Source organism: Pristis pectinata, chromosome 5 (assembly GCF_009764475.1).
Source record: "Pristis pectinata isolate sPriPec2 chromosome 5, sPriPec2.1.pri, whole genome shotgun sequence".
Taxonomy (NCBI): domain Eukaryota; kingdom Metazoa; phylum Chordata; class Chondrichthyes; order Rhinopristiformes; family Pristidae; genus Pristis; species Pristis pectinata.
In genome coordinates this window covers 66,437,541-66,567,905 of record NC_067409.1, presented here as the reverse complement: position 1 = coordinate 66,567,905, position 130,365 = coordinate 66,437,541, and the positions used below count along the sequence as shown (strand labels likewise).

The window sequence follows — 130,365 nt, the reverse complement described above, 5'->3', positions numbered from 1 at the left end:
CTAAAAAATATGAAGCTGCATTAAAACTAAAGGGAGGAAATGTAAACAGCATGGGTACTTAGGGATGTAAATTCCTATAAACGATGCCATATCATTTTGTTTTCCCAAACTGAGCCAGGTAGTGCATCTGGTGGACTGTGAATCATCTAGAGAGCAGAAGAGATATTTTTTAGATCAGCTTGAGGAACCAACGAGGGACAGACTATTTTAGATCTAATATTATGTAATGTGAAAGGATAATTGAGGAGCTGGTAGTTAAGGGGACTTTAGGGAAAAGTACTTGTAATATGTTAAAAATTATTATAAAGATTGAAAGTAATTTAGTTCAAAGTGATTTTGTTTGTTCTGAAATCAAAGCCCTAAATCTTTCTAAAGCAAGTCATAAAGATATGAAGCAGGTTTTCGCTATGGCAAACTGGGAAATTTACAAACCTTAAAAAGGAATGATTGTAAGCCAGTGAGAGGTAACGTTAAAGAATTAATCCATACTTTGCACATTTTATATATTTTTAAGTTATTGTTTATTTATCCTTTCGTGGTAAAAATAAACAGGAAAAGTGGTCTAGCAGTGGCTATCAACAACAGTATTAAATCAAAGGAAAAAACTTACAAAGTTGTCAAAAAAGAAAAAAGTTTGTCTGAGGTTTGGGAAAATTTCAGAACCCAGAAGAGGATCTCCACGGCATTGATATGGAAAGGAAAAGTCATTGACTCTCTTATTCTAATGGGAAACATAAAAACAGATTATAAGAGCTTTCATATATAAATGGGTCCCTTACAGGCCGACAGGAGAAATTATATTATGGAATAAGGAAATGATAGAGAAATTGCACAAATATTTTACACGTCTTTATGAAAGAAGACATAGAAAACCACCAAGAAAAAAATGAACAACTACAGATCTAGAATAAATAAGGAGCTCAAAGAAATTGGTGAAAAGCTTGTTTTGGAAATATTAATGGGATTGAAAGCTGAGAAATTCCAAGAGTTGATGGTTTTTTTTAAAAATTCATTCAGTTTCAGGATCTGAGTGTGATTGAGAAGGCTGGCATTTAACCCCCCATCCCTAATTACCCTTGAAGAAGGTGGTGGGGAGCTACCCTTTGAAACTGCCTCAGTCCTCACACGGTGGTGTTGGGTGGGGACTTCCAGGATTAGACCCAGCAATGATGAAGGAATGGTGGCATATTTCCAACCTAAAATGATATGTGACTTGGAACAGAACCTGCAGGTGGGTTCTGTTCCCATTTGTACACTGCCTTTGTATTTCTTGGTGCTTGAATTAGTAGCTTTGAAGGTTCTGTTGGACAACCCTGGACAAATAGCTGGTACATTTTATAGATGGTACACATTGCAGCCATTGTGTACTAAAGGTGGAGGGAATGGACATTTAGAATGGTGGATGCCACTCAACTGGGCTAAAGTGTTTTGGATAGTGTCGAGCTACTTGAGAGTTGTTGGAACTACATATATCCAGGTAAGTGGGGAGTATTCCATCACACTCCTGATTTGTGCCTGGTTAATGGAAAGGCATTGGTGTATCAGGAGGTGAGGCCCTTGCTTCACGATATTAAGCCTTTAGCTTGATCTTGTAGCCACCAGACTTTTATGGTTGGTTCAGCTGAGTTTCAAAACAGGGTATTGATGGTTGAGGACTTGGCACTGGTGATACACTGGTGTCAAAGGTAGGCAGTTAGACTTTCTCTTGTTGGAGATGGACACTGTCTGACACTTTGTGGCATGCCACTTTCCAATCCATGCATGAATGTTGTTGAAATCTTGTCAGCAGGCATGTACTGCTTCATTTGCAGAAGAGATGTGAGTGGAACAGCACATTACATGATCATCAGCAAACATCCCCATTTCTGATATTATAATGAAAGAAAGGTTATTGGTGAAGCTGCCTGAGATGTTGGGCCCAGAGCACTGCCCTGAGCAGCTCCTGTAGTGAGGTCTTCAGATTGGGATCCCTTGGGAGGTTATTTTTCCCTTTGAAGGCCACTGATTTCAGTTTTAGAAGGCCCCTTGATTCCATACTTTGTAGAAGGCTGTCCTGGTGCTAAGGGCAGTAGCCGTAATCTCACCTCTCAAATTCAGCTCCAATAGCTTACATTATTTTGCTAATTTTTGCTATTATTTTGAGACAATGTGGTTTAGAGGGAGGTGAATATGGAGATAGTTGATGCATAATTGGGAATTTTCCAAAATTCCATAAAACTTAGAATGTTTCCCACGGATTGTATGGCAGCAAATGTAATCCCACTATTAAGAAAAGGAAAAAAACAGGGAAGTATAGACCAGTTAACCTGATATCAATTGCAGTGCAATTACTGGAATCTGTTATTAAGTCATAATAGGGCATTGGAAAATAATAATCAAATTGGGCAGAGTTAACACAGGGATTTATGAAATTTGATGAGCAGAATTGCAAGTTCAGGATTTCGGTATTTACAGCAATTATGCAAAGAACTATTAGCACTTTCCCCATAAAAACTCAGTCAATTGTTTTTACAATGGATTGAATATTGTCAATCCAATGAATAAACTGCATGAGTCATTATTTTGGCATATATATTGGCTGACTGATATATATTGGCTGACCTCCAGATCTAAATATAGTGTGTGGGAAGATGAAGCAAGCATAGAACCATAGAGCACAAAACAGGCCCTTTGGCCCACCATGTTGTGCCGTCCATCAAACCACCCTCACACTATCTAACCCTTTCCTCCCACATATTCCTCTAACTCACATTCCTCCATGTGCCTATCCAACAAACTCTTGAAACTGTCGAATGTATCTGCCTCCACCACCACCCCAGGCAGTGCATTCCATGCACCAACTGCTCTCTGGGTGAAAAACCTCCCCCTGACATCTCCCCTGAACCTCCCACCCATAACCTTAAAGCCATGTCCTCTCGTCTTGAGCATTGGTGCCCTGGGAAGGAGGTGCTGGCTGTCTACTCTATCTATTCCTCTCAATATTTTATATACCTCCATCATGTCTCCTCTCATCCTCCTCCTTTCCAGTGAATAAAGCCCCAGCACCTTAAGCCTCTCCTCATATTCCATACACTCTAATCCAGGCAGCATCCTGGTAAATCTCCTCTGCACCCTCTCCAAAGCCTCCACATACTTCCTATAATGCGACAACCAAAACTGAACACAGTACTCTAAGTGTGGTCTACCTAGAGTTTTGTAAAGCTGCATCATCACTTCGCGGCTCTTAAACTCAATCCCACGATTTATGAAAGCTAACATCCCATAACTGCTCTATCTACCTGTGAGGCAACTTTCAGTGAACTGTGAATATGAACCCCCAGATCCCTCTGCTCCTCTACACTGTCAAGTACCTTGCCATTTACCTTGTACTCTGCCTTGGAGGTTGTCCTTCCAAAGTGTACCACCTCACACTTCTCCGGATTGAACTCCATCTACCACTTCTCAGCCCAGCTCTGCATCCTATCAATATCCCTCTGTAAGTTCCGACAGCCCTCCACACTACCCACAACACCGCCGATCTTAGTGTCATCTGCAAACTTACTAACCCAGCCTTCGACCCCCTCATCTAAGTCATCTATAAATATCACAAAAAGTAGAGGTCCCAGAACCGATCCCTGCAGGACACCACAAGTCACTGCCTTCCAATCCGAGGGCTCTCCTTCCACCACAACCCTCTGCTTTCTACAGGCAAGCCAATTCCTAATCCACACAGCCAAGCTTCCCTGGATCCCTTGGCCTCTGACCTTCTGAAGAAGCCTACCATGAGGAACCTTATCAAACACCTTACTAAAATCCATATAGACCACATCCACCGCATTACCCTCATCAATCTTCCTCGTCACCTCCTCAAAGAACTCTATCAGGCTTGTGAGGCAAGATCTTCCCTTCACAAAGCCATGCTGGCTGTCCCTAATCAGTCCATTATTCTCCAGGTGTTCATAGATCCTATCCTTTAGAATCCTTTCTAACAGCTTACCCACCACAGACGTAAGGCTCATCAGTCTGTAATTCCCTGGACTATCCCTACTACCTTTTTTTTGAACAAGGGGACAACATTTGCCACCTTCCAATCCTCCGGCACCATCCCCGTGGACAACGAGGACTCAAAGATCCTTACCAACAGTTCAACAATCTCCTCCCTCGCCTCTCGAAGCAGCCTGGGGAAAATCCTGTCAGGCCCCGGAGATTTATTTGTCTTGATATTATTTAACAACTTCAACACATCCTCTCTCTTGATATCAACAACCTCGAGAACATTACCCTTACCAGCACTCCCTTCCGCGTCATCAAGACCCCGAAAACCAAACAGAAGTATTCATTGAGAACTTCTCCCACTTCTGCTGCCTCCAGGCACATTCTCCTACCTTTGTCTTTAATCAGACCTACCTTTACCCTAGCCATCCTCCTACCCTTCACGTACTTGAAAAAGGCCTTGGGATTTTCCTTAACCTTACTAGCCAATACCTTTTCATGTCCCCTTCTAGCTCTCCTCAGCCCTTTCTTAAGTTCCTTCCTCGCTACTCTATATTCCTCACGGGCCCTGTCTGAACCTTGCTGCTTATACCTTATGTACGCTACCTTCTTCTCCCTAACTAGTCGTTCCACCTCTCTCGTCACCCATGGCTCCTTCACCCTACCATTCCTTCTCTGCCTCACCTGGACATATTTATCCCTAACATGCTGCATAAGATCCCTGAACATTGACCACATCTCCATGGTACATTTCCCTTCAAAAAGGACATCCCACTTTACACTCCCAAGTTCTCTCCTTATAGCCTCATTGTTTGCCCTTCCCCAATTAAATATCTTCTTGTCCTCTCTGCACCTGTCCCTGTCCATGACAATTTTAAAGGTTATGGAGCAATGGTCACAGTCCCCCAAATGCTCACCCACCAATAGATGCTTCACCTGTCCTGGTTCATTTCCTAAAACTAGATCTAGCATGGCATTCCTAGTCGGCCTGTCAACATACTATGTCAGGAATCCCTCCTGGACACATTTAGCAAATTCTGTCCCATCTAAACCTTTGGCACTAAGCAGGTTCCAGTCGTCAATGAGACAATATTGTAACAGGTTATTAAGCAGGAAATTAAGCTCCCTCTGAACGTATTTTCAACCATCTGTTTGATTATCTTAGGATCATAAGTTAACTAATGAAATAATAAATTGATTTTTTTCTGATTAATATTGTAGAGCATTACAGTACCTGCATTAGAGATATTCAGGGGAGTTCCACTAAAGACAAAACTGTCAGTCAACTGTCCAAAGACAATGATCATGATGTCCAAAGAGATGCCTTGCGCTACTGCACTAATCACTCCTATTGTCATCATTAGGATGTCGAATCCATCAGCAAAGCGAAACTATAAATGAAAACATTCTTCATCTGTTGATGTAATTAAATATTTTTAAAAAGTCCATGCAGCTGCATGTAAATCACAAAATGGCTCTCTTACTCATCAAAATTTCTTGGTCAAATGATTGGAAAATATATCAAATATTTTTTGCAAAAACAGGAAAGCATCAAGAATTAAATGATTAAATTTTACTCTCATGAAATTTAAGCACAAATCCTTAAAGCTCTAAAATCTAACCTTAATTCTCCTCTTCCTCAAATACATTCTCTCCTTTAATAACTTTAAATGCTGAATCTAGGCTGACTTCTGCATATCCACTCACAATTTCTATTTACTGTACATCCCTCTAAATTTCTCTTAGTTAAACATTGGGAAGGGCAAAGCTATAAACTATATTCCCGCTGTCAATTCCACCCCTTCCCAAGCCAATTTCCCAGGATTTCACATTCTCAACATCCTCTTCAGCCCTATACTTAGCTTACAATCCTATATCCTTTATGTTACCTCCTTAGCATCACCTGCTTCTGCCTTATCCGTGCCTCGGCCACTTTAGCAGAACTATTCCAATGTTTATTAATGGCCTTTATCAATGACTTAACTTTAATTCATTCAAAAATCCACTTTTATTTCACACCTAGTTTCATTTGCCTTTCATTCCTATTCTGACTGAACTAGATATGCCCTGGGCCTAAAATTTAAACATCTCATTCTGAGTTTAAACTTTTCATAGCCTTTCCTTTCCCTGTCACTACATGTCACTAGTCTTACAAATATGCTTTCCTCTAGTTTTGCTAGACCAATGCCTGTTTCACAAGTGGGTGAAGGGCGTTTTCCATTTGTCATTCATATAGATGTGATCCAGTATAATTCAAGGTCAAAATGTGCATCAATGTATTACCAGCCATTTAGTCCCAAACAATGGAGACTATGGCCATCAGGTTTAATCTCCCTACTCTTTTACACTTTTCAGTGAAGGCTAATATACCATTCTCTTTCCAAAATACTTGGTGCAAGTGCATATTGGCTTTTGTGATAAGAACAAGGATATTCAAATTGCTTGTAGTCTGCCACCATTTTTTGAAAAAATGCTTTTCTATTCTTCCCAGCAAAGTAGATAATTTCACATTCCTCATATTTTACTCCAGCTGCCGGGTTTTTTTACCACTTACTTGAAAACTGCAGTACCCTTGCATTTCCTCACATCCTCACAGTTAAATTACTCATCCAACTTTATATCATTGGCAGTCATTCATACCTTACATTTTATTTCCACTTTCAACTTAGTTAAGTATTCAAGCTGATACATTTCATTCAATCCTCTGAACCCAAACATTATGCACCAAGTTTTCTTGCTTGGCAGCTTTTACCGATGCACCATAGAAAGCATCCTATCAGGATGTATCACGGCTTGGTATGGCAACTGCTCTGCCCAAGACCGCAAGGAGCTGCAGAGAGTTGTGGACACAGCCCAGCGCATCACGGACACCAGTCTCCCCTCCTTGCACTCTGTCTTTACCTCTCGTTGTCTTGGTGAAGCAGCCAGCATAATCAAAGACCCCACCCACCCGGGTCATTCTCTCTTCTCTACTCTTCCATCGGGTAGAAGATACAGGTGCCTGAGGGCACGTACCACCAGACTTAAGGACAGCTTCTACCCCACTGTGATAAGACTATTGAACAGTTCCCTTATACAATGACATGGACTATGACCTATGACCTCATGACCTCACAATGTACCTTGTTGTGACCTTGCACCTTATTGCACTGCACTTTCTCTGTAGCTGTGACACTTTATTCTGTACTGTTTTTTTTTAACCTGTACTACATCAATGCACTCTGTACTAACTTGATGTAACTGCACTGTGTAATGAATTGACCTGTAAGGTCAGTTTGTAAGACAAGTTTTTCACTGTACCTCGGTACAAGTGACAATAATAAAGCAATACCAACATCAATTGTCAAATCCAAAGTGTTTCTTCACTGAACCGCCTATGTGGGTGAAATAGAGGTAGCCTATCCAAAATATTTAGATGCGACACAAGAAATAATTTATATGGTCCTCTGGCCTTTATCTTAGAATGTGGACAAGCACAATTTACTTTTCATTCCATATTGTAAAAGAAAATCAGGTGGAATAAAAGTAACAAACCAGTTCAAGAAGTCCAACTGCCTTATTCCCCTTGTCTTTCTTTCCCCTGTGGAAAAATATAAGTTGCAACACAAATTAATTTTGCACTTTCTATAAATAAAAATCTTTTATGACTTAATTGTAAGATGGTTCCCTACTTTCTTTTTTTGTGGTGATCCTGTCCTGATTTCTCATCTTCCTGGTAGCTTGAATTGTCATAGCCAGCATTGGAGAATCCTGTGGGAAAGTTAATTTTCCAAAATTTCTATTGTCTATTTTATTTTTCTATTAAAACAAGATCAATAGCCAGAAATGTCTCCAAAGTTGCTCAGCATTTTCAATTGATGGTAACTAGTCACTTGACTTTGATGGGTTTCTCAGTGCAAACTTCCCCAAGGAAGCTAGTCTCCAACTGGTCAGCCAGACCCTGCTCAGCATAGAGCCTTGGAATCAAAAATGCTACCAAAATGCTTTGAGAGCTGGTTAAGCCACACCCAAAGACCTAATGAGTGATCTAAGCTGGATAATCAGTATACCCTCAATCACTGATAACTTGTTGCCTCCTTCACTTTTTTTAACTTTCAACACTGACATAAAAAGGAACATAAAAAACTCCCCAGTGCTAATTTGAAGAATATTCTGGCAATTTCTGATGGCTTAATCAATATCATAAAAACAGAATACTTGACCATTACCACACTGCTTGTTGTGAGGATTTGATTTGTGCAAGGGCGGCTGTGTTTCCCTGTACTTCAAGAGTACCTCTGTAGTACTAAGGTCCTTTGGGATATTACGAAAAGCATTATGCAAATTGATCTTTGCTTTCCTTTTTCTCATTCCCTATTTCCTTTTATTGGGCATCACTATCACATAACTTGCTGGAGTTGGCTGTTATGATGAGCAACAACTGGAGTTAGTAAATTTCTTTTGAGGAATTGACAATTGCTATGGTTGCTTAAGCATGTCCATTCAGACAAAAACATGTTAACGCTTTGGACTTGGCATATGAATGATAAGAAACTTGGAAGCATGCTGAACACTGAGCAGGATAAAGGTAGATTAAGGAGAATTGGACAGCACGGTGGAATGGGCATATTGTTGGCAGGCAAAATATAATGCTGAGAAATGCGGTGTTACATTTTGATAAGAGAAAAGAGAATAAACTAAAAGGACATGAGAATAAAGAGATGTAGAGGTTCATTGAAAGTGATGGAGTTGGTTAAAAAAAGGTTAAAAAGTCTACAGGATCCTCGGCTTTATTTATAGTCATAGAGTACAAGAATGAAGAAGTCATGATGTCATGATAAACCTTCATAAAATGGAAACACAAGAGACTGCAGGTGCTGAATCTGGAGCAACAAACAACCTGCAGGAGGATCTCAACTGTCAATGTTCCTGATGCAGGGTTTTGACCCAAAATGCCAGCAATTCCTTTTCCCCAACAGATGCTGCTTGGCCCACTGAGTTCCTCCAGCAGATTGTATGTTAAGCCTTTATATAAAAAAAACTGGTTCATCCACAACTGGAATATTGTGTCCAGTTCTCGATGTTAAAGTTCGGGGAAATATATGAAGGTTTTGGTGCCTGTCCATTTATCAAACTAAATGGAATTTCAGTTAAGAGGGTAGACTGGAGAAGCAGGGGCTGTTATCCTTGGAACAGAAGAGCTTGTGAGAATTGATAGAGGTATTTAAGTTCATAAAGGGTATGCACAGAGTAGATAGGAACTCAAAGAGGCAGGTACTCAGTACAACTGATTAATGTTCCCATGCAGCAACATGAGGAAATTCTAGCCTGATGCATTTTAGAAGCAGATAAACATAGAAATAAACATAAATAGCCCCATTCCACCCCCCACCCCCCATGTGTAGAGATAATCACTGACTCTATCAATTTGTCTCTACAAATTAAATACATTTCAAATTTTTGGTGCGCCACTTTTTTACAAACAGTGCCTTGCAAATTCATTATGGCTTAATAAATGTTGATGAGAATAAAACTTCAGGAATGCTAAAGTTCTTTCAAAAATGCTGCATGACAACTTGGTTATGATCCTACTTAATTGTCCTATTTCCTATATTAAGATCATTTTGGCAATCTTCTTTCACAACGTGGCCAGACAAATAAATCAATAGACATGAATCATATCCTACAATTATGGCAGAAGTTACGCAACACACTCAGCTACATTGTATCTTGAAGCATCCTAGAAATGGTTAACTTAAACTATTCATTATTTCTACTACAAGACTCAGGAACATGCCTTTTATGTGTAAAAGCTTTAATCACATGATATTGGCCCCTCAAGCTTACCCCACCATTCAGAATGATCATGGCTAATCTACCCCAAGCCTCATCTCTTCTTCCGTGCCAGTTCCCCACAGACCTCAATCCCTCTTTCAAAAATACTTCTATTGAGCTTGCCTCCATGATTCGCTGAGGCAGAGAATTCCAGAGATTCACCAGCTTCTGCGAGAAGAAATTTCTACGTCCCTCGGTTTTAAATATCTGGACCTTTACCATGAAACTATGTCCCCCTGTTCAAGATTCTCCCACTGGTGAAAACATCTTGTCATCAACATTGTCACGTCCCCTTAGGATCATATGTTTCTCCATACACAACTAATGTATACTTACGATAGAGAAGTCGATGCCGTTGTATTCACATCCAATATGTGACATCTTATCAAATATCTTAGAAACATAGAAACACAGAAAAACTACAGCAGAATTCAGGACCTTCGGCCCACAAATCTGTGCCGAACATGTCCCTACCCTAGAAATTACTAGCCTTACGCATAGCCCTCTATTTTACTCAGCTCCATGTACCTATCTAACAGTCTCTTGAAAGACCCTATCGCACCTTTTGAAAGCCAACATGCAAACTCTCAACTACATCATCTTAATCAACCCACTGCAGTACTTTGTTGAAGAACTCCTAGCCACGATGTGACATTAACAATCCCATATTGTGTATATTTGTTAAACATGGTTTTTTTATGTCAATTAATTTTGGTCTAGTTGAAGCTCTCTTTAAATTTTCCACCTCCGAGGTTAAACTGACTTTCCTTTATTATTATTAGAGGCTAGTTTAAGGACAAGGAATTACAGATTTAAAGTAACGGCCAAAGATAGAGGGGAGATGTGAGCAAATGCTTAATTACGCAAAGGATGATGAGGATCTGGAACTCACTGCCCGTAAAGCCGGTGGAAGCAGAATCAATCCAGGCTTTCAAAAAAAAATGAATGTCAGTTCAGAGAAAATACCTACAGGTGCTATGTGGAAAGAGCAGGAGAAAGGGACAGAATCGATTGCTCTATAATGAGCTGGCATGGAATTTGACTGTGCCATAATGATTCCATTTCTGTGATATATTTGTCTGCACATTATTGAATGAGGGTATAACATCTGGATGTTAGCAAGATACCAGTTAATTGCTTCATTTGACATATTTACGACCATCTTTAAAAGATCTGAGTGATATGATGCAGAACAAATCGTGCTAGCATGTTTTCAAACAATGTACTACACAGTTATTTACATACTCAAGGGATTGCAGTAGCACAATTACGTTCTTATCTTGATTTTTCCATTGCAAAGAAACACGTAAATGTTTCTGTAAAGTCACATTTTGACACTTTAAATCATATGGGTCATAATCTGAATGCTTTATAAGTACAGTGATTGCCAACTAAAAGTACATTGAAACTGAAGATAAAAGGTAACATGCTTCCATATTTCAATCCCTTGTCAGTTTAAGAAAACTTAATCTTTAAGTATCACATTAACATGCAAGACAAATATATTAAAATAGACAATCTGGTTTCAACTGTCTATTTTGCCAAACTTACTCGGTTTTTACAATGCATGACTTGAACTGATAAAATACAGAATAAAAACTTACCATTAACAGTGATATCCTGGGACTGGTTTGGGCTGAATTCTTCCTTCATCTTGTCCTGTAATTTTCCACTTCCTGCTTTTTGTTTCTTTTAAAGGAAACCAGCCCAGCAGTATGCAATAAATCTTCAAAAATAAAATTGTACCCATATTTTAGTTAAATAATTAGGCAAACTAGTTCTTATAATTAGATCCTTTTCCCAAAAAACAAAGGTGATATCTGTGGTCATTATAGTCCAGCAGTAAATTAACCTAGATAATCTAGCTCCCACAAAATAGTTTCAGGGTAATAAAATTTGATGGGCCAGATTTTGAGTTCAGCTGAAAATGAACATCAGCCATTCATTACATCATTCACTGGACCATAGACTTTTCGATTGGAATTTATGGTAAATTCAAGAGTGGCAAAGTGCAGTATTCTTTACAGACTTGGGTGAACAAAGCCAGAAACTGTACCTACCTTTCACTTACCTCCAAGACCAAACCCCAGCAAATAGGATTTTGTTGCCACCACACCACTGAAATGCCCTTGGTAAAATTAGAAATGCATCTTGAGATATTACTTCTCACCCTTCTTGATAGATTGATTACATTTATAAAATTAAAAAATACAGCACCACACTGAAAATCAATTAAAGTCATTAAAACTAACATGCTTACTCTTTATTTAAACAATGTTATGTAAAGAAAATTTGTGCAGTTTAATATATACCAGCCCACCTTGATCCACAAGACTTCAAGACCACGTCCTTTAACTATCTACCTGCTCAAAACTAAAGTCATTTTCTCTTCTCAGAGAAGAACCTGATGCAATAAGACAACACCCAAGTTCTGAAGGTATGGGTATCAAATTTCAGATATTATGTATGATATAATTCACAACGTTGTCTTTAAATTCTCTAAGGTTCTTCCAATTTGAATTCTTCTATTCATAACTGCAACGCATAGGTTGGCAAAGTTTTGGGTGCATTCCACATTGAACCTTCTTTCACATTTTATTTAAACCCAGGTGGAGCAAATTTGCTGAATAGAAGCAGATCCCGATATGGATAAAAAATACAGTAATTACAAGGCTGGAAGGAATGCCTAAAAAAGATTTTTATGATTTTAATAGGGTTTGATTAGGTGGAAAAATAATGTTACACTTGGCTTTGTAAGGAATAATCTGTTTAAAACTTCTTACATGAGATCTTACTGGAAAATGAACATTTCATTGAATATATACAATACTTTTAAAATGTTTTTGTTCATAAAGTCTTCATAGAATAGGTGTTCCAAATTTTAAATTGTCACTGCAAAGAGAGTTTGTTTATGCAACACTATTGCAATGTAGATTGATTTATCTCAACAATTAGTTGATACAAAGACAACTGAATTTTTAAAAGAAAACCTAGAAGATTAATTGATGCCAAAGACCAAGTCATCTGGCCTAAAACACTTTCATTCACGCACTGTGACCTCCATTCATACACCATGACATTGCAAAATGCATTATGCTGTTGTGAAAGGGATAAAGAAAATTATGGCACACAAAGTTCATTAGGGTATTATATAACTTCAACCAAACAGGCTTTCATAATGCAACATTCTGCTGATGCTATTTTTAAAGTGATGCAAATGGAAAGGTATTTCCTCAGATCTATGATCTCCTCAGAATTATGTAAACAGATACAAGCAGCCTTTGAAAATGAAAACAACACAATTTCCTCCATTTTATTCAGACATTTGGTGTTACTGCTTGTGAAGTGTTTTCCATCAGCAACCAATTAAGTAAATGGTAGCTGGCAGCTGGCACCATTAGTAGTGCCACAGCATCAAAATGCCAGAGTCCTGGGTTCAGTCTTGATCTCTTGTCCTGACCATGTGGAGTTTACACATTCTCCCTTGTGACTGCATGGTGTTCCTGTGGGTGCTCCACCCACATCCCAAAGATGTATAGGTAAGTTAATTGGGCACTTCAAATGTTGCTTTTGAGCTTCCTGGCCTCACAATAATGGGATAAATCATCACACAGACACTAGCATTTCTATTGGGTTTACCTGTGTTTCAGTGTGTTATTAACAAATCCAGCGATGAAGCATGCTTAAGCCAGCTGACATGAAGTCCACATCCAGAACTTCCATAATTTTCTTAGCTCCTTCTTTGCCTGCTGAGTCCAAACCAGATTAAACATTATGCAAGCACAATGGACGCATTGAAAAGTGAATGGGAAAAATGGTTGCCTGCAAAAGAGTAAGTAGATCTTCAGACTTGATTTAACCTGGTCAGCTTAAATTTGCTTGATTGTTTTAAATGTGTAGTCTTTTACCAATAAAGTTAAGACACATTTTTAATATTTTCCAGATGTTTTTGAAAATGTGTGGACATCAAAAACATGCATGATAGCCGATTTAAATAAAATTCTGGAGACACTCATCAGCTCAGGTAGTGTCCGTGGAAAGAGAAACTTCAGATTGAAGACCCTCCGTGAGAATATCTGACATTCAATTTAAATGGCAACTTTAAAGGCCTGCGAGTTGGCACCAAGGCCCAAATTCTTATCAAGTGTTTTCTGGGAGATAAACTAGTCACTTCTGCTTGGAGAGATACTGCACCATATTGCATTGCATTAGGTCTATGTCACAGAGTAAGAGAGCATAGAAATAGACCCTTCAACCCACCATGTCTATGCCAATCATAATATATCAATCCTATTTACCAACACTTGGTCCATAGCCAACTCTGCCTTGGTGATTCAAGAGCTCATCCAGATGTTTCATTAATATTGTGGGAGTACCTGCCTCTACCACCTTTCCAGGGAATGCATTCCAGATTGCAACCACCCTCTGGGTGAAAAAAGTATTCCTCCTAAACCTTTTACTTCTTACCTTAAACCCTCGTCCTCTGGTCTTAGACAACTCTGCCATGGGGAGAAAATTTCTTATTATCTACCATATCTACATCTCTCATAATTTTGTATACCTTTGTTAGGTACACCCCTCAATCACCTCTGCTCTAAGGAAACAAGTCTTTCTTTATAACTGAAATATTCCATCCTAGGCAACTTCCTGATGAATCTCCTCTGGAGCCACTTCAGTGTAATCACATTCTTGCTATAGTGTAGCGATCAGAACTACATACAATATTCCACATGTAGCCTAACCAGTACTCTGTAAAGCTGTGCTAAGCCCCAGCTAATAGAAGCATGCATCCTCTTTGCCTTCTTCAACATCCTGTACTACATGTTGTAATACTATCTTGAGGAATATAGAGTGTGTAGAAAAGAACTTAAGAAAGAAATTAGGAGAGCCATAAAATGCCTTTGGCAAATAAGATCAAAGGAGATTACCAAGACATTCTACAAGTGAGTATTCACCAAGTGCAAGGACATGGAAGTGAGTTCAGTGAGGGGTAGGTGGATAATATGGAGCAGGTTATTAAGGAGGAAGTGTTAGATGTCATGTGATGCGTAAAGGTTGATAAGATCTATCTCAGGTTGCAATGGGAATTAAGGGAGGAGATAGCTGGAGCTGTGACAGAGATTTTTACATCGTTGTTACCTATAAGTGAGGTGCCAGAAAACTGGAGGATAGTTAATAAAGCCAAGAGATTAAATTTATGTACATTTGGAAATTTAATAGCTGATCATGGATAGCCACTATTCTGCCTCACTAATTTGAGAAGTCAACTAGGCGTTGGACATATACAATAAGTGATAAAGTGGTAATGAATGTTAATGAACAGAGAGACCTTCCATAGTTCCAGAGAACCAAGTCCATAATTGCCAGAAAGTGGCAACACAGGTATTTAGGGTGGTGAAGATATCTTCATCAGGGGCAGAGAATATAAAAGGTGGAACATTATGTTGCAACTAAAAAACACTGGTTAGATCACACTTGGAATACTTTAACTAAGTTCTAGTTGCCCCACTATAGGGAGGATTTGGTTGCACTGGAGAGAATGCAGAGGAGATTCACCAGGATGTTGCCTGAATTGGAGGAGATTAGATATGAGGAGAGATTGGATAGGTTACGTTTGTTTTCCCTGGAGCAAAGGAGGCTATGAGGTGACCTGATAGAAGCATATAAAATTATAAGGGCATAGATGGGATAGATAGTCAAAATCTTTTTCTCATGGTAGGGGTATCAAAAACAAAAGGGCACAGATTGAAAGTGAGAGGAAGAAATCTTAAAGGTGATTAGAGGAGAAAGTTTTTTCCACAGAGAGTGATTGATATCTGGAATGCACCACCAGTGGAGGTGGTGGAGTCAGGTATAATCACTACATTTAAGAGATATTTAGACAGGCACTTAAATTGGCAAGGCATAGAGGAATACCGACCTAATGGAAGCAATGGGGACTAGCGTAGACAGGCAAAAAGTTTCCAATACTCCAAAGACCTTACTGAACTCAATGTAAACCACATCAACCATGCTGCCCCCATCAATTAATTTAGTTACAACTCCAAAAAAGCTCAATTAAATTCTTCTGACTGGATTTCACCAACAAAATTGTGCCGACACCTTATCACGCTGTGGGGATTTATCCACCTTTGTACCCACTAAGAGATCCAATACTTTAATCTGAACACATCTTTATTCTTAGTGAATACAAATGAAAAACATTCATTCATTCAGGCCTCGCATCCTCACCCACAGTTCTCAAAAACTGACAGACCAGAGTCAGTACTTGAAAATTCAATGAGAAGTCAATAGTTACCACACCACTAGAGCAGCCAGAGTAACGGCAACCATGGGTTGAAAGAACACTGAACACTGAAGGCAGCTAGCTCTCTGAGGGCACGTGTGGCCATTGGCTAGAGCTGGTAATGCCCTTGCACCATTGTGGATGAAATTTGATAATAGCCTACCTGAAAAGAAGTGTGTTGCTTGGGCTAAAAGAGCTTTCTGTGGGACCTTCTTGAGAGGAATAAGGCAAATATTGGGTCAATGTACACAAAGGTTGTGTCCTGAGAAAGAAACACATGAGGAGAGTGGGAGCATAATAATTTCACACTGATAAGTAATGCAAATTGCCTTTTTTGTGATTTAAGGAGGATTATAACAACATTCTTTGAAAACATGGGACTTGCACTAACTATGGGTGAGGATAATCAAGTATCCACCTGCAAAGTTTTGGCATCTGTCTGTTTTGCTCCAAGACACTACGTAAGACTAATATGAAGGTTGCGGGATACTAGGTAGGGCGGAATGTGCTGAAATATCTGTGGAGGCCACCACAAAATTGTGAAACAAATCTGCAAAGAAAGGTGACCAGCAGACCAGAGAGTTAGACCAGGGTAGAGTGAAAGTCTCTTATGAACTGTTTGAGTCGAGAGTGCTATTTAGACAGTGATTTGGGAACATATGCAATTCTTGAATGCCAACATTTCAGAGGAAGAGTCATTATACTTTTTTAGATACTACAAGAGAGCCAGTTCAGCAGAGCTTTAGGATGACTGCTATGCCATTACTATTCACAAACAGGGTGAAAGACAATAGAATTGACTCAAGGTGCAGTAGCGAGATAATTTCGATTAAGGTAGCACTGACAATATTGCTACAGGAGACTGTGTGAGCTCTAGGAAAGAAATCAGTGTCCATAAGACATTTTTGGATTACAAAGTTACTGAAGGTCTGAATCAAGTGCAGATTTAGCTGGATACTTTGAATTTCCAAAGATCTTTTGAGGGATGTCATAATAGGCGGGGACTTACTAACATCTGTCCAATGCAGTGTAGCCACATTGGGTAGATGTTTGTCTGTTCTGATAATCCAGAGAGGGAAGCAGCAGCACCCAAGAGCAAACAGGTATTACACTGCACATCAGCCAATGTTTTATCAGTGCAGACATGTTTCCTATTACATCGAATCTTCTGTAAAAATCTCTTGTGAGATTGCTGAATAAAAGCCTTCTGAAATTCCATATGCTGTATATTTGTTTCTACCTTGTCCTGATTATGTAATTTTTCAGAAACCCGTTAATTTCTTCTTCTTTCTGCATTTTTGATATTCTTAAACTTATTTGTTGCATTGTAATTGTATGAAAATTATGAAAGCACCACAAAATATGTCAAAGTTTTGAATGATAATTTCTGAATTATTGACTCTATCAGTAAAACCATTCTTTGAACTGTTTGGCTGTATGCTTTCTTCCTAAATTGCAGCTTAGTTGACCTTTTGAAAATAGAGTAGTATGCTTAAGGTAAACTGATAAAACATATTTTTCAATAAACCACTGCCTCTATACCTCGCTTTCCTCCTTTTAAAAAACTGTCTGAAATCCACCTCTCTGACAAAGCTGTGAAGTTGCATTCGATTTCTGTTCCTGTGGAGCACACTGTTAAATTACTGTTTCAAGCTGCTTAATGAATGAAATATGCTATTGCTGCTGTTGTTGCTGATTGCCACATTGCAGAAGGAGAGCCTTTCACTTGCACGCTCTCAATTCTCAGGGGTGCAAAACCGATCACAATGTTCAGTTCTTAATATGCACATTCTCCAAAGCTTTGTTGCCCTGCCTGCATGTGAGTTCATAAAACGTGCCTTGCATGAGTTGATTCGTCATCATTAAAGGATTACAATACATTTACAAAACTAACTGACAGTAGGGGTTTCATAATAGATGAGAGGATTTATGACTAAGTGAAGAGGCAGGAGAATACTTAAGTGCAAATATCTTACTAAGTGGAAGACTCTGACATATAAAGTGATCTAAAAATGGTAATTATTTGTTTGAACTTTAGTTATTGGTTGATTGATGACTTGCTATGTATGCAACAGTACCTGGTAACTGATTTTAGATGTAATACCTACAATGTTTTCATACAACATTTAATTTTAACCTTATACTAAATAGGGTTCAGCATCATTGTTATGCTTTCAATCTGACAGAACTGATGTCCTTAATGTATGTAACCAATATCTTAAGGCATATTTTCCCACTTGAACAGCCTAGCCTGGAAACCTTGTGTTGGTCCCCCCCTTACATAACTTTACTCAACAGACTGTTGGAAGTCTTCCTTTGTTCATTTAATTCAGGGCAGGAAACTTCATTGCCAGAAACTACTGTCAATGCAAAAACTATGTTTGTTGATATGATGTTCTGATCATTAATGTATAATTGCTGTCGCAGCCATGTTTCCCACTTACCATGTGCCCTTGTAGTTGCTGAAATGCCCATATTCCCCTGCAGTCAGACAATCCTTTTCCTGGAGCTGTGAGGACTGAGGCATGATGAGAGCCATTTGCTCCCATAATGCCTCAGTGCTCATGACTCTAAGGAAATCCAGCAACCGATATCTCACCTCCTGACCATGTTCCAACATGCCTTATTCACCACTTTGCCTTGCACAGGAGTCAGCTCACTGGAGGGAACCCTAGGTCTGCTGCAGAGGAGTCAGTTTACAAATGAAAACATGATGTTCACACTTAACGCTCATTGCTTTGAAAAGCCTAAGCACATATGGAGAGAGGTCCAACACCAACTTAGCACCGGGCTTTGTGAACACCTTGGACCTTATCCTTCCCAGTATGGAACCGGTGGTCATTTCCATTGACACCCATGGAATCCACTGTACTGAAGCAACCGATGGTTGATTTCACCACTACACCAGTAGCTTTCAACACATTTACCTTGAGAAATCAATTAAAAGCCTAGAATCCCACAGCAACTCAACTAAACTTTCTCCTGTCCTGCCCACTGGAAGGACGACATTCCATTCTCCTGTTGTATCTTCTGCAATGATGAGATTTTCCACACAATTGCCTCTGAAAAGTCTTCCTCCTTTTTGAATCGCAGCTTCTCCTCAATCACAATTAACAGAGCCCTTAATCATATCTTATTTGTTTCCCATATTTCTGCTGTCACCCTCCTCTCCTCGTAGACAGAACAAAGATATAGTTTCTGGGCCCTCTCTTTTCACCCCATCGGTCTCCGCATTCAATAGATCATCCATGAGCCATTACTTTGTTATTCCCTCATCAGTACTTCCATTTCCACCAAATGTTCTCACAACACTTTCCCATGCACAGGCAGGAGATGCAACACACTTCCCTTTTCACCAAGAACCCAAGCAGTCCTCTCAGGTGTTGCACTTCTGCTATAGGTCATCCATCTGTAACATTGGCTCTGTTTTTGCTCTCTCCACTTGCATGGCTTGAAATGTTTGACATTTCCTGCAGCCCTGCATTTCATGGCTTTTACATCCTTTCTTTGGTTTCTCTCTAACCTCCCCCATAAACTATCCACCAGATACTCTCATCCACAGGTTATCCCCAATGGCATCACCCGATCAGAGAAATTCCATTTTCCCCACTAATCTTTCCCCCCCCCACCCATCCTTTCTGCAAATAAAACTAACCTGCTTTCACTCTTTCATCATTCTGACCATGGCTCTTCGACCTGAAATGTTAACTCTCTATTTCTTTCTGCAGAGGCTGCCTGAATTGCAAAGTGCATCCAGCATTTTCAGCTTTTGTTTCAGATTTCCAGCATCTTCGGCTTTTCAGGTTTCAACAAAGGTTTGTGTGTAAGTTCTGACCACCGCCGTGCAACCCTCAGTGCTGAAATCATGGGATGCCAGTGTTCAAAGGGATTTGCAAGTTTTACAGCAGTTCATGAATCTCTTCAGTATATCATTAGGATTGCTGAGACATTGCTCTGGGGGATTACCAGTCACTCCATGGAATACTAATCTGTTGTCCTTTCTCACACTTCCCCTACCCATGCCATTGCTGTGGTCTGTCTGCCAGTCAGTTTAGACATCTTGCCACATCACAATGGGTGATAGTTGCAGCCAGAGCTACTTTTAAATCTGCCTAAGGTCATTTGTGTTCTTCCTCAAGAAAAGCCAGCAAACTACCATCAGGCATACCACAGCCTCTGGGATAGTACCATGTGGCATCACTAGTGTTGGAAACAACACATGAATGATGCACACTAAGGGAGTACAGAAAACAGTTAGTTTACCTCCTAATATAATATGAGTTCCTTCACTTTGGTTTCAAATGTTTATTTTATGATCGTTTCTAATTTCACAACATAGCACAAGACCCTGTAGAGCCCAAGGTCAATGTTAAAGTTTTCCAGGTCCACTCCTCTTGACTTTATGCCACTGATCTACCAGCTCTCATGAGCCTGGCTTGCTAGTGAGACAGAACGTAAACAGAAATGAGAATAGAGGAGTTGGGGATGTTGATTGTGAAGTATGATTCTGTGATCATGGTTATGGCAGGTCTGAGAAAGCTCTTCTATCTTTGCCATTATGGGCCATATTAATGAACAGGATTTTGCAGAGATGACCAGATTTGTTGTGCTTTTGTCTGGTTCATATCCAATGTGCCTACTGGATTATTAATAGTTAAAGCAAGAATATTTCAATAACAAAGTGACTAAATGGCAGTAAACAGTCAACTACATTTCTGTGGTTCAAGAGTCACATGTAGGCCAGGCAGTTAAGGACATTACAATCCCTTCTCTAAAAGGACATCAAAGAACCAGTTGAGTTTTATGATAATCTTACACTTCCATAAATATTTTTGTTCATATTGTGATTTCCTCTCATTCTGAAATAATTTGGCTAACTGAATTTCAACTTCATGAGTGGCCATGATTAGAATTCACTATGAATTACTATTCTAGAGTGCAGTATCCTACTGTGCTTCTGGTATTCAGTCCTGAAGTATCAAAATGCTCCAAAGCATCTATAATTAAATGGACAACCAGCCAGCAGAAACAGCACATCCACCATGTATTTCATGATTCTTTAAAACAGTGGTGACTGGAAAGAGAGGGGTGGGTCCATTCTTTTCATTTAACATCAGAATCATTGATGCAAGATTAAGGCAAAGTGCTAACTAAAGAAAGCAGTTTAATAAAATGGTAGGAATACCACCTATTTTGTACCATGATCTTCCTTTTATGCACACTGGTACCAATGCCTTCATATCCCTTCTGGGATGACATTCTGTGGACTTCCCATTGGAAATATGTTCATAGGATACATCACAAACCGCATTAATGATCCTCATGGCCGCATACACAAAACAGCTATTAATGACAGGTGAAAGGATCAAGTTTTCCTGGAACTAAATGTGCTGACAATAGAGCAGGGTAAGAAAACAAGTGGTGAGGAGAACACAGTCTGAAAAAGAATGCAGATAAGTTGAGTGAGTGGGCAAAAATGTGGCAGACAGAGTAATAATATGAGGAAACAGAAGCATGTGAGGCAGGAAGAACAGAATATTGTTTTGGTGAAGAAACTGCAGAATGCATGAAACATATTGTTAGCATACAAGCAAAGCAATTAATTATGAAGATAAATGGAATGCTGGTCTTTATTGCAAAGGGGAAGGAGTTCAAAAGTAGCAATGTCTTGAAACAATTGTACAGGGCCCTTTATTTAAATATACTTGTATTGGAGACAAATTGGAGAGATTTCACTTGGTTGATTTCTGGAATTGAAGCACCAAGTAGATTGAGCCCATACTCATTAGAGTTATGAAATATGAAAAAATTCTGACAGCCTAGATAAAGCAAGATTGTTTCCCCTCACAGAGAAAATCTGGAATTAGGGGTATAAATTCAGAAAAGAGGTTTAGCCATTTAAGACAAGGATAAGGAGTTTCCTCTCACGTGAGTACTTTGGCCCAGAGAATTTAAGTCTAAGACAGATTTCTGGACCACAAGGAAGTGATGGGGTATGGGAATCAGGTAGGGAAATGGAATAAAGGGCAAAAAAAAATCAGATCATATTGAATTGTTCAATTGTTCATAGCCTTTTTATCTACTCCCGTACCTATTATTATATTCTTTTGTTACATAGCCCAATTTAACACATCAAGTGATGTTTGAATAATCTTTGAGTGCTAAATTAGGCTTTGCAACATCAGAACAATGCTTTTATATTAAAAGGAGGTATATCTAAAGGCATAATTATAATCTTGGAGGAGAAGGCCTAGTGTTCTTGCTGCTTCACTGATTAAATAATGTTTTCTGATACTCGGCATGTATTCATTGTGATGGCACACAAAGTCTTCTGATAAAACAGGGAGGTAGCTATCAATTAGGCATCTCAACTCTGAAAGAGACAGTAGGATTAAGAGAGCATACCAGATCATCAGGAAGAGACTGTGACCTCAAGTGAGAAGCTGCCAGTGGAATATTTTTATGACGCATACAGAGGCAAAGAGGTCAGGATCCTGGTTATACCATATTTCATAAGTAACCATTGAAGTTTGCAGCATTAGACTGGATGACTCAGGCTTGTGAGTAAGCACTGATGGTTTCTCCAGATAAGTAAAGTAGTAAAACACACTTGTTTGCTGTCCATGCAACAAATGAAGTTTTATTTAACAGAACTTTTGGAAACATGACATCCATTTACAAAAGCCATAACTTTGCTGGGATAAATTACAGGAGCATATTTTGAAAGATAAACAATGTCACATATAATTATTGTTTTTATTCTGAAAATAGTCTCAACTATTTAGTACTAAGGTATAACAATACCACTCAAATAAAAATAATACTACAAATATGATTAAAAACAATGCTACAAAAAAATTTCCATATTCAGTGCTAAGTTTGTTGTTTAAGCAACCAGATTGGTTTATTCAAAGTCTGCAATTTGTAGCAATATTCCAGTTGAGTATTAGCCTACAATGTTTATTAAATGAAAGTTTCAAACTTCTAATTTTCTCAGCCCTGGTATCATCACCATCTACAAATGAACCTGTCATATTCCTGTGAAATTAGTGTCAAAACTTCAATAACAAAATAAATATATTTTGTTTAGGCCTGAGTATTTGGTATTGTGCTCATTTTGGAAAAGGTAGGGGACATGACCTTTGGGGTTAAGAGGGGTAAGGGCTAATGAGGAAGAGCAGTCTAAGGATGACTTATTTTACCCCAAAATTTCTATTCTTGGTAAGCTTTTAACTTGAGAACTTACCTGAGGTAGGCATCCAGTGTTGGACTCAATCTGGGACCTTATTTGGCAGGACCCTTTTAAGTAATGCCAAAGTAGGCCTCACATGTAATGAGTAGCTTGTTCTGTCACTGAGACATGTATGAATAGTTAAAAGTCACAGACATTGCATGCAGGCATGTGCTGCAACCACTGCACATGTTCTAGCATCTACAGCATATCAGAGACAAAGCATTCAGAAGGCAAATTGCAAAGTTGATTATCTTTGTAGTGAGTCCTTGATTTTCTTCACTGAATATATTTTACTAGAAATTCAATTGCAGTCATACATATTGTTCTAGGACTGAAATTCTAGGCAAATGCATTCATTAATGACAATAGAAATGTTTATTATAGTTAAGATAAAAATGTAGTGTGAATATCTAAAATAATTGGATAGCCCGTTTGCTTCGTAACTTGGCAAGAAAAATTGGATTACCTCTCCCCCCCCCCCCAGAGATAATTTAAGACAGTTTTCCTTGATGTTTGTCTAGATTATGTTTGAACAAAGAACCCTTATTAACTGATCATATTTCATCCATTTTAGACATTTACTTTCTCTATCAGAGATTTGCAGGAATCAAGCAAGCAGCCAATTGCAGCATGCAATGACTAATTAGCAGCAATTTAGAAGATAATTGCATCTTCAATATGTCAGACTGCAGGAATAAACCATTTTGGTAATAATACACTTAAACAACATTAACATATGTTAACTATTGTCATAGATTCTTAAGCATATAACTTTTTACAGTCATGAAGTGTAAACCTAAAAATCTCCTATACAAAAAATAAATTATTAGAAGTCAGACATTAAATGATTTATTCTACTGATCAGAATTCATAATAAATATGAAAAGTTCAATCAATGGTTAGTGCAAGTTTGAGAGTATTTTAGAATTGGGGATTGACATTCAATAGCTATTTTATAATTTCAGTAATATGAGAAATTGTACTAGTTCCATCAATCGCTGATTATACTGTTTTCTAAAGTGCACAGTGTTAACCAAGGACTCTTGTAAATTAAATGAATTATTATGAAATAATTGGTTAAGTGTTATTGTAGGATAAGCTGTTGTTCAAGGAAAAGTTGAATAAGTTTCAGTTATTCTTGTACCCTTTCAATTACATCAGTAGTATCATTAACCCATATTTCTAAGTGTATGGCATGACTGAGAAAATGAAAAGCCTGGATTTTTGTCAGCCTGAGAATGGGGGATGTGTTGATAGCATGAAACACCATGCAAACTACAGAGATAACAAAATAATTTTGATTTAATTTTTTCCTCATTTTGGTTAAAGAATGAAATATAATGTTAATGCTCAGAGATATAATGCCACCTGAACCAACTTCAGAATAATTATAACATATAATAAGAGCACAAAACATAGTATATGAGAATTCAACCCAAGTATTGTTCTTTATGTTAATAATAAAGCACATAATACATTTGATATTCCTATGAATATTGTTAATTCAGATAATAAACTTAATTTAAAATGTCCTTGCTAAAATAATGCAGTAGAATGTGTAATTTGGCTCAAATGCTCTTCTACCATGTTCCAGGGTTATATGTAAAAACAATAAAAACAATATGTAACAATATGCACAATACTGGAAATTAAGTGGGTTGTCCTAGCTGACCACTCATTTCCAGCATGGAACCCTTTCCACATAACAATGGATATAAGTAGTTAATCAGTTGCTTCTTCAAAACTGCCCTTGCTTTTGACTCAGTAAAAGTTAAGTAATCTCTGATAAATTATAAAGCTGAATGTTGATTCTATGCCTATTACATAAACAGAATACCTCCAGTGCATCAAAAGTGATTCACAGTTCTACAAGCAAAAAATTACACAAATAAACATGAACATATGTTTAAGTGTACATACTTGCACATATGGACAGGTACAAATCAAAGTTATTTTATGTTATTAAATAAATATATTATTAGACTCAAGACTTGTAGAAGATTCTGCTTCCCAGTGAATGCTAAAGACTTAAAAACAGAATCTGAAGATTTAAGAGCAATTATGTAGTACTTGACCCAAAAGCAAAATCAAATAGGGTGCATATAGGATGCTTGATCCACTGCAGCTTTTTTTCCCTACTGTGGATAGCTAAAGATCAGCCCTTATTTTGATTAAAGTGATGTACATTTTAGATAGATTGGTTACCTATAAAAATAGCACAGGAATCAAGAGAAAGATAGTGAAAAGGAGATGTCTTCATGTTCAGTTCAAAGGGTTGAGAGGGATTCTTAGTTGTAATTTTAAAGGAACTAAGAAAACAAACTTTGAAATTAGATTTGAAAACATGGAAGAAAGCAGCTGACAGAAGTTATTTTTTAAATGAATAGGCAAATTTCACATGATAATAACATGCATTATGATTTCTAGTCAATAAGTTTCAAGAACAATTATTTCTGGTTGATAATTCCATCACCAGCTGATATTGCTCATTTCAAGATATTGCCACATGTTAATTGATAGTGAAAATACTCAACTAATTCTGTTACAGTGCAGACTTTTCCAAAAACAAAGAAATAAAAGAGATTTAAATATATTGGGGCATGAAACTCCATGACATTTTCTGAACTGTTTTCTCTAACTTTCGTGGAAGAGCCTAGGAAGTACTTAAGTATAATGAGCAAGTACACCAGTGTTATGAAGGTTTACATGGCTATTTTAGTAGTCATGCTTAATGAATAGAGGACCCACTGTGGAAATCTTTAGATAATCAGTATTACTTAACTGTATTTATTTAAAATACCTGAAAAATTTCAAAATATTTAAAAACAAATAGCAATCCAAAGTATGGATATTGATAATCAGAATAGACAGTAAATCTGTACTTTGTTCTCTAGTAGTGATCATAGAAATCATAATATTGCCATTATTTCCAGTGATTTGCTTACAAGTATTATATTGCACAGAGACTGGTTCCAAGAGTCATAGTTAAGATAATTAAAGAATGTTATCAAATAAAATGTTTTGATAAAATGCTAAGTTGATAACTGAATGTTAAACCCAGTATTCAGCTACATGGAAGCAGGTCTCTCAGGGAAAATTCTATTTCACAGGACCAAATTATCAAAGACAGGAGTAAGTCAAGGTATTTAGTCTTAGTAGGAGATTACTGAGACAGGGCATCATTTGTAAATAGTATAAAAAAGGAAATGAAGAACACGACTTAAAGTTAAGCTGTCATCTGAAGATAAATGAGTACAGGTTTGAAATACAAAGATAGATTGATGTTAGGAAGTTTTGTTAATGAAGAGCAATCAAAACCTAGGGCTGAAATTTATTTTTGACTATTGCACAAAGCGATTGATAATGAATCAGCAACCCATTTTACACTTTAAGATCTCTTTTTCCAATTCTGCTGCCTTTTTTGCATTAGCAGCCAAGGATAATTTCACTCCATAGTGTGAATTTCCATCAGGTAATATTGGTAGAAATCAAGTTGCATACAGTAAGTGGATAATATTGCAGGTAGTGGACAGTGCTGCCTTTTCTGAATGGGTCCAATCAGATGGAATGAGCATTGCCTTCTTCATTCTTGTGATCTGAACATTTGATTTGAAAGCTATTAAACAGTTTGGGATCCTGCACTATTTTTGCAATGTTTCTATTGCAATTCTATGTTCTGCATTACTTGCACTTTGTCAATGTACATGTGAAGCTCCTCTGATTTGTTATGCTTGTAAGCTACAGTATTTGAACTATCAGTAATAGAATTCCTTTCTTAAAAAAAGGACACCCTCAGTAGTTTATATCAGCATATTTCCATCATGATGAATTACTAGAAGTAATTTAAACAACTTTAAACTTTCTGGCTACTTGTAAGTCTATAACCTATTAGTTCTACCTTTTGTGGAGTAGATACTTTGCAATTGTTTCCAGGGTGAGTAGGTTCATTTGAATTCCAGTGCATCATTATCTGCCTGACTACCATCACAATGATTAATCCTGTGATAACTGTACCAACAGAGAAGATAAGAAATGTTGCAAGAATCTTGTGTCGAGAATAGTATTCTGGAAAATAATAATATAAATTAGATTGGAGATGGATCTAAAAACAGAAGTGTTTCACACACTTGAATTCACTTCAAATCTTGTGTAATTGTGATCAGATGTTCAGAAATATTTGAAGTGATCTAAATTTGTGCTGGATTTATAATCACAATAAATCAATTTTATAAATTACAACTCATTGGATTATAAATAAAACAAATTCAGTCTTCAGAACACAAGTTCTATTGTGTATTTACAGATTACTATGGTTGTAAATTCCACTCTATTCAAAAATTACCAAATTCAAATCTGTTCATTCAATTTAGAACTTGTTCAGTAAAAATAAAGATTATAAAAAGCTTGTTATATAAAATTTAAATAACTCATTTTTGTACAAACTATGACTTCAAATTAACAGTAGTCTGTCATTCCCTTTCAGTTTGATAAATTTGCTTTTACATTCACTAGCATTCATGTGGAGAAGAGTCCCTTTTAGTGCCATCATAATTGAAAAAAGCCAAATTAACATGGGACAGAATTGGTTTCCAAGCACTTTTATAGATAAAAAGTGAGGGAATGCAAACAAATCAAGTTTCATAAGTTGATGTTTCATTGTAGAATCAGAGCAATATTTCTGATATTAATATGCTTATAATCTAAAGCTTTATTAATAGTACATTGAGAGAACTCCCTTCAGATGATCACTTCAAACCACAGCTGGTTTGCCTCCAGCTTTGCACTTGGTGCAGAGTTTTCCTATCAGCACTTCTGTTACAAGTTTTGAACTCATGCCATAATGTCATACTGCAGAGAAACAGACCCTTCAGCCCAACATATCCATGCTGACTGTTAATTATTCATCTACACTAATCCCATTTACCAACACTTGGACTGTTCAAGTGGGAACAAAAAAAAATCAAACAAGCCTGGAGCACTTATTGGAGTTCGGCATTAATAAAATGACTAGGAATTTTAGGATTAATCATGGAAAGTATTTTGACAAAATATTAAAAAATATTTTTATTAATTATGCAGAAGCCATATTATTTGACTATTGGAACAGAAGAACATAAGGAAACAGGAGCAGGCCACTCTGCTCCTCAAACCTCCCCAGTCATTCAATATGATTGTGGCTAATCTGCCACAGGCTTCATTTCCTCCCATTCACAGCTCTCCATTCCATTGTTTCAAAAAAAAGTGTCTACCTTTTTGAATGATCAAACCTTCACAGCCCTCTGGGTAGAGAATTTAAGGATTCACCATCATCTGAGAAGTTCCTACTTATCTCAGTTTTAAAAGGAACATCTCCTTACCTTGTAATTATGTCCCCTCATTAGAGTTTAGAAACATAGAAAACCTACAGCACAATTCAGGCCTGTCTGGCACAGTTTTGTGGGCTGAAATGTCCCTACCTTAGAAGTTACTAGGCTTACCTATAGCCCTCTTTTTTCCCCTCAGCTCATGTACTTATCCAAAAGTTTATTAAAAGACCTGATCATTTCCACTTCCACCACTGTTGCCAGCAGCCCATTCCACACTCACCACTTTGAACGAAAAAAGAACTTACCCTGACATCTCCTTTATACCTTCTCCCTAGCACCTTAAACCCATGTCCTCTTGTGGCCACCATTTCAGCCCTGGGGAAAAGCCTCTATCTACCTGATCAATACCTCATCTTATATACTTCTATCAGGTTCCCCCCATCCTCCATCACTCCAAGGAGGAAAGGCCAAGTTCCCTCAACCTGCTTTCATAAGACATGCTCTACAATCCAGGCAGCATCCTTGTAGATCTCCTCTGCACCCTCTCTATGGCTTCCACATCCTTCCTGTAGTGAGGTGACCAGAACTGAGCACAGTACTCCAAGTGGGGTCTGACCAGGGTCCTATATAGCTGCAACAATACCTCACAGCTCCCAAATTCAATTCCTCAATTGATGAAGGACAATACACCATATGCCTTCTTAACCACAGAGTCAACCTGTGCAGCTGCTTTGAGCATCCTATGGAGTCAGACCAAGATCTCTGATCCTCCACACTGCCAATAGTCCTGCCATTAATACTATACTCAGCCAACATATTTAACCTACCAAAATGAACCACTTCACACTTAGCTGGGTTGAACTCCATCTGCCACTTCTCAGCCCAGCTTTGCATCCTATGTCCCTCTGACAGCCCTCCATACTACCCACTACACATCTAACCTTTGTCATCTGCAAACTTACTAACCCATCCCTCCACTTCCTCATCCAGGTAGTTTATAAAAATCACAAAGAGCAAGGGTCCCAGGTCAGATCCCTGAGGTACACCACTGGTCACCAACCTCTATGCAGAATATGACCCTTCAACAACAACTCTGCCTTCTGTGGGCCAGCCAGTTCTGGATCCACATTGCAATGTCCCCTTGGATCCCATGCCTCCTTGCTTTCTCAATAAGCCTTGCATGGGGTACCTTATCAAATGTCTTGCTGAAATCCATATACACGACATCTACTACTCTCCCTTCATTGATCCTAAACATCTTGACATCTACCCTGTCATACTCCCCTCAGGAGGGTATACATGTCAATAAGATTAACTCATTCTTCTAAACTCCAAAGAATATAGGTCTGATTTCTTTAGCCGCTCATTATAGGACAACCCTCTCATCCCAGGAATTAGCTGAGTGAATCTATATTAGACTGCTTCCAATGCCAGTAGATCCTTTCTTAAACAGTGTTCCAGGTGTGGCCACACCAATACACTACATAATTGTAACACTACTTCCCCACTTGCAGTAAAAGCAAATATAAACAAAGCCACTCACAGGTTCTATTGCTTATTCTCAATTGCTTTACTTATCAAAGGACATTCTGCTGATTAACATGAATAAAACAAATAATTTGAAAGACAAACATTAGAAATAAGGGCAAGCATAAATTACATGGGAAGTACTTTAAGGAAGCAGCTGTTCAACCTAAGCAGCATGTGTGGGTGATTAATACCCCTACGTCCCATGTAATTACAGTATTGACACATCTTTTATTCTTCTTTCCTTCGATCCTAATATGTTCTTAAATGTTGTTAAATATGATCATACCAGCTTTAATCATTACCAATAGCAATCCATTCTACTACTTCACAGCATCATAAGATTACACTCTTCTAGCTCCTGAATTTTAAACAGTCTAAACTCCATATTTCCTTTTACTGCCTGTTCAATCAATGAAAAGTCATAGGACATAGAACATTAGTGCAGTACAGGCCCTTCAGCCCACAATGTTGTGCCAACATTTTATCCTGCTCTAATATCTAACCTTTCTCTCCCACATAACCCTCCATTTTTCTATCATTCATGTGGCTATCCAAGAGTCTCTTAAATGTCTGAATGTATCTGCCCCCACCTCCCCTGGTAGTGCATTCCATCCATCCACCACTAAAACTTACCCAACATCCCCTTTATACCTTCCTCCAGTCACGTTAAAATTATGCTCCCTTGTGTTAGCCATTGTCATCCTGGGAAAAGTCTGACTGTCCACTTGATCTATGCCTCTTATCATCTTGTACACCTCTATCAAGTCACCTCCCATCCTCCTCCTCGCCAAAGAGAAAAGCCCTAGCTCACTCAACCTATCCTCATTAGACATGCTCTCCAATCCAGGCAACATCCTGGTAAATCTCCTCTGCACTCTTTCCAAAGCCTCCACATCCTTCCTATAATGAGGCAACCTTAATGGAACACAATACTCCAAGTGTGGTCTAACCAGAGGTCTATAGAGCTGCAACATTACCAACTAATGAAGGCCAACACATTATACGCCTTCTTAACAACCCTATGACCTGCACAACACTTTTGAAGGATCTATGGATGTGGATCCCAAGTATTCCACATCCATAGATCCTTCAAAGTGTTATAAGTGTTCCCCACACTAATAATCCTGCTATTAACCTTGTATTCTGCCTTCAAATTCAATCTTCCAAAGTGTACCACTTCACTTTTCCAGGTTGAACACCATCTGCCACTTCTCAGCCCAGCTCTGCATCCTATCAATATCTTGTTGTAATCTACAGCAACCTTCTACACTATCCACAACACCACCAACCTTCGTGTCATTGGCAAACTTATTAACCCACCCTTCCACATCCAAGTCACTTATAAAAATCACAAAGGGCAGGGGTCCCAGCACAGTTCCCTGCGGAACACCACTGGTCACCGACCTCCAGGCAGAATACGCTCCATCTACCACCACCCTCTTCTATGGGTGAGCCAATTCTGATCCACACAGCCAAGTTTCCCTGGATCTCATGCCTCCTGACTTTCTGGATGAGCCTTCCATGAGGAACCTTATCAAGCACCTTATGAAAATCCATGTACACCACATCCACTGCTCTACCTTCATCAATGTGCTTTGTCACATCCTCAAAGAATTCAGTCAGGTTCCTGAGGCACAGCCTGCCCATCAAAGCTATGCTGACTGTCCTTAATCAGCCTATGCTTCTCCAGATGCCCATAAATCCTGTCTAATAATCTTCTCCAGTAGTTTGCCCACCACTGAAGAAAGACCCACTGGTCTGTAATTCCCATGGTTATCCCTACTCCCTTCCTTGAAGGAAGGAACAACATCTGCCACCCTCCAATCATCTGGTACTACTCCTGTGGCCAGTGAGGATGCAAAGTTCAAAGGCATAGTAATCTCTTCCCTCAGTTCCTGTAATAACCTTGGATATATCCCATCCAGCCCCAGTGACTTATCCATCTTAATGTTTTTCCAAAAGTTCCAGCACATGCTCCTCACATCAACATACCCCAGCATATCAGCCTGTCGTACACCATCCTCACAAATAGCAAGGTCTCTCTCACTGGTGATTATTGAAGCATAGTATTCATTAAGGACCTCCCCTACCTCTTCTGATTCCAGGCATATGTTTCCTCTTTTATCCCTGATCGGTCCTATCCTCACTCTAGTCATTCTCCTATTCTTCACATAGATGTAGAATGCCTTGGGTTTTCCTTAATCCTACTCACCAAGGACTTCAAGCCCCCTTCTAGCTCTCCTAAGTCCATTCTTAAGCTCCCTCCTGGCTACCTTGCAACTCTCCAGAGCCCTGTCTGGTCCATGCTTTCCAAACCTTAGGTAAACTTCTTTCTTCCTCTTGATAAGGTATTCTACATCTTGTCAACCATGGTTCCTTCACTCTACCATCCTTACCTTGCCTCAAGGAACAAACCTATCCAGAAACCCATGCAAGTATTCCTTAAACAACCTCCACATTTCCACTGTGCACTTCCCCAAGAACATCTGTTCCCAATTTACACTCCCAAGTTCCTGCCCAATAGCATCATAATTCCCACTCCCCCAATTAAATACTGTCCCATATCGTCTGCTCCTATCCCTCTCCAAGGTTATGATAAAGGTAAAGGAGGTAAAGGAGTTATGGTCACTATCTCCAAAATGCTCTCCCACAGAAATCTGAAACCTGATCAGGCTCATTGCTTAGTGCCAGGTCCAGGGTGGCCTCTCCTCTAGCCAGCCTATCCACATACTGTGTCAGGAATCCTTCCTGGACACACCTAACAAAACTCCACCCCATCTATCCCCTTTACGCTAAGGAGGTGCCAATCAATATTAGGGAAGTTGAAATCACCCATGACAACAACCCTGTTATTTTTGCATCTCTCAAATCTGCCTCCCAATCTGCTCCTGTGTCTCTGCTGCTATGGGGGGGGGGGGGGGCAGTTCTGTAGAATAATCCCAATAGAGTGATCGCTCCTTTCCTGTTTCTGACTTCCACCCACACTGACTCAAGAGACAATCCCTCCAGGATGTCCTCCCTTTCTACAGTGTGATACTGTCCCTGATCAGCAAAGCCACTCCCCCACCTCTTACCCCTGTCCCTCTCCCTTTTGAGGCATCTAAACCCCAGAATATCCAGCAGGCATTCCTGCCCTTGTGACAGCCAAGTCTCTGTAACGGCCACCACGTCATCGTTCATCATCCCTATTCCTGATACTTCTCACATTAAAGTAGACACTTCAGCTCATCCAACTGACTGCAATTTTGCCCTTTCAACTGCCTATCCTTCCTCATAGTCTTTCTACATACTGCATCCACTTGTACACTAAAGGCACCAACCTCTGACCTATCACTCTGGTTCCCATCCTCCTGGGAAACTAGTTCAAACCCTCCCCAACAGTTCTAGCAAACCTGCCCACAAGAATATTGGTCCCCCTCCAGTTCAGGTGTAACCCATCCTTTTTGTAGAGGTCATACCTTCCCCAGAAGAGATCCCAATGATCAACAAATCTGAACCCTTGCCCCCTACACCAACACCTCAGCCACATATTCATCTGCCAAATTATCCTATTCTTACCCTCACTGGCACATAGCACAGGCAGCAATCCAGAGATTATTACCCTTGAGGTCCTGCTTTTCAGCTTGCTACCAAGCTCCCTATATTCCCTCTTCAGGACCTCATCTCTTTTCCTACCTATACCATTGGTACCAATGTGTACCACAGCCTCTGACTGTTCACCCTCCTCCTTCACCATGCTGTGGGCCCAATCTGAGACATCCCTGACCCTGGCACCCAGGAGGTAACATACCATCCAGGAGTCTCTTTCACATCCACAGAATCTCCTGTCTGTCCCCCTTACTATGGAATCCCCTATCACTACCATTCTCCTCTTCTCCCCCCTTCCCTTCTGCACCACACAACCAGGCTCAGTGCCAGAGACCTGGGCACTGCAGCTTTCCTCTGGTAGGTTGCTCCCCCCACCCAACAGTATCTAAAGCAGTATACTTGTTATTGAGGGGAACAGCAACAGGGGTACTCTGCACTACCTGCCTATTTTTCACCCTTCTCCTGACAGTTACCCAGCTACCTGCCTCCTGCGGCTTAGGGGTGACTGCCTCCCTATAGCTCTTATCTGTGAACTCCTTGTTCTCCTGTATGAGTTGAAGGTCATCCAGCTGTAGCTCCAGTTCCCTAACCTGGTCTGTGAGGAGCTGCAGCCGGATGCACCTCATGCAGATGTCTCCCAGAACTTCCATATCTCACAAGATGAACACACCACTGACCCTGGAGCCATTCTCACTACTCTGGCCTGGCACAAACGAAACCCCAAAAAGCAAGCAAGAAAGAAACTTACCAGAGCCTTACCTTAGCCTCTTGAGCCAAGAATCCCATCCCATCCCATCCCATCCCGTCCAGTCCCGTCCCGACTCTAACTCTAGGTCCACTCACACAATAGCTGCTCTGCTTCGACCTACCTTCCTTTTATTTGCTGCTGTTAATTAGCCAATCAGCTATTAACAATTTGCAAATGTGCCTCGTTTGGACTCTTGCAAGGTGAAATTCACAAGCACACACATGGAGACTCACCTCTTTTCAAAGCTCTAGCTCCAAATCTTGGATCTAAAATCAATATTTTACCCATTTTACTGGTTAAAATTGATGCAATGGAAAATAAATATTTTGTTTTCATGTTAATGTGAGATCAAGAGTGAGTGATAACTGCAAGATCACGAGAGGGTACTAACTGCAAAATTAAGGGAGCCAGCTGGTAGTAACCTTCAATCTAGTGGTCTTCAAAGCAATAGCATGCATGCACTGATATCACAATCTGCCTACAATGCAGTTTTCTGGTAGGCACAGTGTTGCATGTCTGAAATAGAGGCAAAAGTAAGCTGGAATGCAGTGATAGAGAGTACTGTTAAGGAGGTGGACAACACAGTCAGTTAAATGAGTTAAATTGGCAATAATAAAGACATCTTTCTTTTTGTTGGATACATGGAACAATCCAGGCTTATTTGGGACCACTTCCTCAACCTTTTCTGCAATGACTGGATATAATTGACTGCAATGGTGCAATATCCTGCACCCGAAGAGAACTTGAAAATGTCTTCACTTGCTGCCAATTTCCACTCTGCTCTCACATTTACATTGTCCATCTCTGACACCTCTCTTTCCTTTCTGGATCTCTCTGCCTCCATCTCAGGAGCTAGACTAGCCACCAACACATTTTACAATTCCATGGGCTCCTTTGACTATACATCCTCTCACCTTGCTTCCTGTAAAGATATCATTCTTTTTTCTGAGTTTTTCGTCTCCATTTCATTTGTTCCAATAGTGAGTCCTTCCTCTCTGGTACCTCTCAAACATCCTCCTTCTTCCTGAAATAGGGCTTCTCCTCTGCAATAATGGATGGATCCCTCAACTCTATCTCCTCTATTTCCCACATCTGCTCTCATCCCCTGTCCCTGGGATAGAACAAAGAGTTCCCCAGGTACTCACCTTCCAATCCACCAGCTTTTGCTTTCAACGTATTATCCTATTATCCTTCGTAATTTCTGTCAGATCCAACATGATCATACCACCAATCACATCTTCCCTCTTCCCACCAACCCTCCCCCCCCCCCGCTACATTTTTGCGGGGGCTGCTCACTTCATTACTTCCACTCTTCTGTTCACACCCACCACTCCCCATCTTATGGCACCTTCCCAATCAACTGGAGGAGATGCAAAACTGTCCATTCACCTCTTCCCCTCCCACTATCCAAGGGCCCAAACAACCACTCCTTGATGAGGCAGCAATTCACTTGGACTTCTTCAGATCCAGTGTACTGCATTTGGTGGTCACTATCTGGTTTCCTCTATACTGGAGAGGCCAGATGCAGCTTGGGTGATTGCTTTGCAGAGCATCTGTGCTCAGTACACAGGGATGATCCTTAGCTTCTTGTTGTATGCCACTTCAGTTCTGAATCCCACTCCTATTGCAACCTGTCTGTTTGCAGCCTCCTCCACTGCCTTAGTGAGGTTCAATGTAAACTCGAGGAACAATATCTTATATACAGTCTGGGCACTTTGCAACCTTCTAGAATGAACATGGAATTTACCAACTTCAGATAAACTGCTCGCTCGTTGTTTTTCATTATCATGCTTATGCCCCTTTATCACCTCATTTCTCTAAAGTATCTCCCTAATGGTCAGTCCTCAGGTTCCTTATCACCTGACCTGTTTTAACCTATCTCCATATGCTTTTTTGCCCTACACCTCATGCTTCCCCCCAGCTCTGCTTTGAAAACTGTAACCCCTCCCCTCTTCCCCCAGTTCTGAGAAGGGTCACTGACCTGAAATGTTGACTGGTTTCTCTTTCCACAAATGCTGCTTGATTGATTCAGTTCTTCCAATAATTTTGTTCTTGTTTTGGATTATTGCAGGTTTCCACACATTCTGTTCTTCTTAGGCAATGTGTGTTTGCGAGGATAGGGGAGGGGCAGAGGAGGTTCTAAAGTCGCTGCTTTAGTTTCCATTACAACAATTCAATACATATCTAGTTATAGCGGAAGGTACACAAAGCCACCCACCAAGCACACAATACTGCCATCATTACTATTCACAAAATCCTCTTGCACATGACTTCCTGTAACAGCTGTAATAGCTGCTGATGCATATAGAACATAGAACATAGAAAAACTACAGCACAATTCAGGCCCTTCGGCCCACAAAGCTGTGCCGAACATGTTACTAGGCTTACCTATAACCCTCTATTTTACTCAGCTCCATGTACCTATTTAACAGTCACTTGAATGACCCTATTGTATCAGCCTCCACCACCGTTTCCGGCAGCCCATTCCATGCACTCACCACTCTCTGAGTAAAAAACTTACCCCTGACAACTCCTCTATATCTACTCCCCAGCACCTTAAACCTATGTCCTCTTGTAGCCACCAATTCAGCCCTGGGGAAAAGCCTCTGACTATCTACCCTATCAATACCTCTCATCATCTTATACACCTCTATCAGGTCCCCCCTCATCCTCCGTCTCTCCAAGGAGAAAAGGCCGAGTTCCCTCAACCTGCTTTCATAAGGCATGCTCCGCATTCCAGGCAGCATCCTTGTAAATCTCCTCTGCACCCTCTCTATGGCTTCCACATCCTTCCTGTAGTGAGGCAACCAGAACTGAGCACAATACTCCAAGTGGGGTCTGACCAGGGACCTATATAGCTGCAACAATACTGCACACCTCCTAAATTCAATTCCCCGATTGATGAAGGACAATACACCATATGCCTTCTTGACCACAGAGTCAACCTGCACAGACGCTTTGAGCGTCCTATGGACTCGGACCCCAAGATCCCTCTGATCCTCCACACTGCTAAGAGTCCTACCATTAATACTATATTCTGTCAACATATTTGACCTACCAAAATGAACCACTTCACACTTATCTGGGTTGAACTGCATCTGCCACTTCTCAGCCCAACTCTGCATCCTACCTATGTCCCGCTGTAACCTCTGACAGCCCTCCAAACTATCCACAACACCCCCAACCTTCGTGTCATCCGCAAACTTACTAACCCACCCCTCCACTTCCTCATCCAGGTCATTTATAAAAATCACAAAGAGTAAGGGTCCCAGTACAGATCCCTGAGGTACACCACTGGTCACTGACCTCCACTCAGAATACGACCATTCAACAACCAAATACGACCCTTCAACAACCAAATTAATTTGCATAATTTGGTAATTTGCATCTCAATTCAGACATAAGTTAATTTCTATGCTTTAATGATACAACGAAGTTAATTTTTTAAAAACAAATATTTATGTTAGAAAAGCTAAGAAACAAAACTAATAGGATTAGGGAGGCATAGTAGCACAGCTAGCAGAGTTGCTGCCTCATAGCTCCAGTGACCCAGATCGAATCTTGATCTGGGGTGCTGTCTGTGTGGAGTTGCGTGTTCTCCCTGTGGCAATGTGGGTTTCTTTGGATGCGCTGATGTACTTCACTATTCCAAATTGTGCAGGTTGTAGGTTAATTGCCTCTATTGTAGAGTGGTAGAATCCGGGGTGGGGTGGGGAAGGGGGGATTAATGGGAATGCAGGGCAAATAAAATAGGTTAGGTTAGGATTCATGCAAAAATGGGTGCCTGGTGGTTGGTATTAACCTGGTGGGCAAAAGGCCCTGTTTCTCTGCTGTATCTCTCAATGACTCTATGGCTCTAATATTAATCTCCATGCGCAAAGAATAATGTGAGAAAAGATTGAAGCAGTTTATGCTTCAGAGGAAAACATTTAAACAGACTTTATTAGCCATGGCACAGGGCAAAATGAACTACAAGATTATTTCAAAGCAGCTGCAAAAAACTCAAGAATAAATTGAGTATAGAAAAAAGCTTGTCAACTCAAAAAATACAAAATTATGAGGGGCATAGGTAAGATAGATAGTGAGGAACTTTTCCCCAGATGCAGAGGTCATGGGTTTAAGGTGAGGAATAAGGGGATTAGAAGTGATTTGAGGATTTTTTTTCACCCAGAGGATGGTTGCAATCTGGAATGCACTGCCTAAAAAGGCAAGTAGTGGAATGCTCTGGACCATGTGCTGGTAAATGGGATTAATATAGATGGGTACTTGATGGTTGATGTGGACATGGTGAGTGTTTCTGTGATGTATGACTCTATGACATGAAATAATCGATAAAGCTAAACAAAAGAGTATTGAAAGTAATTAAATATAATACAAGTATTAACTGTGAAGAACTGATTAAGAACTCAATCTTGCCTAATGCCCTTGTACAATTGCATAAAAGACTCACCTGGGTTTTTCAATATGTAAAGAAGTTCTTTTTCAGTGTTAGTTGCTACCATTTTAAATTTATATAACCATTTATCATTTGCTTGAAAAACACAGTGTTGTGATTTTTCTTCCTCAGATTCTGATAATGAAATATAAATAATGACATAATTAGCAAAACAGGGTTTTGATAGTCTTCCACTGAAGGTTTCTCATATCATTTCCCTGAATACAAAATCAACGAGATTGATGGCACAGGTCTCTAATGTATTTCTCCAGATTCCCATCAGGTGATTTGAAAAACCTCTGCTTTTTTGGTGAACTGTGAGGCCAAATTTTGCCCTCAGTTGCATGATCTAAACATGTTATAACATAATTATGTGTACTTTACATCTGAAATTCAGTTCCAGTGAAGTTAACAGTCAATCAACATTACTCATGGGATAAACCAGACAATATTGAATGACTGACCATTATACAACTTAACAGACTAAAAATCAATGGAACACATTTAAGAGGGTGGGGTGGTGAGTGATCCAATATTGTCAATTTTGCATCTCTACTGAGAATGAAAGTCTTGCTTATTGCTTCTTCTCTTTTCATTGTGATTACACAATTATTATCTAAGAATTTAAGTGATATTCAAACCATTTGACAATAAGAATGTGTTCCATTCTGCCACAATACCATGTTTTGGTATACCTAAATCATCATGAAAGATCATTGCTTGAAATGTTAACTCTTCTTCCCTACCCACATATGCTGCTTGACCTACTGAGTACTTCCAGTAGGTTGCTTTTTTTCCTGGATGTTCAGCATCTGCAGTATTTGCTTCTGTGTTATAAAGATTATGTTGAATCAGATCTTTCATGCACAGGCATTTCCTGAACAGTTATTTTATGCTGATACCATTAATACATTGAGGTTGCTCATTTAGAATGTTACGTACAAGCAGTACTGGTCTAAAGGAATAAAGTGAATCTAGTGCCAAACTCTGGCAGTCTGGGTTGACCATAAAAGAGTAGCAAGAACTGGGACACTAGTTGGGAGGTAGTTAAAAAAAAAGAAACTGAAGCAGAGCCCCCAAGGCAGTGTGCATTTCTGTAAACAGTCTTTCTGATCATACTGCAGATGTAAAAATCTTAACTCATTTTGTAAGCCCCCATATTACAAAACAGCAAAATACAGAAAGCAACAAATACCTGAAATATGGTCCACTACCATCATTTGAGAACATGAGGTGCTGCAATTGGCAGGATACACTGCCCAGTAGTTCAATACATGACACTGTACACACTTCCTAGAAAGGGAAAATTAAAGAGTAATACGAATGTAAAATACACAGTTAGCCAGTGCATTAGTCACTATGTGCAAGCTCTCCAGCCATATCCAGAATCATTCAAACAAACTCATGTTGGCCAAATACATGGAGGGTATAAGGTGCTTAAAACACTTTGAACTGCATGTTTGGCCCTCATTTCTGGGCAACAAACAAAGACACCAAGGATCAATTGCGGATTTCACCCAACATGGATCTGTATTGCCATGTTAGTGAATGGAGCTTCTCAGGTTGCAGGACGGTCTTTGATTTGAATCATTCACTCTGTTTCTCGACTCACACGCACTGACTAATCAGCTGAGTGTTCCAGCATTTTCCGGTTTTATTTCAGATTTCTAGCAACTGTAGTTTTTACCCACACCACCCCCCCCCCCCCCGCCATTTTCAGCTTTATGGGTCTTTTGCATGATTGCTGCCAAACCTCTTAAATCTATAAATTTGGGTTTGGAGTCTGTTTTATTGCCCTTTCCTGAAACTGGTTTGCATTGAATCTGCTTTGTTTGGGATTCTTTGGTTGTTGCTGCAGTGATAGCATTTCAGAATGAAACTATTGAATGGAAACCTGGAAATGTCTTCCCTGAAGCTGAAGATGATGCATCAACTGAAATCTGCAGAACAAAATTTGGTATTTTACTTTGTTGAGCAAATGAAATGGAGTAATGGTGAATACTTGGAGTTGGTGGTGTTCAGCCATGACCAGATGGCATAACAGAAACAATCTGAATTGGTGGAAATCTACTTTGGTTTTTATGCTCTTGCCTACACATATATGAGAGTTTTATCGCTCAAGATTCACAACAATGTTGCTGATTCAAAAAACTTGTATCCATTATGGAGGCTCCCCATACATGGCAAATTTACCATGGCACTCCTTGAGGTGGAAACAGGGTATAAGAAACAAAATTTAAGGAAAGTCAAGACACATTACAAACTTTCAGCAGCAAATGACCAGTGGGGAAAATGGTTGCAGGTGATGTTTTGAAGATGAAACCAGTTAACTAAAAATTAGATTTCATGCTCTTTTGGTGCACTGAATATGTATTGTATTTAGTGCTAAAGTAGGTAAAAGTATGCAAAAGTGCTGCAGCATTTTGCACATAGATTCATGCATGTGAAAGGAATCTATGTGGTTCTCATCTGAAGTTGTACATAGAACTTGCAGCTGCTGTGTCATTGCCGTGCTGACCACTGGGAAGGCAGTCAAAAGATAAATAACACCCCAACATGCAGCCACAGATCTACTGCAAGAAAGGCTGCAATGGAGGTGAGGCAAAACACACGGAAGGGAAAAGTGGGGAGATATGCAAATATGTCAGAACATCCCCCTCACTTGGAAGTGGCCTCATCAACCGCTGGGCCCAAGTGGCTCCAAGCCACTGCAAGGTACAGACTACAGACTGATCAAGGGGCCAGTGATCATAGCAGGCAGTTTCGCATTGATTTTTTTTTAAAAAGGCTGATTAGTTTCAGGTACTGCTTCATTTTTCATAATGTTTGAAAAGTGAAGTTGGAGATGTATGCAAAACATCAATGTCACAGTGCAGACCATTTATTCGGTATCTTATTCTTGAACCTTGTATTGTGCTTAAAACCAAAGTTTTTACGTGAGTTAGCAATAAAGGTTGCCGGTTTACTGCAGAAGTTCAGATTTCCATCAGCAGTGAAGGAGATGAGCGCTGCGTGACCTATGATATCATTAGGTGCACGTCTGATGCTGATCAAACATCGCTGCAGTAAGGTTCTGCCTGTTCTAATGACCTAGATTGTTGCTAGTATGATCAAACCCGTGGAAATTATTTTTATATATGCATAATTTTATATATAATTTGTGCAATTGAGTGACAATTCTAGGCAAGTATGTCATTATAATAGAGATAATATTGGGCAGTCAGTGCCAAAATAATATTTTGAGGCACTAAAGTATTTGGTATAGTCTGAGATAGTGTTCAGGAAGGGGCATGGAGCAAGTAAGTGGTGAGGACTAAAGATGATGACCACAGCATTTATAAAGTTCAACATGAAAAATTGGGATACTGAAAGACAATATCAATTGTTGGGGCATGAGGTGGTGGAAGGGTGATGATATTGGTGATCAGGGAGAGTGACTGAAGAATGGGGGGTTGGGTTGAGAGGGAGCTTAAGCATGAGGCTCAGAGGTTTGTGGGGTCTGAGAGAAAGATCGGATCTGGTGCAGGGGATGCAAAGGGGAGAAATAGACCATCAATTATTGATTGAAAGGATGGAAAAAAAGAAAAACTGAAGTGGCAAGTGAATAGGGACCAATGTTTTCTATAATTCTGGAAGTGGTATTGGGGACGTGGTGAGTGAGAGCTGCAGTGTTAAAGGAGCATCCAGTTAAGAAGTTACAGCAATAGACCGGGAGAAATTCAAAGGAAGTTCATAGCAGTGCACCACCATGCATAGAGACAGACCTTGCCTGGCACTGGGAATGGTATGTCAGAGTCTCCTCTGTTTTGCTGTCCCCAAGATCTCACATACTGTATGCCTTAGTGGCACTTATTCATTACCCTGGAAGTGATGTGAAAACTAAATTATAAACAAAGTTTAAAATATTTTAAATATTTGAGAGTTCAATAATTGAGAGTTCTTGCTATGGTAAGGCACTTAGTTACTTTTGTTTGTGTAGTATGCTCATTCTCGATGTAAATTTATCTCATAACAGATTTAGTTGGGTTGCCTGAGCTGATAAGTAAGGTACTTATCAGCCAAAATATGTGCTGTCGTTAATTCATTTCAATAAATATTAGATACAAAAATGTGAAACAGTGAATATATGAGAATTGCACAAGCATACCGGCTATTTTCACAGGAATTTTCACACGTCGGGCAAACCTCACACAAAGGGCCGGAGGCTCTGGAATCAGTGCAACGACAACTGCCGCAGAGACACATCCCTCTTCCACTGCAGATCTGACCCTGGTCTGTCCTGCAGGACATCAGGGATGAAGAACAGTTACAGCTTTCACCATGCCAGCCCGAGTAGCACTGGCATTCCCCTCCTTTACATTCACCATTGCCTGCAACAAGAGACATAATAAAGAGCCAGGATGCTAATTAACTGGGCACCCAGATCTTGGTGGAAAGCACTAATTCATCATAATTAACTTCAATCACAGAGCACCTCACAGACTTCACTCTGATTTACCAAGATTGATATATCTCATATTCAGTTACATTTTACTTATTTCACTGTTACAAAAAGGAATTGTGCACTTTTGGACTACATTGTAATGTCATGCTTTAAAAAAAAACACAGCTATTTAAAACTAACATGGGGGACAAACTGCACACCATGTCAAATATGATCCCATTAGATATCTAAGTAGATAGATGAATAAACATCAAGCCCAGGTTGGGTAGTTATTCGGCCCCCTCACCAAGCTTAAATGAGTCTCAATTGCACACTAAAGTTTGATGTTTGATATCATTTTATAATCCGATAGTGATCTGGGGCCTTTGAGGTAAGACAGTAAAGGGGAAGTGGTGTGGACAGGAATCTTTTATGCCAGGCTTAAGGAAGAATTATGAAGTAGTTTGAATCACAGGGGTTTCTTTTGAAATTGTCATCCTCAGTGAAAGTAGGATGAAGATAGCTCACACGAATTTCTGAAAGTCCCACTTCTGGTACTGTCCCAAGATCTAGTGTATATGATGTAGGTGCCCTGTACTCTCAAAGGCAAAAGGGTCCTCACCAGATTATAAAGGCCAGTTTGCTTACTGCAGCCAGTTGCAAAGCAGCTTCTGTGGAAAAGGCTAATTGATGCTTATTACTTCTGTGAGCAAGGTTTTCTGACCACAAATTTTATGCTCAGTTATTTGAAACCACTCCTATCAGGCACCATCCTACTTCAAATCAACAAATACCAGAAAATTACATAGGTTTCGTGCCAGCTGCCTGCATTATTGTTGTTCCAGACATTCAGCTTAGAACATAGAACAGGTTATTCAGGTTATTGGGCAATGTCTCAATCTATTTACTTAGAGTGAACCTATTTTATAACATTTGAGAACCTTGCAAAATGTATGGTGATAAACCAGAGTAATTATATAAAAAGTATTTTCGATTGATTCTTTATCCATAATGGATTGTTACATAAAACCTAAGGACCCGCTTCACACATATAACATTCATATTATTCACAGGTGTGATGACACCAGTAAGAATGCTTTATCCAGATTTGGATAATACTTGGAAATAACCCCAATTGGATATTTAAGGATAAAGTTTTCAGCAAAGGCAGGAGGATCGTAAAAGCAAGCGTAATAAATGGATAGAGAGAGGGGCAGGACATTTATTGTGGCATAAACAAAACCTTATCTCCCTCACTGCAAATTCATCACAGATAAAGAGGCTATGATCCTGACACAAAGTCCTAATTTCCTGACCTAGCGTCACCAGTGAGCAACTTCACCTTCTGACAGTTTTAAAAGAAAATTGCACCTGTGTACCTGAGATTTCCTAAGTCCCAGTGATAGGCAGAGTTCTTTGTTCCTGATGCAGATGGAGAAGTTAAGGCAACAACTATGCCTGGGAATTTATGACCCACATAAAACTTAACTTTAAAGCTTAACTTTAATCCCGCAACTGGTTGTTGATCACGTAAGTACAAATGCTAACGTGTACATGGCAAAGGTCATGGCAAAGAGAATTATTTCCAAACAAAACAGATGAAATCCTTGCAAAGTATGCTTTGAAATTTATGACTTCAAGGTTTGATAAGCTGGATGCAGCGGCATAATAATTTAATCTTTGAGTGAGAGGGAAAGTTGAAGAGTGCATTTGATCCACTAGACACACAGAACATAGAGTGTATCCAGAACATAGAGTGTGTGAAGAGTGTGTCCAGAGCCCAATATTTATGGAAGAACATGCACAAGCTCTTCAATTTGGAAAAAAGTATGAAGTCAGAACATTCATTTGATACCAGAGCTCATATCAACATTTAGGTAAGTAAAACATTGTAACATTTAAGTTGTGAATGTTCAAGACAATAAATTGAAATATTATCAATATTGTTGTTTTGGTTGCAGTAATTGAGAAATATCTATATTTCGTGCATTATAGTGCATATAAAGTTACTAGAAATATTTTGCATATGTGCACTGAATATGTTATAAATATTTTTAGTTGAAATAAGAACACAGAAATTAGGAGCATTAGGAGTCTATCTGACTCTTCAGACCTGCTCTGCCATTCTTCAAAATCATGGCTGATCTGAGCATCATTTGCTTGCACTATTCCCACCCCCCTCGATTCCCTTAATGCCCAGAAACTTATCAATCCTTGTTTTGAGTGAATGATGGCTGAACCTCCACGGCCCTCTGGAGCATAGAATTCCAAAGGTTCACGAATTTCTGAGGGAAGAAATTTCTCATCTTAGATCCCAGTGGCCTATCCATCAATCTGAGACAGTGACCTCTGTTTCATCCACCAGAGGAAACCCTCCATCCATCCTGGTCAAGTTCAAGTTCAAAATTATTGTCATGGGCATACATACATAGGGTATAAATGCCATGAAAATTAGCTTCTTGTAGCAACAGCACAGTACATTGGAGACCTGTAAGAAGTTTGCAAGTTTTAATGAAATAACTTCTCATTCTTCTAAACTCTGAAGAATACAGTCCTAGTCCTTTCATTTGGGCTGGTCTCATTGTGGCAACTTGCCATATTGTTTCTTTGTAGTATATATTTTTTATTACCAGTTGTTATTCAGAGTAGGGGATCCTAATGGGAATCCATATTCTGCATGGTCCATTTTTCAATCTTGTCGTCTGACTGTGGTAACTAAAGAGGGGTCTCCCTGAAGTAAGGAAAATTATCACCAACGTCCTTCACAACTGCTTCTTCCCAGTGGCTAAAGAGCTGCTCCCTATATCACAATGTGGATTTGGCTATCTGGAAGGATGGTGGACATGACCATCACTGCATGACAACTCTGAGAAATGCAGAGAGCAGAACCTACCACGATACATGGCCTGTTTGATCCAAAACATCAGGATGCTAGAAATATAGCGGAAACCAGCACATTGCTGTGGATCTGGAGCCAGTTGATGTTAAGGTTAAGTGAGGGAATTGGATGTCACAAAATTCCTTGATATTGTGATGGGAAATGGCCATCTACATTGCAAATGAATTTAATGAAAAATTGGATGGTGCCAAAAGCATAAGTGTCAAGGGCAGAGGTGACCTTAAACACATCTGCCAGTATCATCCAAATGGTGAAGTAGGACCTGATCTAGGTGTAAATCTGCATCAAGGCAGCCCTGGTTAATGACAAGCTCTGAAGCAGCTTCATCATTGATGACATACTCACTGGATAGGATTGTTTTATTATGCACTGATTTCATCAGCCCGAAAGATTATGTTCCTCTTGGAACATCAAATGCAAAAGGAGGTTATTTAATCAGAAAAAAAATGAGGAAAGTGTAAGGATTTTTTTTTAAATTAATGGGAGATAACAAGAAAAAAAAGATATTAACTGAATAAAGGAAAAAATCCTGTCCAGGAAATAACAACTCAGATTTCCCAATTTGAAGAGCAACCTTATGTGTTGAACCCAACAGTTATGCTGAGATCAGGTTCATTTAATTTTCTTTAGATGTGCTTCCTGTGACAAATTACATTGAGTGTGGAATAAAAATATTGGCACAGAGTTTGAAGTCTGAGAAGCAGAATGACCGCACAAGCTATTGACCACAAAGCTGACTCTCCATAATGATCTCAGCCTCTGGAGTGAGAAGTTCCCCTTTTCAAATGACTATTGTAATTTGGTATCAATTCAGCAAGATTCCTGGTGACCAGCAACTGGGATATCATCCAGCTGGCTGAGCAGCCAATCAGATCAAACAATACTCACAGCAAAACCAAAAGCAAGGTGGGCATTTTCACTTAATCTTTAAACATTGTTCATCTTGCTACATAGACAATGGAGCCTACACCTATGATTAAACTGAAGTATCACTGATAGATGCGAAATATAAAAATATACATTGATAATCCTTCCATGTTGAAATATTTACACAAGAGAATCACAATAAACGTGCTCAAAATTAATCTTTTAGGATTGGATAATTTGCTAGGCAGTGATTAAAAACATGAAGTCTAAGAATTTCACTGTGGGGCTACTGAGGAAAAATTCATGTCTGTTAAGGAGATCTTCTTTCACCAAAATGAAGCTTGTGAACCACACAGTCTTGTGACAACAGTAAACTGACAAATTCCACATTAAACTACACTGGATTTTTAATGCCAAAATTACTGAGAGTTTCACAGGAAAAACACAGTTGCAGTAGTTTTGCTGGCTTTATGACTGCAAAAACTGAACTGAAATATTTCACAATTTGAAAAAGTGACCTTAACAAATGGAATTAATCACGGTCCTTTAAATGTTTAACCACCCTTAGATTCATGGGACATGAGAAAGTCAAAATATTTTCTGACATTTAACATTACTAATGACATTGAAAGCATTAACCCTGGGAATAATATTGGATGAAATTCTACCAGAGAATCCTGAAACAATGGTTTCCTTCTGTGAGCTTGTGGTCCATTTATCAAAGCTAATTTCCACATTACCACTTTAAATCAATTGATGGCGCTATAGCAATTCTGTCAAATGTTTGTTATGCGCTGTATTGTGTGAAAGGAGCTCGTATCGTCAGGACCAAGCAACAAAAGTGAATACACGATGTAAAATCCTTTAACTAGTAACAAATGGAATTATTCTACAAATGAATGTGAGCTAATCAGAAGATCTAACAACAGAAGAGAATCTGAGGAATGATTCTGTCAGAGTTAAAAAAGGGATATCAGCAATTTGGACTGGATCTAGATTTCCCTGCTCTCCATTCCTCTTAAAAGTGAGACGTTCCCTCTTTCTAAGGGCTATTATAGCCTAAATCAATTCAGCAGGACTCCTGATGTCTGGCAGCTGGGATATTATCCAGCTTGTTGAGCAGCCAATCCTCCTTATCTTGTCTGTTGCATTTCTTGGGGGTGCTTCTAGGCAGCATCTTGACATTTTACACAAATGCTCTCAGTTAGACGAGTAGGATCTACATCTGCAGATGATGACATAGATTCTACTTTATGCTTTAAGCTGGGCATACCTACAATAGTGAAGATAAAAGACAAATAGTCTCTAATTTCCATTGCAAAAGGGCTCCAAATCTTTAGGCTTGATTTACAACTATCCCTAGCTTGCAGTGGAGAAGCAAAGTTTCTACCTCTGTCACATGTATGGGCGCTTACTTAGCTCTTTAAATGACTACATTCCATGCATTTGGGACAAAGTTGTGGCAATAACATTCAGGCCAGCTGTACTAATGCTCTCATAAAAGGTTCAAGCTTATTTTTTTCTTCCACTTTACAATGGAAATTTTCCAACTTATTATTCAAAACCATTAATTTGAACTCATTGAAACTGAGACAAACAAAAGCTCTACTTTGGACTACTTCTGTCAATTTGGCACATATTTTATTAAATGTGAATTTCATACTCAGTAATGCAAACACAAGCGAGTCATGAAAGGGGATAAACAGAGTCAAAAAGTAATACAGCATGGAAACAGGCCCTTTGGCCCAGCTCGCCCATGTCAGCCAAGGTGCCTTCCTTAGCTAGTCCCGTTTGCCTGCATTTGGCCCATATGGCTCTACATCCTTCCTATCCTTATACCTGTCCAAATGTTTTTTTAATGTAATTGTACCTGCCTCTACCACTTCTTAGGACAGCAGAAAATTACTATTTTCCTGTTAATAGGATATTTTGGTAAGTTTTCTTCCTCCCTTTTGAAATTTGTAAAAACAGGGACTGTATGCTGTCAATACCTGTCAAATATCAGCCATGTAGCTTCTCACAAAGCTAATTCTTTGGCAAGTTTTAGAACATATGTATTCCTCTGAATCCAGTCAGAAATTATTTTTTCTAACCACCAGGGGGAAGTCACTTATCACAGCAGAAGAGTGAAAAGCAGTGAATGAATGTAATGATGTAGATAACCACAAATAAACTGAAAGGTTAATTTTCTGATTACCCAATGCGGAATTTTGCCTGTAAATAATGAACAACAGGAATTCAGGCATGTGAATTTTCCATGGATGAACCGGGAGATCCACTCTTTACTGAAGTCGAGGACTGCTGCACACAAATCTGGTGATCCTGACCTTTGCAAGAAATCGAGATACGACCTCCGGAAAGCTATCAGGAATGCCAAGAGACAATACCAGTCCAAAAGAGAGTCCAAGCCAGCCTTCAGTTATGGCAGGGCTTACACGCTATAACGGGCTACGAAACGAAGTCGGGCTGCATAGTTAACAACAGCGCATCCCTTCCTGATGAGGGTGACGCATTCTATGCCCGTTTTGAACAGAAGGGAAGTGGATTGTCACCACCCACCCTGACAGCCTCCGATGCAACTGAACCCATGGTCACCATCGAGGACGTAAGATCAGTCTTCTGGGCAGTGAACCCGAGGAAAGCATCTGGCCCAGATGGTGTCCCTGGCAGAGTGCTCAGATCTTGTGCTGATCAACTGGCGGGGGCATTTGCAGACATAATTAACCTCTCTCTGCTTCAATCTCAGGTTCCCACCTGTTTTAAGAGACCACTATCATCCCGGTACCGAAGAAAAACAAGGTAACATGCCTTATGACTACTGACCAGTGACTCTGACATCCACCATCATGAAGTGCTTTGAGAGGCTGGTCATGGCACACATTAACTCCAGCCTCCCAGACAATCTCGACCCACTGCAATTCATCTACCAACATAACAGGTCTACAGTAGATGTTCACCTCCCTGGCCCTATGTTCATCTTTCGAGCATCTGGACAGTAAAGACACCTACGTTAGACTATTGTTTATTGACTACAGCTCCGCCTTCAATATTATAATTCCAAGCAAACTCATCACCAAACTACGAGACCTGGGGCTCAACACCTCCCTTTGTAACTGGATCCTTGACTTTCTGACCAATAGACCGCAATCAGTAAGGATAAGCAACAACACCTCCGCCACCATTATTCTCAACATTGGTGCCCCACAAGGCTGTGTCCGCAGCCCTCCACTCCTTATATACTCATGACTGTGTGGCCAGATTCTGCTCTAACTCTATCTACAAGTTTGCAGATGATACCACTGTAGCAGGCCGTATCTCAAATAACAATGAGTCAGAGTACAGGAAGGAGATAGAAAGCTTAGTGACATGGTGTCATGACAACAACCTTTCCCTCAATGTCAGCAGAACAAAAGAACTGGTCATTGAATTCAGGACAGGGGGCGGTGTACATGCATCTGTCTACATCAATGGTGCTGAGGTTGACAGCTTCAAGCTCCTAGCAGTGAACATCACCAATAGCCTGTCCTGGTCCAACCACGTAGAGATGCCATGGACAAGAAAGCTCACCAGCACTTCTACTTCTTCAGGAGGTTAAAGAAATTTGGCATGTCCCCTTTGACACTCTCCAATTTTTATTGATGCACCACAGAAAGCATCCTATCTAGATGCATCACAGCTTGGTATGGCAACTGCTCTGCCCAGGACTGCAAGAAACTGCAGAGAGTTGTGGACACAGCCCAGCATATCACGGAAACCAGCCTTCCCTCCATGAACTCTGTGTATACCTCTCACTGCCTTGGTGAAGCAGCCAGCATAATCAAAGACCCCACCCACCCAGGTCATTCTCTCTTCTCTCCTCTCCCATCAGGCAGAAGATACAAGACCCTAAGGGCATGTACCACCAGGCTCAAGGACAGCTTCTATCCCACAGTGGTAAGACTATTGAATGGTTCCCTTATACAATGAGGTGGACTCTTGACCTCACATTCTACCTTGTTTGACCTTCCACCTTATTGTCTACCTGCAATGTACTTCCCTGTAGCTGTGACACTTTACTCTGTCTCCTGTTATTGTTTTTACCTTGTACTACCTCAACGCACTCTGTACTACCTCAGTGCACTGTGTAATGAATTGATCCGTATGAACAGTATGCAAGACAAGTTTTTCACTGTACCTCAGTACAAGTGACAATAATAAACCAATACCAATACCATTCAATCACAATCCCCAAAATGTTTTGACAGGGCAATGAATGAGCGTTCTCCTCAGTGATATCATCATTTGAAAGAAAATAATTCAATGTGGAATCAATTATTAAACAATATATACTGCTAAATTTTCCTGGAAAAATATTGCCATATGAATAATGTACACCATTAAAAGAAGCAGAGTGGGAAATCGAGCCAAGTTGTGAGTTTCTTACTCTGGAGGAGACTATTATTGCATAGTAAGGAGCAAGGAATTTGAATAGTTAGTTCAGCAAGAGGACATGATATGAAAATTAGTTTAGAAACATCGAACATAGAAAGCCTACAGCACATACAGGCCCTTTGGCCCACAAAGTTGTGCCAAACATGTCCTTAACTTAGAAATTACTAGGCTTACCCATAGCCCTCTATTTTTCTAAGCTCCATGTACCTATCCAAAAGTCTCTTAAAAGACCCTATTGTATCCGCCTCCACCACCGTTGCCGGCAGCCCATTCCATGAACTCACCACTCTCTGAGTAAAAAACTTACCCCTGGCATCTCCTCTGTACCTACTCCCCAGTACCTTAAACCTGTGTCCTCTTGTGGCAACCATTTCAACCTTGGGGAAAAGCCTCTGACTATCCACACAATCAACACCTCTCATCATCTTATACACCTCTATCAGGTCACCTCTCATCCTCCGTCGCTCCAAGGAGAAAAGGGTGAGTTCACTCAACCTGTTTTCATAAGGCATGCTCCCCAATCCAGGCAACATCCTTGTAGATCTCCTCTGCACCCTCTCTATGGCTTCCACATCCTTTCTGTAGTGAGGCGACCAGAACTAAGCACAGTACTCCGTGGGGTCTTATCAGATAATCAGTTTATCAGATAAATTTTCTAAAATTAATAAACTCTACTGAGCAGGCCTTTAAACTCACTATCCCAGTTCTCTATGCAGCCAGCTAACATGGTAAATGCTAAATACACTCAGCAGGTCAGTCAGCATTGTGCAGATGCTTTAGTTCTGCGACCCTTTCACTTTCCAGTTCTGATGAAGGGTCCTGGACCTGAAATGTTAGCTGTTTGTCTTTCCATATATGATGTCTGATGCTGAGTGCTTCCGGTATTTTCTGTTTTTATTTCAGATTTCCAGCTTCTGCAGTTTTGATTTTCATTTTCACTCTAAAATGGCAGATGGTCAGCATCTGGTGATTCTATGGCTGCTGAGCAACATGGGCAATTTTAATGACCTACACACCCAGTTTATATTGGCAGAAAGGGTTGAAAATCAACACCATGGAAAAGATGGTAATATAATGCTGTATAGAAAAGAAGGAATATATAGATGAAGGAATACTGTCACCCATGAGCTCTCTCTCTCCCCCTCCTTCCAACAGTAGCACACAATGTCCATTTCACATTTGTTATGAAAGTGTAAGTTACACTGCTGTAGTAAGCTTGAACAAGCCCAGCTAATCGAATCCTGAAGGAAATTTTCACAGCCAGCAACACCACTGCCCTGGCACATTTGGCTGTCAAAGCTGTCAAAAATCTATTAAAATATTTAGTAAAACAAAACTCAAAAACCATTACCACTAAATCAATTAAAACATTTAAGTAAAGTAAAACAATTAGAACAATATAAGTGAACTAAAATGTACCTTTGTACCTTGTGGCCTTTCCGTTTTAGTGTGCCAATGAGTAAGCTAGAGGCTGAACCATCAAGATTTCCGAACAGTCCGATACTGGATAATTAGGGCTTTCTGTTCCTGGCTGGTTTAGTTAAGTTTTGGGGCAATGGTATCATCAAGAACATTGATAGTGTGTGATTCAATGGTAACAATATTGCTGAATGTAAATGAGTAGGTTGGTAAAACCCTCGCTTGTTGAAGATAGTCATTCCTGAGTTACCTGTATGGTGCAAAAGTTACTGATACTCTTCAGCCAATAGCTAAATGTTGTCCAGGTCTAGCTGTAGATGGATAAGGGGTGGTTAATTGGCACAGAGTTTTGCTGACCTGTGTGGCAACTACAACCTACCTCTCATGACTCTGCTGCTGTCAACTTCTGTTCCCAATCTGGCACGATTCTCAATGGCGAAGCAGAGTATAATACCAGGTTGTTACATACAGTGATATTGTCACGTTACATGGTCTGGGGCAGGTGCAAAACTAAGTCATGCTGACAAACCAGCTAAAAAAAAACTGACAACTAGCAAAACCATACCTCTGGTTTAGCCAGCAGTCAAATAATTCAAAACCTTAAATGTTTCTGAATATCACCAACATACAGAGGTAACAAAAACAATTAAAAGCATGTAAAAATTAGGAGATGAAAACTAGAACATTTAAAGCAGTTAGCACATGAATAATTACAAATATTTGTCTGAATTGAATTATGTCAGAAAAGGTAAATTACCAATAGCTCTTCAGAGTTATAGAGACAAGGAGAGATACAGCACAGAAACACACCCTTCATTCCACCAATCATCAATTACCCATTTACACTAATCCCATTTCATTCTCTCACATTGCCCTCAACTTCCCCCAAACTCTATCATTCACCTAGGTCGCAATTTTCCTGTGGCCAATTAACCTACCAGCGCACACATCTTTGGGATGTTGATGGCACCAGAGGGAAAATCCATGTGGTTACAGAGAGACAAACTGCACACAGACGGCATCAGATGTAAGGATTGAACCCTGGTCACTGGAACTGAGGCAGCAACTCTACTAACTGTACCATCCTCTTGGAGCTGATCATTTCCATGCAAATAAACAGCTGCAGTTTCAGTGTAGGTCTAACCTGGCATAGATTCCGTGATGCAAATGCTGGTGAATTGGCGTAACTTTGCACTTCACCATTGGACTCCACAAGGAGACCGATATTGAAGTAGAAACAAGTAGCAAAGAATAGCCAGCAAACTTGGGACTTCCATGTTCCTGCACTTGGCTGAACTTACCAGCTCACTATGTGAGGAGCAGAGACACAATCACTTCTAACCAACTAAACTCAATAGCAATGATTGCGTAGAGAGTACAGCTGGTTGTTGATAGTTACGTATATGATCACTACTGGCAACCAAAGATGAAATACTGCAGACCCATAGAAGGAATTTATCATGAGGGAAAACAGAAATGAGAAACTTCTTTGGACATGAATGAAACCACAACTTCTGGTGTGTAAAATATATACATATATTTCCAGTATTCGCAAATTCTATTCCATCCCACACATTAAGTTCTTGCTCATTTATTGTAATTAATAATGATCATTCATAAATATGGCAAATTCTGAGCTGTTTTAAAGCAAGGAGTAACATGTACAAGCAGGCAACAACTACAATTTATATTTTAATAGTTCAGAAAAAAGGCTGATTTTTTTTGTATAGCTTTGCCTTATTGAGTTGTCAACTCCATATCAAAGCAAAACAGGAGATTACACCTCAGGAATTTCAGACTCCCACCAGACCTGGATTTGCTCCTGACCAATTAAAGGTGCTCCATAAATGGAAGTTGTGCTACCCTGTAGCTGGAGTCTGCAGCCTAAAGGGTTACAGGGTCAGCTAAATGTAAAAATTCCTAGGTCTGCCCACCAGGCTACTGAGTTTTATCAAACCTTGACAATAAGTAATAAATGCAGGTGTTACCAAACATAATGACACTCAATGAATTACTTTAAAAAAACATGCTTGCAAGTAATTCTCACTAAATCTTTTCAACTCTTTTTCTAGAGGTTTGAGTTACTGATGAGGTTTTGTTTTGCTTGTCTCTTTTGATAAGCCCATTTCAATATTATGGCAACATTTAAAACAAATGTGCTAACTTTCCCCACTGATCACTCCTGCACAGCTGTGTTATGACAAGATTTGATGTACAATGGTGTTTGTTAAGTTCTAACTGCTATCTTATTCTTCTTTTATTATTTAAGCAAACAATTAAATAATGTCAGGAATTTGGTTATTTCAACAGTTACAATAGTCTTTATGTATTTGAAGTGCTGGAAATTGTCTGAGGACCTCAGATTTACCATCACGGAATTAAACAAATGTCTCAACTGGCAGGTGGACAAAAATTACAGCATAAGAAATTTATAAAGGCAATTTTCATATTATATTTTATTTACAGCGTGGTAACAGGCCCTTCTGGCCCAACGAGTCCACGCCGCCCATTTTAAACCCAATTAACCTACCCGTATGTCTTTGCAATGTGGGAGGAAACCAGAGCACCCGGAAGAAACCCACGCAGACACGGGAGAATGTACAAACTCCTTACAGACAGCGACGGGAATCGAACCACGATCGCTGGCGCTGTAATAGCTTCGCGTTAACCGCTATGCTACCGTGATGCCCAAATATGGCCAGTGGAATTTAGAAACAAAAGCAAAAAAATATTGAGTAAGAATGCGTGATGGTATAACTGGTATTGAATTCTTTCTCCTGACAATAATATACATTCTGTAAAATGTTTGGATAGAATCAAGTTTTGTCTCAGTCTGGTGACCGCCAAATGATCTTTTCACTCTCCACCTGAGATATGCATTAAAGAGAACCTTTTAGATTCTCTTGTAGGATTGTATGTTTTTTAAAGTCCAAAGTATAACTCAAACGGAAAAATCATTGCTTTTGGACGTTAGTACAAGTTGTCCAGCATTGTTTGAAAAACTTTCTTCCTTTTTTTTACATGAACAAAAAGCTGTTCAGTACAAATTTTATGTGAATAATTCTGGGGAATTGTATTCAATAGGCCTTGCCTATTCAGTAGGCAAAATTCAGTAGGACCTGCTTTCACCTGAAATGGAGACGCAGTCCAGAGCATAAAACACCAATCCAAATTCCAGTTTTTGGAAAAGGCTAACATCTTCATAAACTTTAATGATTCAAAAATTGGTACAAAAAAATATAAATTCAAAGACAATATTGCAGTGAAAAAGGGCAGTGTAACAACCTTATCAGATCAGAAAATTCAGACAAAGTGGCACATTCACCTTATGCATTTCATACATGCATTTCACTCCAACAACTTGTGTCCTATCTTTGCCATAAGCGTACTCCAGCAGTTCATTCCACAGACCAGAAGTCACCCTATATTAATACCCATTTCTCTGGACTATGCAATTCCATATATCCTCATCTGTTCAGCCACTACAGATATTCATTTCATCTTTATGTAATACAATACTTTTCTTCATTAATATAAAAACATTTCCATCCACTTGATCATTCAACATTTGTCTCTTTTTTTTCCCCTCATAGGCAAAACCACACACAAAACCAGGAAGAGGCAGAGCACTTATCCTCCAGATGAAACAGCAGTAGAGATGAACAACATGCTTGAATACACAGCTGTCTAAGGTGGGGCCTTCACATCTACCTGGTGACAAAATTCAATCACATCTAGCTATAAGGAATATAACACTCATCAATGTGGACTTGGAGTCAGCAATACATGATAATCACCTGGAACTTTATTCACTTTATAGTACTAACTCAAATCTTGAATCTCCCAAACACCCTACATGCACCCTGCAAGAGGTGATGCAGATATTTCTGAAGACACACTATTTAAAGGCCCAGGACTAGTATGAGAGTTTTTCAAGCAGATTTTCAAATGGTGCTTGCACATCACAAGTGGGGAAAAGCAGATGATCGAGACATGGTCTGCAGTCCTTGTCAGTGGGTACAGGTGGCTAAAGCTCTACACAGATGAATGCAAATGCTGCATATTTGGGGCCTTCAGTGAATAGGATATTTTTAGAGCTGCAGCAAACAGACAGTGTACTGGTAGGTATCCTTGCTGCACTGGATAGGCTTACAGAGAGTGCAGAAAGCCTTCTTGAGCACGAAAGGCATGATGCCACAGGTCGTTCTGATGATGTCTTCATCCATCAAAAGAGCTGTCACCTGCATGAAGCAACACATGTTGCAGTCAAAAGAGTGCATACCAGTCTTTACTGGAGGTTTGCAAACTAGGAATGCCACTTTGAAAAACAAGCATGAAACCCTAGTGTTGGCCATTCATACACCCAATGATCTGTAGCAAAGCATGGAGCAACAGTGAAGTGGAAGTGAGCTATGAGAAGGATGAGAGAATTAATGGCTAGAGAACAGTTAGCTCAAATTGCCTCCACCTCCCATCTGTTGTGGTTCAAGCTACCCCCCCATTCCCAAACAACCCCAGCCTGCTTTACACTCAGTACCCCATAAACCGGTTCATTGGTGAATCCAGCCCTGCACAATTGGAGAGGCAGCAGGACACTCCAAAGCTTCAAAACCAAGAGGGCATCAGCAGTCTGAGCAACCTCCTTCCAGCTCATATGAAGCCAGAGGGGATGCCTCACATTGGAATTCTTGGAAGAGTAGCTGCACAAGTAAATGCACAAGGATAATTTACACAATTTTAGATCATTTATTTTCTGTTGTAATTTTGATTAATGTACATAATACATCTCTAAAACTTGCTTGCCTTGTACATTTTTGTTCACTGTGGATCAGTGGCAAGATACAAATTGATGCTGAGCAAAGTGGGGGCTGTGAAAGAAACGATTTCAGTGGGATGGCTGGCTGATATATTTTGAAGTGAGGAGGAGGGGAAAGTGCATTATTTATCTCAATGCCTGGTAGGTGGGCTGACAGAGCCTTAATGAACCTCCAAAAAAGTTGTAGGCTTCCTACACATTTTGACCAGCAGTTTTTAGCACAGCTATCACATTGGTCGCCTTCATGTTCCTCCTTCTCCCTACGGATAATTATGACGGGGTCAGTGCTCTGTGCCTCCTGCATGTCTAAGCCTCACTGCCACACAACATTGCACTATACCAGATCCTATCCCTGTTAGATCAATACTTCAAAATTTGTTCAGGCACCTTCAGCATACATTTGACATACTCAACGACATGAGTGCTTCTTATTGGACTTGTGCTGTTAGATCCCTCACAGGTATCATTAGGCATATTTTAAGGAGATATTCCTTGGTTCCAGGAAGGATGGGTTGCCAGAGCATGAAGACATTGTGGTGGCCAGGAGACATAGGAGACTGCAAATGCTGGAATCTGGAGCAAAAAACAAACTGCTAGAGCAACTCTGATGAAGGGTCTTGACCTGAAACATCCACTGTCCATTTCCCTCTACAGACGCTGCCTGATCTGCTGCGTTCCTCCGGCAGTTTGCTTTTTGCATTGTGGTAGCTCCCTGCGAATCTTGGTTAAACCTTCAGGCAGATCCTTTTATAGCTGTACACCAAATGCATATTGATTGAGTAAATATCCTAGGAGCAGAAAAAAAAATAACCCAGTGCTGATTTAAGGGATACCTTGATTGTCACCATGCATGCAGTCTGTGAGTCCTGCACTTGTCAAGAGCCACTAATCCTGTTTATTCTAACTGGTGTCATCATGGACAAGCTATCAAACACCTGCCATTATGGATCAGTGATTGAGATCCTGCAAATGTCTTCTCTAGAATTATGGAGGGATTCCAAGGCAAAGAAGGTGAAGGCACATTGGCAGTAACTGATAAAATGTGGCCTCTGAATCCAATGGTAGCAGGTGATGCTACAAATATCTGTTACCGGTTGACTTGAAACCAAAAACTTCATTTAGTAACTGTGCTCTGATCTATCGAACAAGCTCATCTCCTGCCTGTACATGCTGTCTGGCAGGAACTGGCTTCTGCAATCTGCATCTCTCCATTGATGCCCTCCATTTTGTGCTGCAGGTGTCCGTGTCTTTGCTGTCCTCACTCAGGTTACAAATTAAGGTGGCATAAACAGCATTTTGTGACTGATGCAAATGTTCAGAGCTCCTCAGTGCAGCTCATTTCTCATAACTAACATTTATAAAGGTTGCTGTTGTCACAAATTCAGTGAAGTCTTTCACTGAATCATCCAAGAAAGCAGCTGTGGCAGTGCTTACTAATCTCCCTGGCAATTGCTTGGCCTCCAACGTACCACTATATTCCCATCTTGCTTTTATAGCCCATAACAATCTATGAAACCACAGTTAAAAATCACAACCCCCTGTTAACATTGCTCATATTGACTGATGGAACATGCCACTCCTCAGGGATATGGTGGGGAGTGGAGAGAAGATGGGGCGGTAATGGGTGATGGTTGCTCACCTGGAATTTAGTGCACTCAGATTAAATGGGTGGGTTGGTGGGTAGTGGGTGGCTTCTGGAAAGCACAGCCACTTTCAGCACATTTAACTTGCAGGATGCACATGACTCAACCTTAAGCCTAAAGTGCTGCAGATACAAATCTGGCATATGAGATTAATACTCAAGTTTGTTAATTTGCTTACAGGTTTTCAGTTACTTGTCTCCAGATTTGCAGTAACAGCTTCCATTTTTTTCTAAATGTTGATAATAAAGTTACCACAATAGTTTTTTTGTTTCTTGGTATGTTTATCTGGTGTGGAACCATGATGCATTGTTGGTGGGAGGGTACCTCATACTCAAGAGTCCATTATTTGTAAGAAAATGCTGAAGGTTGCACTTTAAATGTATGCAAGTATATTTCAAATGTCAAAAGGATTAAAATTCACACCTTTAAGTCATTATAAAGTTTTACGTTATTGTTGAATTTACTAATATTGAAAGAAAGAGTGTAACATTCTAGTGAACAGCTAGCTCTACAGGAATTAATGAATGTCATGAATTCATCAGCTTACCAGCACACAGCTGCCCTTGGTGATAAGGACAAGAAAAGTCATCCAGTTCACAATATTTTCCAAACACTCTACCTAGTTTCGTTTGGTAGCATAAACATTTCCCACAGTTGCAGATCCCTCGATTACTGCAAACAGGTTGGTCTTTGTATTGTTGGCAACTTTCAATGAGGCATTGTTCTTGGGACAATGCCCTGCACGAAGAATTGGTAATATTGTCTTCACACTGGCAAAGTCTACAATCTGGGTCAATCTCTTTATTGAAGCATCTTCCAGACTCATGACCTTTAGGTCCTTTGCACTGACAAGTACAAGTGCTGCTTAGAGAAATAATAGTTGTTTCATTGTATCCAACAGGTTTTAAAATGATGGACTTGTCACCTTCATAACACTCTGTCACTCCAATTGTCACATTAAAAGAGACCTAAATCGAAAGAAATTTCTGAAAATTAGCATTGTGAGGAGCAGGCTAAGTTAGAAGTACATTTTACTAAAAATAAGTAAAATACATGTTAACATTTAAAAACTATGTTTCTTTTTGTTTGAGGCCAATTTGGCCAACAACTGGGTTTCGCTCTCTTCTGGTGTGCTCAGCTTGATAATGCAAAGCATAATGCTAAATGCCCTCTTGCACTTTTGGAAAAATAATCATGAAACTGAACAAAAATTATTAAAAGTAATGGAAGGGCATTTTGCACACAGGTTCCTGCGCTAAAATGGGACCTTTATAGTTTCCGTTGCTACCAAGTACCTGGCGCTCTCTGCTGCCTTGTCATGGCTGCCCTGACCACTGGGAGGCAAGTCAATGCTTAAAGAACTCTCCCCATGGCTACTGCTTTACAGTGGTAGAACAGGCTGCCAGGGAGTTAAGGAAAACATAGGGGAGGGGAAAATCACAATGCTCTCCAATGTGCCTAGGCAACCCCATGTGATGGTTTGGCCTGATTGCCTCCCATGCAGCAGATGGCCCCACAACAATGCAAGATGCAGTCGGATCAGGTGGCCATTGAACACAGCACTGATATTTTTAAAAAAGGCTGTGATTTGTGAAGGAAGCTCCATGAATTCGTTAATATGTACAAACCATTAAAAATTGAGGATGAAGGTGAAGCTTGCGCAGATCATGAATATGACAGTACCCACTATTTAATCGCCATCTTGCTCCTAACCCTGTGTGATGGGTTCCTGTTTTTTTTAAAGAATTAACAATGAAAACTGTAGGCTTGCCCCAAAACATTAATTTCTCTTCATGGTGGGGGAAATGTGCACTGTATGACCTTTGATGTCAGAGTTCAGTGACTAACTGAGTAAGTGTCAGCTAGGCTATGATGAATCACATCCAGAATTCCCTGATTTTCCAACACTTGCTTATCAAGAGGGAAATGATCAGTGGCATGATTCAACTTGTGCAATAATACTTTGTTTCACATTCCACATCCTTTGGCTCTCAATTCGGAATTGACTGTTGAATGTCTAATAAAATCTATCTAAAACATTCTATACTTCTTTGCTCTTAGGAGCCTCTTCATATTTCCTCAGAATAATGCAAAGTCTCTGAGTTGTGTAAACCAATTTTTAACTTATACTTGGCCTCTCATTGTTAATTGGCTGTATAAATGTCAATCAGTAGAGACACATACAGAAGATGGGCCCCTGATCTGGCCATTTAACCCCTTCCTTTACATCATTTGTTGCTACACTGTTGCTCTGTTATCAGATGCTGATAACAACGCACAAAGGAACATGTCTCTATGCTGGAGAGATATGGCATTCATGTGGAAAGGCCTTATTCTGCAAGGCTATCAGCTCTCTTATTTTCACATTCCATGGAACCAGACTGACTCTGATTCACATCGCCCCTTTATTTCAGCTAAACAGTTGGGTTTTAATTAATTTTAATTTTTTTGCTCCTTCCTTACCTTTAATTTTGGCAAATCCCTGGAGCTATCTGCAAGGATCTTTAGATCTACAATTGCTAGTATTGTGGAAACACAAAACCAAACAAAATACAGAACCATTATAACTTTCTCCATGACTTTAACATATGTATATATATGTATATTTTAACGAATTTATGTGGATAGAAATGCTGATTCAATAGAGAAAAAAAAGATCAAAAGAGGATTCATGAGGTGTTACAGTGCTATATTCTGAAATTTAAATCTTTGATTATTTCAAATAAATCATTGGTAAAATGACCAGAAAAGTAATCAATGAAAGTTTATAGTTGCACAAAATTAACTGGCATGTGTTGCAAAGACCATGCTATGACTCTGTATGGAGTTTACTTCCTCCCTATTTCCCTGCCTTTTGGGGTGAGAAGCAAGATTGAATTACAATAGACAACACAAAGAATGCAGAGCACAGAAGCATACCAGGCAGAGCAATTGACCAGTAAAGTTTACGCTCCATGTGAGCCTCCTTCCATCCCTCTTATCCAACCCTAACAGTATAGTCTTCTACTCCCTTCTACCTTAGGTCTATCCATCTTTCTCTCAAATACATCTATCTATTCACCTCTCCTTGTGGACATTATTCCATAAGCAACTGAAATTGGTACTGGCCATTCTGTTTGTTCAACAGATACTTGTAATCTAGAACAGCTTAATTTCTATCTGATGTCATTTCACCAAATATCTCAAATCTGAAAAGTGCTCGTGTGAAAGTGACTAACTGTTATGCCCTGGTTTATACTATCACATGAAGAGAAAAATATGATCTGGCATTCAAAAAGTGGATGAACAATCAGCTTTAGGTAGAACAGTGGAAAAACTCTCTTCTCTGAATAGTGTCAAAGGATATTTTAGATTCTTGTGAATGGGAATTAACATCTCAGTTTGATATCTCATCCAAAAGATGGAATGTGAGAAATTGGTTCAAGTGTCACCCGATTTTGACTGCAAAAGGTTACAATAGGCCGAACATAGCAACCAGAAATATCCACAGGTTTCCAGCCAGAAGAGCGCTGCTAGTTCTACTGGGCAAGGACAAGCGAGAAGCATTCCTTACAGGAGCCTGATGCATGAGTTAGGTCCTTCAAACAAATAAATATGGGACTTAATGCCTATTTTTTGTGGTCTCTTCTCTAAGAATCTTTCTTATGGTTTCCCATTGGAGCATGTGCAGTAATCAGAGGACCTAACTCAAAGATAGTATAAACAGAAAACGCTGGAAGCATTCAACAGTTCAGGTAACATCTGCAGAAGCAAAAACAGTTGATGGTGCAGGCCTGGGATCCTTTGTTGGAACTGGGAAAGAGAGAAACAAGTTAGTTTGCAGTAATCGAGAAATTTGGGAAGGGATAGGTAGGTGAAGGGGGGTATCTGTGATGGGGTGAGACCAAATGAGTTAATAGGGGTAAGTAGAGTAGCAGTCATGAACACATTAAACTACTTTGTCTGTGTACGTATTGTAAACAGTGAGGTTGTGGAACATGCCCAGCAGGTCAGAATAGAAAAAAGAAAAACTGAGCCAAAGTGACAAATAGCAGAAATGACAATTCTGATACAGAAAGAAAGAGCGAGTTGGAGAGTTCAACACTGAGTCCTGCATACTCAATGCCACAGACAGAAAGGTCAGAGCAGGAGTGGGTTGGTGAATTAAAGTGGCAGGCAAACGGAAGTTCAGGGTCACTCCTGCAGACTGAATGCAGGTGCTTGACAAAGTGATCACCCAATCTTTATTTGGTTTCTCCAACAGAGAGGAGGCCATATTTTAAATACAGTACATTAGATTGGAAGAGGTACATGTGAATCATGGCTTCACTTGGAAGGACAGTTTGGTGGGGATAGTGGGAAGGGAAGAGGTGATAGGACAGATGTGGCATCTTCTGCAGTAATACAGGAAGTCCCTTAAGACAGCGAGTGGTAAGTGAGTCCTCTTTCCATTGTCTCTTGTACCAGTTTATACTGCTGTGTATGTCCTTTGCTCATTCTCTCAGTCTTGCTGTAAAGAAAAGGGAAAGCCTGCTAATCACCTATGTGTAGTAGTAGAATTTTCAATGTTAAGGTAGTTCCTTAGCACCTGTCACACCTCTCCCTGTGAACTCCAGTCAACTTTAAAGAACTCCAAAGAGCCCAAAGCTCTTGTATAATTGAGTAATAGACCAATTCCTATAAATAGCACCTGTGACTTATTTCTTCCTACCGATACATGCATGTTGAGCTGTGTGAGGTTAAGAGGGGTGATGAGTAAAAGTATGCACTCCAAAATAACAACACTAATATCAAAACACCATCATATGCAGGTTTACGTCATGAACTGCCTAGATCCTCTTAGTGTAAAAGCTCTCACCAAGCTGTTGGCTGGAATCATTTGTACCATAAATGTGTATTCACTGGAAGCAATTTTGGAACTGCTCTGGCATACCTTGCACCCACTGAATGCCTGCCGTGGAATCAAACTCTTTTGCTGCATGAATATTAAGTCATCCAACAGTAATAAGTGTGCTCTTTCTGTGAAAAACATGGTATGTATTATGTAATCCAAGGAATCTCAACTTGATATAAATTGACAGAATATAAAGTCTTGTAGAGTTTCTCTTCAAACACAAAGCTTACTGTTTCATTGGCTTTCACATTTCTGCACTTATTTTGGCCTGGAATTGTGCTCCCATTGGGACAAATTGCAGTAATGTTCACATAAACTCCATTGATGTGGTTGTCCACCTGCAGTTCTACTTCAGAAAGCAGTGCCTGTGTAAAAGCAGAACACACACAAGAAGAAAAATCGCTCAATAAACCACTAACTGTAATTTTGTGGCTTTAACACAGTAAGAAAAAAAACTGAATCATTCAACAAGTCAAAGCTTAATGGTACAACCAAATCCTTTTTTACTTCACAGAAGCAGCACAAAAGATGAATGATCTACCACATCTGTATTAATCGCTTATTTTTTTCAGGAAATTCATCCAAAATATTAAACATCAATGCCTCTTTATATTTGAAATGGGAAGTGAAAGCAATATTGTGTTAAAGTTTTTCCAAAGATCAGTTCAGAAAAGTTTTCAGTGTAATTCAGGGATAATTCCGGTCCAGACCTTCAAAGGCCATGCTGGAAATCAGGAAAATAACCAAATGTCTAATAAGCATTCCCGGCACACCACAGATGTAAACTTAACTATTTGATCCCCAGACAAATCTAATATACCAAAAAAGTAAATCATACAAAAGGAAAAGTGGGAAAAACATAACAGCTCATCAAGACCACCCCATCTATATGTAAACCTTTCAATCCAAACTTCCTTAAAGAAACAAATAAAATGCTTAAATACCCATTCCAATAAGTGAATTTAAGCATTTACTCTTTAAACTTCAACATTAATTAAGCTGAGCTCCAGGAGATGGCAAAAATACCTTAATTCCTCATTATTAGAAATAAATAGCAACTTGTTCTACGTAATTAGATGTATTGTCTGCTCTTGGAAAAGCACCATTTTTGTTTCTAAATGACAATAGCAAATAGGTATAAAGTACATTTCAGTAATCAGTTCTAGAGAATTATGACTTTGCAGAAAAATTACTGTTTGGTACATGCCTAATTTTTTGATTAGGGATTTCAAAAGTGTGCCCAGAATTTTAATAACCCTATGTATTTCAAAGTTTTTCCAAACTCACTGTATCCAAAGCTTTCACCATTCATAAAGATTAGTTCTAAGCCTATATAATCCAAACTAACAATACCTAAGAACCGTAAGTCTAGGTGCCACCCTGGTCACTGTTCACCCTCCTACTGAACTAATCTGAACTATTGATCCCAGGGATCCGAAATAAAAGCTTACTCAGCTGCAAGCCTGCTTTGTTTTAGCCAGTTTTAAGACATGTAGCTGGACCAGAGTACCTGTTCATCTTCCCACTGCTTGCCATCCTGATGTAAATGAGGCTGGACCTTAAATTGAAGGCCTCCACTTTGGCATACATGGAAGCAGTTGCAAAATGATGATATCCTCACAATGCCAGAACATCTTATCTAGAGTGAAACTTAATTTGGAGCATGTCTTCAGCAGCACAGCTAGATCCAGTGCATTTTACTGCATCCAGTGTGATCAGCAATATTTGATATTACATTGAGTACATCTGTGTTGGCAAGGACCTCAAGCAGAAGCCAAAAGGGATCAGCTACTTAGCAGCTGGCTGAAGATGGTTGTTAATGCTTTAGTTCATCTCTTACCATTCACACAATGGGCTTCACTACCAATATTTCTCTCTTTCAATTCTAATGAGATGTTTTGAACCCAAAATGTTAACTGTTTATTTTTCCACAGATATTGTCTGAGCTGCTGAAATTTTTCTAATTCTAGTATAATTTTTCAGTATTTCTGTTTTTATTTCAGATTCCATCATCTGTGAGTTTTTTGATTTTCATCCACTATCACTGAGGATCGCTGCTCTTGGAGTCACCGTAACGCTCTCTTTAGGCTCCTATGCATGTTGTCAGAGCTTCACACAGAGTTTAACACAGCGTGCTTGGAAGTCATTTGTTTTGACAGGAAAAGTAAGGAAGTCCAATATAAGCTGAATGGTTAAGGGTAGTAGAGAAATACAGGGTGGACCACCAATCTTTGAAGATCACATTACAAGCTAAAACAGCAAATGGATGCATAGAATACAAAAACAAGGAAGTTATAATAAATCTTTAAGAACTGCCATGGCTCTCGCTGAGGTATAGTGTCCAAGTATTAGGAAAGTCTTAGCTTGGAGATTTACTGGTACGAATCATGGAATTGTTCAGACACAAAATGAAACCAATTGGCCCATCAAGTCTATGCCAGCTCCGAGCACAGCAATCCCATTCCTCACTCTTTCACCATAGCCCTGCAAAGTATTCTCAAGTATCTATCCAATTCCCCCTGGATAGCCCTGATTGTTTCTGTTTCTATCACCCCTGCAGCAACCAAGTTCCAGATCACCACAACTCTGCATAAAAAAGCTTCTTCTCATTCCTCTTGTGTATATTCTCACCCATATTTTAGATCTGTGCCCCTTGGCCTTTGAACCATCTCCTGATTGTACTTGTGTACTTGTACTTATCCTCCCTAAACTTATCACAATAAGTTTACCACAAATGTACCTCTGTTAACTCTCCTCTTAACAATCTTTATTCAATGATTCTGGTACAAGGTGAGCAGCTTCAGCACTGTGAAAAAACTGGAGAAGATATACCAGGGCAGAGAAAGGCAGCAAAGATTTCAAATGTGTTCAAAGCCATAAAGGGTTTGGATAGAATAAGTAGGAAAAAACATGTTCTGTGATCCAAGGCAAAAAAGCAAACTCCTGGAAGAACTCAGAGCATCTGTGGCTGCAACAGGATATTCCCCTGTGGCCCTGCATCAGGACTGAGAGTGTAGAGGAGAGATAGCCAGTGTAAAGAGGCGAGAGGAAGGGATGAGACAGGGGCTGGGAGGTGATGGGTGGAACCAGATGAGGATGGAGATGATGGGCAGAGTTAAGAGACAAAAGGCTGGTGGGCAAGAGGTGGAAACAGATAAGGAGCAGATGGAGCCTGGTTGGGGGAGAGGAGAGGTGAGGTAGAGACAGAGGTCAGAAGATAGAGGCAGACACTGATGCAGGGTCACCATCCAAAACAATGACTGTTCCTTTGCCTCCGCAGATGCTACATAACTTACTGAGTTCCTCCAGCAGTTTGTATTTTGCTCCAGAGCCCAGCATCTGCAATCTCTTGTGTCTCCATTCTATGGTCCAAGGATTGATAATCAGAATTCACAGGATAAGGCAAAAGAATCAAAAGCAGCATGAGGATTAAAAAAAAAACATACTTATACACACAGCCGTTATGGTCTGAATTCACTGCCTGAAAAATGTCCTGGAAGCAGATTCAATGGCAATCTTTGAAAGAATAAATTGGATAAATAGTTGAAAGGGAAAGATATTCATGACCACAAGAGCAATATATGGGACTAAGTGTATGGGACAATATATGGGACAATATATGGAACTCTTACAAAGTTCTGGAACAGGCATGATGGGTTGAATGGCCTCTTTCTGTGATGTGTGAATTTATGATTTGAAGGAGTACTTCAGAAATGAAAGTAATTTTGCACCCACAAAATCCATTGACTTCCCAACATGGTGGTCATTCAAAAATTTGTTCAACTATCAACACTGAAACACGGTCAAAGTTTTTCCAAAATCTTCCCTTTTCAATGCTTCCCAATGCTTATTGTAACAATGACATTGGAAAATAAAAGAAATCTGTGTAGACACAAAAATATAGAGAAGGTGCCCTTCATTTCTTTCAAAGTTCAAAAACATATCTATTAAAAATGGATGTGCAATTGATTGAGCGTTAAATTTAGAGACATTAAAAAGAAATGGTGACTTAATTACTCAGCAGGTCCAATGGGACATGACCATCCTAAATGTGTCCTTGGATCTCATCACAACTAAAATGTGTGATCTGAATATATTTAGATCTGATTCTGGCTGAGGCACACAACTGAAGAAGGGTTGTGTAAATACAGATGGAAATGAAAGTAATACTTGTTGAAAACAACTTGCCTACAGACTGCTTCTAAGCCTACAGTGATAAGGCCATGTTAAGGCTGGAAAATACTTTAAGCTTGTGAAAACACTAACTTCAACAATTTTCTGAAAATGTTGGGAATCTGACCAGAAGTCAGTGCAATAGCTACTTTCAGGTGACCATCAGGAGTACTTTGCTGAACTTAGCATGAGAAATTTTAGTTTACGCCTACTAACTGCTGTGTTTAACATTGTTGTGCCTAATTACACTTGTTACATGGGTGCAACTGGTTGAACTATGTTGAATTAAAATCCTATATCTTCAATTGACACCCAAACAGAAAGTAATATTACTTTTGATTTCAATATATTAAAATGCATGACTCTTAAAAATCTTAATTATCTTAAATAATGTTGCACCAGATTTATCATGGTGCTGCAAAAACTCAAATATTAGCTTTATTGGCATAATCAGATCAAAATCAAAATAGTCAGATTGAAACTAATGGAAGTAAAAGAAATATTTTTAAACAATCCCTATCATATCCCTTCCAAAATGTCCCAGAGAAATGACAGCCAATGAAGTACTTTGTTTTTGAAGGGCAGATATCAGTGTAGTGCAGGAAAGGTGACAGTTAGTTTGTGCACACCAAGCTTCCACAAACAATAATGTGACAATCACCAAATAATCAGTTTTTAGTCATTTTGATTGAGAATTAGTCAGGAAAAATGGGATAACTACCCTACTCTTCTTCATAATAAGGCTCTGGATCCCTTAGAGCCATGAGTTTAATATGAAGCACAGAATCTTTGAGAGTGTAGCACTTCCTCAGTATAGCAATGGAATGTCAGCCTAGATTTTTGAACACGAGTCTCTACAATAGAGCTTTAGGCAAAACCTTCTTAATGAGCTGCAACTAATGTCTTAAAATAATGGAGAGAAGAATTTAGTATCTAGTAAATTAAGCTTTTGAAAAAAAAACACCAATTTTTAATTTCCATTTCTTGACAAATAGGCAACAAATTATCCACAGCCAAGTTTCACAAACAGAAAATTAGATAATGATCTAAAATGTATCATTGGTTTGATCAGTATAATTTTAAAAGCTTTCAGAACATAGAGTTCTGCAGAGATCCAACTGATAAAATAAACATGAACCAGGTTTTCAAAACTCTGGAAGACATTTTTTATTGGGCTTTACGGTAAACTGCATGGGTACTGCCAATTATCTTAATCCTATATAATTGGAGTTCCTATAACAGTTATTGGAAACCTTATTACATTCTTACTTTCCAGTTTGTTTCTGTAATGTTAACTCATTCTTTAAAGTGAAAGGATTTTAACCAACTTGTGTGACGAGCTTAGTATTAAAACTATTTTATGCTGTACAGGATCATAAAATCAGCTCTGAGGCAAAGAGAATAAGTTATTATTTGCAGACTCAAAGAAAATGAACATCTTGATTAGAATTTAGATGGAAGTGGAGACCAACTAGAAGTGTTTAGGTGGTGATGTGCGGATGAATAGGGGTAGCCATTGGAATCCTTAGCCGTAACTCCTGACTCTTGCATCAAGGTAAATACTGGTGAGAATACCTCCTCCCGATTATTAAAAGCCATATTCTCTCAGCTGATTACACTTGACTGGCCCATGTTGAACACAACGTAGGAGAAGAACTGAGGACACCAAAGGCAGAAGAGCTACAAAGAGTGCTGTGCCACTGACTGAGCTGGCCCAGTCCTGAAGGACACAACTCTAAGCCAGGTGAGAAGAAGACCAATTTAAGGGAAACATTTGATTCGATCTCATCATTCTACATATAGCCTACATATGGTGGAATTGATAGACTAGCTACTGCATGGTGCTAACAGAGGCAAAGTATTGTCTTCACACTGAGGTTACCCTTTATCATGCTTTATCATTTCTAAATAGGGTAGATTCAGGACACATCTAGAAATTCATCACTGGGCATTCATGCAGAGTTATGGTCCACCAGTAGCAGCAGAAATGCAAACTCATGGTCCAATGATGTCCCCCACTTGACTTTACATCAAACAAGAGTATCAAAACTAGTTCAATCAGGACACAGGGGAACATGCCAGGACCCACAACAGCAGTACACAACAACAGTTTGTTAGCCTTTTGAAATCACAAGACATGCATCTCAGCAACAGAATTAAGATGGTGTCAACAGAACAAAGTGATCCCACCACCTGATTGAGGCTCTGCAGTGCAATCATAAATGACAGTGGACAATTGAACAATTAACAGGAGGAGCTGACTGCATAAACATCCCCCACCTGCCACTGATGCTGCAGCATGCAAGTGCTGAAGATTTTGCAACAATCTGCAGCTAGAGGTGCCAAATAGATGGTCCATTTCAGGCCCTTCCAGACGTGCCAAATATCACGCAACCAAATTCAATGGACTCCAGGTGAGATGAAGAAACTACCAAGTGCACTGACTACATAAGAGGCCAGATCAGCTCTATTGCTGAAAGCTTCAGCAAGCTATTCCAGTTCAACTACAACACAGGCATCTCCCGAAAAATCTATAAAGTTGCCATGTACACCTAAAACCCTATCCAGAAAAAAGAAAAGCAAGTGCAATGCAGCTAATTATTACAATCAATCTACTCTCAAACCATGGGAGGAGCCAGTCATCAGAGCTATCTAGTTTAGGTTCCACAAGGACACCCTTACAACCTTCTTGTAAACTGCAGCATTCAAATCAGGTGACCCTGATCTTTACAAGAAATCAACGTACGACCTCTGTAAAGCTATCAGAGATACCAAGAGACAATATCAGTCCAAAGTCGAGTCCCAGGGTCCACATGCCATAACGGGCTACAAAACGAAGTCAGGCAGCATCGCCGACAACAGCACATCCCTTCCTGATGAGCTTAATGCATTCTACACATGTTTTGAACAGAAAGGGATTGGAATGTCACCACCCACCCCGACAGCCTCCAATGTACCTGAACCCATAGTCACTATCGTGGACATAAGATCAGTCTTCTGGAGAGTGAACCCACAGAAAGCATCTGGTGTCCCTGGCTGTGTCTTTAGATCCTGCACAATTCAGCTGGTGGGGGTATTTGCAGACACTTTTAACCTCTCCCTGCTTCAATCTGAGGTTTCCACCTGCTTTAAGACCATGTACCTCAATGACTACTATCCGGTGGCTCTGACATCCACCATTATGAAGTGCTTTGAGATGCTGGTCATGGCACACATTAACTCCAGCCTCCCGAGGCAATCTCGACCCACTGAAATTCACCTACCACTGAAACAGGTCTATGACAGACACCATCTCCCTGGCCCTACACTCATCTATGGAGCATCCACACAGTAAAGACACCTACATTAGACTATTGTTTATTGACTACAGCTCTGCCTTCAATACTATAATTCCAGGTAAACTCATCACCAAACTCTTGGACCTGGGACTCAACACTTCCTTTTGCAACTGGATCCTTGACTTCCTGACCAACAGACCACAATCAGTGAGGATAGGCAGCAACACCACCGCAATGATTATTCTCAACACTGGTACCCCACAAGGCTGCATCCTCAGCCCTCTACTCTACTTACTATACACTCACGACTACATGGCCAGATTCTGCTCTAACTCCATCGACAAGTTTGCAGATGATACCACCGTAGTGGACCATATCTCAAGTAATGATGATGGAGCCTTAGCAAAATTGCAGTCACTGGAAGTCCCTGGGAAAACTGCACAACTAGAGTCATACCCTGTGGCTGGTGCACAGTAAGAAAATGATCGTTCTTTTTGAAGGCCATTCATCATAGCATCAGGATTTCAGTTCAGGAGTTTCTCAGAGCAGGTTCCTAGGGCCAAATATTTTCTATTAGTTCCTCAATGACCTTTCTTAAATCATAGGGTGGGAAGGTGCACTCATAAGTGAACAAATATTATGACTATTTCAAATTCTTCAGATTATGAAATAGTATCTGTTCACAAGAGGAAGGCCTGGGCCACATTCATAATGCCAGGTAACCTCACCGAAACAGATGTGACAAGCAAAATTGTTCTAATTTGTCACTGTTTCTCACCTGAAAATGCATAGAAGGCAAATGAAAATCTGGAGTGAGCTACACGGCTACTCAACTAACACCCAATGCCCCCATCTCACGAAACTTTCAGATGGTAAGCAGCCTCAAAAGGTACAAATTGTCATTCCCCAAAGCACCCAGAAATTATTTCAGGTCAGGAAGAGTAGGGGTGGTTTACATGGTCCCTTAAAAATACTTTTGCTTAATATCAGCCAGTCCACAAATTTTCATTCGGTGATCATTTTCTATTCAGTCTGGGGATGTGACCAAGTTCATCCAGATGCCTGTCACTTTAATTCTCCATCCTGCTCCAATCTCTGTGGCAGAGCTGTCATCTCGCATGGGCAAAGCAAAGTCCCAAAACAGATACTCTACTCCAAGCTTTGTGATGGCAAGAGATTACCAGGTGGACAGACGATTCAAAGATGTTCCCAAAGTCTCTGAGAAAATGTGCAACATTCTCACTAACTTATGGGAATCCCTGGTCCACAAAACAGTTGCATTTGGAATTCAATGTAGATAAGTGTGAGACTGTCCACTCAGCATCAAAATACTTTATAGAAGTACTTAGAAAATCTGAAAGAGCAAAGAAGTTTGGGGATCTGGGTATACAGATTACAAAAAAACCAATGCACAGGGACAAAATCTAATTAAAAAGGCTAATGAAATGTTAATCTCAAAGGGCTGGAATACTACTTGTCAGTTGCCTAAAACCCTGGTCAAACCCTGAATAGAGTACAATGTTCACTTTTCAGAAGAGATATAGGTAGCAATAGAGAGAGTGCAGAAGAGATTCAGCAGAATGTTGCCTGGAATGGAGGACTGACAGTTTTATAAAATTATGAGGGGCATAGATATGATTTTCACAGGTCAGGGGAATTTAGAACTAGAAGGCACAGGTTTAAGGTAAGAGGGAGAAAATTAAAGGAGATCTGAGGACTACTTTTTTCACACGGTAATATCTGGAATGAGCTGTCAGAGGGGCTGGTGGAGACAGATACAATTGCAATGTTTAGAAGGTGTTTGGACACATACTTGGATAGGAAAAGTGCAGAAGGATACAGCTCTCATGCGGATAGCCATTATGGTCAGCATGGATTAGGTGAGCTGAAAGGGCCCATTTCTGTGCTGTCTGTTTCTTTGATTTTAATGATACACTGGCAGTGGATAGGAATGTACCACAGATTCACCAGAATAATACCAGTGCTTAAAGGGTTAAATAAGGACAAGTTACATAAATGTGGCTGACATTCTACTCAGTTTGAATGGGTGAAAGACAACTTAATTAAGCTATTTAAAATTAAAACTAAAAGGAACAGGATAGACATGGACAATTTATTGTCTCTGGTGGTGAAAATCCAGAACAAGCGAGCATAACACAGGTCTGAACTGTGTCGACATCTCAGGATGATTTCTGGGCATGTGCAGTCAAATGGTGGCATGCTGCTGGACAAATGCCAGTGAATATGACTTCCTACTCCATTACTGGACCAACTGAAGACGGCCTCTGGATATACTCATTATTCAAGCCACAGCTTCTCGCTAGGGTGAGGGTCGGCATACAAACAGTGATCCCAGAATGGGGATATCGCCAATGGAAAACAGAAAATGCTTTACTTATTTTACTTTATTTTAAATGTTTTGACATTTATTATTATTTTAACATATTGGTAATTCAATTCATCTTTTTAAAAATTACTTAAACCTCTCTGAATAGTTTTTCCTTAGAGGAAACTGGATACAAGGCTGAGACCTTCTCTCAATCCGATGCATGCTTGCTGAAAGCCTGTGGTACAGGTTGTGAATGCATCTGACCATCCACATCCAAAAAAAGAGTCTGCAGGTAGATACAGAGCCTTGGGCAGTGAGTGTGGACAGCAGGAAATTCAACCCATTAAATTCAGAGGTAGGTCATTCAGGAGTTAAACCAGGGGGAATTTCAACACAAATGATGCTGCCAATCTAGAATTCTTAGCCCTCCCCAAAATGTTATGCATGCTGGAACAACTGGGATTTTCACAACCGGAGAGTGCTATATTTTTATTTGGTAAAGGTATTAAGGGATACAAGGCATTGAGCTATAGAGCTCGCTGAATGTACAGCAAAGCAAGCTCGGAAGGTTGCATTTTCTACTGCTCTCCCTGCTGTGTTTCATGGTCTCCTTCCTTTCCTGCTGCATATTTGGTTATCTGGGGGAATTCCATCACCAGCAAATACTATTGATTTCCTTGTCAGTACTTGTTCCTGTACATATTCAGGTTTCTTTGCTAAATGGGGCTAGGGTGGGTTAAATTTCAAATTATCCTACAACACCTTCAGGCTTCAGTGACATACTGCAGCACATGACTTAAATATATACTCATCTTCCCTTTTAATGTATCAAGTTTATAACAACTGCTGCACTCTGAATGCCCTGCCAAACAGCTGTCTAGGAGGCCCCTGTGCTTGTGGAAAATATCTAGCAAACATATGTTAAACATTTAATCAAGCTAACCTCATGAATTCAGGGAGTATGGAAGTACAATCACCAATAGAAGAACAACTAAATCTTTCCCATGATCAGAAGCTTGCCCTGAGGTTTTGATATGAATGAGCAGCTTACTGGAACAACAAAGTGGCTCTGCTCTTTTAGCAGAGTGACGACTTAACTGCAGTTATACTAGTTAATTGTGACCTGACTGTACACCGGAGGTCAACACTGGGCAAAGAGCCAGAAACCCTGCTCAGTGACAATTATAATGACATAATTTTGGCAAAATATCTTAATCTTAAGCAGTCAAATTTGAGATAGCTCAGACTCCAGAATAAAGGTTGCCCACCTGGACAAGGGATTCATGGAGCCTGCAGATCCATGGTACTCAACAACAGTCGGGGCCAGAGGGCAACAAAATTGTGCCAGTACACTGCAAATGGATGAAACAGCAGCCCACCTTTACAATACCACCCTCCCACCCCACTTCTTTTCAAAAACGTCAATGGAAGGCGAGCTGCAGATTCACTAGGATCCATTTTTGCACCACCAATTTCCCCTAAAAGAAGCAAAATCATGAAATACATGCAGCTTTATAAGAGTAACTGAAGGGTGAGGTACACTAATGACAGGCTGGAAATGGCTGGGGAGTTGAGAGTGGGCATAAGGATATAAAATTGGTGAATGCAAACTAAATCATCAAATTTGACCACCGTGTTTGGCAGTGTCTAAATAACCCATCTGGGTCTCTGTTTTGGAAGTCAATGGAATTTAGTGCTAACCAACTAGCCACTCAGTACTCCAGGAAACCAACCCACTGACAGGAGTCAGGAGAAGAAAGATTGGCGGAAAAGTGCTTTATAAAAAGGTACAAAGAACAGAAGTATGTCCCCACAAGTCTCAAGCAATCTGGAGCAATAATTACTTTCCCCTTGAAATCCATAATCATTCATTAATGATTAGTGACCCATGATATATTCTAGTTGCCAGGGTCTGTCTCCAACAGATCTGGATATCTACCTTGTGACCCACCGGTCTGTCAATTTGGTTCAGCTGTTGAGAGGGTTAGAGTAAAAATATGATAAAGGGAGCTGCATTTCCTGTATTTTTTATCCTGTAAACATACACCTTTGTTCCCTTCCTGTACATATAATTTTGGCCTGGTATCATGTGGGCTAACCACCTGATTTGCTCTGCTAACAGTCATTAAATTACAATTTGTTTTTGGTGTACATCACTTGAAAGCATAAACAAACTTCTCTGAACATGCTAGCCAAATTCAGTTCACTAACTTTCTAAATTCTGTACTATGTCAGATCAGATATGAAAATACTTTAAAAATCTACTCATCCTAAAGCAAACCATGTTTTTAATAAAATGCACATCAGAGTAAAGTGTTCATTCCATTTGCTTACTCTTGACTTGAAAAACTATCAGGAGTTACCTAATTCAATGAGTTGGTCAAGAAGCAATGAAAGAGTTAGCTCCTCTGTACAGCAGCCTGTTTTACTAACTTGAAGCAACACATTCCAAAGGAATGAACAACAGATGTCTTGCATGATCTGTGATAAAACTGCATTAAGGGAGGCAAACTATATTTTTTAATAAATGGGAAAAAGTAGAATACTTTGATAATTCTCAAAATAACCTTGGTCATTTCACAGAGCACATCAGTATTCTTCTCCTTCAAGCCAATTGTTTCATATTTCATCCTATTTTTCATATCAACATCGGAATAAGTCTGAGCACTTACTTTTCAACCTGGGAATTATTCAAGACCACATTTACCTAAACATTGACATGTGTTAACTTAATTAATCTTTTTGTTATTATTGAGGTGTCTTCTCACAATGAATGTCAATGTTATGAAAACAGCATGAAAGTGAAAACAAAACAAATCAGAATACTCACAACCAATAATACAACAACAAATAGCTGGTGTAATGTTGTATCAAGAGTAAATAAAGAACTGCATAAATTTGTGGTGATAGTAACAGCCATTATAAAACTTCAAGAAGTAGACTGTAAGGTTCTGAAAAAGATGTCTAACCCAATGGGATAAAACATGTTAGAAAAATTAAAATGATCCATAGACCTGAATCTAACCTCTGCAGACAAAGCTGTGTCAATCCCAGACTACAAATGTGATTATTGAAGTGTTTAATCATTCATTAAACTATCAAACTATGTGTTTGATATAACATACACATATAGAGTAATATCAAATGTAGCTCCATACCTGATAGGCACCTTCCACTAGTTCAGAGAGATTTGACAATTCTGAATTTAGCTGCCTAGCAACAGCACCTGGCATCAGTGGAAGAAGATCCTTCAAGTAAAATACAAAATTGATTTTTTTAATTAATCTTTTTTTACAACAAGGCTTCCAAGAAAAGCAAAATCGTAAAAATCAATAACAATCACAAAAAATGTTTTCAAATTCTATATTTAAAACTGACATGAACTAACACCAATTCTTATCTTTGTTAAAATCCAACTTATAAAAGTATTTAATTGTTTATGTAAGTATATATAAAGCACAATAGATCACTGAAAAGTATAGCATTAGAAAATTACTATAAATTTAATGTTGATTAGAGTGACTTTACACGGTAATGTAACAATTCTGCCAACTATTATAATGTACCTTTAATTGCTGTTAGCAGAAGAGTGAAATCTTATTGGCAGCATTTAACAGTACTTCACAGACTACATATGACCTGCAGCAAAAAAGTAAATGGCAGCCTTTGCTGCCTCCACCTGTCACCTCCTAGCCTCTGTCACTATTTCCATTCCTGTTTCCTCAATCTGCCTATCACCCCTACTCACCTGGATCAAATTATCACTTGCCTGCGTTTGTTCCACCTCTCTCCTCAACTCTTTATACTGGATATTTCCCCATTATCTTTCAGTCTCAACCCAAATCGTCGACTATCCATTTCCCTTCACAGATGCTGCCTGAGCTGCTGAGTTCCTCCAGCAGCTTCTTTTATGCTCCAGATTCCAGCATCTGCAGTCTCTTGTGTCTCTACCTGACATATAACCTGATCAGCTGCAAAGAAATTCACTTTTCAAAGAAAATCCCAACATTGCATCATATTCTCCTTAATTTTAGCAATACAAATCTCACCTTGTACCAGTTGATGCTTGGTCCCTGAATTGCAAAAATTACATGGATGCTATTCTCCAGCAGCTTATCCACGAGCAAACCCAGAGATGGATGCTCCTGTCAGAAGAAAGGGTAAGAGTATTATGCATAACACAGTGAGAACATCTTGGAAAGTTCAGGAAAGGGCATTTTGTGTTTAGCATCAATTGCATGACCATATCATTCAAGAATTTGTCCTCATCTGATGAGAGTAACTTGGGAATAGTTAACATAACTGCTTGTCCATGATCTTAGTTTGAAGCAATGCCAGGATTGACAATCAGAGATACATTAGCAATATCTAGACATCAGCAACACCCAAAAAACTTTGGCAGTGGATACAGCTGATACTATAATATCTATGTGGATTCACGTTTTCTTCCCTAGTTTCTGACTGGGATTACCACTAACGAATATCTCTATCAGGCAGGGCCAAATAAAAATTTAAACAGCGTCATCTGAGTCAATGTTGTGCTGCAATAATAATGGTTTTATTAAAAATTGATATCATAATTTCTTAATATTATGGGGATGATTTGCATATTTCATTACAACATTGGAGGTCATTATGCCCTTTGAGACTAAATCAGTTCACAGAGCAATTCCATTCCCCCATTTATTTTTCTTGCAACTTAATCTCCCCACATTCCCATCACCTCCTCCCAGATTCTACCACTCACCCACTAAGGGCATTTTACAGTGGCCAACTAACCCACTAACCCACACACCTTTGGATATGGGAGGGAACTGGAGCACCCGAAGGAAAACTAAATGGTCACAGGGGCAAGGTGCAATCTTCACATAGATGGTACCAGAGGTCAGGATTGAACCCAGGTGGCTGGAGCTGTGAGGCAGCAGCTCTTCTGGGAAAGAACAATATTCACAGGAGGTTATGACGGAGAAATTGCAGGACCATAATAATGGGCACTAATTTTAACCCTGAGTGGTTTTGGAAGATTGAATACCTCAGCTGGAAATGCAGGGTTATGTGCACCACTAATCTGTTTGTCTGCAAAACGATAAAAGGTGATGTCTAGTTAACCAGATTCACCAGAAAGCAGGTGATCTTTCAGAAGTGGGTTTTGGGAAAGTTTAGTTGAGGCAAAGGCAGGGAGTGAACAGCACACAGGTGGTGACGACTCTCACTGCAGGGCCAACTGAAGTTCATCGAAGACCCGCAGTGGAAAGTTTTATATTTACCTTGGGAGGGCCTCTTTCAATTGTAGGTCAGCTTAACGAATTATTTTGACCTGACAGGAAAGCCATGGAAACCTGCCAATAATCTCCACTTAACACAAGAAAATAGGAGCTGTAGTAGGCCACCAGGCATTCAATATGATCAAAGATGATCCACACAGGCCTCAATTCCCTTTCTCTGCTAGTTCGGCATAAACCCCAATTCCTATCTTTCAGATCAGATCAGATATCTTTATTAGTCACATATACATCGAAACATACAGTGAAATGCATCTCTTGCGTAGAGTGTTCTGGAGGCAGCCCGCAAGTGTCGCCATGCTTCTGGCGCCAACATAGCATGTCCACAACTTCCTAACCCGCACGTCTTTGGAATGTGGGAGGAAACCAGAGCACCCGGAGGAAACCCACACAGACACAGGAGAATGTACAAACTCCTTACAGACAGCAGCTGGAATTGAACCCAGGTCGCTGGCGCTGTAAAGCATTACGCTAACCACTACACTACCATGCCTATGTATCTATCTCCAATTTAAATACTGTATATATATATGATATGGGGTATATTCCTGTATATTTCAATCCTAGAATTGAAATGTCTAGTACTAGAGGGCATTTATTAAAGTGAGAGGGGAAGTACAAAGGACAAGTGGATGCCAAGTTTTTTTTTTACACAGAGAATGGTAGGGACCTGGAATGCACTGCCAGGGCTGGTGGTGGAGGGAGATAGCAGAGGAGAGTTCAAGAGACTCGTAGATAGGCACACGAATATGCAGAGATATGGTCAATGTGCAGGGAAGAGGGATTAGATTAATTAGGAGTCATTGGTTTAACTAGTTCAGCACAACATCATGGGCCAAAGGGCCTGCCTGTGCTGTACTGTTCTATGATCTGGCCTCCACCATCCACAAGGTGAAAAAAGAATTTCTTCTCACCTCAATTCTAAATGACCAGTCCTTTACTTTGCAAACATCTCCCCTTGTTCTTGACTCCCCCACTAGTGAAAATCTTCACATTCCTCGGTTTTAAATGATCGGCCCCTTATCTTGAAACTTTATGCCCTCATTCAAGATTCTCCCAGTAGTGAAAACATCTCAACATCTACCCTATGAAGACCCTTAGGATCGTTTCTGTTTGAATAAGGTCCTCCATCTAAACTTCAAGGAATACAGACCCAGACCATCTAGACTCACTTGATAGGACAACCCTCCTATCCCAGGAATTAGCCTGGTGAAGCTCCTTTGGACTGCTTCCAATGCTATTATATCCTTTTTTATGTAAGGGGACCAAAACTGTGCACAGTCCTCTAGGTGCGGTCTCACCAGCACCCTGCACAACTGTAATAAAACATCCCAATTCAATTCCAACCCCCTTTGCAATAAAGGCCAACATGCTGCTTGCCTTTTTAACCACCTGTTGGACCTGTCCGTTAACATTTTGTGATTCATGCACTGGAACACCTGAACTTCACACATTTGCAGTCTCTCTTCACTTAGGTAATAATCCACCTTTTAATTCCTCTGACTGAAGTACACGACCTCATGCACTCCCCACATTAAAATACACTTGCAAAGCTTTCAGTCAATCACTATATCACGATCACAATCTCTATCCTATTGCAGAATCACAATGTCCTCATTACAACATTTCTACTCCTTTTCATATCAATAAAATTGGAGCTTCTTTCCATATTTTAGTAGCTTGATTTTCACAATTCCATGAGTTCACTGGTTGTTTGGGAGAGTATCCTATCTACTTGCTCCTCAGAACAAGGTCAATAAGATTATGATATGAGAAGAGAAGCAGCAGGGAAGAATCTCCATGACTGCAGGTATGATCTACTGATTAAGTTCACCAGATGTTATTCTTTCAGCAAATAAAAAAAAGCCTACAGATGCCAGAAATCTGAAATAAAAACAATCTCAACAGGTCAGGCAGCATCTGTACAAAGAGAAGGATGGTTAACATTTTGTACCAGGTATTATTAATGGGGTGGATGTGAGACATGTCCAGTAGGCCAGGCCATACTAACAGAAAGAGAAAAACAAACTAAAATCACAATGGCCTCTTCTGAAACAGACAGAAAGAAAGGGTGAGTTACAGTATGCCTAGACAGATGAGGCATTGTACCTCCAGTTTGCATTGGGTCTCGTAACAGTGAAGAAGGTCACAAACAGGCAAATCAGAGTGGGCGTAGGATGGGAAATCAAAGCAGCAGGTAACCGGAAGTTCAGGGTCACTAAAGCAGACTGAATGTAGGTGCTCCACAAAGCAATCACCTCATCTGCCTTTGGTGAGTATACTTCTTTAACCCATGGTTACATTGCAAGTGTCAGAAACCCTCATTTTATTGCACAGGCAAGTACTGCAGCTTCTGACCAACAGTACAGAATTGTACCCTGTAAAGGGAAGCGAGTTCTTATACACTAGAAATTAACTTCCCATGTTGCGATTTATTATATTATATTCAAGGTGTATAAAGTTATTATTAAAATAAAAACAAATTTGAGTAGTCAAAACACACACAATTATTTTATAAAATACAATTTGCTATCAATTAAGACATACAAAGGCCTAATAACAAATTGCAACTTGCAGACTGGGCATATAATTGTTAAACTAATTACAACACAGGTAAGTTTGAAATATATTTTGTTAATTACACAAAGAGGTCACATATTACAATATTTGCTTAAATGAAAAGAAACATCTAGCGAACAAATGCACAAATCACTAAAAGTTGCAAGGAAGTCAATATCCACATGAAAAGCAAACCAAGCAAAAGGATTTATTTCTGGTGAGGAATGAAGTTTAAAGAGAAGTTATGCTAAACCTATATCAAACCTTGGTTAGACAACATTGAATACTTTGAAACATTATCAAAAAGATTTAGAGGTATGACAGAAGTCAATAAAAAGATTTACAAGGGTAATATGGAACTGGGAAGTTATATAAGAAAAATGAACAGGAAAGTTCTCCTTATAAAGAGAAGGGTGATGTAATTGGGTCACTTAAATTATGAAAGAGTAGAAATATTGGGTATCATTTGTGCATCAGAACAAAACCAAAGTTCATCAATACAAGTGACCAAGAACTCAAATAGGAAGTACAAAACAAACTGCTTTACCAGATAAGGTGAGAATGTGAGATAAGCCGCGATAGGGAGTAATGGAGGTAAGTAGTATTTAAAAGTATTTAATACATTTAAAAGGAAGCTTGATAAACAGGAGTGAAATGGGATAGAGCAGTATGCTGACAAATGAGGAAGAACAGGCTGATGCTATAGTTCAATGTTAACCCCAGGATGAAATGGTTGGACTGAATGGCCCATTTTTATGCCGTATATTCTTTATCATTAATTGATTAATCAGTTAAGGATTATAAATAGTTGTCAAAACAAAAACGATGTTACAATATTAATCAGAATTTAGCATAAGTTAAAAAAGAGAAGGAAAAAATGTCCTGAGGTACTATATAAATCAGTGTCTGCTTCAGCAAAGCAAGACAGAAATATGATTTAATCCATGAGAATGAACATTTCAGAAGGAAATTTCAGAAATGAAGGGAAAAATGCAACATCAGCAGGCAGCACTCCAAAGCTGGAAAAGTACTGGAGAAGTGCACATCCCACCATATGTTAAAAGCACACTATCCAGCTGAAAAAGCAAAGAATCCTATTGCCCCATCCTTGGTCACTCTATTGAGATGATACGTTGCACAATACATGCATATTACTCAATATAAAATATTCAAATTGTTAAACCTGATATAGCAAAGCAAAACCCAGATTTAGAGTGATTTCTTTGAGGTACAAAAAAAACCCAAAATATTCTAACTCTAATCAAATTTAAATTATTTGGATTTTTAATGTTAAAGCTTAGAAACATTTGAACATCAACTGGTTATCAAGAAATGTTGAGACAGAGAAGCAGAGAGGATTCCCAGATTATCCTAGGTCCATGCTGAGTTGCCTATTTGCCTATTTTGCAGCAGAAAATACACTTGTGCTTTGCACACATTATTCAGGGAAGGAAATGAAATAGAATTCCTAACCTTGACACACATTGAGCAGCTGCTAAAAATGGATGGGATGGGACTCAGCTATGATATTCTACCAATCAAGTAATCATTTTAAGCTTACACATGATTAATGACCACTTAAGCAATATTTTACAGAGGACAATGAGAGTCTCTGAAACCAGCCAAGAAATATTTGGTTGCTCAATCAAGTCTATTCACAGATGAAGTCAAGGAATAAGGGAATAGGGTGGATTACTGGTAGAATTTCAACTATTACCTTATCATAGAGTCATATATTATATAGCACAGAAACAGACACTTCAACCCACTACATCCACGATAACCATATGCACCCATCCACATTAATCCCATTTATCCAGATTAGATCCACATGCCTTGGCAATTCAAGTTCTCACCAAGATTCTTCTTAAATGTTGCGAGGGTAACTGCCTCCACCACCTTCTCAGGTAGTGCATTCCAGATTTCAACCACTCTGTGTGAAAAAAAATCCCCCCTTAGTTTTGTTTCAAACTTCCTACCTTTTACCTTAAATCTATGATCAAATGATCCAGGAGGCTCAGAGTTCCACATGGCCCACTCATGCTCCCCGTTATGTTCTTATCCCTTGGCAAGGAATAGAAATTATCAAGATGGGAGAGAAAATTGACAAACAAACCCTTCTCTGCAATTATCATAAAGGTAATGTAGTCAGTGAGAGGAAAATCGCATAAAAGAGATCATTGTTGTTGGCCAATTTAACTCTGAGCTGGTTACGGTCAAATAGCTCATTTCGCAGATATTTATGATCAGAGATTAATGAAAACTGCACAGCAGGCCAAGTTTTGTAAATGATCCAGAGAAAATAAAACATTGTTGTTTGCCAAGCAATGGTCCCTGTAAAATCCAATACATTTATTATAGTATTGGCTAATATATTTCTAAAACACCTTTTATTGAAACTTTAAATATTACACAAGGGCTGTAAATGAATGACCGTTTAAATATTCTTCAGAAAAAATTGTTTTTGTGTATCATATAAAGACAGTTCGAGTTTTGATGGGATTAATTTTAACACCAGATGCAAACAAGAGAGTATTGCTGGCATGAGAATAAATCTGACTGTAAAACCTAGGGCTGTGTGTCAATAATTTCCTTTCAAAATTAAGCCTTTTTTTGTCATTTTCAATCGGGCTATGGTATTCCATTATTTTTTAATATTGCACCAAATCTTTTTTCTTCAATTTCAACTTTCTTCCTACTTGTACACCAAACATGTAATTTATGCAAAAACAAATAAATAACAGAAATAACTTTTTCTAAGGTGCATCTTCCACTCATGTTACATTAAATATTGGCCTAATATTTTAGAAATAAAGCAAATGGAAATTGCCTGCACAGAATGTAATTTTTCTATGGCACCCGTCTTCCTCATACAAGAAAATCAGAGGAGGAGAAGGCCGCCTAGTCCCTTAGGCCTGCTGTACCATTCAATATGACACCATGGTTGATCTGGCCCAGGTGTCATCTCCTTTGCTCCAGTTCCCCAGAGCTTTTCCATTGGTCATACATCAGGCTGCAACAGACTGAACCGTTCATGACACTTTACGTTGGCCTTGCAGAATCAGCAACAGAAACATTATCTTTTAGGCTGAAATTAAAAAAAACTGCTGATGCTGGAAATCTAAAATAAAAACAGAATGCTGTGAATCCTCAGCAGGTCAGGCAACATTTATGGAGAGAAAAAAGGTTAATGTTTCAGACTGATGATCCTTCATCAGAACTGAAAATGTGATAAAACAATTATGTTTTATGAGAGAACAGAGAGAATGTCGGTGATAGGTGGAGAACAAAGTTGCCCAGGTGACACATTTGCTTTTAGTGACTGTATACGAGCTAAATTAATGTTTGTACATTTATAGCTGGTCCATCCAGTGTCACAAACCCATTACCCAATCTTCATTTGATTTCTCCAAGACAGAGGAGGCCACATTGTGAGCATGAAATACTGTAACTTGCAAAAGTGCATGAGAATTACTGCATCATCTACAAGGATTGTTTTGGGTCCATAAATGGTGGGAAAGGACCAGGTAAAAAGCTAGCCATTGCATGGGAAAATGACATGAAAAGGAGAGTTCACCATGGAGATGGGAGAGAACAATCCCTTCAGAATGCTGGATGGGGAAGAGAAGGGAAGGGAAGGGAAGGGAAGTTGTGTCTGATGGCGGAATCCTGTTGACGTGGCAGAGATTAGAGGATGATTGTTGGATGTAAAAGTTGATATAGTGGAAGGTGATGGCAAGGATCCTTGCTTTGGCTGAAAGGGGGGCCAGGGATGTACAGGAAATACAGGACATGTGGTTGAGGACCTTGTTAACTATGGTAGAGAGGAAGTCACAGGATAAAGGAAGACGCTGTACTGGTTTTGAAAATATCTGCACAGATGCAACTTAGGTAGAAAAATTGGGAGCAGGACGGATGGAGAGTTGTCAAGATAGCTGTGACAATCTGTGTCCCTGTAATTGATACTGGTGGCCAACCTATCTCCTGAGATGGAGACAGAGAAATCACGAAAGGGAATGGAAGAGTCAAAAATGAACCAAGTGACAGTGAGAGCATGGGTGGAAATTAATGATTAAAAAATATTTTTGAGTACTGTACAAGTGTAGGAAGCAGCACAAATATAGTCCACAATGTATGGGAAGAAGAACTGATAGAGGGGGCTTGAGTAGGATGGAAACGAGATCTGTTCCACATATCCTACGAAGAGACAGGTGCAGCTTGAAACAATGCTAGTTCCCATTTCTACACTTTTGATTTGGAGAAAGTAATGAAATTAAAAGGAGAAGTTGTTCAATGTTAGAATGATTTCAGCCAGGCAAATCAGGGTGGTCTTGGAGGGGGACTGTTCAAAGAAGAAATGAATGCCCTCAGATCAATCTGGTGTGGGATGGAGATTTAAAGGCATTGAGTGTCCATGTGCTGGTTGGAGCCAGAAATCAGAGGTGTCATGTATATAACTGGGAAGGGGACTGGACGAGGGGAGAAATGAGTTCTGTGGGACAAGAGCAGGCTGAAACAATGGGTCTACCATGACAGTCTTGCTCTAACATTAATTCAGTTTTTCCCTCTCCACAGATGCTTTCTGATCTGCTGATTATTTCCAGCAATCTTTTATTTCAGATGTCCATCAAATGCTGTGTTCTGCATCTCACATTTCTAGCAATATTTTCCATAAACTGCCCTCAGTCATCTTCCTCCAGGTGGATCAACTATAATTTATAAACATTCATTTCTCTCTCTGATACAAATACTCACAACAATTGTCTAACTGGATAACATTAGACTCCACACTGTCATAGACGTTCACTTTATTCTCTCTACTCCTCCCACCCTCTACAATGTAAAACACAGTCGTTTCCTCGCTCTTCCAGGATCTGAAATACTCCGTTCCCATCTCCACAGACACTGCTTGACCTGTTGACCATTTCTAGCATCTTCTGGTCAGAGAAGGGAAGAACAAAGGAGACAGGGGGAGAGAGGTGTTCAAATCCCATTCCCCGAGTTGAAAGTCAATGTGTGAATCCAGTTCACGCTCTGATTTCCCCAACTTAAGCCTTCAACACAAGTGACTTTTGGAAATGAAGTTGGAAAAGTAAATGTATTTCACACATATAGAGAAATATAGAGAATCTGGCCTCAATAACATTTATAATGTTATATTGGTATTAAATACAGCTTAAGTTAGGGGGGGGGGGGTGGGTGGTGGAGTGATGAGTAGTGAAGATGAGAATTTTCTGCCAGTATTGGAATTGGAATTAGTTTATTATTGTCACTTGGCTTGCACACCATTCATATGGATCGATCCATTACACAGAGCATTGAGGGAGTACAAGGTAAAACAACACAGAATGCAGAATAAAGTGTCACAGCTACAGAGAAAGTGCAGTGCAGGTAGACAATAACGTACAAGGTCATAATGAGCTAGATTATGAGGTCAAGAGTCCATTTTATCATACTAGGAAACCATTCAGTAGTCTTATAACAGCGGGATTGAAGCTGTCCTTGAGCCTGCTGGTACATTCTTTCAGGTTTCTGTACCTTCTGCCTGATGAGAGAGGGGAGGAGAGAGAATGTCCAGGGTGGGTGGAGTCTCTGATTATGCTGGTTGCTTTACCAAGGCAGCGAGAAGTGTAGACAGAGTCCATGGAGGGGAGGCGGATTTCCGTGATGTGCTAGGCTGTGTCCACAACCCTCTGCAGTTTCTTGTAGTCACAGGCAAAGCAGTTGCCATACCAAGCCATGATGCATCCAGATAGGATGCTTTCTATGGTACATCAATAAAAATTGGTGAGTGTCAAGGAGGACATGCCAAATTTCTTTAGCCTCCTGAGGAACCTGGTAAGCTTTCTTATATTAGTGAAATACACTCCACTATATTCTTTCCCAGGTATCACAAAGCAATAAGCACTCAGTTACCTTACCATAACTGTTGAATGAGTGTACATATTGTCCTTTAGGTGGCAGTTCCCATCGTTAGGCAGGACAATACCACCCAGTCTGCTGTCAAGTGCCAAATGAGATAGCTGATCAGTTATTAGCAGCAGCAAACGCTTGGCTTCCTTACGCCATCCTATTTGGCTCTAAACCAAAAGACAGAAAGTAGATTTTTTTAGTACTAGATTGTAACAGTTACAGAAGGCCTAGGGAAAAATTGAATCTGATCTCCTTGGGCAAATTATAATAACAATGGTTAGCAACATTCCATGGTATAAATAATTTTTCTCATCATTTATTCAATGCTTGGGAATTAAACATATTTCTACGCTGAGTGAAGTTGAAACATTCCAAGGCTAGGGACAGCATAGTTCAGATACAGAGTAAAGCTATCTCAAAACATTTTTTGGTATCATTTAAAGACAACAATGGTAAAGGTTGGTCCAAAAGACATCAACTATAAACCTAAGGCATTTTCCTTTGTGATAATCAGCGGTTGCTTGCAAAATTTGCTGCTGCTTGTTCGGGCCTGCAGAAATGCTTTCTTGTAAATATGCTTTCAGAGAAATATTTACTAATAAGCAAAAGTCAAAATAGATGTGAATTAGCTCACTCAGTCTGCCAGAGGCAATTCAATCCTATGGCAGAATATCTGCTCAATACAGGTAGAAGCAATTGTTACAATGATTGGTCTGGTGATTCCACTGGTGGGAAAGGGAACACAGACAGGTATAAACAAAACACCCAAACAACCCATAATGACTGACATTTTAATCAGACGAAGAGTGTTAAATTCAGGGGAATTTTAAACATATGTACAGTAAACTGTTGTGAAACTCAGCTGTATCTATCACTCTTCCTCATGGGTCACTGAAACCCACAATTTTAAGACATGAATTTCCTGCATTTTGATTTTAAAACCCAGAAGCTGATTATACACAACAATACACTTCATCCTAACTCTACATTAGTCTTTCAAATCCAGATGTGACCATGAATATTATGCCACAAATGCATTGTGCTTAGTTAAACAACTGTCTGCTCACTAGCACTCTCTTTACATTCTTGGCTACTACTTGAGGGAAAAAGGACTGATAAGCCACTTAAAAGGCTCAAAATATGTGAACTTGCAGGCAACTCCTGACTGGGTATCAGTTTATCCTGACTATTTGTTCACCACAAATAGTCTTAACTCCCAGTAAAAAACTGAACTGATTAAGATTTCTAATTATTATAATTAAAACACAATAAAATTAACATCCTAGTTTCTCCAGGTGGATAACAATATACACACTTAATAAGCCCAAGACCAAACTGATGCTGCGTCTCTATGAATATGCTTTTGAGACGTAAATATTTCTTACAACTTTGGTACTGAATGTTCATGAGTGTTAAAATGGTTCACAAATATGTCAATGACCCTGAACATGCTGACAGATTAGACGGCCCTGAGTTTGAAGGGACAGGACCTCACAGTCTGGCAAAGTGGCTTCTGCGATTCCAGCCAACTGCCTGTGTTGAGGCAGCCCCAGTGCTGAAGTGCTGCATAGCATGTAGGCATTGCTGAGGCTGGAACAGGGGCAGGCAGCCAATGATAATGGGGCAAAGGTATATATGCTCCCATATCCTATTACTTTTTTTATGGTTTTAGCCTGATTATTTTAAAGGAAGCTGGTTCCATATATTAACTATTTTGAATTTCTATGGCGAGAAAAAATGTTTTAGATTTTGATTGGCACTGTCAAACAAATCTCACCTCACAAACTGCAACTTGGAGCAAAGCATCCAAACCTCCCTCAGGTGTGTCCTCATTTCCAGAAATGGTTTGTTTCTCCACTGCTTCCCTGAATTCAGTTATATTGTCAGTCAATGATAACACATGCATAAACCCATGGGCAGGATGACAGGATGTTTCATAAACACTGCATTGAAAGAAAAATAAAATCGACATTTTGATACCAAATACAAATGATATTGAGCATCTTCTAGCAGGTTTTTATGGAACATTTCATATGTCCCTGAATTGCGGATGTTCCACTTGATTTCAGTTGAGTGTAGCATAGCGGTTAGCGTAATGCTATTACAGCGCCAGCAACCCAGGTTCAATTCCCGCTGCTGCCTATAAGGAGTTTGTACGTTCTCCCCATGTCTGTGTGGGTTTCCTCCGGGTGCTCTGGTTTCCTCCCACATTCCAAAGACGTACAGGTTAGGAGCTGTGGGCCTGCTATGTTGACACCGGAAGAGTGGCGACACTTGTGGGCTGCCCCCAGCACATTCTTAGCAACGCAAGAAGACGTATTTCACTGTGTGTTTCGATGTACATGTGACTAATAAATAAATATCTTAATTAATTACCTGCACGGATTAATGAGCTTCTCTGGGTGAATGTTAATAAAAGGAGATACTGGCTTATCAACAAATGATCCAAACCCAAATTGGAAATCACTGGAATGTTTAGCCATCCTTTGTGATACAGAATATCCCATGGAGTGTAGTCTTTCCAAATTAGTCACCATTGATGCTGATGTATCAACCAAATGATAGAGATCCACAGGATAGTTTTTCAGTTGATGAACATCCACTATTAAACTTGTCTCACCACCTGTTTGACAAAGTGTAGGAAAAGCAGTGTGGTTACTAAATGGCAACAGATAATCTGACATAGGATAACATTTTCTGAAAAGGCATCATTAATATCTGAAAACAGAAAATATAGAATAGTTCAATCAAATATGAAATTTATATGGAGAACCTTTCAAAATTGAATCATTCTATAGTTCTTCCATAGACTCTACAGCTTTTCCCAATAACTTTCAACTCTGCCACACAATAACTACTTTGAATAGAAAATATGAATAAATGCTGACAAATTTCAAAGAGGATAAAATTTAATTTGCCAAAAGTGTTTTTTTTTGCTAAATTAGGGTTGTAACCATTGGAACAATACTTTTCAGAAAAGTATTTCACTCATATATTGCTATTCCACTCTCCATCTCTGTGTACCTCCTGACTATTGATTTACATATGCACCTTAAACTCCTCTCTTTGTCCTCTTTCTTTTTTCTCTCTCTCTTTGAGTTGGAGATTGGTGAATAATGCAGTAGGGTGTTAAATGATAGCAAGGGGAATGACACTCAAAGGATTATTCAGCAAGGAAATGGCATTGATATGATCAGCCACATGGTTTCTTTCTGTCCTGCAATGATTCGACGATTATATAGCTCACCAATGATGATCAGATTTTTTGCCCACACTGACAACTGGGGTTTGCAGCTCCATCCTGTACTCCCTAGTGCTGTGCTGTCCCTTTCTTTTTCACATAAAGCACAGAAGGCAATTCCACCATTTTCAAAAAAATAATCCTCTCCATAAGGTTTTCATGGTTGTTTTGATTTTTTGAAGTTGCTACTTTATAGGCTCAGGTCATGTTTGTGTCTTCTCCTCACCACAGCAATTGGAAGTACTTCAGTCTGTTTATTGAATCTTGTCCCATTGGAAATTAGTGCAAGGAAACAAACTGTAGGCAGCCAGTAAAAGGCAGCTAAAGTCTTCTTAGCACATCACACAATGAAAGTAGCCATATAACAGAACTCGTGCTATGCTTGAAATTGGCTTATATTCTATATATCAAATTTCAGTTGACACATTGTTGGCTTCAGACTCATAAACTTGCTTTTTTCTCTGCGCTTTCACAACTGCAATTATCTTTACATAAATCTCTGCTTTGGAAAGTCGCAGAAGAGAGAATATAGTAATATTTCAGCTGTCAACATTTAGCAATTGCAGATCTGCAGTGAGGAGTCACGCTTTGAGATACAGTGAGTCATGCCAATTTGTTTTCTGCAGCTTATCAGAAGTTAACTTTCATCCTCGACTGGAGCAAGAATGTGCAGCTGCTGTGGTGCAAAGAAAACACTGGCTCTGGTGTTAAAAGGGCATGAAGAATTACACTTCTGAATGTCCCAATTAATTGGTTTATGCAAGTTTTTAATCTTCAGCATAAAAGTGCAGCTGACAAAATAATGAAGTAATTGTAACTTGACTTCTATGGCAAAAATTATGTGTAAAAAAACAAGCTCGAAGGATTTTGTATTGGTATTGCTCAAAATATAGATCACTGGCAATATTCATTGGTGCTTAGCGTACTGTTACATTTGCAGTCATAATTTAATTGAAAACAGGATTACTATCGTATCAGAAAAAGGGAAAGATGGGGATGCTTAGTAGTTTGGTTAATGTTTGTGAAACAAGCAGCCAAGTTACCATTTCAGATTTCCAACATTTCCAGTTTTACACATTTGGAATACCAATGTCGACAGCTGAGGTATCAAATAATCCTAAAGCAACATTGCACAAGAGATCTTACCTTCAATATTCCTTCTAAAGTCAACTCCCAAATCTAATTTTGTAAGATATAAAAATCTAACTTGCAGATTATTAGTTTTCCAATAGAGGGTATAATTTTTCAACCACTGAGCAGCATTAAGCTTTTAAATTTGTTCGTACCAAGTTTGTGCAACAGAAGCAGTGTTAACATTGCAATACGAGAGTTTTCATAGTTGTTGGGAAACGAATTTTAATTCTTCTGGCTTTTTTATATGTTAAGATTAATTAAACAATAGTCATTTTGTTATCTTCCATTATTAATTTTATGAATCATAATTTTAGAATGGTAATTGACACAGAATAATACTATTTGTGTTTTGTCAAAGGCTCTAAATCAATATTTAATACAAATAAAAGGTTACATTTTGTCCATCCCAAGTAAAAATCTGCATTTATGGAATGCATAAATTAGCAGTGCATAAATTAGATTTAATGACTAATTATGGAAACAATGGCAGCTTCAGAGACCTAGACTATTTATGGCCAGCACCTCTAAGTACTGAAGATGTACCACCAATGCTGTCTGCATGAAATCTCTACATCCACTTGCAAAATAAGCAAACCAATGTCAATGTCCTCTCCCAAACCAACAACTCCATATCAAGGCCTTAATACCACCTAGCCCATTTGGATGCCCTATACCAGATTTCTGAAATACACATGTTACTGCAAATTTTATCACGGCACGGCAACAGAGAAAATGATTCAAGGGTGTTCTCAAAGCCTCCTCAAAAAAGTGCTTCATCCTCAGCAAATCATGGGAAAGCCTGACTCAGAACAGAGAAAAGGTGTCTGGGAAGGCTTTGACGATGACTTGTAAAACAGGTGCCAGTGCCCAGAGTGGAAGTGGTGCATAAGGTGTTGGACTTGTCCTCAGATGAAAAAGGGTATTGGTTATGACAAGGTCAGTCCAAACTTTGGAGGCTAGAACCTTGAATCTCTTCATCAGGAACATATAGAAGTTTGGCAAAAATGGTACCTATCTCCCATTGAATCTCCCCATCAATTACCTCCTTCCCCACCTATGGCAGAGTCTGCATTTTCATGTTAGGTTCTAAGGTGGCTAATAAAAACAGAAGAAATGGAGAGGAAGCTGAAGAAGAAAATGATTTCTAGCCTTAAAAACCAATGTGCGGGCACTATCACTGTACCATATGACTGGCACAATATAACTAGCGGAAAACACCCATGATTTTCTGATAAGCACTCTGAGATAATGTCTTTAAACAAGTATTGCCATTGAAACAAGAGTGTCTGGGAGTCCCATGTGCTCATTTTATGAATTACCAAAGAAAAAAAGTCTTGAAAAGCTTTCCCCGCTTCCAATTCCTACTACATTATGAAATGGTATAAAGTGCTCACCCATATTGCAGTTCATTTAATATTTCAATCTTTCACTGCTGTTACTAATCTATCAATTTGCTATTGACTTGTAATAGCAACATGTATAATGAAATATGCAATAGGTTATTATGTTCTCCATTTCCATAGAACCATACAGCACAAAACAGGCCCTTCGGCCCACCATGTTGTGCCGTCCATAAAACCACCCTCACACTACCTAACCCCTTCCTCCTGCATATCCCCCCATCCCACACTCCTCCATATGCCTATCCAACAAGATCTTGAACCTGTCCAATGTATCTGCCTCCACCACCACCCCAGGCAGTGCATTCCATGCACCAACCACTCTCTGGGTGAAAAACCTCCCCCTGACATCTCCCCTGAACCTCCCACCCATAACCTTAAAGCCATGCTTCCTCCAACCTCCAGCTAATGTATACTCAAGAGAGGCCGACTACAAATATTCATCAAGTATTGATTCATTTATATTCATTTTGGTCTGTGAACAAAACAAAGGTGGGCAGTAATAACAACTAAAAAACACAAAGCTGTTACTTTGTGTTTGCTCATATCTCTTTCTTCAACTTATGTACCAGTGAAAAATGATGCCATTATTACTTTAAAGACGTATGAAAGAAATACCAGTCTTGGCAGTCAACATCCAAGTTTCAGAAGATATTCAGCACTGTGCAAGGGTTAATCAGCACCATTTCATTTCGGCGATGTGAGCTGGTGGCAAACAACTTGTTTTTTGTATTTTTGTTTAAAGTTGTAGTTCATGACTGTTATAATAATATTTTTTGAAGAAATAGATAAGCATTATTGAGAAGAATTCGATTGTAAAATCAGTAACATATAAACAGAGCATGCTGGAAATTCCTAATAAAGGAACAGTGTACAAGGTCAAAGACAAATAAGTCAGAACAGGACTGTTTCAACAAAGCTCACTGAAAGTTTAAAGAACAGAACTTCATCTTCTGACATGGCACATTATAGCCTTTCAGACTCAAAGAATTAAACCATTTCAGATAATAAGCAATTCCAACCTTAAATCTAACATTCACAGGAGTGTTTTCTCATTCTCTCCACTCTTCTGGTAATCTCAGATATTAGTAAGTCATACAGCAAAGAAAAAGACCCTTCAGCCCATTGTGTCCATGCTGATCATCAAGTACCCATCTGTACATTCCATTTTATTTTCCTCTTGTATCCCAGTCAAATCCCTCTCCCCATTCTCCTGCTACTTGCACTTGGGGCAAATTATAGTGGTCAATTAACCTACCAATCAGCTTGTCTTTGAGAGGAAATAAGAAACCAGAGAGCTCAGGGGAGACCCAAAGGGTCATGGAGAGAATATTCAAACCCAAGGACTGGATCGAATCCAGGCCTCTAGAGCCATGCGTGAGCTGCATTAACTGATGCCACACTAATTTTTTGTCTGCTACAAATGACACCTCCCACAGACACAGCCTTCCAACCAGCACCACCACCATGCATCATATTCAATATCTCCCAGTCACCACATACAGATCACCTCTTTTGTTCTTTGTCCCTCCTCTCTTTATTTGAAACTTAATACTCCAATTGTTTCTAACTTTTCCTAATAAAATTCATGGACTTGAAATATTAACTTTGTTTCTCTCCCTACGGGTGTTGCCTGAGCTCTGAGAATTTTCAACATTTTCTGTCAATATTGATGATGTAATTGATTTGATATGTGATTTTTGGTCTTGATTTTATATTCCTGTTTTATACTTACACTGAAATGCACACATATTGGAGTGAAACAATCATTTTTATGGGTTGAAAGTATTATGGAACTGTTGATATATTGGGAATACCTCAAATGAAACAGTCCCTTATGAGCTGCTCAGAGCTTCAGTAGCTCAAGGCACTGGTGGTCAATGTGCACCTATTCTTCCCACTCTTCATGCTTGTTGTCCTCCTCCTCTTGCTTAACTTCTTCTTGGCCAAGTAATTTCTAAGTTATGGATCATACAGCATATGACCACAAATCTAGTTAGTCATTTGTACCTGAGAGCTCGCTTGGATATTTTGATTTTGCAAATCAATAGCTCCTCAATTTTTACATATATATATGTGTGTGTGTGTATATATATATATATATATATATATATATATAGAAGGTAGATAGATAGCTCCTGTTTATCAATAACTCCTGTTTATTTCCAGCTGCCTGACCCACTGAGTTCCTCCAGCATTTTGTGTGTGTTGCCCCAGATTCCAGCATCTGCAGAATTTATTGTGAGCTCCTCCATAATGTTGTTTTTAAAATGATAGGCCAAGTCCTGCAGTTTTGCCCAAGGTCCCAAAAGAGCAAATGAGCCAAATCTAAAAGAGAAAGCTATTGCTCCCCAGCTAGTATCTGTTACTGGTACAAAGGTGCAACAAGAGGTAGTACAAGATAAATGAGCCACAGCTGCTGCAGGAAACTGGGCACAGAACTGCATGAGGTGATATTGATTATCACAAAAAAACTCACTGTTGAAAGAGTGACATCTTTTTCTACACAGAAAAATTACAGAGACCACGAAAAGATGTTGATAATAGTCTAGGGTACCCTGGATCCTGGACAAGCCTACACTACATGCAATTGTTGGCAATCCTGCATTAGCTTCCACAGGGAAAGTAATGTTGCTGCACTTTGCAGTTGGTGAATCTCACTGACACAAGCTGTAGGGTAGACTTATGTCACCTTCTGCAGCCAGGAAGAAACCTGGTGCTCAATAATTATGCATCCTAGTGACAATGACAGCCACAGTGTGGTCCAAGCCCTAGATTTCCGCCTGGAGTTGTAGTTGCAATATAATTAGTGGTAGAGGCCTAGTTGAATGGGATATACCAGTCCTAAAGGACTATACTGAGCTCACTGTCTCTCTCTTCCTCTATACTGAATGAGCTACTCTTCTGCCCACCCTGTTGCTCCCTTCATTCTCCTGCCCTAAAGGAAGCTCTATCAAAATATCCCTTGTGGCAGTAGAAACGTTCGAATGGCAGGCAAAATCAGCACAGCACAGTCAAACTTCTTTAAGTTACTTCTGTGAAAAAAATAACTAAAATTCTAACAGTAAAACCACAAGATCGGGGGGTAAGTTTGTCATGTGGCAAGTCAGCACTGGGGTGACACAATATCAGCAAAAGGTCCTACAACAAATAGAACACCCTAATTTGATTTTTTTTAAATAGTATTGGTGTACAGCCTGGATGTCAACTGAGAAGCCCAATACAATAAGAGAAAACTCAGGAGGGTTTAAACTAGAGTGGCAGGGGGGTGGGAACCACAGCAGCAGGGCAACAGGTGGTAGGGTGGAGGGCAAGAAAGATGGTCTGACAAGTAAGATTGAAAGGAAGGACAGCGAGGGACAGGCTAATAGACATGGTGGGACTGATGGGCTGATGTGTGTTTATTTCAATGCCAGGAGTATTATGGGTAAGGAGAATGAACATAGAGCCTGGATCAGTGCCTGGAATTATGATGTTGTTGCCAATACAGAGACCTGGATGTGCGAGGGACAGGACTGATTGCTCAATGTTCCTGGGTTTTGTTGTTTTAAATGTGATAGAGATGGGGTAAAAGAGGCGGGGGGCTGCACTACTGATAAACGAGAATATCACATCAGTACTCAGGCAGGACACACTGGAGGGCTCATCCACAGAGGCAATTTGGGTGGAGCTCCAAAATAGGACAGGTGCAATAACACTGATGGGATTATACTATAGACTTCCAATAGCCACCGAGAGGTGGAGGAACAGGTATGTAGACAGATTATGGAAAGGTGCGGAAACAACCAGGGTTGTCACAGTGGGGAACTTTAACTTCCCCAGTACTGATTGGAACTTTCTGAATACAAGAAGCTTAGATGGGGCGGGATTTCTTCAGTGCATCCACGAGGGGTTCTTGAAACAGTATGTGGTGAGTTCAACTAAAGGAGAGAACATACTGGACCTGGTCTTGGGAAATGAGCCAGGCCAGGTGACAGACCAGTTGAACATATTTGGAATAGTGACCACAACGATTCCCGTCGCTGTTTGTAAGGACTTTGTACGTTCTCCCGTGTCTGCGTGGGTTTCCTCCGGGTGCTCCGGTTTCCTCCCACATTGCAAAGACGTACGGGTAGGTTAATTTGGGTTTAAAATGGGCGGCGCGGACTCGATGGGCCAGAAGGGCCTGTTACCACGCTGTAAATAAATTTTTTTTAAAAACTCATTATATTTTAAGACAGTTATGGGTATGGATAAAATTGGATCTTGCAGGAAAGTACTAAATTGCGGGAGGGCAAATTACGACAGGATAAGACAGGAGTCAAGGGGCATTGATTGGGAGCAGCTGCTGTCAGACAAGTTCACATTTAACATGCGGGAGCTGTTTAAAGACCAGTTGATCAGAGTTCAGGATTGGCATGTTCTAGTAAGGAGCAAGGACAAGGATGGTGAGGTAAGGGAACCTTGGATGACCCAAGAAGTCCTAAATTTAGTCAGGAAGAAAAAGGAAATATACGTAAGGTTTAGGAAGCTAAACTCAGACTGGGCCCTCGTGCAATATAAAGATAGCAGGAAAGTTCTCAAGCAGGCGATTAGGAAAGCCAAAAGAGGCCATGAAATGTCCTTGGCGAGCAGTGTCAAGGATAATCCAAGGCATTTTATACTGATATTAACAAAAGGAGGATAACTAAGGAGAGAGTAGGTCTACTCAAAGATAAAGGTAGGAATTGTGCTTGGAGTATTAAATGAGAACTTTGCATCAGTATTTACCAAAAAGAAGGTTTTGAAGAATAGTGAAAGCAGAATGGGATATTTTGAGATTAAGGAGGAGGCAGTGCTCAGTCTTCTGAAAATCATTCAGATGGATAAGTCCCCAGGGCCTGATGGCATATATCCCAGAATATCGAAAGAAGCAAATGAGGAGATTGTTGGGGCTTTGACAAAGATCTTTGTCTCCTCACTAGCAACAGGCAAGGTCCCGAAGGACTGGAGAGGAGCAAATGTTGTGCCTTTGTTCAAGAAGGGAAGTAGGGATAATCCAGGTAAGTATAGGCCAGTGAGCCTCGCATCAGTGGTAGGGAAGCCATTGGAGAAGATACTTAGGGATAGGATTTATTCGTATTTGTAAAGGTATGGCCTGTTTAAGGAGAGTCAGCATGGCTTTTTGCAGGGCAGGTCATGTCTTTCAAATTTGATTGAGTTTTTCAAGGAAGGTAAAGCAGTGGGTGCTTGATGAGGGTAAGGCAGTGGATGTTATCTACATGGACTTTAGTAAGGCATTTGATAAGGTCCCTCATGGTAGGTTGATTCAGAAGATAAAGATGCATGGGATCCAGGGTGAATTGCAAGTTTGGATTTGGAACTGGCTTGCCTATAGAAGACAGAGAGTAGGGGTGGAATGTTGTTATTCTGGCTGGAGGTCTGTGACCAGTCGTGTTCTGCAAGGGTCGGTGCTGGGACCTCAGTTGTTTGTGATATATATCAATGATTTGGATGAAAGTGTAGATGGGAGGATTAGCAAGTTTGCAGATGACACCAAGATTGGTGGAGTTGTGGACACTGTAAAGGACTGTCAAAAAATTCCGTGGGATATAGATCAGATATGGGCAGAGAATTGGCAGATGGAGTTTAATCCGGGCAAGTGTGAGGTGTTGCACTTTAGGAGGTCAAATGAAAGGAGAAAGTATACAGTTAATGGTAGGCCCCTTAATAGCATTGAGGTACAGAGGGATCTTGGGGTCCAGGTCCATAGTTCACTGAAAGTGGCTACACAAGTGGATAAGGTGGTAAAGAAGGCATATGGAATGCTTGCCCTCATTGGTAGAGGTGTTGAGTATAAGAGACGGGAATTCATGCTGCGGTTATATAAAACTTTGTTCACTTGGTGTATTGTGTGCAATTCTGGTCGCCCCATTATAGGAAGGATGTGGACACTGTGGAGAGGGTGCATAAGAGGTTTACCAGGATGCTGCCTGGATTAGAGGGTATGAGCTACAAGGAATGGTTGGCCAAACTTGGGTTGTTCTCCCTAGGGTCTTGGAGGCTGAGTGGGGACCTAATAGAGGTTTTTTAAATTTTGAGAGGCATAGATAGGATAGACAGTCAGAATCTGTTCCCCAGGGTAGAAATGTCAAACACCAGAGGATATGCTTTTAAGGTTAGAGGGGGAAATTTAAAGGCGACATGAGGGGCAAGTTATTTTACACACAGAGAGTGGTCGGTGCCTGGAATGGGTTACCGGGGTAGTAGTGGAAGCAGGCAGTTTGCTGGAGTTTAAGAGGATTTTAGATAGACACATGAATATGAAAGGAATGGAGAGATATGGATGATATGCAGGAAGAGGACATTTAGTATAAATTGGCATCAAGATCAATACGTCGTGGGTTGAATGGCCTGTTTAGAGTTGTGCTGTTCAATGTTCTATGTTTTAAAATGCTGGAAACACACAGCAGATCAGGTGGCATCTGTGGAAAGCAAAGCATTTATCATTTCAGGTCCAGGACCATTTGTAAGAACTGAGAAAGGGAGAGAAACAAGTTAGTTTTCAGTAGGAGAGGAGGTGGGGGAGGGATGGGTAAAACAAAGGGATTGTCTGTGATAGGACACATTGAAATGGCTTAATGGGGCCAGTGCCCAGCATATTAAGCTTCTTTGTCCGTGTAATGTGTTGTAAATAGTGAGGCTGTGTGACACGCCCAGCAGGACAGACTATAAAAATAAGGACAAAGCCAATAGGATAACACACAGAAATGGCCATGTCACTTGAATTGGGCCTCATTGTAACATTGTAGGAGGATACAGATGGGAAGGTCAGAGTGGGAAAGGGTTGGTGAAATAAAGTGGCAAGCAAAGAGAGGCTTGTGATCAGTCCTGCAAGCACAATACATCACCTCTAGCTCAAAATGAGCACATGTATCCTGCTCATCATAATTGATAAGTGCTCAACCATGAGGAATGAAGTGACTATTAACCAAAAAACAGCAGTCATTTGCTGGCCTGTTCCTTCCTCTGAGAATGGCCAGTGCCATTTTCTCCAGGATCTTCAGCAGTGCAACCATATGCTGCTTCTGATATGTTGTTGTGTGATAAATGCAATTGTAGGATCCCATGGGGTGGGGAACAGATTGTGTGAGCATTCGAACAAGCGGTGCTTAATGGGACTGCAGCAGCAAGTTTTGAGTTAGTTGGGGTTTTTTTGTGCCATAATGTTTCCCTTGGCTCCACAGAAATCTTCCTCCTGCTGTCTCCCTTTCAATACCAGCAAGGAGAAAAGTTCTGATTAGCCCCGTACTCTAGCAGCTTTTGCATAGAACAGAGATCCAGAGGTCTTTACAGTAATTTCAAAAGTCCACCCACAGCATGATGGAGATATAAAATTAAAGCCCAGACCTCCTTATGGTTAAGGCCACTCTAGAGAGATATACACAAACCTCTCTATCCACCTGAAGCCAGGATTAACTTTGTGATATGTTTGAGAATGGTTTAATATGGGAACAAGTCTGCCCAACAGGAATATATTTGAAGCAATATAAAAATTTAAAATGTTTTTCATTATTTAAGAATGATTTATTTTTGTTTCTTAGCATTTTACTATGGGTCTTTTTACATTTATTTATAGTTCACGTAACTTGTGCATCAAGAAAGACAAGCTGTGCTTTAAAGAAATACAAGAGAATACCAAATCTCAAATATTGTGCAATAACAGGAAAGTAATCTACAGTTCAAACGACTGCACTGAAACTACCCATTATTTATAAAACTTGCCGTGACTTGCAAAGTATTATTTTGTAACATTAAAATTATGATCAGCTGTTTACGGAAACCATGATTGTAATGAATTTTACTTTTACCACTTAAAGTTAATGTAAAACAAAACTTAAAATTATCACAGTGACATTAAGCAATGCAAAAATCTGCTCAAACACCACAAATATTAGAAGTCAAAAATAATTGGGTTCAAACCTGGTCGTAGTTGTAAAGAGACTTTGCCAGGGGCCAGCTGAGAATTTTTTTCTTCTTCCACTATTTTTTTGACATCAAGAGATTCAATGAAATCTGAATCGCAGCCTTTCTGAATTAGGTTGGTGATCAAGTCACACCTCTTATGCAGTGATTCATCTGAAAATTCCTAATGTATGGAATATTTATATAGTGTAAATGCAGTACAATTGAAAACCTGATCTGAATCATTACCAACTGACCATTATACATGAATAGTCATGATTTTTTTGTTTATTCACAGAATGCCTTCAATAAATCGAATACATGCTCTCCCAAAATGAACTTAACAAAATTTGCATATAAATAGTGCATTTAACATTGTAAAACATCCTAAGGTATTTGGCAAGAGCAATTATCTAACAAATGTTGACTGAGTCATATAAGGAAACATTAAGTAAAGCAATCAAAGGTTAGTCAAAGATGCCAGTTTTAAAGAGCATCTTAAAGGAAGTAGAGATATTTAGGGAGGGAATTCTGGAGTATGGGGTGTAAGGAATTGATGGTGCAACCATCAATGGTGGTGCAGAGAAAACTGGGAATGCACAGGAGGTCAGAATTCGAGGAATACAGAGATCGCGGAAGATTGTATGGCTAGAAGAGCTTGCCTTGAGATAGAGCATTAAGGTGTCATGGAAGGATTTGAAAACAACAACAAGAATTTCAAAACCAAACCATTGCCAGACTTGGAGTGAATATAGGCACTAAATATGTGAACATGACTGATACAAGTTAGAATTTTGGATTAGCCAATGCTGATAAAGGTGTAGGAAGGAATGAGTTAGGAGAAGGTGGACATAACAAAAACATAACTCAAGATTTCCAACAGCAGTGGGGCTGATTCAGAGGGGGAAAGAGGCAATGTTACATGGGTGTATATCAGCAGTATTGCTGATGGGGAAGATTATGGACTGGATCACCTTCCCAGAGGCCTGGCATTTATGGGAGTAACTGCTATACCTTCATTTTTTATCAGATTGTGGCCAAATTGGCAAAGTCCCAGACATTCTAACTCCAGCCAACCAGTAAATATGGTCTCTCACCATTTGCTGGGAGCTTAATCCCCAACCCCTGAGTCAGTGAACAGTCTTCCCCTTCAGCCGTCAAGGTTCTCCTGAGAATTATGAGTGCAGATGGATCACTGAGCACTGGGAAGCTTCTGGCTGAGTGAGATTCTGGGAAGGAACAGGGTTTCTGGCTCAGTCTGGGACTAGTTTGGTGGGGGAAACAGTATGGGTGGTCTGGGATTGGGGACAGGTTAGGAGGGCGTAGAAGGGGTGTCTGTGGGGGTGGCAGGTCAGGGAAGGAATCCGGTGCTGAGTTTTGGTTTCATTTGTTGGCAGGGAATACTTACGCATTTCAAAAGAGAATAAAGCTGGCTGCAAGATTAATTATTTTATATTTTTAAATGCATCTTTCCTTCCAAGTGGTTGACATGGAAAACTTAGTCGTATGTTTCTCAGCTGAGTCCTTATTTATGGTGAGGGTGCAAATGAACATCCAAGAAAACTCACAACTGAAAGACATATCCAAGGGTTTCACATTGATAACAAGCATTGCAAGTCATCAAGATGTCCAGTACGTGGCCTCCTCCTTGTGCCAATGATTGCAGACAGCACTGGAGTTCGGCAAGCTCATTGGTAGTCAAAGAGTTGTACAGTATGGAAACATGCCCTTCGGTCGAACTCTTCCGTGCTGACCAAGATGTTTTCCTGAGTTAGTCCCATTTGCCTGCATTTAGCCTACATCCCTCTAAACTTTTCCTATCCATGAAACTGTCCAAATGTCTTTTAAACATTGTAATTGTACTCACCTCTACCATTTCCTCATTCCACATACCCCCACACTCTGTGTGAAAACGTTGCCCCTCAAGTCCTTCTTAAACCTTTCACCTCTCAGCTTAAATGCCCTCTAGTTTTAGACTCCCCTACCCTGGGAAAAAGACAGTGGTCATCCACCTTATCTATGTCCCTCATCATTTTATAAACCTGAATAAGGTCAGCCCTGAGCCTCCTTCGCTCCAGGGAACATTGTTCCAGCCTATCTAGTCTTGCCTTATAACTCAAGCCCTCCAGTCCAAGCAACATCCTTTGTGAATCTTTTCTGCACCGTCTCCAGCTTAATCACATCCTTGATAGTATACAGTGAGCAGCAGTCATTGTGGCTGCAAGCTGCCAGGCAGTGTCAGCTAGATATCCAATAGAACAATCCAGTCCATAGAGTTTGGAAACTTAGATCAGTGCCAAACAGGATACCAAAATTATAAACGGTTGGGTTGTGCCCAGGCAGTAGCCAGAAAGAAAAAGGATGGGTACAGAATAGGTTTTAGGCAGTCATTAAAAACAATGCAACTGAAATTCACCCTTGGTTGCTCATGCAAAGCATGCAATATAGAATAGCATTGTCCACTGCCACCAAATTTACTTCAATGGAATCAAACCGAAAGTGGAATGTAACGCACAGATACTACCTTATTGTTTCCTTAATGTCAGCAAATCAAGATTAGTATTGATACTTTTTGTTTCTGTCTTTCTAATTAGAATTTTGCCATATTTAATACTGGAATCAAACAAGCAGTGTTAAAAGGAACACCATTAGTGGGGAAGAGGTGACTTGGCTGGTGTTAGCATCCATGGGAAATCCAATGAGTCTACATAAAGTACCATCTTAGTATTCAAATGTTCCACTAAACTAAACTAAATAACAAGAACTATTCAAATATTTAATATCTTAGATCTTCCAAGTAATAATGAACTTACTTTGGGGCCTTTGTTTTAACATTCTCAATATAGGTTGCGAAATCTCAGAACTCAAAAAGGCAGTAATTTTACAACAGGAACAATACATCACTGGTCAAAGTACCTTTTGAAAACACCATCCACATTCAGGACCAAGGAGGAGGCATTCGGAGCAACGGTTCGCTTTTTCGGCAGTGCATTTGTTCTTAACTACAATGTTGAAAAATTGTGAAGAATTAAAACCTTATAGCTCATTCATGTTTTTTTCCGTTTCTCCGGAAGGGCCAATTATAAATCACAACTTATCAACCACAGTTGTTTTGATGAACAAAAGCCTAATAAAATAAGGATTTAATAACAATGCACTCCCCTTCAAATTGCGGCGCAGATCTTTACAAAAATATAAATCTGTGGGGGGCGGGGGGGGGGAGATCACATGCACAATATCATTTGTAAACTCACCACCTGTCCTGCTTGCTGTAACTGCGATGGCCAAAATGTGAACGACGCTTAAGATTGCCTTCGCTGGAAAGTTCCTGGCTTTTGGCAAGGAACCGGCTGCGATGACAAATATGCGCAGCTCCATAGCGTGGGTAAGTGCTAGGACAAAGTGTGCGAGACGAGCGCCGGAGCTACGAAAAGAAGCGCACCGGCCCCAGAGCGAAGCATCCCCGGAGCACCCAGGCACTCGCTGACGGACGCAGCTCTCCGGCACACACTCACTCTATTGTGCACAAGCCTGGAAGTCTCTCGAATCACCCACTCATTCAGTGAGAAGCCTATCGCAAGGCGAGGGAAGTCCAAAGGAGAACAAACTACTCCCCCAGCAGCCTGCACAACATTCTGCAGACACTCCTTTCTCAGACAGAGGACAAAGAATCAACGTCTCTTTGTTCCAGTGATCTTTCAGAAAGTTGTAACGACAGATTGAACAGCCCGGCGGTGTATAAAATGGACAGAGGGAGCTTCTCCAAACAGCTTTGGAGACTGTCTGCAGCCAAAATCATTGTTGCTACGGCAATACGGGCGGAGACTGCGCTCTCCAACGAAGCAATTTTAAAGGTCCAAGGGACATCGTTCCAACTCAGTAACTCAAAGATTAACTTTGATCATAGCGTCCCACCATCATTGTCTTTTTTACGAGCAGACATCACGGCAACTCGGATAAATCCCCGTCAAAATAAATTAGATTATTAATCTCTTAACTCGTTGATCATCGTTAATAAAAACAGAAATGTTGGAAAAACTCAGAAGGTCGGGCTGCGTCTGTGGAAAGAGAAAGGCAGAGATAACGTTTTGGTTCGATGACCTTTCATAAGGATAGTTCTTGACTGTGATTTCACTGTAGGGAGAGAGGTGAGATGGAGCCGAACCCCTTGTCTTTGTTATTATTTTAGGACTGTAGCTCGATGAGTCTTGCGTGGCATTTTGGAGGGGGGGGGGTTGAAAATTGAAAATTGTAATTTTGAGAAGATGTCATTTCCCAGCAAGCCCAATGACTTCATGGACATCATCATCTCATTTTGCCTGTACTTTCTCCCCCACCACTGTCAAAAAGGGCAATTAGAGACAGTTCCTAATTCCCTGGTTCCAAATGGCTCATCCTTACCATGGAGGTAGAATCCCCCTGCACATGTATTCCACATCAGGATGGTCTGAGGGAGTGTGCGTTTCTCAGCCCCTCCCCCACTCCACTCCACCAACATGCTCATTCACCTAACTGAACTTGTCTTCACATTTAAGGACTTCTCCTTCAACTCCACTCACTTTCTCCAAATCAAAAGTATAGACATTGGAACCAAACTACACCTGACTTTTTGTAGGATCAATCTTCATTTTAGTCTTAGTCAGGCCCACTCATCTCGTTCTCAAGTTCATTGATACAAAATTTGAAAATTTCTTCCATCCTGCTGTTAGCTTCACATGAAAAACACGATGCTGGAGGAACTCAGCATCCGTGGGAAAAGCAGGCAGTCAACGTTTCGAGTCAGGACCCTTCTTCAGGACTGAAGATAGGAAAAGAGGAAGCCCAATATATAGGAGGGAAAATCAAAGCAGTGATAGGTGGACAAAAGAGGGGAGGTGGGGTGGGCACAAGGTGGTGATAGGTAGATGCCGGTAAGAGATAGTGATGGGCAGGTGCGGGGAAGGAGGGGAGAGCAAATCCACCAGGGGATGGGTCAAAGATAAGGAGAGAAAGGAAAAAAAGGTAGAAAAAAGAGATAAGTTAGGAAAGGGAAGAAGAAAAGAAGCATGGTGGTGGGGGGGGTTGTGGGGAAGGGGTGTGGGGATTTCTTAAAGTGGGAGAGTTCAATGTTCGTGCCATTAGGCTGCAAGGTTGCAAATGGAAAATGAGGTGCTGTTCCTCCAGTTTGCACTTGGAATTCTCCTGGCAGTGAAGGAGGCCGAGGACTGACGTATCAGTGATAGTGTGGGAGGGGGAGTTGAAGTGACTGGCAATGGGGAGATGCAGATCACAGTTACAGACAGAGCGCAGGTGTTCTGCAAAATGGTCACCTAGTCTGCGTTTGACGGACAGAGTCCATTTCTGATTCTTTCCTTCCCTTCCTGGATTTCTCTATCTCTGTTTCAGTGGATAGGTGAGTGACAAGCATCCATTACATGCCCACAAATTCCCACAGATATCTTAACTATACTTCCTCCCACTCTGCCTCCTCAAAGTACTCTCATTTGGACTGATGACAAGACTTTCCACACATATGTTTCTGAGACTTCTTCCTTTCTCCTTAACTGTGGCTTCGACTCTACCATCGTGGATGGAGCCCTGACCGTATCTTATCTATTTCCTGTATTTTTACTTTCAACCCTTCTCCCTTTGTACAAAGTCAGGATAAGAGTTCCTTTGGTTGTCACTTTCCACCTCACCAGCTTCCCTTTTCTACAGACAACCTTTGCACATTTCTGTTACCTTAAATGAGATTCGCCATTCTAAAGGACTATTCTGTTGGCAACTTCCTGGTTCCCCCTTCCAACTTTATCAACCACTCCACTTTTCATAGTTCTTTCCTATGCAAGTAGAAGAGATGCAACACCTATCCTTTTACCTCTTCCCTTCCCACGACCTATGCATCAACCAGTCAATTCAAGTGGGGAAGGAATTCACATGTGCTTCTTCCAATCTGGTATACTGCATTGGGTGCTCACAATGTGATCTCCTCTGCACTGGAGAAACCAAATGTAGATTGGGTGACCACTTTTCAGGGCACGTGTTCAGACTGCAGGAGCCACGTTAAGCTTCCAGTCGCCTGTCACTTTAATTCTCCATCCCACTTCCAAACTCACCTACCTGTCAGGGCTTCCTGCACTGTTATTCCTAGGTCCAATGTGAGTTTGAGGAATAACTCCTGATCTTCCATTTAGGTATACTGTAATCTTCTGGGATTAAAACCAAATTCAACAATTTCAGGTAGCTCACTTTTTCTGTCGGGTAACTGGCCAATTCTGTTGTAGGTTGTCAATCTGTAACATTAACTTAGTTTTTCTTTCTATAGTAATACTGCCTGATCTGCTGGACATTTCCCACAGCTATGACCTGCATCTCACGGTTACTACAGATGAATTTATTTGTGTTTTTTATCTCTAACTGTCCTCTTTAACCTAGCAGCTAGATGGCTTCATCAACAGCTTATCTCTATAGCATCCCTGTGCTCACCCTATCAGTTATATGCCCTTTTTCTTATCTATCTCTCCCCTACTTGCTCTGCAGCTTAAAGTTCACTTGTTTTCTCTTCTCCCCATTCTGACAAAGGGTCTTCAATATGAAATGTGAATTCTGTTTCTCTTTCCACAGATGCTGGGAGACATGTTAAATATTGCCAAAATGTCCTGTTTTTATTGCAGATTTCTGGTATCTGCAGTGTTTTGATTTTCAGTATCCTCATGAAGCATAAAGTAGGGGTTGAGTTGGGAATTCATGATGTATGCACAAGGACTGTTTTGATCAGTGTGCTTCCAGCCCAATAGGAAAGGAATTGATGTCAGGTTAAATTCTGGGAACAAAGATATTATGTCTTTGGGCTGTGAACTTGTTCAAAGGAGATTTACCAGAATGGTATCAGGAATGAAAGACTCCAGCATGTGGGAAGACTAAAGAAGCTGAAGTTGTTCTCTGGTAGTTCTAGAATTAGAGTGGAAAAGATAAGAGAAGATTTGGGGGAGATCTTCTAATTCATTAGAAGACACGGGCCTAAGGTAATTAGCAAAAGAATTAGAGACAAAATGAGAAAATATTTTTACTTGTAATTTGTTATGATATAGAATTTTATGTGAAAGGCAGTTGAAAGCAGACTCAATGAAAAATTCAGCAAGTAAAATTGGAATTTTAAGGAGAAAAATATCCTGGTCTATGGAGTAAAATCAGAGGACTGGGAATAATTACGTTTTGAAAAGCTAGGATGGGCTAAATGGCTTCTTTCCTTGCCTCTGTTCACAAATCCTCCTATATTCTATAGGACATTCCTTGATCCCAAGGGATGAAGCTCTCTACCTGTTATTACATTTGTCTGTTACCTCCAACCAGTGCTCGATACAAAAAGCATTCCAAGCAAAAAAGGTGGGAGAAGTAGGAATTGTACCCTTGATTCTACTGATGCTAAGCAATTTAATCTCTTGAGGCAAGTTTTTGTTTAAAAATCCCTTCTACATAAGAGGTGTTGAATGAAAGTGCAGAGCATGTAGCAATTTATTAAAGAATGAATAGTTACACTTATGAAAGTTCTTTAAATAACAGCAGAGGTCTTAGCTTTAGTCTTTGAGCAATTCTGAATTTCATGATCACCAACATCCTTTTCAAATTAATCCTCTAATCTGCTTTTTAAATGAATTAATCAATACATCATTATGCACTTTTGCAAAGTGTATTTCAACATTTCTTATTCAGTGAAAGCAAAAATCTAACTTTTACTTTTGCTTCAAGCTCAATAATACTATACTCTTATTCTCCATTTATGTGCTGACTATGCTAGCAGATTAATTTTCTTGAATCAAATTACCTAGACACCTCAATTTATGAAAGACTGACATATATAAGTGCAAATTATTTCAAAGAATTAGGTATATATCAAAACAAAGAGAGAAAAAATGTATGAGAAGAAACACAGTGTCATGGATCCTGCCTGCTTTCTTAAATTTAAATTAGGTATTAAAATACACCCTAATCAAGAAATATAACCCATATTCCATAAATGCTATTACCAATAATTGTTAGAATATTTTCTTCCAGTGTTTAATGTTTAATGTTCATATTTTGATGTCTACAAAGCAATCACCACAATATGCACAAGAACACAAGAAAGCAGGAGCAGGAGTGGGCCCCTTGGCCCTGAAGGCCTGCCCCACCATCTTCCAGAGGCCTCAACTCCACCTCTATGTCAGCTCCTCGTGGCCCTAAATCCCTCAATCTTTCAGAAATGTATCTCCATCCTCTGTAAATATCTCCAGTGATCTAGCTTCCACAATCATCCAGGGTAGAGAATTCCACAGATTTACCACCCTCTGAGAAAAGTACCTTTACTAAATCTAGTGAAAACACCACTCTAAGTTTGTATAAGGAAATTATTCCCAGAATTGTTCCAGTAGAAACCACTGAAATGAATTCCCATTTTTCATCACCAAGTGAATCTGTTATTTTTCTGACAAACTTGGAGAAAGATGTGATTCTTTTAAGTCAAATCAAGCATTCTAACTACTGGAAGATAACTTTGTCCTTAATTATATTTTTGATTGGTTGACAGAGTAAGCTTAAAATGACAGTATCTTGTGAATAAAATATAAAATGTACTTTATATTAATAATTATAATTAATAATGACATGAAAAAAAAGTGTAGCTTCTTGTGAATATAGCCAAACTTTCTAAGTAGTCAAAGTAAAATAACTTATTTTCTGGTATGTTTCTTGCCTTCAAATATACAGTTACAGAACCAGCAAGGAGAGGCACCTTTCTTTACCTTTTCTCCTCTCTCTCTTCATCTTGTTCAATGAACCGTGCTTTCTGCTCCAGCATACAACATAGAACATAGAACAGTACAGCACAGAATAGGCCCTTGGCCCACAATGTTGTGCCGACATAGCTAATCCCTCCTACCTACAGAATGCCCATATCCTTCCATCTTCCTCTCATTCATGTGCCCATCCAAGCCCCTCTTAAAATCCTCCAATGAATTTGCCTCCACCACCCTATCAGGCAACACATTCCAGGCATCCACCACTCTCTGAGTAAAAATCTTAACCCTCACGTCTTTTCTGAACCTACCCCCTCTCACCTTAAATGCATGCCCTCTGGTATTGGATCACTCAATAATGGGAAAAAGATTTTGCTTGTCCACCCTATCTATGCTCTTCATAATTTTATACACTTCCAACAGATCACCTCATAGCCTCTACCGCTCCAGAGAAAAGAACCCAAGTTTGTCCAGCCTCTCCTGATAGCACATGCTCTCTAATCCAGGCAGTGTCCTAGTAAACCTCTGCACCCTCTCTAAAGCCTCGACATCCTTCCTATAGTGAGGTGACCAGAATTGCACACAATACTCTAAATGCAGCCTAACTGGAGTTCTATAGAGATGCATCATAACTTCTTGACTCCTATACTCAATACCTCAATTAAAGAAAGCAAGCATTCCATAAGCTTTCTTAACCACCCTATCTACCTGTGTAGCCATGGACTTGCACCCCAATGTCTCTCTGCTCTTTAACACTGTTAAGGGTCTTGCCCTTAAAAGTGTACTGCTTCTTAACGTTAGTCCTACCAAGGTGCAACACCTCACATTTATCCAGGTTAAATTCCATCTGCCATTTCTCTGCCCACATCTGCAACTGATCTGTATCACACTGTATCAGTCGCCAGTTTTCTGCACTATTCACAACTCCTCCAATCTTGGTGTCGTCTGCAAACTTACTAACCCACCCATCAACATACTCATCCAGGTCATTTATGCACATCACAAACAGCAGAGATCCCAGTACAGATCCCCACAGAACACCACTACTGACAGGTGTCCAGCCTGAATGAGTCCCTTCAACCACCATCTTCTGCCTTGTCTGGGCAAGCCAGTTCTGGATCCACACAGCCAATTCTCCACTGACCCCATGCATCCAAACTTTCTTGATTAACCTATTATGTGGGACTTTGTCAGATGCCTAACTGAAGTCCATATAGATGACATCCACAGCTCTGCCTTCATCAATCTCTCTCGTCACTTTGTCAAAAAACTCAACCAGGTTAGTGAGACACGACTTGCACCACACAAAGCCCTAATCAATCTATTGGATTCCAGATGCTTGTGTATCCTATCTCTAAGAATTTTCTCCAGCAATTTCCCTACAACTCACATGAGACTCACCGGTCTATAGTTCCCCGGATTTTCCCTTGTTCCTTTCTTAAATAGAGGAACAACATTGGCCATTCGCCAGTCCTCCGTGACCTCACCTGTGGTCAAAGAGGACACAAAGATAATGGTCAAGGCCCCAGCAAACCTAATACTACTAAATACTTTGGCTTAATTCACTGATAGGATGTGTGGGTCACTGGCAAGTTCAGTACTTCTTGCCAATTCATAATTGCCTTTGAGAAAGTGATGGTGAGCTGCTCTTTTGAATTGCTGCAGTTCTTCTTGTGAAGTTACTTCTACAATTCTGTTGAGTAGAGGGTGCTGGGACCTAGACCCAGTGGCGCACAAAAGAAGAAGAGATTCATTTTCAGGTAAGGGTAGTAGGTGACTTGGAAATGGTACTATTTCTATTTGAATGTTGTCATGTCTTTCTTGGTGGTGGAGGTCTCAGGTTTGGAAGGTGTGTCAAGCAGCATTTGCAAATAATTGCAAATAAGTGTATTTTATAGATGGTACACACTGCAGCCACAGTTCATCAGTGGCAGGGTGTGTGAATGTTTAGGTGTTAGATGGGGTGCAAACCAAGTAGGTTACTTTATCCTAAACATTGGCAAGCTTCTTGATTGTTACAGCCAGTGATCAGTATTCTATCACACTTCTAACTTGTGTCTTGTGGATGGTGGAAAAACTTTGGGGAGTTAAAGGGTGAGTCCCTTACCACAGGATACCTAACCTCTAATCTACTCCTGTAGCCACAGTTTTTGTGTGGCTGACCCCAGCACCTCGCCATGTTGTTGATGATGAGGAATTCAAGCAGCAGTAATGTTAAATGTCAAGAGCCTCCCTCTTGTTCTAGAAGGTCAATGCCTGATGCTTGCATTATGAAAATATTACTTGCCATTAATCAATCTCTCTTAATATTATCTAGGTGTCGCTACATGCATTAGTGGGTTGCTTAATTTTATGAATAGAATTGTATATTGTGAAGATGTTACCAAACATTCCTTTCTGGAGCAACAAAAAATCTACTGAAGGAACTCAATAGGTCGAGCAGCATCCAGTGGAGCTGCTGAGCTCCTCCAGCAAATTATTTGTTGCTCCAGATTCTAGCATCTGCAGTCTCTTGTGTCTTCATTCCTGTTTCTGACCTTTAGATAGAAGGCAGGTTACCGATGAAGCAGCGACAGATGGTTGGGTCTTGGACATTGCCCAAGAAAGTTCTGTGGAGATGCACTCGACTGAGATGATTGACCTCCAACAACCACAACCATCCTATCTACAAGGTATGTTGCCACTGAAAGGTTTCCCCTCAGTTCCTATTGACTTCAATTTTACCAGGGCTCTTTAATTCCACATTATATCAAGGACAGGTATTTTCACCTCACTTCTGGAATTTAGCTCTCTTGTCCATATTTGGTCCAAGGGACTGATGAACATTGGTCAGCTTATTGGCAGTCAAGTGCCATTTGATAAGACCTTCCATCACAGGTGGACAGGAGTAGCCTGATTGGATTTGTCCTGCTTCCTGTGGACATGACCTACTTGGATACATTTCCACAATTTTAAGTAAATTCCAGTGTTGAAGCTACTGGGATAATTTGAACAGCAAGGGCAACTACTTCCAGAGTTCATGTCTCAAATTCATTCACTTTCAATTTTTATACCAAACATTGTCATATTATCATCACTGTGACTGAAGGCTCTTTAGCCACCAGGTCCCTAATTTTTCCTCCTCAGTTCACAGAGAGATACAGCACAGAAACAGGCCATTCAGCCCACCAGGTCTGTGCCGACCAGCAATGCACAATACTAATCTAAAATAGCCTGTTCCTTTGTTGCTTCCTCAACATAGCACCTTACACTAAAGCATCACTTATCAAGGTCACTAATAACATCTAACATGCTAACCCTTCTCATCTTGGTCACTGTCCCAATACTATACCAACACGCACCACCTCACCTCTGCTTGGAGACTTCCAGTGGCTCCTGATTTTCAAATTCTCATTCTTGATTTCAAATCCTCCTGTGCCCTCAATTCTCTCTCCTCCTGCCCTTTTCACTCTCTAAGGTATCTGCACTCTTTGCATTCTGGCCTCTTGATTGATCTATTTAATCAGTCCACCACAAGTAGATGCACTTTCAGGCACCAAAGCCCTGAGGTCTGGGGTTCACTTCCTAAACTTCTCCACCTCTCTATCTCTCTTTCTGCTCCTGAGACACTCATTAAAACCTGCCTTTTTAACCAAATGTTTGGTCATCAGCCTAATATCTCTTCCTATAGCTTGGTGCCAAACTTTGTTTTCTAACACTGATAGAGCATCTTGAAATATTTTACTATGTTATTGACACCATACAAACACAAGTAGTTCTTGTTCGTACATCAAGCTGTTATTAAATCTCATTTAATTGTAACAGTAGCCTTTTCAACTTTGCAAATGTTATTCATCATTTTGGAAGAATATGAGTTTGTCCAAAATCTACTCTAAAGTACACACCGTTCATTGGAAAAAGCTAGTGTTCATAACAAAGAATGAACAGAATCTGGTAACTATTATTTGTACAGACAAAATCTATTTATTTTGTTCAAGATACCCAAATCTTCTAATCCAATAATGCAATTTTTGCATCACCAGCTAAGAATTAAATCCATAAATAATACTCAGTTCTGTAAATGCTACAATCATAAGTCTTTTAAACAAAATGTATAAATACCACAAGATGTTCCATAATTTTGACAAATTGAATTTTGTGCTAGCGAGAAATAACAGTACACATAAAAGAGAAGTGCAAAACATTTCAAAGAAGGTAACTGGCTGCAAGTAAAATATTTGTTGCATTTGCACACTGTATATTGTGATAAGCCTTGATTGCATGGTAAACTGGAGCAAATTTGATAAAAATTTAACCAATTGTCAAATGTGTAAAAAATTCAATTTGCTTTGTGGTTTGATTGCAAGTAGTGTAATGCATTTGAACATGCATGGACACCACTCATAGCTATTAAGGTAATGTTAGAATTCAAAATTGTAACATTACAGTGCTGAAATCACTCCCAGAGTATGACATACAATTTGGTCACTTTTTTAATGGGAAATATATATTTGTACTGGGGGTCGTTTAAAAAAGGTTCATCAGTTTGAATCTTGCAATGAAGGAATTGCCTTACATGGGATTCTTGCTCATACTGTAGATGTAGAGAACACTCTATCCCCATAACTAAACTATTCCTTTTCAATACTAGATTCCCTTCCATTCCCCCAATTTAGATGGCCCTCTTTACCATGGTGCTCTGGTCATTTTGCTGATCCTCCCTGTAGTCTCTGCTGTCGTTCACAGAAGGCATAAGAACCACATACCTGTTCCAGGGCTGAGGCTCCTCTGGAGCCTGAATACCCGTATCTGCCTCACTTATGGTCACACCCTCTTGTTGCTAATCGCTGGGATACCTACAGCAATTAATTTGAGGAAATTGAACTGAATTCCCGGAATAAAATGACCCAGTAACTGTCACACTCCCTGTTGCATTGGAGTATCCACAGTTCAGACACCAATTCCCACATCTTGAAGCTGAAATTCCTTGAGCTGCAGGCAATTACTCCAGATGTGGTCTCACAAGCTTTCACATGCTGCTGTTGCACACATCACCTTCTGTTGTAATACATTTCCTAATTACATTTTTCAATTGCTTTTTGTCATTTGTAATCATAATTAGACTGGTGTGATTTTACAATACCAATTTTTGTTGTAAGCTTTGCTTTGGACTGTAATATAGAGCAAACCTTTTAAGATATTACCAGCCTGCCTTCCTTTCCCTGGAGTTTAATGTGGGAAAGTGTGAGGTCAGGCACTTTGGTGAGAGGAATCAAAAGACAGATTATTATCTAAACAGGAAAAGGGTGTGAATGAGTGAATTGCAGAGGGACCTAGGTGTTCTTTTGCATGAATCACAAGAAGTTAGCAGGCAGGCGCAGCAAGTAGTTAAGACAAATGGCATTTTGGCTTTAATTGCAAAGGGATTGGAGTTTAGAAATAGGGAAGTTTTGTTACAGTTGTGTGGGAGGTTGGTGAAGCCACACCTGGAGTACTCCACACCTGGAGTGCTATACAGAGTTCTGGTCATATACCCAAGGAAGGATATAGTAGCATTGGAGGCTGTTCAAAGGAGATTCAGCAGGCTTGTTCATGGGATGAAAGGATTGTCCTATCAAGAGTGGCTAAACAGGTTAGATATGTTCTCTTTTGAGGGGTGATCTTATTGAAACATATAAGATCTTAAGAGATCATGATGAGCTAGATGTCAAAACGTTTTCATTAGTGGGAGAATCTCGAACGAGGGGATATAGTTTCAAGATAAGGGGCCAGTCAGTTAAGACCGCGGTATGTTGAATTTTCTTCTCACAGAGAGTGGTGAATATCTGGGATTCTCTGCCCCAGAAACTTATAGAGTCATAGAGTCATACAGCATGGAAATGGGCCCTTTGATCCAACTGGTCCATGCTGACCAAGTTAGTTCCATTTGCCCATGTTTGGCCCATATCCCTCTAAACCTTTCCTATCCTTTTAACTGTTGTTAATGTACCTGTCTCAACCACTTCCTCTGGCAGATCATTCCATAAACAGACCAGGTGAAATAGTTGCTCCTCAGGTTACTATTAAATCTGTCCCCTCTCAGCTTCAACCTATACCCTCTAGTTCTTGGTTCCCCAACCCTGGGAAAAAGATTGTGTGCATTGACCCTATCTATGCCCCATAATCTTATACGCCTCTATAAGATCTCCCCTCATTCTCCTATGTTTCCATGAAAAAGTTGCAATCTGTTCAACCCTTCTGCATAACTCAGTCCCTCAAGTCCTGGCAAAATCCTTGTAAGTCTCACCGACTTTTACCGATGCACCATAGAAAGCATCCTGTCTGGATGTATCATGGCTTGGTATGGCAACTGCTCTGTCCAGAACCGCAAGAAGCTGCAGAGACTTGTGGACACAGCCCAGCGCATCACGGACAGCAGCCTCCCCTCCTTTGCACTCTGTCTTTACCTCTTGGTGTAGCAGCCAGCATAATCAAAGACCCCACCCACCCGGGACATTCTCTCTTCTCTCCTCTTCCATCGGGTAGAAGATACAGAAGCCTGAGGGCGCGTACCACCAGACTTAAGGACAGCTTCTACCCCACTGTGATAAGACTATTGAACGGTTCCCTTATATAATGAGCTGGACTATGACCTCACGATCTACCTTGTTGTGATGTTGCGCCTTATTGCACTGCACTTTCTCTATAGCTGTGACACTTTACTCTGTACTGTTATTGTTTTTACCTGTACTACATCAATGCACTCTGTACTAACTCAATGTAACTGCACTGTGTAATGAATTGACCTGTACGATCAGTTTGTAGGACAAACTTTTCACTGTACCTCTGTACAAGTGACAATAATAAACCAATACCAATACCAATACCAAATCTCCTTTGAACTCCTTCCAGCTTAATGGCATTTTTCCTATAGCAGGGTGACCAAAACTGAACACAATATTCCAAACGCAGCCTCACTAACATCTTGTACAACTGCAACATAACATCCCAACTCCTATACTCAATGCCCTGACATGAAGGCCAGCATGCCAAAAGCGTTCTTCACCACCCTGTCTATCTGCAACAACACTTTCAGGGAACCATGTACTTGTACTCATAGGTCCCTCTGTTCTGCAACACTCTCCAGGGCCCTGCTATTGACTGTGACAGTCCTACCCCTCATTTATCTTCCCAAAATGCAACCCCTCGCACTTATCCAAATTAAACTCCATTTGCCATTTCTCAGCTCGCTTATCCAGCTGATCAAGATCCCTCTGTAAATCCTGATATCCATCTTCACTGTCAATGATACCACCTATTTTAGTATCATCTGCAATCTATTTTAGTGTCATCTGCACAGTTGTGGAGACTAGATCATTAGAAATGTTTAAGGTGGAGGTAGATCAGTTTTTGAAAGATCAGGGGATTGAGGTCTATGGGGAACTAATACAGAGGAGGAATTGAGGCCTGGGGTAAATCAGCTGTGATCAGTGGACAGGCTCGAAGATTCGAGTGGTGGTCTACTCCTCCTCCTATTTTCTTGTGTTCTCAATATCACACTGTTATTCTGCCCACCCATACTGTTTAGTACCTCTCTGCATCTAACTCCATCCCCACCCCCACTGTTTCTCAACCTCATGCTTTGGATTGGCAGCACTAGTGTAATTTGAAACTTCACATTCCCAAAGTAAAACTTCACCACTGGGGATGCAATGCAGGAATTCGGGCATGATGGAACATTAGTCAAGAAATACGCACTGACTTAAGTGCATAAACTCACAGGTAATCCTCAAATTGCTTAAAACCCAGTACTGGGAGCATGAATTTGAAAAGCAGAAGTATTCTCAGAGGAGTAGGCCATGATATTGTTCCACCATTCAAGTAGATCAGGTTAACTCCCTTTGTCCAATTTGTTTCATATCCCTTGAAGTACATACCAAACACCATAATAGAATTCCATTGTATCCCTCAGATGCAGCCATTAATCATCTGTCAAAATACTTTCCTACAATATTATCTGATAATATATTACATTACAGGAAAATTGTATGGCATGTGTCTATTTCCTCCATGGCATGTTGTCCTCTGGGTGGTGTAAACCAAATTTCTATGAAGCTCATAGGATATGCACCCAGTGGTAAATATTAATTACCACAAGAAAGAGAAGTTACATTTATATAGCACCTTTTCATAACTTCTAAGTGCCTCAAAACCATTTAACATATGTTACACGTGTAGTCAGCATATAGAATCAGCTGGTACTTTTATGCCTGGCAACGAGATAAATGAATATTTCCACACCTTTCTGTAGTAATGTTGGTTGGAGGAAAAATATCAACTCCTGTGTTGGAAAGACCTCTCTTCCCTTTCATCAGTGGCTGTCTAACCACTTCAGAAGGTAAGCAGCTGGACATCAAATGCAGTAATATCTTCAGATTATTTGAAACTAAAGATCTCTGGGAAGAAAACAGCAGTTTGAGTAGCATACAACAACAAGTACAACGCAAAATATTCAGAGATGAGGGGGCATAAACAATATTAAAAATATCTTGCACCAAATTTCAAACATATTGTAGCCTTTGTAAAGACAGAACTGTATTCAGTACAATAGAACTAGAAATCAGAATCTAATTATTGAGATTAAAAGGTATCTAAAGGGATGATGTTCTAATGGGGTGCTTCCAACGGGGAACAACAGTTGCAGGTCAAGCAGGTCAGGACATTGGTGCCTGCAGGACTATGATTTCTAGGAGTGGTCAATGAATCAGTCCGTGCGTCTACAGAAGACAGTTAGCAATTACAAATGTCAGGTTGACTCATCTGGAACATGTATGCAATGTCAACAGTACTATAATTCATACAAATGGATCAGAAAAGTCACAAAGGAAGGATCAGCCAGGGCAGCCATGATTCATGGAATATTCAATGTGGAGCAGGAGGAAAGGAGTGCCTGGGTTATTAAACAACAAGATCTTTTCTGGGATAACCTTTGCAAACACATAATGTGCCAGACACTAGGTAATATTGAAAGTCAGAAGTTGTTATAAGTGAACTGGGAAAAGACCAAATATAAATGGGACCAAAGGGTGGGAAGGACTGACAATAAGCAAGAATAGACAGTCTGAAGCCAAACGTGGACAAATGATGGTTCTAAGTGAAGTATAAAAAGTCAGTTTTATGGTACTTACACATCTTTGGAATTATGAAGAATCCTTTGCAAATTTGGCTGTTCTCAGAAATTTATTACCAACCAACATATGTTACATAAGGAAATGTAAGGTATGATGCTAATCAGTAGGCCCACTACAGATCTAATCTCAGTGCAGGCTCATATCAAACAAAGTTGTGTCATGACACTAACCTTATTCTCAGTCTTCCTTGCTGCAAGTGTACATCTTGCCTCCAACAAGCTCCTAGCTGGAGTGAACTTATAAATCATAAGTGTTACTGCCTCCACTTAAGAACCAAGATCACCCACAACATCAGTCATTGACTAACACAACAACAGACAAAGCTTCTGTATATATTACACCTTAAGGCCTTGCTCTTAGTTATCACTGGGCTCCTTCACTGAATACCCGGAAGATATTCTGCCAATCTGCTCTCAGGGGCCTAATGAGACCCTAGATTACCATCCATATCTCAGGAGCCACCTCTCAATGAAAGACAGGCTGATGATGACATTCATAAAGGACCTCCAGTGCAAGTGGGACAAACCTAACACCAAGCCCATGATCTACTGGGCAGGGGTGATCCCTGTCTTCTTCCATATCTGTTCAGAGACATGGATACTCTGTAGCAGGCCACTGCATAACACAGAAGCTAACATCAAAATTGTCTCCAGAAAAACCTTTCTAAGCTGATGGGCCAGATAGCCAAACCAATGTTAGTGACATCTCCTAAGCCAACATTCCCAGCACTGTGATGGATCACCACAGCCAGCTCCAGTGTTGGACCACATTCTTTGCATGCCTGACACCAGACCTCCAAAAACAAGTACTTTATTTCAAGGCAAAAGATTTTTCAGAACAGAAAAAACATTTCTGAAAATGTTCTCAAAATATTCTTGAAAAACACGTAACATCCTCTCCAATTTGTGGGGATGTCCAGGCTCCATGAACAATGAAGATGGAGGAGCAGCACCAAGGAATGCAACTGAATATCTTGAGTTGCCACTGGGAGCATGTGAAGAGCAAGTACAGAAGAAAACACATAACCCCTCAAACTAGCTAACGTGATGCCTCATCAAGGCTCCAACTGCCTCACCTGTTGAGGGAGTCTGCGGTTCCCATTGGCCACTTAAGATCTCTCAGGGCCGAAGTGGAAGCAAGTCATCCTTGACCCCAAGGGACCAAAGAGAAGATCAAGGCACTCTTAACAAAATGTTCAAGACAGATGACAAAGGTGAAGGCAATCAAGCACAGATGAAAAATTTGGAAGAAACAAACTATAAAAGTTTCTAGCCATGAAGTTTTCAGAGAAACTGGTGAGGTTATTTATCCACCCTGCAAACAACGAATTTCACAACATATATGTCGTTAGTAATAAACCTGGCTGTAATGTTGAAAAAACTGCTTATGAAATTGTGAATATGGTGGTGAAGTGCTGAGTGTGGTGGGAATGTCAAGAGCTTCCAACGCCTGATGGTGATTAGCATGAATACTTCCAGTTCAGGATTGGGTGCAAGCTTGCTTCAGGTGGGCCGAGCGAATGTGGGAAAAGAATCAGAATCAGGTTTATTATTAACGACATATATGTTGTGTAAATTCGTTGTTTTGCAGGGAGGATAATAACCTCACCAGTATTTACACCAGCATAATGCAAATATGCCCATATATAAAAAAGTAATTACAGCTGTGGTATTGGATACAAAAAGTTTCGTCAGGTATAAGTTTTCCATGAAACTTTGTGGTGAGCATAAACTCCAAGGTAATTATAAAAAAATAACTGCGTGTAATCCCAGCAAGTCTGGAGTGCAAGTTACTTAAGTTGAAAACCTATATTTTGACAGTAGAATATTTGAAAAATACAGAACGCTTTGTAGCTGGTAGCAATGACAAGCCATAACAATGATCAAATAGTGTGCTATAGTGAGTTGACTCCTCAGCTGTTCATTGGAAAAGTCAAAATTCCCCATCTTTGAATGGCTTTTCCAAACATAATGAAATCATTGGAGCTAAATTTATGAGCTAAATATGAAAGCATCAGAATATAAGAAAAAGAAGGTATTCAACTTGTTGTATCTGCTCTGCCATTCAGTCAGAATTCATGACTAATATTTTACCAAGTGTCTTTTTTCCTGAGTGATCCTTTATCCTTGGATTCCTTTGATATCTAAAAATCTATTGATCTGTATCATAAGTACACTCAGTGACTGAGCCACCACAGCCCTTTAAGGGAGAGAATTCCAAAGGTTCACTCGTCCATCATCGTGGCTATCCTCGAGGTCAGGGATGATGGTCTTCATTCCATTGATCTATTTATGGGCTCTCAAATGGCTTATGAGTCCAATCATTGCTTTCGTGCTGGTTCTTGACTAGGAGCTTCCAGCCATCACATTGCCTGCTCCGTCGCCCTACCCCAATCGCTGAAAGACTTGAGAAGTAGCCCACAGAGCGAAGACGCCCATGCATGTATTTGTTTAATGTGTACTTGATGTTGCACTACAAAAAGCACACGATACTTCATAAATCAACCAAGTGATTCCAGTGGCATGGAAATCACAACAATTGGAGCTGATGGATTTCTTGCAGCCTTCATCCGGCCTTCACAGCTGTTGAGTTCGAAGTAACTTGGTCCGCCTGTTCCACCGTTGAGGTCTTGGTTGGAATTGTTCTTTGTCAGGGGCCTCACCATTGACCCTTACCGACATGGGTGACCCTATCAGGAGCATAGCTCCAGACGGCATCGCTCTTGGGATCTCAGGACCACACATGCTTTCTCCATCTCCACCACGACAAGGTGATAATTCATGGAGAAGAAAGGCTCAGAAGGAATAGGGTGCGGTTAAGTGAATAGGCAACAACAGGACAAATGGAATATAATATGGAAACAGGTGAGGTTCATTACCACTGGGTGAAGAAATTTCTTCTTATTCTGTCCTGAATAGTTCCCTCTGAACACCAACCTCTGTTCAACCGTTCGTAGCTTAAATTAGATTCCATCTTCTTTTTAACCAAATGGATGACCTCACCTGTTTTCCATATTATATTCCATTTGTCCTGTTGTGTGCCTATTCACCTTAACCTCACCCTATTCCTCTGGAGCCTTCCTACATCCTCCTTGCGCTTCACACTGCCACCCAGCTTTGTAACGTGGATTTATTACCGTATATTTTGGTTATTATTGGCTATATATTATTACCCTATATTATAAATCCAAACATGGATTTATTACACTTGATCCCCTTATCCAAATCATTGATATAGACTGTGAACTGTTGGGGCTCTTGCAGTACTCCCACGTTTCACCCTGTGTATAAGCCCCCAATAGAGTGTTCTAATTTTTCCTTAATATCTCTTTGGACGGGAATATTATTCTCTTCTATTGAAGGGCTCTGAAGTCCAAATACAATCCACACCAGCTGTTCACCCTCCAACAATTCTCGCTGGTTACAATCTTAAGAAACTCTAACAGATTTATCAAACTATTGGATGATAAAATCTGGGTTCATTCCTGATGACTGACCAGTGCTGACTGGTATGGAGTTTGCATGATCTCCGTCTCTGGAGTTTGTATGTTCACCCTGGTGCTCCTGTTTCCTCCAACATCCCAAAGATGTTTGGATTGATAGGTTAATTGCCCACTATAAATTGCCCCTTAGTGTGTGTTAGTTTGGGGGAGTTGTGGGAATTCAGGGAGAATAAAATTTGGATTTAGTTTTAGTAGGTATTTGATGGTCAGTGCAGACTCAGTGGACCAAAACCTGTTTCAGTGCTATATGACTCTACGATTTCCCCTTTCTAAATCCATGTTGACTGTGCCCAGTTCTATTATTATTTTCTATGTGCTCTGCTACCACTCCCTTAATAATAGATTGCAACATTTTTCCTACTACTCATGCCAGGCTGATTAGTCTTCCCTGTTTTCTTTCTCCCTCTTTTCCTAGATAGTGGGGTTACATTTGCTATTTTTAAATCTGTGAGAACCATTCTAGGACCTATGGAATTTCTGAAGATGACAACCAGTGCATCCGTTATCTCCATTGCTGCCACCTTCAAAACCCTTCAAAATGTAATCAGGTTGTGGGGATTTATTGCCTTTCATTCCCATTAATTTCTCCAATTGCAACTTTTATTACTGCTAATTTTGTTGAGCTTCTCATTCATGCTGGACCTGTTGTTCTCCACTATTTTTATGGGACTGACACAAGATATTTGCTTAATTTGTCCGCAACACCAGTTTTGTATCACACTGCGTGCTTGCTGCACATGACTGGAAGGAAATCATCTTCTCTTTCGTATTTCTTGTGCGATTCACCCTTAGTTGCTCAAACCAGTGCAAAAGATTGCATAATTTCACACACTGTAGCAGAAATCGAGTTTCTGTGGTTATGGACCACAAAACAGGGCACTTCCAAAGACTGGATGATACTAAGAGGGCACCTTTTTCAAGCCTTCTAATTAAAAAGAAAACATACTGGCTACCATCCTCAAATATAATAGTAACTGGGCTCCGTATGACATATTATACCACAGTATTATAATTTCCAATTATTTTATAATTGACTTATTCACAGGTAATAGACACTTGTTAGGAATAGTAATTTTGTGGCTAAAACCCATCTCAGACATATTAATAAAATTGCACTATTTTTAAACTCTATCAAGGGCTATATTTTATCACAAAATATATTGTTCTAAATTGTTGCCCAATTACACCGGCTCATGGAAAATCTTATAAATGTGAAAATGCAAACTTAAACCATAAAAGCAATTCTAAAAACTAAAGTACTTGCTTGCACAATTTATGGTGAGAATGCCAATAAAATGAGGTAGAAACTCTTTATGTTAACATCTGATATTAACTTGGGAGCTACAAAAATGCAGGGACTAACAGAGATCAAGTTATTATTAAAGAATAAGTTTTTTTAACCATTACAATTTCCTTCTGCCTGCCAGAGAAAACTTGAGTTTATATAAATACATCAATAGACACCAGAGAATTGAAAAATGTCAAATAGTTAGTCTGAGATGTCATGTTCTGACTTTGTAAGGCAATGCAAATTTCTGATGTGGTCAGCTGATGTCAGATATGCAAAAATAAGGCATGCAAATAGGCCAATTAAAGCACAGGAGGATCTCAGCAGTCGCAAAATATGATGAGATTTTAACTTTCTGTACTGGACAGGAACAATGCATAGAAGAGAAGGAAAATCAGATTACTTTACTTACTAGCCTGAGAATAATCTATGCCCACTTAGGTATTTCCTTTTCATTGACTTTCAAGTCAGCTTGGTCATCTGCTGATGGTTTACCAAATTCAAATCCACAACAATGATTTAATGACCTCACGGTGCAGGAGTTTTATTTTATTAGAACTCAGGTAGGTTGATAAACATAAAAGATATGAAGTGAGAGTGATTAGATGAGGTTATGACAATAGCTCCTGTAAAGTTTAAACAGAGATGAATGGTCTGTTTTTCATGTTGTAATCTTTATGTAATCTTTATGTGACTCCCAGCAATGGCCATGATCCAAATCCTGTTGAATGACCTCCAATTCTCGATTGTGCATGAGCCCCAAATATTTTAGAAAATAGGCCCTTCCTCAACAACCTGCCACCATTATGGAGATCATGGAGGATTGAGTAGGAGAGAGGGTTGCACAAGAGATGAAGGTGGATCAGAATATTCAAGTGGAAGGGTCGAATGAACAATCTGACAGCTGATGAGAGACATGATGTAGAGAAGATCAGCATGTAATGGCAGTGGAATGACAGGTGATGGCATATTACCAAGGACAAGGCAGCACCAGCGGAGGGAAGCAACTGGAGGCAACCAGAAATTCTGAGGAGCTAGAGAAGATGGGAAAATGCACTCACAATAAACTTCAGACACTGTAATCTGGGGCAAAAATAACAAACTGCAGGAGGAACTCAGGAGGTCAGACAGCATCTGTGGAGGTAGAGGCATGTTGTGTTTCAGGTTGAGACCCTGCATAGTGGACTATTCCTTTGTCTTCACAGATGCTGCCTGACCCACTGAGTTCCTTCAGCAGTTTATTGGTGGGAAAAAAGACTCTTTGTAATCATCATTATCAGCAGAGGTAATGCATTTTAACTAATATCAAAGTAGGTCTCAACTCTCCACTTAAGACGTGCTTCAGTTATCAAAGCCCATACATCTTTGGATTCTGTAGGTATGGTAAAATTTGAAGCTGGTGACATTATATGAATATTGTATGGTATTTAAGGCTACTCTGTCTGCTTAGTGTGCTGGCTTCCTATGCACACAGATGTACCAGAAGCGATTGCTGGGATCTGTTCCAATCTGAAAAAGGTCCACACTAACCTGTAAAATTGCTGAAGATTATGTACTGGAACTTTCTGGGAACATGCCAGCAATTTAGGCCCAAGTTGCTGATATTTACCTCCACGACTGTCAGAAAGTTGAGCACTCTTCGCAAATGCAAAAATTCTATCTTGGTACTAAATCTGGGTGGGGGGGGGGGAGGAGGAATGCGAACATCTACATATCCTAACCAATTACACCAGGGAATCTATTCACTGAATATGTGCCAGGTTAGACTGGGCCTGGGAACAGTAAATGCATTAACTTCAATACAGAGGAATGGGTGTGTGGGAGAAGAACCTATATTTGTTAATTATCCTTATTTTTAATATTAATTTGAGTATCGTTTTAACATTAACAGTGCATAATTGTGTTTAGGTTTTTAGTAATTATTACAATTTGAATTAATTTTAATTGTTTTTTGATATTGTTGGATATTTCTGAAAGTTAGCACTAAATAAAAGACAGAAGCTTTTTTCTTGCAAAAGCACTTCCCCCATGACAGAAACAGGTCATGCATGAGTGTGCAATGTATTCTTTTAATAGGTGTCATTGTTTCCAGACTATGGTATACATCTAATCCTCTGGAGCCCCAACACTGCCCCATGATGGTTAGGCATTGCTCAGTTGGAGGCACTCTTACCTATGAGTCAGAAGGGTTCACTTCCCAGAGATTTGAGCAGAAGAATTCAGTCTGATAGTCAAGGTCAATATTGAGTGAGTGCTGGGTTACCAGAGGTGCTTTTTTCAGATTTGCTGTTAAACCAAAGACCCTTTTGCCTTGCTATGTTGACATAACCACCCATGACACAATGCTGGTAGACCTGCAGCCCAATAGTAACCTGAGTTCATTCCGGCCTTCTGGTGCTGTTTCCGTGGAGTTTGCATGTTCTCTGTGTCTGCGTGGGTTTCCTCTGGATGCTCTGATTGCTTCCTACAACCCAAAGACACGTGTATTGGTAGATTAATTGGCCACTGTAAATTGCCCCTGGTACATAGGCAAGTAGTAGAATCTGAAGGGGAAACTGTGAATGTCAGGTAATAAAATATTGGGTTAGTTAAATGAAGGCTTGACGATGGACACAGATTCAAAGTGTCATGGTTCCGAGTGCTGGTTCTGGATTCTGCCCCTTATCCCCATTGATGGTGCCTTGTTGTGCAGCACATGGTTTCTATGCACTACTATTTGCCTAATGACACACATCTGAGTTCCATCAGGAGACTAGTATAAGAACCCTGGTTTCACAAACACTGGTTGCCAGATTATTGGTCTATCTCTGGGTATACTTTGTCTCCAGGCTGCTTAGAGCTGTTAACTCTAGAACAGTCCTGGTTTCTCCTAGAAAACCCTGTTTCTGTGTCGGGACTCTGTCTCGGAGTCCTGAGGCAAGATTCCTTTGGTTCGTTGTCTTCGTTTGGTACTGAGGAAGCATCCCAACTCCAGTCTTGTTCCGGTGTTCTGCATTTGGGTTCTCTGTGATCTCACTCTTCATGAGACATTGTGACACAAAGGGCTGAAGGGATTATTTCTGTGCTGTATGAATCTTTGTCACTACATTGAAGAAGTGCAAAATCTGCAGATTGCTGGTCAATATTTAACCCACAAATAGGATCACTAAAATAAAACAGATTATATGGTCATTATCACATTGCTGTCGTGGGATTGGCTTTCAGATCTCCTGCAACAATGACTGCACTTCAAAAATATTTCATTTCTTGTAAAGAGCTCTGGGAAGTTCCAAGGTCATGAAAGGCAGTTTAGAAATGCAAGTCTTGTTTTTTTTAAATGGCTTATATAAAAGGAAAGGCTTCCATTTGGCAGATATTCTGGTTTTGAATCATACAAGTGAATCAAGTGAGTTCATCATTCTCAATACACTGCTGCAGTAAAACTCCTATAATCTGTGCTTGAATAATTCAGAAATCCTGATGGTTCAACAACTGGATCCCGGGGTGCTGATTGCATGCTCCCTTTCACTCTCAGAAGCCCAGATTCCCACACTCTTTTCTGTTCACTGGAGCTCTGGTTTCAAAGCTCCTTTTAATCTCACCTGGTTCTGTTTCTAACCCTGAAACACCTGGTTGTATTTCCTACACTCCTTGAAACTTACCAGTGCCTTGTTTCCCACACTTTCTTTAAACTTATCAGGTTCACTGGAAAATGTATCATTCTGTCATGTGAAGTGAATTGAAAGTGTGTTGGAGTATTGATAGAATAACATCCAATAGTCTGATAGTCCAAAAAAATCTATCAATTCAGCATGCCAGGTTAATGCCATCAACATTAAGTGAAAGAACTGGCTAGACAGTGGGGATCAGGAAATTAAATATACCCATTTGTTTCACCATGTGTTTGAGTTCTTGGACACAAAGGGAAAATGTATATAATGAAGGTTCTGCTTCTGTTGAAGATCTGAACACAATGAACACGATTATTAACACGACGAAGTAGACTTTAACACTCTCCTACAGCTGAACCAGTATTAAAAATCAGCTGCCTTGAAATGAGAGCAATGGGCTTTAAGGGATGCTGATCTCTGAATATAAGACCCTTTGATAGAGTATCTTACATGCAAAATTCGGAAAATTACATTCAAATTATATGAATAAATTCAGTGAATTTAACAAGCCATATAAGTCATGCAGGAAATTACAGAGACATTTGTAATGAGTTCCTAGACTGGGATTGCATACCCACACAGTCCATATGCTCTGCAATCTTCTTCTCATGAACAACCAGGGAATATTTCAAGTGCAACAACAGCATGACATTATTCCACTTATATGATCATATCTATCAACCAGTATCTTCACTGCAGTCCCTGGTTATGCCCTGTCCCATTGGCATAATTGAGGTAGGGACAGAATATACAATGAGCTGGCCTAAAAATCCTTAATATAGCCAACAAACTGCATAAAGTCTCACAGATTCATGTGAAACAGTACCCAGTTGTGTGGCGGTTAGCGTAACGCTATTACAGCGACCCGCGTTCAATTCTGGCCGCTGTCTGCAAGGAGTTTGTACATTCTCCCCATGTCTGCGTGGGTTTCCTCCAGGTGCTCCGGTTTCCTCCCACATTCCAAAGATGTACGGGTTAGGAAGTTGTGGGCATGCTATGTTGGCGCCGGAAGCATGGTGACACTTGTGGGCTGCCCCCAGAACACTCTATGCAAAAGGTGCAAAAGATGTACATGTGACTTAAGATATCTGATCTGATCTGATCTGATCTGATCCTGCTGGATATTGCTGAATGCCAAACCTGTCGCTTCTTAGCTGATAAATCACATGTTGAACACCCCTTGGAGGAAGAACTGTGGATCCACAGACATGGAAATTCACCACCAAAAATAGCTCACTAATACCACCAATGACTGTGCTGACTAAATTTTGAATGACAAAACTGCCAGATTAGCCTGCATTCCATGCTGAAGGAATGACTGTGAAAACTTTGTTCTCAGCAATCAATGTGTCAGAGACATATCTGAGTACAATAGGATTAGCAGGGATGTCTACAGTATAATACTTGTGAAGGCAATGTTTCGATTTCTCAGTTAGAAAACCTACCATAATGTAATACTGCACTTTCGCTATGCTCAGTATCACAGACTCTTTGCAGATTTAGTAGCTCCAACCAGAGGTATGGCGCCTTCGGTTGGAGCATAGATTTTCCTACTACCACTTTAAGATCATAGTCCATTGGAGCTCTAACTCCACCCTCTTGATAATGTCTGAATTCTAATCCTGGTTTATTGAAAAGAGTAAATGAGAAACACCTCTAAGCATGCCTTAGAATAAACATAGAACATAGAACACTACAGCACAGTACAGGCCCTTTGGCCCACAATGTTGTGTGGACATTTTATCCTGCTCTAAGATCTATCTAAACCTTCCCTCCCACATAGCCACCTATTTTTCTATCATTCATGTGTCTATCTAAGAGTCTCTTAAATGTCCCTAATGTATCTGCCCCCACAACCTCTGCCAGAAGTATGTTCCACGCACCCACCACTATCTGTGTAAAAAACTTACCCCTGACATCCCCCTTATACCTTCCTCCAATCACCTTAAAATTATGTCCCCTCGTGTTGGCCATTGTTGCCCTGGGAAAAGGTTTCTGACTGTCCATTCGATCCATGCCTCCTATCATCTTGTACACCTCTATCAAGTCATATCTCATCCTCCTTCTCTCCAAAGAGAAGAGACTTAGCTCGCTCAACCTATCCTCATAAGACAATGGACTAACCTTGCAAAGATATGACAGAAAATTGCAGAGTATAGATTGAGCTCAGCACCAACGCTGTCAAAGAACAAGAATAAAGTTTTCAAGTTTTGCTATATCCAGTTGAGAATAGAAAATTCAAAAGGGGAAAGGATTTCATAAAAACCTGTATCCTGAATTACATATGGATACAGAAGACAAGGCTATATTATTTACAATCATCCTCGACTAAATGTACCATGTTGACTATCCCAGTGTGTCTCCTGAAGTTCTCCAATTGCAGTTTCATTATTCAATCATATCGGTTCAATCATTAGGAAGTTGTGGGCATGATATGTTGGCACCGGAAGCATGGTGATACTTGTGGGCTACCCCTAGAACACACTACACAAAAGATGCATTTCAAC

General features: G+C 39.9%; 1 protein-coding gene across 2 annotated transcripts; it reads right to left on the bottom strand.

Moving 5' to 3' along the window:
- Window positions 1–22,704: 22,704 nt before the first annotated feature.
- Window positions 22,705–105,480, bottom strand: itgb8 (integrin, beta 8). 2 transcript variants are annotated; one of them, XM_052015709.1, is made up of 14 exons: window positions 104,771–105,480; window positions 104,433–104,518; window positions 101,535–101,700; window positions 90,195–90,441; window positions 89,596–89,761; window positions 87,827–87,985; window positions 78,114–78,209; window positions 77,223–77,312; window positions 64,515–64,649; window positions 59,959–60,379; window positions 43,061–43,283; window positions 40,109–40,206; window positions 38,929–39,048; window positions 22,705–27,371 (listed from the first exon to the last, which is right to left on the bottom strand). In XM_052015709.1, exons 1-14 carry the CDS (start codon window positions 104,892–104,894, stop codon window positions 27,160–27,162), a joined length of 2,343 nt encoding a protein of 780 aa, XP_051871669.1. In that variant the 5' UTR covers window positions 104,895–105,480; the 3' UTR covers window positions 22,705–27,159. The 2 variants fall into 2 exon arrangements, with proteins under 2 accessions (XP_051871669.1, XP_051871670.1); XM_052015710.1 differs by lacking the exons at window positions 22,705–27,371; window positions 38,929–39,048; window positions 40,109–40,206; window positions 43,061–43,283 and adding an exon at window positions 54,607–57,193 and having other exon boundaries at window positions 104,771–105,477.
- Window positions 105,481–130,365: the final 24,885 nt, after the last annotated feature.

Coding starts and splice junctions, on each gene's coding strand:
- itgb8 (XM_052015709.1), bottom strand. CDS start 104,894: ATGGAGCTGCGCATATTTGTCATCGCAGCCGGTTCCTTGCCAAAAGCC. Junction 104,519..104,770: donor TACAGCAAGCAGGACAGGTG/GTGAGTTTACAA, acceptor TCAACATTGTAG/TTAAGAACAAATGCACTGCC. Junction 77,313..78,113: donor CAAGCATCAACTGGTACAAG/GTGAGATTTGTA, acceptor TTTTACTTGAAG/GATCTTCTTCCACTGATGCC.